This window comes from Mauremys reevesii, linkage group 1, assembly GCF_016161935.1.
Source record: "Mauremys reevesii isolate NIE-2019 linkage group 1, ASM1616193v1, whole genome shotgun sequence".
Taxonomy (NCBI): Eukaryota; Metazoa; Chordata; order Testudines; family Geoemydidae; genus Mauremys; species Mauremys reevesii.
This window is the reverse complement of record NC_052623.1, coordinates 157,490,431-157,612,690: the sequence shown is the minus strand read 5'-3', so window position 1 is coordinate 157,612,690 and position 122,260 is coordinate 157,490,431. Positions and strand designations below refer to the sequence as shown.

The following is a 122,260-nucleotide window of genomic DNA, read 5'->3' as shown; positions in this document are numbered from 1 at the left end:
CCTTAAGCACATGCTTCACTTTAAGCATCCATTGACTTCCTAGCCTTAAAGTCAAGCAATGACTAGGTGCATTACTGAAATGGGCCAGGATGCTCAGCGAGAGCTGCTGGTGAGGGGATAGTTGCACAGGTGGGTCAGTGCAAGGAAGCCTGTGTTACTACTGCTTGCCTGTGCTTATCTGCCCCTCTTGGCAAACTGACAGCCCTGAAGCGTGAAGGCCTCTTTTGACACATCTTTCATGAGCGCTGAAGTCATGTGTCAAAATAGCAAGAAGACATAACTAAATGGGCCCAGCCAACTTCTGATGATAGGCTCTCAGTGGAAGGAAGTGCTTCCGCTTTTGTTTCAACAGTAGCGCTTGTAATGATGGGAATGGCTCAATTTGAGCCCAGGCAGAGATAATAAACTCCATCCTATTCTATCTTAAAATTGGTTTCAGAAAGAACTTGGCTGTTTACACATTTGGTTTTAATATTAAAGTTGTACTGATTGTCAAAAGGGTATTTTACCGGTTTCCCTTCTGCTTCATAATCTCTGCCCCAACCCCAACTGCTGTCCTTTTTCAGCAGCAGCATGGTGCCTCAGGCAGCAGGAGATTCTAAAATGCCAATTTTAATCAAACACTTTTATTTCAAATACCATTTACAGTCTCCACGGGAGTGAGGAGCACTTTTCTCTGTGCTGTTTTGGAGCACTCACTGGGCGATGTTAAATTATTCAGGACACGTTCTGCTGAATTATTCCATCACAGTAGCAGTGAAGTACGTTGCAAGCATTGCCTGTGTTTAGCTGGAAAAACTAGAAAAGAAATATGTCCACCACTAATAATACTGGTGTCTCTTTGCTTTAGTCCTACTTTAGCTATGGGTATCATTGGGTTATTTCCCTTCACTTCCAACCGGTGATATAATGTATTAAGTCAGGGAAATATTCAACCGCTGGTGCAACTTAGAGCAGCTCAGGGGTGCCTTAGGTTATGCCTGTCCGCAGCGGCCCACAGGGCCATTCCTGCAGCCAGGGATTGCCGATGTGTGGCACAACTCTGCTGATATTCCCTTCCCCTGGCCGTGCCCCTGACATGTTGCCCGTGAGGCATGGTGGCATAGGATTTCTTTGCTGCTTCTGTACTAACTCTGCATTGCTGGAGGATTCCCCAGTGCATGGGAATCCTCAGCTGGCCACTGCTGGAGTGGTTTAAGGCGACTTACCCATGTCTCGCAAATAACATGGGTAGCTGCTCTTCTTCCTTTGTCGAACTAAGCAGAACTGAATTCCCAAATGCTCCATTTTAAAATACTTTCTGCAGGGAGACTGCCACAAACTCCCTTTGAATAAGAGTTTGGTACTGCCGCTGAGAACATAAGAACAGCCATACTGAGTCAGACCAAAGATCCATCTAGCTCAGTATCCTGTCTATTGACAGTGGCCAATGTCAAGTGCCCCAGGGGGAGTGAACAGGTAATCAAGTGATCCATCCCATCACCCATTCCCAGCTTCTGGTAAACAGGAGCTAGGGACACCATCCCTGCCCATCCTGGCTAACAGCCACTGATAGACCTATCCTACATGAACTTATCTAGTTCTTTTGAGTGTATTAAAAATCCAACATTTCCAAGGGGCTTCCTTGCTGGTATTATTGTGTCCTTCCCCAACAACTAAATTTGAGAGAGAGAGAGAGAGAGAGAATGTGTGCACGCGCCAAATGGATAGGGAAGTTGAAGATAAACTCTCCAGATCATCTTATAAATAATTGGCTGGTTTCTGAAAAAAATGGTGCAGCCTGGATGATTCGCATGCAATGGGTCTGAGTGAAGAGGTAAATAGTTTGGTGCTCTCTAGTGGAGAAAGTACCTTTCTGACTGTGGTAGTTGTGATCATCTGAGTGCTGGCACTAACAGTGCCCACTTTTTATTGGAAGGGGACTGGTGACAAGCTGTCTCAGTGAAAAGTCCTTTGGTTTGGAAGTAGCTTCCTGCCTTGGTTCACCAGAGCCTACACTGAGTTTACTCCAGGATGAACTACATTCATGTGTTCTCTAAGGGTTGGGAGAGAAGTCACATGAGTTGAGAAGATTTATCTTTCTTTGTCTGGTGATTAAGATCAATTGGAGGCTTTTTGGCTTTATTGTATGTGATGTACCGAGAGCTTTAACATAGGTGCAGATGGTGAAGTTCAAAATATGTAGAACCACTGGGCAAACTCACAAAAATGATGCAAGCAAAATAATCTGAAGAAAGCTTTACAAAATGGATCCTTGTATCAAGATTTGAGGAATATTGAAAGGCACGTTTCACTACTGTTGAATTACAATGGAATTCCTGGACATACATACAATATCCACATTCTTAAAAGCAGTTCATAACAATGGCACAGTTTGAAATGCATATATTCCATTTCAGTTAATAACAGTGATTATTTGGTTAATATTTTTGGAGAGCACACCACACCAACTATAGCCCAGCACCAGCAGAAAACAAGTTGTAAACACCAAATTAATTTAATCAGTGGACGCACTCCGGCTTCTCTGAGCTCATCATTTAGCATGAGAGACCTGCAGAATGCAGCTGAGTGGTTTTATGCATCCCATGATATAAGAAGACAGCCTTGATTCAGTTTTGCCGAGAGGTGCAGATTTATGTTCATTCAGGGCCTGCATCTGCTCCCCTGGATATCAGTGGCTTCCGTGATGTCAGGATCAGGCCTTAAGCACTATTAAAATCATTCTGTTTGTACTCTAAACTAACATGTGGAAAAAAGTGCTTATTTGGAAAATACAGCAAAGAATCCTGTGGCACCTTATAGACTAACAGACGTTTTGCAGCATGAGCTTTTTGTGGTGAATACCCACTTCTTCGGCTGTGTGCTTGCATCCGAAGAAGTGGGTATTCACCCACGAAAGCTCATGCTGCAAAACGTCTGTTAGTCTATAAGGTGCCACAGGATTCTTTGCTGCTTCTACAGAACCAGACTAACACGGCTACCCCTCTGATATTTGGAAAATAAACACTCAAGTTCCAAGTACAAGCAGCATTCTTGGAATGTAGCAATAAATACCTCTTGTACAACAGTGGGACAGGCAGAAGCATCCATTAATGGCATTTACAAGGCAGTAATTCCAGCCCCACACGTATTTCCCCTGAAAGTAAGAAGGCAGTACAGATTATACGTGAAGGAAAACAGCAAATTAATAGGGAGCCAGGAAACTGCTACCACTCTGAAAATAATGTCTTTAGTATCCTAGGTCAGTTGGTCTATAACTTCGCTAATTCACGTCTGTCAATTTTAATAGTAGGCCAAGCAGCATTACATGTGTATGGGACAGATCCATAATGTGTCCACATAATCCACAAAAAATGGACAACTGAGATACAGATCTCCACTGTTAGACAAGTGTGGCCATTTGATCAATAACATAGTCAAAAAGTTCACCTGAATTGCTTTTTTCTGGATGTATTGAACTAGTGGGGCCGGGATGCTAATTATCTTTATTCATTCAGCTCATGGCTAAGTTCTGTATCTCTAGCTATAATTAATCAAATATGTTTAATTAATTTTTTGCTGTTGTAAATCGGATTGGCTTGTCAGTCTTCCGTGCAGCAGGAATTTTACAGAAGAGCCCTCTAACCTACTCAGCCTCTCCACAGAGATGGATTTAAAACAAAGATATATTATTTTATTTTTGAAGTGAAATTAATAAACAGCAAATGGAAGAAAACATTATCGAAAAGGCATCTTGCCCTTTGCAAAGTTTCTGCTCTGGATTGTCCCCTCCAGATGTTAGGAAATATATGCAATTAATTTTATGCTGTCAATCAAGACAAATTAACTTAGAAGGAAATTAGAAACGCCACTTCTTTCACTACAATTGATCTTTTTGTTGTTAAACTGACCCTAGTTTGAATGGGTTTGGTGTGTTAATGCAGGTGTTCAAAGGAACGTCTAAAGAAGGTCTCTTGCCCTTTCCAGCCTTCCGTGTGACTCCTCTCCAAAGATAACCCTTGGATTGGGAAGGGGAAAGCAGCAAGTGTGCAATTTCCCATGGACACTCTTTAGTTTTGAGCTAGCAGCCCCTTTTTGTAGGCAAACAGCCCAATGGCAGCCACTGAAGTGAAGAAAGTGGAAAATCCAACCAGCCTCAGCAGTCCTGCTACAGACGGCAAGTTTCTCTCCCAAAAGGTGGTAGTGATTGGCCGGGCTGGGACATCCTGGAGGAGCAAACATTCAGTATTAGGTCACCTCTGCCATGAGAGGGGAGTACAGAGCTCACTGATGTATTATATAAATCATAGGCTTCTCTTTCTTTCTAACTAAATGGAGGGTCCCAATATACCTTCTGTTGTAATTTGGTCACAGTATGGAAAAGGCTGAGAACCACTGATGTAAATCAGACAACAGGCTAGGCAAGAAGGGTGGTCTTGTGGTTAAGGACCTGGACTGGGCATCAGCAGAATCAGGTTCATTTCCTGGTGATTCCAAGACTCCCAGCAGTGCCCTGGGCAATTAAATCACTCTCTGTAGGCCTTAGTTACCCATGTGCAAAACAGCAAACAATAATTTCCTCCCTCACAGGGGTGTTGGGAAGATGAATTCATGCATAATGTTAAGTGATCCGAAGCACTCATATGGCTATAAGAACTTAGCTAGGGCTAGTAACCAGAATAGTGTGTTTAGCTATTGATCTACAGATACACAGGAGATAAAGCTTGCCTCTGACTCTGGTTCAGGCATCCAGATTTCATCCTTTGAGATCTTTCCCATCTTGAACAGTATCTGAAAGAAAAATGACACCACATGAACATTCATGTTTTAGTTAATAAGCACAGGCTGGTAATATTAAGTAACATGAAGAAAATGAAAAACTTTTTTTTCACATAAGCTAAACGTCAGAGAGACTTGTGCAGCTTTCCCACTTGAGACAGTTGTCACAGGTTTCATCCCACCAGGCACAGGCGAAAAGGTTCCCAGACAGTCTAATCACCCAGCCTGAGAAATATTAAAGTAAAATTTAATCTTGCGTCACTCATGAGATTGAAAATCTATTGGCAGTGATGCTGGTTGGATTGCCGATCAAAGGGACAGGCGGGTAAGTTTGTGCCTCTGAAGGTTCTTGATTATCCCTTGGCTTTTTGGAGAATATAAAAACCAGTGTTTTTAAAACAACAGAACACCGAAGTGCTGTAACAAGGGCAGAGGGTTGCAAGGGCATAAAGTATCTGCAGCACAAATAGGTAAATGTCTTTGTATCCACCACTGTTAAGGTGTGTAGAGGGAAAGAGAAGGAGGGGTGATCTGAAACACTTATATGATTATTAAAATATTATACTATCACATCAAATGGAAGCCATGGACCCGATTCTCAGTCCCACTAAGCCTCCTTTACACTGTTCTGCCAGAGTAAAGGAACAGTGGGGATAAAATATAATTTGTGCCCACTTTCAGGTCCTTTTATCCTGGGTATGTCCACACTGCTGTTGTAAGCCAGCCTTCCAGTCTAGGGAGACAGACTCATGCTAGCTCTGCTCTAGCTATCACACTAAAAATAGCAGTGAGGATGTTGTGACAGGGATGGTGGTCTGGGCTCGCTAGCTGAGCCCAGACCCAGGGGGTCAGGCGGATTGGGGACTCGAGTGGCTAGTCCGTGCTGCAGGGTCCACACTGCTATTGTTAGTGCGTTAGCTCAAGCAGAGTTAGCGGGAGTCTGTCTATCTGGGCTGGGAGGCTCGCTCCCAGCTGCCGTGCTGGTCTGACTGAGAAGCAAGTCGTGGATGTGCTATTTGTTTAAAAAAAACAAAACAAACAAAAAAAAACCCACCAAGCAAACAGACTGTTTGTTGCCCATGATGGATTGACAGAACTTAGCTAAGTGTTCTCTGTCAGAGAGAAGCAGAAGGGAGTGATCACTTGTACTAAAAAGCTCAGATTTTAAGGGTCTATAACTGGAAATAATATCTAGTGCAACAAGTCCATAATGAGCTAAACCAAATACTGGACTCTGCTGGAAGTTGTATGGGTATATCTGAGGGCAGAGTTGGGCTTGTTTATTTTTAGGCAGAAGACAGATTGCACAGGTTTGGATTTAATACTTCAGTGATGAATTTGGTAACATTCTGATTTGTCTGAGACTTTAACCTGTAATACCTCAAAGGATTTCATAATATACAGAATATAGTTAAACTTTGGCTTGCGGTGTTTTGGAATCTGTTCATTCTAGGTGCCCTCTTTCATTAGTACAGTTACCGTAGCTAACGCTCCCAAGGTATGTCTACACTTTGAGCTGTGGCCAACTCAAGGAGATCCACTTGTGCTAGCTCTCAGTGAGGGAGTAGGCTAAAAATGACAAGTAGCTGCAGCAGTGTGAGTGATGGGAGGGGCTGCTAGCCCTGAGTATGTACCTAGGGTCTCTGATGGGCATGTTCTTGGGGTGGCCCTGTCACTCACGCCAGGACAGCTACACTCTATTTTTAGTGCATTAGCCTCATGATGGCTAGCGTGGATATGTCTCCTCCAGCTGGGGATCTCAGACCCAGCTCCAAATGCAGACATACTCCTAGTCAGATATTAAGATTGAATCTTCCATGAAACATCTGGCCTCTTTTGGTCTTCAATAGCCATGATCAAGGAAAAGTGGTTATCCGTACCTCTCTTGCAGCTCTCTCTCCCGCCTGCACAGCCCCGTCCATGTACCCGCTCCATTGGGTAGCGGTCTCCGTGCCAGCAAAGTAGATCCTGCCGAGGGGCTGGCGAATGGTCCTTTAAAACAAATGTAAAATGTCAAAGGCCACTAACTGAAGGCTGACAATCATTTTAAAAGCAATTATTGCCCTTGACACTAGAGCTTGTTAAGTTTCTCAAAATTCCTAAAGGGCTGGTATGGAGAGGGAAAGAAATACATTAGGTTTTCCCTTAGGTTAGCAGCTTACCTGCTGCTATGTGCAACATGTTAACATTAGTCAAGACAGAAAATCAGAGAAAATCCAAGACATAAACTGATCTCTCAGAAGATGTCTCCTTTTAGTGCTTGAATAGGGAACAATCCTAAGAGGCTCCAGAAATGCACTGTGGTTAAATGAACTTATTTCCTTTGTATGGCTGCTTTGCTTTTATTCTTCCATTACAACTGGATGTGAATAATGCCTTTGCAGGGATGGGTTGCTCTTATATTTTGAGATTCAGCAGAACTTTTCCCCTTTAGCATGCAGCCCTACAAATGGGAGAGGAGAGAGAGATGCCTCTGTATGAAGCAGGGAAAGCTGCACCTCCTCCGTCAGGACCCTGCGCTGCTATCGTTCAGACGCTACCTGCACAAATGCCACAAGCTTCTTGGGCAACACAGCCACAGGAACTGCACTCCCTTTTCACAGAGACAGAGTCTCTAGTGGTCACAGAGAAAACACTGGGTTAGACTTTAAACAGCTGCTGGAGATTAGCTCGGACTGTGGGCAAAGTCGTAAACCTCCCCCATCACTGCACGGCACTCAGGCTAATAAAATATAGCACCCACATGGCTCAGGGTTTCCCCAGCATCCTGAAACATGGCCAGGGTATTCCTCAGACGACTGGCAGCCAGCTTGAGAAAAATCTTAAAAGGGCCACAGTGTGCCCCTGCCAAGGATGTATGGGTTGGGTTGTTCCCATTATGTGCAGGAAGGACTCATGTTCGCCGCAAGTACTTCAGTAACAGAGCTACACTTTTAATCACTAACAGCTGAAGTGGACCATATGGAACAAAGCAATTTTCCTGTGCTGCTAGTTAGGTGTAAGAACTGCATGTCCTTGTTTGTGGGTTTATATATAAGAATTTTACTTATATCCCTATTTATTCCTTCCCTGTGACTATAACTGAATTAGCGCTGCCTGAGCCTGACCTTGCAGGTATTGAGTTAATGGCAACTTTCCCATTGACTTCAGTGGTCACAGCATCACTTTTTCAGAAAGCACTGAAGGAACATATTAAACATTTTAAGCAGCAAAAACCGGGCAGTGACCTAGTGAGAAGAGGTCTTGTATTGCTGACATAGGTCCATTAGCCTGGGTGTTCTGTTTCACTGAAGATTGTGGGTGAAATCCTGCTTCCACTGTAGTCAACTGCAAAACTGACGTTGACTTCAGTGGGGGCAGAATTTCACCCATATGCTGTATGTTCAATGTGTTTTGTATGGAAAGAATATTGTAATAATTACAAAGACGTTACAAAAAAAAAAGCACAATGTTATCTAGTTTACCTTCCATATTGAGACATGATGCCTGGTGGGAAGTAGGCTGAATAACATCCCCCTGAATACTGTTCTTCACTCCAGTTCTTTTCTTCATAATGCACTGGCTGTAATAGTTAATGAGACATGAAAGAAAGAACAAGCCCTTGGCTAGTATATTGGAAATAAAATAAGTAAATATTTGGCTTTTAGGAAACAAAACTAGGATAATATATATATTATCCTGTATCAGCTTTGTTATATATATTACAAAGCTGATACAGGACTGCCACTGCATTCTGTTAATACTATCCAACAGCACAAAATGAGCAGGTTTCTACTTCTCTGGAGCATTACTCTCCCATATAATATAGACAACTTTTGACAATTCTTATCCTCTTTTCTGGTATAGAGACAGTTCTTGTCTCCCTCTTGTGTTTAGGGTTCACCAGCAGCTGGGGAAGTGGATATCATATGGCATAACATGCATTGCTTTTGAGAACTAAAATGTAAACGTTGTCCTTGCTTCACCATTCAAAAGAAACAAGTAGCACTACCACAATGTAAATAAAAGAACAGGCAGTGGTTTCTCACATGTAAAGCCTCTTCTGAGCCCATCACTTTGGCATACAGTTCACAGATTTTTCTCTTCCTAAACACAAATATAAACTGATCAGAAAACAAATGAAAAAGAACCTCATTCTTTGCTGCTGTTCTTAACATTAAAATCTGTTTCAATACATGTTAAAAAGTTATTTTTGTATGTGCAACAGTTTCCAAGTTCATACTCTTAGGCCAAATTTTCAAACACCAATGCCTAAGTGTAAAATCCTGATATCACATTTGGGAGGCTCATGTTGGACTGCGTGCCATTAAATGAATGTTTGTACAGTTATCTGAGGATGCAGAGTCAAATTATACTCAGGTTCACTGGTATAAGTCTGGAATATTTCCAATGAAGTCAATGGAATCACTCCAGATTTACAACAGGGTAGCTGAGAGCAGATTTTGACCTGTAAAATACTCAATGGTATTTTATTTATTATGAATAACAGAACAGGCTTCAAACTGGACTCTTCTTTCATATATGGTTGTGGAAATAGTACTGTTGTAGACACAGATGTTTATACATTTATGTAAATAATAATAAATGTTGGAATATTTCTGTCTGGCATGTAGGGGAAGGACACCAAAGGTTATGTACCTCAGCACTCCCTTCATTTCACTAATGGACCAGCTATGTGAAAATGGTCAGGAAGGAAGGAAGCATTTTGGAATCTTTGCAGTAACCAGCAGTTGTCACGGACAAAAACAGTGCCCCAAGACTATCTGTGAAAGATAATGTGCTAGTGATAACATGAAAAAACAGATAGCATGTGGACACTTTAAAATACCCTTAAACTGGAATCACTGGGGGCTGTGCCTACCTACGCAAGCTGAGTTTAGACCTCAGAGTTTGGGGAATACTATTATCTGTAGTTGCTCTATGTGTATATAAAATTACTCGGTGAAGTATCCTAAAGAACAACTCTTTGAAATTTGTAAGTTCTTACCTCTCTTCTTTGCTGGCACGTGCAAGTCTATAGGCCTTTCTTGTAAGGATAAAACTAAAGAAAAAGAGGACACAAGTATTGTGCAGTGTCAATACAGACTGGTTTACAAAGCATGCGCATAAAGTCTTTGCTTAAAAAGACTTTACAATGAGTGAGACAAACCCACTACTGGTAAGTAATTCTTTTATCATATAAAAAGCTGAATGATCACACAATACATTGATCCATATTCAATAGCTTCTTGCATTATATCTGGAAATGATCAGCTTGTACAACGAGCGCAGGAAGCTAACAAAACTGATTACCACGTGCTGTGCTAAGGCTGCCTAGGGAGTTGTAGGTGTAGCCCCAGGTACAGCATATTACAGCAATTCAATCTTAAGGTGAGGGAGGCATGGACTACTGACAAGGGAGAGCCTGGGGAGATCTCAGAAAGGGGCCGAGCCCTTTGAAAGCAACTTCATCTACCCCTGTTAGGGTCTGCACAGGGGTCAATAGTACCCTATGATAACTGGTATCAAAGAGAGCTCCCAGTTCTAGAAGAATCAATAGACACCCCTGTAGTGGAATTTTCAAAATTGCTTTGCGTTGGCCTAATTCTCCTCCCACTAAAGTGAGTGGAACAATGCCCATTGACTTCAGTGGGAACAGAATTAGGCAACACCCTGATCTTCATCCAGTGTGAGGAGAGAATCAACCAACACAACACGTGCAGCCTCTCTTTCCATATCGAGATCTAAATCCAAATTGGCTAAGATCAAGACCTGAGTTTCCTTGAACTGGGCTTTAGTTTTCTTGTCCCTCTAAGTTCCCAGGTAGCTGCCCCTGCCACAAAGCCAATACAATTTATTTTTTTAAAAGATCCATGATTAGGTCAGCTACAGGGCAATTGCAGGGGAGTGAGGCTACAGTAGACACAACATATATTTTATGACAAGCATTTTAGAAGGCTACAGTCACATTCCTATCAGTAACTGCTAGAGTCAAATTGATTCCTGGAATAATTCCATTGACTTCAATGGGATTGCACCTCGGTAAATTTGGCTCCTGGAATCCTTTATAAAGTTGTGCATACTAGCAAAGAGATGATCCCAACTTGATTTTAGTAGCAAGAAAATACATTTACATTCCTGTTGTTGGCAGTAACTTGAGAGGAATGTTAGGGGGTTTCATGGTGTCCAGAACAAGGATATTTTAGAACTGTGTGTCCATAATGTTACACAATTCAATAGGAGTGTTTGGCTTTCTCTGTATGGTACTGTACATGCAATTATTTGGTGTATATACACAAACACACACGTGTTTTTTCAGCTGGTTTGAAAGGTTCACCTTGGATTTAAAATGGAAACATTCTGTAAAGATTTTTTTAAAATTTATATTCACTTAATTCACTCTTTTCAAAAGCCACTAAATGCTGTTACACATTTTCCAGCTCCCCTTCCAAAATGAAATGCTAAATACTTGGCAGTTTCTCCAGAATTCTGAATTGGTCATCAAACAGCTGTGCTTTGACTGAATTACAAGATGCTGTGAGGAACAGTCCTTCATCTCTTCAGTGCATTGCAGATTCAAGACAAACAATGGCCTCTGTCAACTGCATTTTCAGTATTCAGCATGGCCAAGAGAGAAGCTCCCGTGTAGCTGGAGCAAGATGCTTGGTAAATCTGAGTAAGGGGTTTAATTTCTATGGGCCCAAGTCAGCAAAACCCTTAAATGTGTGCTTAACTTCAACCATGGGAATAGGCACATTGGACAATGTGCCTCCCTTCCCACCAGCCTCCTCTGCGTTGGCCTACTTACAGCTGGTGCAAAGCCTCGCTCTAAGGAATGCAGAGCCTTGAAGGGGCTGCATAGCTACTTTATCCCACGCAAGAGGATGCCAAAAGATTGCAGTTGGCCCAGAGTGCCTTGCATGCATCCTCATAATGGGTGAATATCCCCTATAGTGATTTGCATGCTTTCCAATCCCCTCCACAAGTCCTTTCACAAGCATCTATAAATCTAGGAACACGGACTAGGGGTGCCTTACCCTATAATGGCAGGCACCGATTCATCGGGTTTGGAATCATCTAAGGTTATTGAAATTGGAGCTTCTTCGTCCTCAATAATCATGCTCGCACAGTAATCTGACAGGAGAAAGGAAACAGATATAATAACTGCTGAGTACTATGTACTGGTAGTAATGAAAAAACTTCACTGAAAAGTAAATGCATAGCTGTTCTTCATTCACTGATAGTACCTAGAAATCTGGAACCTTCTTCTAGCATTCTCTCTCTCCCTGTCAGTAGTTTCCCAAACTGCGTGTATACACACATACTAATTTGTTTTTAAATGGGGACTTTGTTGCTTTGTCTTAATTTATTTGTGACTCACAGAAAGTTATGGAGACGTACTCTTACCAAATAACAGGAACTACAAAAAAATGCAGACTCTAGTAGAAATATAGTATATTTGTTCCTCAAGTACCTTGCCTAAAACACCAGAACCCTATTCTTGGCAAATCTAATCAGGGGAGACTCAATCTTGTACTCCTTGTGGAATTCTCAACGGGCATTACACAGAAGTAGGGTAGAAACAGAAGGGGTAGGACATAACATAGGAATTGCCATAGTGGATCGGACCCCTGGTCCACCCAGTCTAGTATCTTGCCTCTAACAGTGACCAGATGCTTCAGAGGTAGGTGCAAGAAACCCTGTAGTGGACAACAGTGGAATGACTTAGTGGCTAGCTGAAGGGAGAGAAATCCTCATAACATGAAAAAAAAAATCCACCTGTTTAATGCAATGGTGCCTGTTCTGATGTTGGAAATGAAGCATCCTCACACACAGTTTTGGGGAAAAATGTTTGCACGTTCTCCAACACTTAAAGATGATAAACCCATGACTCTGAAGTTAGTGTAGCACTAAACTCCCAAGTTTTTCATTTTCCCCCGTAGTTGATACCCACGTACCCATCTTCTTCCAGAAGGCCTCTTTATAGTACATCATACATTTAATGACAGAACCCATCGGAAGACGGTGAATTAACTGGTTTCTCTCTGATGGTAGTTCTGGGTTGAAATGGATCTTTGTAGTCAGGCCTGGGGGGATGGCACTAATCACATAACTGCCCTGAAACATAAAGCACTGATATATAACACACACAACTGCAATCTTAGATATTAACAGAAATATTATTTTCCTTTATTTAAGATGACCTTTGTGGGCGCTATAATATAAAACAACACAATAAAATAAAGCAGGGAGAAGGTAGACTAATGTCAGGAGCCAATTAACAATACACTAATATGAGACCCCCTCATAAATAAATCAGTAAAGTAGATTTCAAAGACTTTCAGGGGAGTCTGAGAAGCAGAGACGCACAAATGCGTGGTGCTGATTACATTTGGCTAAGAGCTGCCGCAGACATTCCCTCCTCTTTCCCCCGCCCCACTAAATGCAAATTACTATATTTTTATTGAATTACCTCATATATCTCATGGTTTAGAGTCTCCACAATGACATTATCACCTGACTGATCAATGCGAACTACAGGCCTCTCCAGTTTAACGCTGCCTTCGAGGCGTTCCTTTATCCTTTCTGTAATCTGACCAGAACCCCCAACAAACTTCCGCTCCTGGAAACAAAAAACCCCACCAAGAAATCATCATGAGAGTAGAGTCTACAATAAATTCTGTTAACACATGAGAAGATCAGGGTCAGATTTTCAAGTGCACAGAGCCCACAAAAAAGGCCAGATTTTCAAGAGTTGTTTTGAGTTAACTAATCAAGTTATCCAAGTACACTTTTACTACACTTTAGTTTGAAGTACACTTGCTTTGTATGCTTGAAGGGCATTCATACATTCAATGATAAGTGACCATGGAAACTAAAGTGGCAGATATTACAACAGCAGAAAAACAAACAAAACAAACAAACAAAAAAACAACTATATGTTGAAGAGACTGGGGAGGGAAATTAAATAAATTGTCCTGATTTAACTTGAGGCCTAGATTGATTAGATGTCACATTGTACAGAGCTCCCATAGATGATAATTTGACACCTTCAAACACATATTGAACGCTTGCACTGTGTAAACTGATTATTCATCTTTTCATTAACTGCAGAGAATGTGTTAAGTTTGTGGAAAAGAACACCACACTTGTTCATTATGGTCTCAAGAAAGGAAACATATGACATTCTGTACCTGTCCCCCATTGGTTACGGAAAATATCCTGGTTGTCCCCCCACACAGCTTCACGTACCACAGGAACCAGAGAGCAGAGACCTCATGTGGCTCAGAGGTGACATTGATGTTCACAAAGAGAGTAGCAAACTCTCTGGCAGCTCTGTATGTAAAATAAAAGCACAGACAACAGGGTTAGGAAGTAGATATTAGAGCTGGGTAAAAGTTTTTGGATAATTAGTACATTCACCAAAAATGCATTTTTCAGGACCCTGAACCAAATCACAAATTCAGGTTGAACTTAATAGTTTCAGCTGAAAAAAAAGGGGAATTTTTTTTGCAAATGTCAAAATGTTTTGGCTTTGACATTTTGTTTTGAAACTACACTTTCAAAATGAAATATGATTTCAAAACAATATTTAAAATATTTCATTGCACCTGAACAAAATGTCTGTGGGTTTTTTTTTGTTTGTTTTGGTGAGAAAAACCATAACAATTCTGTTTTGGTTCAGAACAGGTTTTGTTTAAATTCAGTTATTCACTAAGCTCTAATAAATATTACTTTGCTGTTGGCTATTATTAGTTTTTCATTATCATCTTTGAACAAGGTTATTACCCAAAAGCACACAGATCATTTTTTGTTCAATTCAATTTTTGGCATGTAGAAAGGACAATTTGAATATGTTTATATGAACCTCCCTACCATTTACCCATTCTTATTTATCCTGCTTCTTAACTAGTTTCCCAGTTGCCATTACTGCCACAAAACAAATACTTTCTCAACAGGAGATGCATTTGATAGCCAGTTAGCGGAGGTCTTCTTCCTTTCTCCTCCATGGGGAGCTCATCAAGTACACCACTCCCATGGTTTGATACATCCCTGGTAGCTTAAGGAGTACATTTCCAAGGCCACTCCTTACTCTCCCACCTGTCACTGCAATAAATTTTATTGCCTAGTCAAATTTAAGTTCTACAATGTACAGCAACGGCAGCAATCATAGTAAATATATATATACACACAGGGCCAAATTCCCTGCTGGTGTAATACCACTGAACACAACAGTGTTACACCACCAGAGAATTAGAGCATTCACCTGTATTTCACTTGTGATTTGTTAATTAGTATATACTAAGTTCGATCATTTATGAAAAAGAGTCAAAGTGCTTCCAGATAAAAAGTTTCATTAACAGAGAGAATCTCTATTGATTTGCTGAGGTAGCCAACTTAGCACGCTCTCTCTGATGGAATATGTAACTTGTGAACTTTTACAGCTTTTTCTTACTTTGGTTCTGAAGGTAGATTTATTTTCTTAGCCATGCACTTTACTTGCCTTTACAAGTTATTGGTGTGGATCTAAAAGCACCCAGCATGCAGAAAGATCAGTTTCCTACTTGTAATACTACCATTCTGAGCAGCAGCTAGGAAACTTTGATTGGTTTGAAGGGAATAAAACAGAGTTTTGAGTTTTTCAGCATATCTCAGCATCCCTATTAAGATTACAAGACTCAGCACTAGAATCAGTTTTGTTCACATTGCACAGAGGCACCGTAGCATACAGATTATTATAAATCTAGTACTGCTTATACATCTGTGAGTTATTGACTTAGAAGCAAGTCCATTTGGTGTAGAAAGGGTTGCTCAGAATTACTTGCATAGACTACAACAGCGGTTTGCAACCTATTACCATTGTGGGCCACATAAGCAGCTCTCTGTGTGTTATGTGGGCTGCATCCACATGTGTATATATACTACCTGTATGGCTCTGAGGATGTCACATGGGCCACAGCTGTGTGCTGATTGGGCTGGGGGTTGAGAACCATTGGACTACATGCATGGGAAGACAAGTGGCTTATAAAATTAACTGTATGGAAAATATTGTGCAATAATGATCAGGACAGAAACCTAGTGGCCATATTCTGTAAGACTTCGAGCAGGAGAAGGATTCGGAGAAGCACAATACCTTGAGGGAGAAATAGTCTGAAATCTTTGATATAGTGCTAAAAAGTAGTAAGAAAGAAAAGGCAAACAATGCTGAACTGCCTAAATAAAAGGTACTGTATTAAATATAGAGGAGGAAGCTATTCTAGTACAGTGTAAGGGAATGGCACAGCCAGGTAGGATATGTTTAATACAGTCTACCTGGTTCTGTTTGCCTTATTATAGTGAGGATTCTATGAGATGGGGAAGGAAGAGCAGACCACAACTGGAGGTATTGACTCCACATCCATGCAGTGGTGTTTTAATTCACATAGCACCTGGAATGTGCATAGCACTTTATAGACAAGGAAAAGACAATGCCCATTCCCACAGAAGCTTACAATCTAAGACCCTGGTGCTGCCAGGTGCCGAACAGGAGAACTGCTCAGTTCTCATAGGAGACGCTCAGCTCCTTGCATGTTCAACTCTCTTAACCTGCCCTCATAGACCATCTGCTGTAAAACCCATATATCATTTTTATTTATGATGTTTGGGCTTGCTCTAATTTGTCTTTTCTTTTTTTTTATATACCACACTGCCAAAAACTACCCTCGTTGTGGCCTCACTAATGCTGAACAAAAAGAAACAATCATTTAACTTGTTTTACATGGGGACTTCTGTTGAGACAATCTAGTATCACATTTGCTGCCTTTGTGACAGCATAGCACTGTTAATGCGTTCAATTTATCATCCACTATACCTTTATAACCTTCCCTCTTCCTACTGTCTACCCAATTATCCTCTATTCTTTGCTTGAGCATTCAATTATTTCTTCATACATTAGCCACCTTGCATTTGTCCTTACTGAATCTCATTTCAGTGATTTCAGAAACTTCTAATTTGTCAGGCTCATTCTATATTTTTAACTCTCTCCTCTTAAGTGATTACAATCCCTTTTCCCTTTGCGTCATCTGCAAAACTGAAGTCTGACCTGACCCACTTGAAGTCAATAGGAGCATGATCAAGACCTCCGTAAGTGCACTTTACATCCCATCATATAATGTGCCAAGGAAGCTAGAGGATTTTAAAGTTAATAAAATGTTATCTACTTGGTCCAGCATATTTTGTCAGTCAACTCTTTCATTGTCATTTTGTCCCATTCTGCAGCATGTGGGGCCGCCCAGGGTGCATCAGCAGGGATCTACAAATGAAGTCAAAATATTAAACTTAGTGCATAGTATATTACTACCTAGTCATATGTAGTTTGCAGTCCCAGCCCTGCTAATATAGTGGGTCAAATCTGCTCCCACCTACTGGTACACTGGTGTAAATCTGGCCTCTCTGTTTCATCAATAGATACACTTATGCAAACCCAGAGTATAACTGAGGGCACAATCTGGCCTTTTATGTACACTGTAAAACTGAACTACACATTTAACGACGATCTGCTGCCTACAAGTCTCAACACAGGAACGCACTACTGTTTATTTGAATCTTGTCCAAAAAAAAAAAAAAAAAAGGTATCATCAGAGATTTCTGGGAGAAAGCATTCAGTGTAGGTACATCATAATGCAGTACCTGATCCTGAAAAACCTTACACATGTGAGTAACTTGTCCTTGTGTGAGGAAAGTTATTAATGTGTGTAAGTCTTTGCCAGATTGGTCCCCAGTTCAGTAGCAGGGTTATGGAACAGTTGACAGATATTTGAAAGTTTGGAATCCTCTGCAGGGATTTTTTTGCACAGTGGATGGTCAAGAATTTTTAAAGTTCCATTTCTGAAGCATTTACAAATTTTTATTTTAAAAATAACATCACTGTGAACTAGCCTGTAGTCCATCTTACACAGCTGCCCAGGAACATCAATACATCATAACAGGTATTTCTAGGGAGAGATAGTAAGCCCCCACTTCGCCCTCCCCCCCAACTCCTGGCATGGCCTTCCTGGACCTTCAGTAGGGGTAAGCAAGTGCTAAGCACATCCGCTGCTTTGCCCCATCCTTGAGCACGTGGGCAGAGTCTAGACTTTGCCTCTTTCCCAATTCATTGGACAGCACAACTGCGCCACCACAGGAGGTAGTACGCCCCTACTGGTCTGGATTAGTAACATATTGCTATTCTCCTCAAGCCAGGCAGGAATCTTACCTCTGTGACATACAGTGCTTTTCCTGGGGCCCTGCAGCTATACCCTTTATAAAGGGTAGACTGTCTAAACACAGTCTACTCCTCCATGGACCAGGGCTTGACATTTTTAAAAGTCCTTTAGTAAAATAGCACATTTCAGCCTCCAATCTTTAGCCATAAAATCACTTCTACCCTTTCAGTGTACGTGCCCTGATATCGTTCAGTGTTGGTGGTTGTTGTCTGACACTCCATATGGGAATTCTGAAATGGTTTTTCTGAACCTTCATATTAAAAAGCCTATTCCCTATGATACCAAGATCAATGGTAATCTCATAATAGATATATATGCAGTCTGCATTTATATCATACCTCTTTCCCCATTTCATTCATTGTCCTCCACAGATTGTTATAATCCAGGTAAACTATGGGATTCCATACTGGAGGGAATGCACCCCGGAATGGGTAGGACTTCCCCTGAAATGCACAAATAAAGGTAACCAACTGAGATACAACACACAAAATGGACCAAGGCTTCACGGCAGCACAAATTAAACAGAAATTGCAATTACCAAAGCAATATTATAATTAACTTTCAACCCAAAAATTCTTTGTAAATGAATCCTGGACAAATTTCTGCTGTGTGAAATGCTGATCAACAAGTAGGCCAGGTGACAAACAAGAAAACCAAGTTGTCTTAATTGGATCCCGAAATTCAGTTTTTGTAGCATCTGGTTTCAGATAATAGAGCAGATTTCAGCCATGCCCGAGGGCTTGTCTACACATAAAAATAATCTGGAATAAGGTAGGGTGTGACTTTAAAATAGATTATCGATTCCTGATTAACTCCATGTATGGATGCTCTTATTCCAGAATAAGAAATGTCTTAATGCACAAAATATCCACACACAGGAAATAGCTATTCTGGAATAACTCCTCAGGAAGACAAGTCCTAAATGTTAAGTATTCCTTGCTGCTAAGCCTGTTACTGATGGTTGGAACTGAGATGATTTGGTGGTTCACACTGAGCAAGCAACCAAAAGTTTGGATAAACTCTAAATTGGCTTCAGAACTATCTGAATATTTTTGACCGCAGTCACCAATCATCAGTCACTAGATGTAGAAACTTGGCCATATTCCTTTGTGATATGATGCATCCTGAGAACACTAGCATCAAAAAAATTCTATACTAAAAACAAACCAATACAAAAAAAAACCCTCCAGATGTTTTTGGCTTCAGAAAATAATTCTTGTTATGAATACGCCAGGAAACTGCTGCAGCTATACAGGCTACTTCAGATGACCCTGGGAAATAATTAAAAAGAAGTACATACAAGAAATGACATACATTTGAACAGTTGGTTCTCTTGACAGCTCTTAGCTGGAGCTGGATCAACAGTCAACATTTTTTCCTCACCAAACCATTTAGAGCCTGCTCCTGCTCCTATTGAAATCAATGGCCAAATTCCCACGGACTTTGTGTTGTATGGGTGTGCCCTATTAAGTCTTTTCTGACTGGCTTTCTACAAAGATCCTAACACCAAAACCCTACAAAAGGGCATTTCACCATCCGAGTTGGTGAGACTAATCAAGAAGCCAAACCTCAAGATTCAGGGTCAAATTATGGCTTTCCTAGTGTAGATGTGCTGAGATGGGAAGGTACAGGAGGCAGTCATAGTACTGCACAGGGAGGGTGGGGTGGGATCTCCTGGCATAGCCAGTACCATTTGATCCCTCAGTAAGGTGTAGTCATGATCCTTCTATCTCCACACAATGACTTGAGGCCAAAGGGCTGCTCTGGGATGGGATGGGGAATGTGGGCTATACCTTTGTCCCAACTGTAGCAAGAGCTGGTTAGTGAATGTGCACTCACAGCAAATCTAGGAGGTACCGTGCCAGCTCCTGGCCCAGCTAGGTATAATGCCTGGAGCCACTGTCACCTCCTCCCACTCTCAGTCCTGCTCAGGCTCCAAAGGTCCTTAAGGGTTTCCCCCACCCCCTCCAATTTATGTTGAGCAGTTGAAACAGGGCTCACTCCCTCTGGGTACTGATTTGAAGCTTGTTTAGCTCAGCGTTGTTTTGTACACATTCTCAACCATCCGGGCCACAATTTCTCCCCCATCTTTTTTTAGGGGAGGATGAGGTGGGAATTGCTGCCCATAATCTCTTCTCCACATCCCTCCAATGTGGCTGCACTATGTGCACTTGCTGCTACTAGAATAGAATGAATGATCCCATCATGGGCGGCTCTAGGCATTTTGCCGCCCCAAGCATGGCAGGCAGGCTGCCTTTGGCGGCTTGCCTGCGGAGGGTCCGCTGGTCCTGCGGCTTTGGCGGCACGCCTGCGGGAGGTCCACCAAAGCCGCAGGACCAGCGGACCCTCCACAGGCAAGCCGCCGAAGGCAGCCTGCCTGCCGCCCTTGCGGCGCCGGCAGAGCGCCCCCCACGGCTTGCCGCCCCAAGCACGCACTTGGCGTGCTGGGGCCTGGAGCCGCCCCTGGCTCCCATGAACCAGCTGCAAGGTAGTTATCTGGATCAAGACAAACTGCTTCCTCCTTCTCTTTGGGCAGCAGCTCTAAAGTGGAATTTGGAAGAGAACAAGCTGTGCTGTAGGGTGGAGCAGATACAAATGGATGGAAGCTGAATCATGATGTATTGGCTAGTACAGCAGAAGTCCTAGCTTGGTAAACTGATACTATTCATAATGGATAAAAGCTATAGGAAGTAGCAAATAATTTGTTTTTTTTAAATCTTTCTTACTGCTTTGTTTTAAAAAAAAGTTATCATATACTGTATTTGTGAAGCTTAATTATTATTAATCAGGACTCTAGTTGCCCCTCACACACACACTCTCACCATAAAACAAAGTGAATGCCACTGAAAGGCAAAGGGCAAGGTTTAAGTTCACCATCTCATTGCCTTAAAGATTAATTATTACTGAGGCTACAAAGCTAGGTATTGCAACGCAGAGGTCACAGCGCGGGAACGAGCAGAAGTAAACTCTCTCTTCAGAATGAATGGCAATATGAAAACTTCCCACAGCTCTATCTGCTGCACAAATAAAAGGTGGAACAAACCTTACCCAACTCTTAGCTACAGAAAGCCAATATAGAGACAAGAAGGAGGTACTTTCTCTTTGAAAGAAGCTCGATTTCTGTTTACTGTGTAATAAAGACCTTCCTTCACACAACCTGGCAATATGGGTACTGAACTTCCATTGGGAATGGACTAGCTAACATACAGCACTTCACATTTTAAGCCTGTTTTACTCAATCCCAGAAAGTGTTTATTTTTTTTAAGTGGTAGAATCACTTTTATGAAAGTGATAATTTATTTTCAAAATAAATCCCTCCCATCGCTTATTTAAACCGAGGCACTCCTTTATCAGTGTCCACTGCAAGAGCCAGATAATACTAGCTCACAGTAACTCTAGTATAGGCCTTTTCCCAAAGCAGCTCTGCCAATGTTAGCTGTTGATTTAATTGAATTAGGCAGCAAAATGCTCAGATACTCCAAAAACTCTGCTCTGATTTACTACAGTTAATGCTGAATGTGACAGACAGAATCAGCACGCTCTCTAGGCTGTCTACACACTAGTGTTCTCCTCATGTTTCCCACTGCTGCACTAGCCCCGGTTCAGCTCCACGGGTAGGCACACTGGTGCTAGAGCTAGTGCAGACCGGCTGCTAGTATTTTAGCCACCATGTAATGTAAGCCTACTCAGAGCAAGTCTAGAAATGTTTGGCGTTATTTCTGACTCTCATTTCTTCTTTTATTTACTATTCTTGGTATTGCAGCACAGCACCTAGGAGCCCCCGTCTCAGACCAGGACTCCACTGTGCTAGGTACTATTCAAACACAGAACAAAAGGGCAGTCCCTGCCTCAAAGAGCTCACAATCCAAATACTGAAATTACTGGGCTTTTATTTATTTTCTGTAGCTAATCTGAGGCAATAGCACTGGCTTGATATTTAACAGCTTTTGGTAACTGATTGGAATTTTAATGGTATTTAGGAGGCCAAATCCTGGGCCTTACAAAGTCAATGACAACAATTCTATTGACGCTGGTGGGCCGAGGATTAGACTTTGGCTGAGGTGTTTGATCAGCAGCTCTGAAGACTAATTTCTTCTGCTGACCAACAGCATTGAGAGCCTGAGCAAGGAGGACCAGCTGCACCAGTCCAACTAACACATACGGTGTGTGAGACTTGTCTTTGAATCCAGACAGAGCTCTGGCACACAAGGAATGCTTCCATGCCCTACCCCGGATGTGACAAACTGGCTCTCTAAAGAAAGTAGCAGAAAGGATCACTGGGGTCCTTTATTTACTTCCTTTCACCTGCGAAACTCTAGAGAGATTCTAATCACAGGGGCTGGATCTTTCCCTCAGAATTACTCCCTTGTCCCCCACAAAGAAAGGTAGAGGTGTGAGGGGGTATGTGTGGTGCTGGTGACTTCTACAGCAATAACCTTCCTGGCCGGCCTGGACCCTGTGGAGAGACCTCAGTGAAGTCTGGGATCTGTAGATGGTGAAATGATGTGCGGTGTTCAGGAGCGGGGAAGAATCAAGCGGGATGCACCTTTTACTCCCGTCAAACCAATGAATTAGAACAGTGGACAATTAATACAGCATGAGGCAGCGTTAACTTCTATGTAGTTGTTCTGTGCCAGGGAAAGTAACTTCAGGAGGAGTGGGATCCTGGAGGAAGCAGCAGCTGGGGAAGTCCTTGACTACATGGCTTCAATGGAGCCACACTGCCAGGGAGACGGTGGGGCTGGGATTAGAGGTCCCTAAATCTGGCATGTAGACACAGGACCTCCATGCAGATGGCCTGGGCCTACTGGAGACCTCAGGAGATCTGTGGAGCATGCGGGATGGGGGAGGGAAGCTACTACTTCAACCCAAAGAACTGATACACCCCTACCCCGATATAATGCTGTCCTTGGGAGCCAAAAAAATCTTACTGCATTATAGGTGAAACCGTGTTATATCGAACTTGCTTTGATCCGCCTGAGCGTGCAGCCCCCCCCCCCCAGAGCGCTGCTTTACCGCGTTATATCCGAATTCGTGTTATATCAGGTCACGTTATATCGGGGTAGAGGTGTACTAGGAAAGCTCCAAGGGGGAAATCATTGATCTATCTATGCAGATGCTTATCCTGGTGCCTATCACTGTAGTTTCTGAACATCTTCCATCCCCATGCCACCTTCTTGCATGCGTGTTTCCAGGGGAGGGGGGAATCCAGGCCAAGTGGTTATTGGCCCAAGAGTTTACATAACTGCTTTTAAAATTTTCCACATCTCAAGCAGAACATCAGTGGAGTCTGTGTTCTTTACAGAGGGGTTAATTGCAGAGAGCAAGGGTTGAAATTATCTCATTTTTATACTAGTTATAATGTTCTGGGTGGATTACCTTGAACTACTGATTCCTTAACTGAAAAGCAAATAACCTTCTGGCTTCGCTTCTGTGCTAACAGCCTGGCTGCCTGACTAACCCACAGAGTTTATTTAATTTTTCTTTCCCTAGGATGTTGAGCACTTTCCTACTGACTTTTAATCCTGCTGCCTGCCTGACTTAGTTACCTCACACCAAACAAAAGAAAACAATCTGATGATCCACAGCTCAGTGCTTAGCAAAAGCATTTTGGAGAGAAGGTCTCTGTTAGAGCTGCACTGTGCACATACAGGGCTAAATGGTGGCATTTAGTCCTAGAAGGATGCACTTTGGAGCCATCCCACCCCAAGCAAAGTTCAGGGAGATGCAATCCCACCCTGAGTTTCAAAACATGCAAGGGAAGTGCACAGCTGCACCCACCTTGAGGATGGCACGGCCTACTCCTGTCTGCTGATCTTGGGGGGGAGGGCAGAGGTATGTGTGTGTTTGTTTTGAAACCTGTCTCCTCCCCCACACCTCCTTTGGGGCAATGTACACCCCGGTGATACCTAGAAGGAGCAGCCCCTGTGCTCCCCTGAATGCAGGGACTGAGACTGTCCTTGGGCCTTGCACAATGCAAACAGATGGGGATTGAGAGGAAGCTCCTTATGCCATCATGCCCTTCTTCCCAAGTGCTCGTGCATAAAGGACAAGGACATTCAGATTTAGAATGTCTGTTGCTCCCCTTATTGGAGCTGATTCTGCAGTTCACAAATCTCTACACCGACTTGCTCACACCCTCGCTGGCTGCACTTTTATCTTTTATTCTTAGGGTACATCCACACTGGTAGCATGCGTCCCCGTGTATGGAAACAGACGTGCTAGTTCTGCTTGAGCTACTGCACTAAAAAGTAGCTAGGGGCAGTTTGGGCTAGCTACCAAAGTATGTACCCAAAAAGTCTGGGAGGGTTTGTATTCAGGCAGCTAGCCTGACTTGCCACCCATGCTACCCCCAGCTACACCACTTGAGCAGAGCTAGTGTGCGTCTGCGTACTAGCATGCTCCCAGCTGCAGTATAGACGTATCCTTAGTGGGGAGGAAGAAGCTCTATATAAGACACCACGCTTTACATACAAATGATTGCCATTTGCCAGAAGTTCATATGCCTTGAAAATGCTGAGTAAATGCAGCACAACCAAAATTAAAAAAAAAAAAAATCCCTGATTTTGTATATCAGTGTGAATGCTGCAGACAGACACAAATAGGTTGCACATTTTGTAAGAGGAGCTTCATTTAACACTACAGCAAGGCACCAACAGCTATGATTTCTAGAGGCTCCTGTTCAACTGACCTGAAAGTGAAAATAGAGGATAATGGGACTGTCGAGGAAAGTAACATATCAGATGAAAAAAAACCCGAACACTGTCAACCAAATCTGTGAAGGAAGAAGTTCCCTTATTCCCCCTCATTCCTAAAACACTCTTAATGGCCATGGGGGACGATAAATAAAGAACAGGCTTGCTGGAAAGATAGCCTAGCAGCTAAGCAAAATCTACATGCCAAAACCAAATATATAGTGTTTCAGGATATGAACTAGCTTTTGACTCATGTTGGTTGACATGGTAACAAGTGGCGTTCTTCCGATAGAAAAAGGAAGAACAAAAAAATGGGAAAAGACAGACAGCAGGTTTGGATTTGGATTTTTCAGGTACACCGTGGCTGCAAAGGAAATCCATCTACCAGTGAAAGCTCATGGTTCTTTAAAAGTGCAATTAGTATAATACACTTGAAAAATTCCTCCCCCAGTGAGAAGTTCACAGAATGTCTTGGAGTACTTTAAATCCCTTTAGTTGCTTCCTAGCTAAATTCCCTTGCTTCTAAATTAAATGATTCCAAGCGTTATCCTAGAGCAAAGCCTCCTGACTCATGTGGGAAACTGCTGAATAAAAAATCTCTGTGAATCTGTGGTGGGCATGAATGGTTGAAACTGTCACAGCAAAGTCTAAAGCTGGCTTGGGCTTCTTGAACAATCTGTCCGTTCCCCTCTCTGATCTCAGCACAGTTGGAAGGTGAACTTCAGAGACAAGCACTTGGGAATGGACCTCTCTGTTTAACCACAGCTAAACAAACAGTATGATAACCCTTAGCTGAGAGAGCTACTATATTATAGTTAAAGAGAAATGTTTTCCATCTTTCCTCTGAGTGCTTTCCGTTCAAACGTGGAACTTGGTAGCAGACAGACAATTAATTAACCTGGTAATTTACATAGCAAATATTTTCTAGATGAATAAAAGAATTTCATGCCCATAATTCCATGTATCAAATAGTCTGCTGACCAACTCTACACTCATGAAGACTCAACCCCTACCCTGAAGAGCTCATAATTTAAGAAGCCAAGAAACATATGAATGGGAGGAAGAGAGATAAAACATACAAGCTATATATATTTTGCCTTGAATGCCCCTCAACCTAGTCAATATTAGGTAGCTAACTTCTTGTATGCATCACAGTAGAAATGGATCTTGAGAATGGATTCAAAGGGAGAGAGTGTAGTTGCCATCTGAGAATGTGATATAACACAAAATCCCCAGGGAATGAAGAAACAGAGTAATGGAGATCCCAGGGGGAAAAAGCAAGCAGTTGAGGGCTGGAATTATGGGGAGGGAGAGAGAAATAGACCATGCTGTCAGGTTCTGTCCTAGTGTTTATGTGCCTCCCACAAAGACAAGGGAGATATCTGAAGCCTGGTCTACACTAGGCGTTTAAATCGGTTTTAGGAGCGTAAAACCGATTTAACGCCACAACCGTCCACACTAGGAGGCACCTTATATCGATTTTAATGGCTCTTTAAACCGGTTTCTGTACTCCTCCCTAACGAGAGGAGTAACGCTAGTATCGGTATTACCATATCGGATTAGGGTTAGTGTGGCCGCTGATCGACGGTATTGGCCTCCGGGCGGTATCCCACAGTGCACCAGTGACCGCTCTGGACAGCAATCTGAACTCGGATGCACTGGCCAGGTAGACAGGAAAAGCCCCGCGAACTTTTGAAATTCATTTCCTGCTTCCCCAGCGTGGAGATCTCGTCTCATCAGCACAGGTGACCACGCACAGCTCATCAGCACAGTTAACAATGCAGTCTCCTGATAATCGTAAAAGAGCCCCAGCATGGACTGCACGGGAGGTACTGGATCTGATCGCTATCTGGGGAGAGGATTCAGTGCTAACAGAACTGCGTTCCAAAAGACGAAATGAAAAAGTATTTGAAAGAATTTCTAAGGCTATGACGGATAAAGGCCACAGCAGGGACTCAGTGCAGTGCAGAGTGAAAGTTAAGGAGCTCAGACAAGGCTACCAGAAAACCAAAGAAGCAAACGGAAGGTCCGGGGCAGGTCGAAAAACATGCCGCTTCTATGCTGAGCTGCATGCAATTTTAGGGGGCTGCGCCACAAGTACCCCACCCCTGATCGTGGATTCCGAGGTGGGGGTTGTAATCTCTGCCATGGCTGAGGATTATGCAGATGGGGAAGATGAAGATGAAGAAGAGGAGGAAGACCTAGCAGAGAGCACACAGCACTCCGTGATCCCCAGCAGCCAGGAGCTTTTTATCACCCTGACGGAATTACCGTCCTCCCAGCCCTCACAAGCCACTATCCCAGACAATGACGCCATGGAAGGGAGCTCTGGTGAGTGTACCTTTGCAAATAGCAAACATTGTTTTTTAAGCAAGCCTTTTTTAATGATTGATTTGCCCTGAGGACTTGGGATGCATTCGCAGACAGTATAGTTACTTAGAAAAGTTTGTTAACATGTCCGGGGATTGAGAGGAAATCCTCCAGGGACATCTTGATGAAGCGCTCCTGTAGGTACCCCAGAAGCCTTTGCAGAAGGTTTCTGGGCAAGGCAGCCTTGTTCCACCCACCATGGTAGGACACTTTACCATGCCATGCATGTAGCAAGTAATCAGGTATCATTGCGTGGCAAAGCATATCGTTCAGGATAACCTGGTTAAAAATCAGGAATTTAAGTAAGGGGGGTGGCCATTTTTCTACTGGGTTCGTGGAATGCAGCAGCTTAAAAAAAACACTTTCCTGCACGTAGCGAAGCGGGGGGAGGGGAGGAGTGAAATGCCGATGATCTTTTGTGTTTGGTCACCGGCGATCTTCCCCAAGCTACCAGACACGCAGTGGGTGGGGGGGAGGGGGAAGGTTGTTGATTAGCAGGGAGCTAGCGTGGTATTAGCCATGCGTTGGGGGGGAGGGGTAAATCACTGCAGAAGCCGAAAGACAGTGGCTTACCATGGCTGCATGCAAGCTGAATTCTGATGCCTGGACCTGTGTCTGTGAGATCTGTAACTCCAGAGCTGCAAGCACTCACTATTAAGATGAAAAATGCGACCTTGTAGGGAAATCACATGTGCTAGGTGAATAGTGCTGTTCACTGTGAAAGAGTATAACCATTGTTCTGTAAAATGTATCTTTCTAAATATTTATCTCCCTCATGCAGCTGCAAATTTTTCAACCATCCCTCCTCCATCCCAAAGGCTAGCACAGATAAGGCGGAGGAAAAAGAAGACGCGAGATGAGATATTCTCGGATATTATGGAAGTTACACGCAATGAAAGAGCTCATCTGAATGAGTGGAAGGACGTGGTTTCAAATTACAGGAAAGAGGCCAGTGAACGTGAGGACAGGAGGGACAACCGAGATGAGAGGTGGCGGCAGGAAGACCGGCAGGAAAATCAGCGGTGGCGGCAGGAAGATCAGCGGTGGCGGGATGCAACTCTGGGGCTGCTGCGTGATCAAACTGACATGCTCCGGCGTCTTGTGGAGCTTCAGGAACGGCAGCAGGATCACAGAGTGCCGCTGCAGCCCCTGTATAACCACCCTCAACCCTCACCATGTTCCACATCCTCCTCACCCAGACGTAAGAACGCGTGGGGAGGCTCTGCACCCGCCCACTCCACCCCGTGGACAGCCCAACCAGAAGGATGTCGTTACTCTGAATTTTTTTTTAATGGCCTTCTCCATCCCTCCTATCCTCCTCCCAAACCACACCCTTACTTCTCTCCCTCTTTTTATAATGAATCAATAAAGAACTCATGCTTTTTAAATGAGAGTGACTTTATTTGCATAAGTAAGCTGTACTCGAAGGGGGAGAGGGAGTTGCTTACAGGGACTGAGTCAATCAAGGGGGTTGGGTGTTCATCAACAAACACAGCAGTCACACTGTACCCTGGCCATTGATGAAGCTCGTTTTCAAAGCTTCTCTGATGCGCACCGCTTCCTGGTGTGCTCTTCTAATCTCCCTGGTGTCTGGCTGCGCGTAATCAGCGGCCAGGTGATTTGCCTCAGCCTCCCACCCCGCCATAAAGGTCTCCCCCTTACTCTCACAGAGATTGTGGAGAATACAGCAAGCAGTAATAACATAGGGGACATTGGTTTGGCTGAGGTCTGAGCGAGTCAGTAATGTGCGCCAGCGTGCCTTTAAATGGCCAAATGCACATTCCACCACCATTCTGCACTTGCTCAGCCTGTAATTGAATAGATCCTGACCACTGTCCAGGCTGCCTGTGTATGGCTTCATGAGCCATGGCATGAAGGGGTAGGATGGGTCCCCCAGGATAACGACAGGCATTTCAACATCCCCAACTGTTATTTTCTGGTCTGGGAAGTAATTCCCTTGCTGCAGCCGTTTAAACAGAGTAGTGCTTCTGAATCCCAGTGCAAAAGCCATCCACTATGGCCAGTGTTGCTTGGGCTACTTGCATCAGCAGCCCCCCACAGTAGATTTTCAACTCCAAATTGATTCTGCACACAATGCGGTCCCACCAGTCAGTGCTTGTTCAATGGATAGAATCTGCCCCATTACCATCAGATCTCCGAGGTGTTTAAAACATCCACGATTGCGGTATTGAGCTGAGCAGGGTCCATGCTTGCTGTGCTATGGCGTCTGCACAGTTCACCAAGCAAAAAAGGCGCGAAACGGTTGTCTGCCGCTTTCAGGGAGGGAGGGAGGGGTGAGGCTGTACCCAGAGCCACCCGCGAAAATGATTTTTGCCCCATCAGGCACTGCGATCTCAACCCGGAAATGCCAAGGGGCGGGGGAGGCTGCAGGAACTATGGGATAGCTATGGGATAGCTACCCACAGTGCAACGCTTCCGAAATCGACGCTAGCCTCGGACCGTGGACGCACACCACCGATTTAATGTGTTTAGTGTGGCCACGCACAATCGATTTTATACAATCTGTTTTACTAAACCGGTTTATGTAAATTCGGAATAATCCCGTAGTGTAGACGTACCCTGAGATGCTTGGGGTACAATTCTCAGCTCGAGGAGACATACTTGCACTAGCAGTCACTGAGCTAGTGCACTAAAAAAAAAGAATGTAACCACCGCAGTGCAAGTGGCAGGAGGGGCTAGCCACCCTGATTACATGCCTGTCAGAAATTCATGGTATGTACTTGGGGTAACTAGCCGATCTTGCCACTCTCACAGCCACAGCTACGGTCTATTGTTAGCACACTAGCTCGATGACAGCTAGCACAAGTATGTCTCCTTGAGCTGGGAATCACACTCCCAGCTCCCAGTGTAGATGAACCCAAGGTTACATGAGACAACCAGTGATGGGTGGGATCTTTGTGCTACAGTGCAACACCGAATGATGATACACTAAAGGAGGACGAAGAGGAAGGGGAACTGCTGATAGAGAAAGGAAGCAGCTTCTGATTGTTCTTCTTTCCAGCCCCTGGAATAGCAATCTTACTGGAGAAAGGGAGGCTTAATTTATTTAGTACCTAAGGCAGTTGGTATGTTAAGAGCTTAATCTGCTTTCTGTTGCTTTGTTCTGAGATTTCAGGAGCCCCACATATAGAAGAAAGGTAGCTCAGCAGGACTGCAAGGCCAACTCCAGGACTAGCCCACAGCATGTAGGATAGTTGACAAGCTTGTAATTCTGCTTCTTATTCAGGAACACACTTCTACAACAAAGGAAGCTTATGGGAGAAGCATGGTCATCAGCTAAAGCACGGATAATGAAACCTGGGACAAAGAAATCTGGATCTACAGTGTCAAAATGGATTTAAGGTCTGAATTCATGTATCTGATTAGAGGCTCTTAGCACACAGAGGATAGGCAGAGCCATTTAAGAAGCAAAGAAGCCTACATTTGAGTTTAAATTAAATACAGTAGGCTAGATGCTCAAGTAGCGCAATCAGCATAGCTTGAGTGAAGTCAGTGGAGCTACACCAATTTACAGAGGCTGAAAATCTGGTCAATTTATTATGTAAGCATTGTAACAGAAGTGGAGCTGCTATGTAATAACCTAGGAATACTGAGATGTAATTATGCTATATTACATATCCGTTCCTACAGTATTTAATCTAAGAATACTGAGATGTCAGTTTTAGGAACACTGTATGTGACCTGCTCAGTGAGGGGAAGTTATTGTGCAATTGGGTTAAGACTTTCCTGTATGAATGTACTGAGCTAGCTTAAGTGGGGATTGGGGGAAAAACAAATAGGAAGAAGACAATGGCCCAGATATGGACACCTCAGCACACACTTGCAAGGCAATGGGCAAAGCTATCTACTTCAAGGACTTTGAATCCTGCCTCCAACAAAGTTTCAAGCCTTTTTCTGCCAAGACTAGGAATTATTAGATCAAAGAGCTACAAACATTTAAAAGCTGACTTGATCTCTGGGTCGCGCGGTGATCACAATGACTAAGCAGCTTTTAAAGGAGACTCTTCATGTAGCAGGGGGAAAGAAATGGATTGAGAGTTAAGGGAATAAATTATGCTAACCCTAGAAGTCTCAGGAGACCTTTAGGAAGCTTAGAACCACCAGCATCCCCTTGTGAAAGATAGTAAATGCCTTGTAGGCTAGACATACATGTAGTATGTTTTATAGTTTTTAAGATCTGTTTTCTCTTAAATGCTTTGGTTCTAAATAGATAATATTTTGCTTTAAGGAAGCTATCTGGTCATTGTTTACTACTGTCACTGCTCCTGGGGGGAACAGAACTGCAGGATGTGAACCTAAGTCAGGCCTGCTGAATTAATTATGGTGGATCACTGGGGACTGCAGCAAAGGCCTGATCTGAGAATGAATGAATCACATGATTCCACCCCAAGAGAGGTGATGGCTAGAGGCTTGAGACCTGAGAGGAGGTGAGCTCAAAGAGATCAGAAGGAGTCAGAAGTGCAGTTAGCCTTGTTACTGTGACAAGTATGTTATATCTGGTATTATCCTACATGTTCTTTATAGGATTTTATTTATATAAACAGTGTTAGTCAAATCATTTACATTTCTGAAAATACTTACATGGCATATTTTGAGTGTCATTAGAAAAATAAAATGTGTTTTAAAAATAATTTAAATAATTTAAAACACAAAACTGTTTTTGTGCTTCCATGACTGGGTCTTCCAGGCATTTCACATCAGAAACTCTGTTTCTCAAGGCCCACTTCCAATATTCAGCTGTTCTGTGTTTTTCTTCAGCGAGGAAGAAATAACATTGCATAAAACTGCTGTTTGTTCAGTGAAAATGGCCACTTGCCCAAGCAGCAGACAACTTGCAGAACTGATCAGCCATTATCTTGGTGTCACTTCATTTAAAGGGAAGAATTTATGCAGAATTTCAAGGAAATAAAAAAAGTAAGTAGCGTGGCCAAGCAGGCATGGCAACTGTCATTTTGTTTAGATGTGGACATAGCTAAAAATGTAAATTGTTGCCAGAGAAGTATCTGTTTGGCATTTACTCTTTGTGGGGCTCTTTGGGGCTCAAAACCTATATGGGTGTTTCCCCTCCCCCTCACTTTACAAGGTTATATCAGAAAATAAAAAAATTAAAGAGTAAAGAACTTTCACATAATGCTACTTACAGATGCTATAAATGCTTCTGATTAGGTTCACAAGAGTTTCTGAAAGCAGGATGCAAAAGATTGGACAGCCATCCAGAAATATTGAAGCTCTACAAAGCATATTTTCAAAAATAATTAAGTACCGAATGTGTCCTGTCTTAAAATTGCAAGTCTGACTGAACCATGGGTGCTGGAAGGACTGAAAAAGTGAGGAGGAAACATGGGGTAGAAATGCCACTCAAATTTGGCATGGCCATCCCTCTATCATGATAACAGAGGAGGGGATGCCGCCATTACTGCACCCATCTCCAGTCAGGAGACAAAAGGGGTTGGTGGAGCCCCTGAGCCCTTGCTGAGGTCAGGTTCTCTAAAGTGTGTGTGTGGGGGGGAGCATGGTACCCCTTGTTTAAAGGGGGAGGATGGTAATAGCACCTGTGGACTGAATATATTTTACATAAATTAAAAACATAAGTGATCTCTCTCTTGCCATCCATCTCCACCTTCTGACAGAGACTAGGGACACCATTCCTTACCCATCCTGGCTAACAGCCATTAATAGACTTGACCTCCATGAATTTATCTAGTTCTCTTTTAAACCCTGTTATAGTCCTAGCCTTCACAATCTCCTCAGGCAAGGAGTTCCACAGGTTAACTATGCACCATGTGAAGAAGAACTTCCTTTTATTTGTTTTAAACCTGCTGCCCATTAATTTCATTTTGTGGCCCCTAATTCTTATATTATGGGAATAAGTAAATAACTTTTCCTTATTCACTTCTCCACACCACTCATGATTTTATATACCTCTATCATATCCCCCCTTAGTCTTCTCTTTTCCAAGCTGAAGAGTCCTAGCCTCTTTAATCTTTCCTCGTTTGGGACCCTCTCCAAACCCCTAATCATTTTAGTTGCTCTTTTCTGAACCTTTTCTAGTGCTAGAATATCTTTTTTGAGATGAGGAGACCACATATGTACACAGTATTCGAGATGTGGGCGTACCATGGATTTATATAAGGGCAATACTATATTTTCAGTCTTATTCTCTATCCCCTTTTTGATGATTCCTAACATTCTGTTTGCTTTTTTGACTGCCTCTGCACACTGCGTGGACATCTTCAGAGAACTATCCACGATGACTCCAAGATCTTTTTCCTGACTCGTAACTAAATTAGCCCCCATCATATTGTATGTATAGTTGGGGTTATTTTTTCCAATGTGCATTACTTTACATTTATCCACATTAAATTTCATTTGCCATTTTGTTGCCCAATCACTTAGTTTTGTGAGATCTTTTTGAAGTTCTTCACAATCTGCTTTGGTCTTAACTATCTTAAGCAGTTTAGTATCATCTGCAAACTTTGCCACTTCACTGTTTACCCCTTTCTCCAGATCATTTATGAATAAGTTGAATAGGATTGGTCCTAGGACTGACCTTTGGGGAACACCACTAGTTACCCCTCTCCATTCTGAGAATTTACCATTAATTCCTACCCTTTGTTCCCTGTCTTTTAACCAGTTCTCAATCCGTGAAAGAATCTTCCCTCTTATCCCATGACAACTTAATTTACGTAAGAGCCTTTGGTGAGGGACATTGCCAAAGGCTTTCTGGAAATCTAAGTACACTTTGTCCACTGGATCCCCTCTGTCCATGTTTGTTGACCCCTTCAAAGAACTCTAATAGATTAGTAAGACATGATTTCCCTTTACAGAAACCATGTTGACTTTTGCCCCACAATTTATTTTCTTCTATGTGTCTGACAATTTTATTCTTTACTATTATTTCAACTAATTTGCCCAGTACTGACGTTAGACTTACCGGTCTGTAATTGCCGGGATCACCTCTAGAGCCCTTTTTAAATATTGGCATTACATTAGCTATCTTCCAGTCACTGGGTACCAAAGCTGACTTAAAGTACCATAGTTAGTAGTTCCACAATTTCAAATTTGAGTTCTTTCAGAACTCTTGGGTGAATGCCATCTGGTCTCAGTGACTTGTTATAGTTAAGTTTATTAATTAATTCCAAAACCTCCTCTAGTGACACCTCAATCTGTGACAATTCCTCAGATTTGTCACCTACAAAGGATGGCTCAGGTTTGGGAATCTCCCTAACATCCTCAGCTGTGAAGACTGAAGCAAAGAATTCATTTAGTTTCTCCACAATGACTTTATTGTCTTTAAGTGCTCCTTTTGTATCTGGATCGTCCAGGGGCCCCACTGGTTGCTTAGCAGGCTTCCTGCTTCTGATGTACTTAAACATTTTATTACCTTTTGAGTTTTTGGCTAGCTGTTCTTCAAACTCCTTTTTGGCTTTTCTTATTACATTTTTACACTTAAAGAGAAAATCTTTGTTTCAATTGCCAATAAATCAAAATGGAAAAGCAATATCTACTACAGATAAATGCATACTGAACTACCAAAGAGGCACTTTAGACAGGACTCTTTTCACAAATGCCAGTACTTTTCAAAGTTTAACATTCTCATTAGCTGTGTGCAGAAAAGAAGATTTAAATCTTACCTTCACATAATGGATAAGACGCTCTGCTACATTGACTTTATACGTCTCAATACCCAGTTCCTTGGCCAATCGGAGGATTCGGTTTTGTGTAGGTCCTATATATGCTCCACCAACGTCTACATAGTTAACTTGCTTGTTCTGTTAAAAATTGCAAGAATTAGAAAGGCTAGAGGATGGCCTGCAACAGAAAGCTCTAGGAACTGGAAGGTGGTCTTAGATATTTCAAAATCTCTACAATGACCTCTGTCCTACACCCATTGTGGTCAACGACAAAACTCCAATGACTCAAGCAGGTGCAGGATCGAGTCCTTTAACAACAGAATTCAAGAGGCCCTATTGTCTCACTGTTAATTTCCTGCCACAGCAAAGAAAGTTAGTGCCTGATTCTCCACTGCGGTCCACATTATGTAGTTATTTACACTTGTGCAAAACTGGTGCAAAGTGAGTGTCAAACACTGCAAATTAGAATTCTCCATGCCTTAACACAGTCATGCCCAAATGTCAAGGAGTAGAACCAAGCACTGATGAGGAGGGTTATGAGAGACATAGAGGACTATTACACAGTGATGAACTGTGAGCTCATGGTAATGCTGTCATGACAGTTTGATAATTATTATTTTCAGTATTTCAATATAGTTTTCCCTATTGTCTTTTTAACCATTTGAGCTTCTTAGCATACGAGATGCAATGTTAAAATCTAAATAAATGGCCATTAAAAAAAATAACCTATCCCTACCTTTTCAGAATCCATATTGTACTGTGTTTCTGTACTGAAAAAGAGGCTCCCCCAATCCTTGCAGAAGGTTTCCTCTATTAATACTTACAATCTGAAAATCGATCTGTTAGCAAAGCTTGCCGTCTCTATCTAGATACTTACACGGCCCCTAGCTCTGTTGCATCTGAGCACCTCGCCGGGAGTATTTGAAAACAATAATCCCTTCTCCAGCACCATAGGACTGGGCTCAGAGGTGAAAGTAAGCCGGTACAGGCCGGTACGGAGGACCAGTAAGAAAAGGTGACTGGGCTGAGGGAGGGAGAAGCCTGCCCCCTGCATAAGAATAGTTTAAACTCAGCTGTTCCCTGAGTGGTTCAGCCCTCGGGGTTAGGAGTGGTTTCTGGCATCCTCACAGTAGCTGCGGGGAGTGGGGAGGGTGTGTTTGACCATGACAGGGGCAGTCCTTGTCTGCCCCGGGGATGAGGGGATCTCTCTCCAATAATAATATACACAACAAATACAAGCATTTGGCTGCACATCTTAAATCCAGAGCTAATAAAAGCAGGTGGAAGGGGAAAACTCACTGTCACATTGGTTTCTTATCTCCTCCCTCCCCCTCCTCCAGCCAGGCTGCAGACAAGGCTCTGCATTCCCCCCCCCTCCCCTAAGCAGGGGTTCTCCTCTAGGCTTTAGCTTGCAGTAGGGACACTGGCTGAGATGCCTGCTGCTGCTGCCTGCATAAGAACAGTTTAAACTCAGCTGTTCCCTGCGCAGTTCAGCCCCCAGGGTTAGAAGCCGTTTCTGGCACCCTTGTTAATTTCACTCCCAGTTGTTGTTGTTGGGGTGGGGGGGAGAGGGTGTGTGTGACCATGGCAGGGGCAGTTCTTTTCTGCCCCCAGGATGAGGGGATCTCCTGTACAAAAAAAACACAATCAAAATCAGGAACCATTTCCAAGTTCAAATCTATCCCATTCCCTCCCCAGCAGAGGATCATGGTTGTGATGTCCAAACTGCTTGCAGATCCCTCTTTGAAATGTTGTTACTGAACCATGCAGGGAACAGCTGAGTTTAAACTGTTCTTATGCAGGAGGCAGGCTTCTCCCTCCCTCAGCCAGTCTCCCTGCTGCAAGCTAGAGGGAAGCCCCTGCAGCTGCTGCTCAGTGCCAGGCAGGGAGAAAGCACGGAGCCTAGGGTCCGCAGCCTGGCTGGAGGAGGAGGGAAGACACAGAGAAAAATGTGACAGTGAGTTTTCACTTTTTCAGGCTTATTCCAATAGTAAAAAGTTTTATTACAGACAGTATTGGTAGTAGTAATAGTAACTTTATTTTCTCTATGTCATGCAATGGGAGGGATCCATGAAATACGTAGGAGAGGCGGGTTGCTTGCGATTGGACCATATGGGTAAGAAATGTAAATTACTTTCACCCCTGCCCAAACCCCAGGACTCCTAGCTGCCTCTGCAGCTGGTAGCTCTGGGGGTGATTTAAAGGGCCCAGCCCCTAGCTTCAGCTGAATCCCTGAGCCCTTTAAATCCTGATTTAAAAGTCCAGCGATTTAAAGGCCCCACCTCTTCTGATAGAGGCCACGCCTCTTCCAGTTGAGGCCTCTCCCCCTCCGCAGGACTCTGGAGTACCAGCAAGTCCATTAAGTTACTTTCACCCCTGACTGGACTATAATACAGTGTGAACATGTAACACTGCTGCATTAGTGCCTGGCAGTGAAGGAGCTCCAGGCAGAACTTTGCACATCATCAGATACTTTTTGCTTTCTTCCCAAGTGTAAGAGACACATACTTTTGTTAGCAGGCAATTTCCCAAGACAATAATTCTGTTCGATTTTGTTTATAGCAAGTGTTTTAAATCAAGTATTTTTAATGTCATAGAAGGATGTAGTTTATATGCTGGGGTTTCTAGTACAATGGTTGCTATTGAATACTAATATTTATCCCCAGTTACCACACAGCAGTGGCTGACATACTTAAGCATCTCTCTATATTTAGATTGAGAAATAGCTGCAATTTTTGTACATCGCAGTGTGGTATCTCAGGTAAATGCTTATTTTGTTAATGGCAACCAGTGTAGTTGGGAAACAAAGTACAGTACGTTTCTGTAATAGTTTTGTTCCAGACAACCTTACAGGGAAATGGCATTAAAAGAAAGCTCTGAGCTTTAATGAAGAGCCTTATGTCACATTAAAATTCAAGAGCCTTGATTGATTCTTGTCACAGATCTGTGAAAGTTTACATCTTCTAGTGGATTGTACCCATGTAGAAAGAGTGCCCATTTGTCCTAAAACAATACCTTTGATTCTTCCAAACATACATCTTTCTACAATATGATCCTGGCTGCGTACGGCATCTATAGGAACCCTGTATTTTCTGACATCATAACAATACCCAATGAGAACTAGCTATTATTGTATTGGCCTGGCAACTTCCTTCCACTGACACATGTATATAAAGGAATAATGATTTGTACTCTCCTCTGCAATGGACAGAAGTCTAACTTGTATGTGAAGGAGGAAGGGAATATTTTCAAATTCAGGTGTCTGATATATGTTAAGCACATTGGCAACCACTGTACATACCACGTAATCAAAATGGGATGTAGTTTTTAAATAAGCAACCTCTACATTTATACCCATTTTAAAGATCCACATTATTCAGAACCTCTTCCCATCCTTAGCCCATTTCTTGGCAATGGCAGAAGTGGCACTAAGTGTTACTGCTGTCAAAAAGCACTTACCCTAACTGTGTAAGTCCTTCCTCCAACTCTGTTACGGGCCTCTAGAACCACAACAGTAAGCCCAGATTCAGCCAGCAGCTTTGCTGCTGACAGACCTATAGGAAAAAGAGACACTATCATTTTAAAGTATAAGACCTATACAGAACAAGAAGAGCTTTTTAAAAACAACAAAACTGTGTGGTCAGAACTTTCCATACTGTCTCTAGAAGCCTTGAAAAGGCCTGCAAGCTTTAGGACCCTATTAAATGTGAAATGCATTTTCACTACAGAATCATCTGCTTAACATTAACTTTGAGTGCTCTGTGTAAAAAACACTGGGAGAGAGAAAATCCCAAAAACTCAAGCTTCATTCTCCAAGGTTTTAAAAACTTATTAAGAGTTTAGACAACAAAATATCAGCTATTCAGTGCAGGTACTGTTTCCTTCTATGTGTTTGTGCAGTGCCTAAAGAGACAGGCCCCCAGTGTTGGTTGTAGCCACTAGGTGCTACAAATAATATATGATAATGATATATATAGAATGACATCTCAGGAAAGCAGCCTTTCCTATTTCTTCTCTCTCCCATCAACTCTCTGTCTCACTCCCAGCCACTACCTCCCGTCCACAGTCAGAAGTAAACAGTATATTTGATGTAGGGATTTATTTTAATGCAGCAGGTTTTGGCCATGGCAATCGAATTGGCTGTATGTGGATGCTTTGCAAGATCAATTATTTTCTCTTCCAGATGATCTAATTATGAGAGCACATGATGGAGATCAGAGACACAGAAAAACCAATAGAATAGCAATCCTCTTTCTTTTATGAACATGAACCAAGATGGTAAAAAACAATCACAAGTTTGTCAAACCAGATTATCCCATTGTTCCTTAGGCCAATTTGGCATACAGCTTTGTATCAGAAAGACAGTCTTAGCTTTCCAATAAGATACCCTGCAGTAAGGAACAGTAATTTAATATTCATGCTGATCATATTCCTTAGAGATGTGATTAAAAAAACACTGCTTTTACACACACACACACCCCTACCTCAGAAGGCCAGATCATACATCATTCAGGCTGTGGACAGCATAACTGTGTGTTTGCATTTGTTCTGAAGACAAAATGGAGTAATCCCTATAGCCCTTGTGCAGATGATCCTTTATTACATAGGTAGGAAAAATATTCATAAGGAAAAAAAATATCAATCATTCTCAGAAACTGAGAAAGTTAAAATGCCCTGTTGTTGTATATATGAAATATGAGATTGCTACAATTTCTTTCTTTCATAAGAATTGTTGGATTACTAGCAGATCACAGGGTGCAGTTAATTCTTCCATTCTCTTTCTATTCAATACTTAAAAATTTTCAAAGTAAGACATATGCCAGAGCAACAAACATCTTCCAGACCTATCTCTTTCTCTCAACATTTGATTTTTTTTATAAACCATGCACAGCTTTTCTGCATGTCAGAGATTCCAAAGAACATTTTCATTTTATTAGGAGCTCCATATTTTAAGTGCCAAACGCTTTCTTCCTCCCCAACAGAGATACAGAAAATACAGTGTAGTGTTGGAAACATAAACTGAATCTTCCTCTGTGTAAATATTTTTTGTATCAAGGGAGAGCTGTTCAGTTAAATTGATAATGGCTTCTGGGTTATCAGAAGTGGATTTTTTACATTCATGAAAGGAAGAGGGAATTAACCTACACACGATATTAAAAAAATAAAAAAAAAGTATCAATAATTCTTTTTTTTGGAGATTTAACCTGTAGTCATAGTTCTGAGAAGAAAAAAAAAAGTGTACTGTGTTCTTATGTTACTCTATGACATAATAGTACTCAAACACTTTGGCCTTGGTATTTGAAGTTCTGTGCACCCATCATGTACCTAAAAGTTGTAATAGTTACACATTTATGCCTACAAAGACTTGAAATATTAGGACTTTCTATGTGGTTATGTGGTATGTGCAGGATAAAAGCAATGGCTAGTTAGGAAGAATTATAGTTAGAGTGGGTTGGCTGCTGTAATTTTGTGGGCTAATTGTGTGACAGCATCAAATCAATATGGGGGAACAAATATTAACCCTCTGTTCAGCAGAGAAGATGGGTAAGTGTGGCTGAGGAACTGTAACTCATTTAATCTCGTTTAATGTTACGCCTTTGCGCTACAGTCTTACAAGTTACATATGTAAGTTTCACTATTTTTAAAGCATGTGTCAATGTATATTTGAGTCCATTAGATGGTTTCATGAGGCAGTATGGGCTGCCCTGCATCCACGTTTCATGGAAACAGTGACAAAGATGAGAGCTAGCTGGCTGAGACAAAATTCAGATAAAGCCAAAGCAATGCCAATAGGGCATGGGAAGAAGCTGGATAAACAGCAGAGTTTATAGCAGCAGCCAGGGGTTCCCCAAGAGTGGAGGAGGCCCCCGCTTGGCCCCTGACCAGAGCTGGAGATTTGGCCTGGCTGCCCCTTCATCATGACAGAGGGGTAGCCAGACGGCGCTACAACCCCGTGTGCAAGGTCACACCACCATTCAGATTTGACCTGGCTGCCCCTCCAACAGGACAGGGAGAAGGGGAGTAGCTGGGTGAAATTTGGGTGACACTGTGACCCCATGCACCTGCTTCCCTCCCCCCACCAAAAAAATCTTTGCAGTTCTTCTGGTGCCCATGGGCACTGGGCATCCCCAGTCCCCAGGGACAAGCTGAGCAGGTGACACTGGGAACCCCCAGTAACAGGAGGGTGGGGTGACTAGATATGAGCTTTTGGTGTTTCATGGGGAAGCAGAAATAGGATGGGGTCTGGGGCTCCCAGAACTGCCTGGTCCCTGGTTATTCCTAGATTCAAAGGCCAGAAGGTACCGTTTGGATCATCTAGTTTTATCTCCTGTATAGCACAGGCCACAGAATGTCACCAAAATAATTCCTAGAGCAGATCTTTCAGAAAAACATCCAATCTTGGTGCTCTTCAGCCTGACCACCTCTCTGGGTAACAGCTCAGGACTAGTTGTGGAGTGGAGACAGAGAGGAGAGCTCAGACGTGATGTGGGGGAAGAGCATGGGGTTGGGTGTGGGATGGGGAGATCCTGGGGCTGGATGCAATGGGGAAAGCTTGGAGCTGGGTAAGTGGCAGCGGGGGGAGGGAAAGTGTGCGCGCAGCTGGGTGCAGAGGAGAGTGTGGGTCTGGGTGCAAAGGTAGTGTGAGCGCTCAGGACTGGATATGGGGAGTAGTAGGTGCAGAGCTCAGGGCTGAGTGTGGGGAAAGCAGGGGAGGGAATGTTTGAGGCTGGGAGCTTGTGGCTGAGTGCAGGGGAGAGAGCTTGTGTCTGAGTGCAGGACAGAGGATAGAGAGCTTTGGGCCTCCTACTTAAGAAAATTCTGGTGGCACCCCTGGTAGCAGACATGATTGCATAGGGCTATGCCCATCTTTGGTTACTGAGATTCACAAACGAGGGATTTTTGGATGTCCAGCAGTTTCTGGACATTCAAGTAGCAGCGGTTGCCAAGAGTCCTTTATATTATTGGTGCTGGACTACTAGGTTGCATCCTTTCCTTTTGGGTTTGGGTAGCCCTGCCGTTGTCACCTAGAGGTGAGCCAAACACCTCTAAGGAGTTCCATACTGCTTCCATGTTCTCTTTTTCAAGTTAGTCGGAGACAATCCCATCCCACCTTCTCCTTCCACTCCCCAGTCCTGCAGCATGCCTCAGTCAGACAGCTGGCAGAAACTGGGCAAGGGCCAGAGACCCTCTGGGTCAGGGCTGGCTCACTGATGATGGGCAGAGGGCCCACCGGTGGAACAGAGACAATGCCAAGAATTTCAAGTTTACAAATATTTAACACCTAATGAGAGAGTGAGCAGAGACGACTGGTTTAAGCTCCCTCTTGAAGTTGGGGTGAAGATCATTCATGTCATGTAAACAAGGGTGCAACCCAAGGTTTCCTAAGGAGGGAATTCAGGTTATCTGCCAAGTAGCAGAAGTCAACACAAAAAGGTGTACAGGGGTGGGCAGTGCCCCAGGGGAGCTGAGTCCCAGAAGAAAGAGAAGGCTGGGGGGCAGGGGGCAGAGAGAGAGACATGGGGAGGCAAGGGTGGGGGAGGGTGCTGGAGTGCAGTGGGGGAAAACTGGGAGACATTAGGGGCAGTGGGAGGAGTCCCAGGGGAGCAGGTGGTGACTCCCCATAGGGGCTGCGCCATTCTCACCTCTCCACTACTTGTGCCCAGCTCCTGCTGCCTGTGGGGGGTGCCGCTATTCAGGAGGACCTGCTGTCTAGCTCCCAGCATCACCTGGCTCTGGCTCTGCCCTGGCTCCTGGTGGCTCCAAGCCCTGAACTCCGCACTGCACTGATCCACTGTCGAGCACTCCCACCCAGGCCTGGCACTTGCCAACTCAGAGGAAGCGCCCCCTCTCTGTTCAGGCCTAGCACTACTATTGGGCACTGGCACTGGGACTCCCAGGCAGCGGCCTATTGGGGAGGAGGTTGCTCTGGCCCCATCCCTTTATAGTCCCATGTTTGCCCTTCTCTGGGCTTGTGCCTCAGAAGCTCAGGGAGCAAAAGGCACCCCCAGCTGCAGAGCTCAGGGCGCAGAGTGCACAGGAATACATAGTGTCTATGGCCAATGTTGGGGGATCTGGGCACTCTGCCTTCCCCTCCCCCTTCATTGTGCCTTTGCATATAACCACAGCATGGGAAATAAAGAGGAATATCCTACAACTTCAAGCAGCAGATTGGTGGATGATTGCCTTCCTGAATGGATCAAAAATAGACACCCCCCCACCCCGCATTTGCACTTCTCCTCTTCTGCCCATTTCTTTCTCTTCCCCTCTCCATTGACATATACTATAGAGCAGTGGTCCCCAACGCAATGCCTGGGGGCGCCATGGTGCCTGCCGGAGCACCTATGTGCGCCCACCTACTGCGCCCCGCCGCTGAGGAGCACAGCCGATGGACAAGCAGCTGCCAAAATGCCATTGAGAAGCGGCAACATCGAGAAGCGTTGCCGCCGAAATGCTGCTGCTTCTCAGTGGCGACACCTCTTGATGACACTGCTTCTCAGCAGCATTTTGGACGCTTCTTGGCATTGCCACTTGGCAGCATTTTGGGGGCTGCTTGTCCAGTGGCTGTACTCCTCGGTGGCACTTCGGCGGCTAGTCGTCCAGCGCCCGCCCACACTGAAAGGTTGGGGACCACTGCTATAGAGCTATACGTTCTCAGCTTAGGGCCCCATGTCTGTGCATGGAGGGGAAATGAATTCTCCCTCTGCAGCCTGCCCCTCTCTTCCCACACTCTACTCTGAGCACAGTATAGTTAGAAACCAATTGGGCTTCTCTAGCTTTTTCCCAACATGCAGAGGAAAGCGGCAAAAGTGAATACAGCCTCAGTGTTAATTTCAGACAGTTTAAAGAGACATGGTTTCTTTTCACAATGTGCAATGGACCTATAAAGAAAAGAAAAGCAATCCCCTTTTAAAATATAAGTGTCCTGGGATCTCACCCCTACTTTGAGCTTGTGGGTTCAAAGATGGGGACCCGCATGAATTCTGCCCCCCACCCTAACCTTTAGGGTAGGTTTCCTTCTCGCTGCCACCACCCGATTATTCGGTGAATCGGGACACCCCTCTGTTCCCCCCTGTCTCCCTTCAAAGACACTCCCTGGGAACACAGATCCACTCACAGAGGAGGAACCTTCCCCCTCCCTTCTCTTCCCTCTCTCCAGCCTGCTCTGAAGAGAGATACCTGGATTCAAACGCCTTGAATCTCTACACACAGGGAAGCAGCCCACTTCCCCCTCCCCTTCCCCTGAATTTCCCCAAGGGAAGGAATTAACCAAGTCCAAAGAAAAGAAAAGAATTTATTAAGAGAACAAAAAGAAAATACAGAATCTCTATGAGCCCAAGCTGGACACTCATAGGGTATAACCTTATCAATCTTTGGAGAGAATTCCCCCTCCCCCCTTTCTCAGTCAAAGCAAAATCAGCAAACAGGAATAAAGCATTTCCTTTAGCAAACACCCAATTGCAAATATAGAAATCAAATCATAAGACTAATTCACCTTTCTAATTAATACTCACTATTAATTAGTAGAAACTACTCCAGGAGAACTTGGAGACATGACTGTCTCTCTTAGATTCAAAAAGAGTTCTAACAAAGAATCCAGACAAAGGCTTCCCTCCACAGAGATTTGAAATTATCTCGTCTGGTCTCTTGAACTCCAAACGGCCAAAGACAAAGACCCCCCCCAAACAGAGAGAAAAAGTTCCCTCCTAGGAGTTTCAAATTCTCTTTCCTGATTGGTCCTCAGGTCAGGTGCCCACCAGGTACTATGCTTTAACCCTTTACTAACTATTCATGACACGCCCCCCAAATCGTCACAGTGGGATCCACTGGCGGCGATTTCCTCCTAGAACTGTAAAATAAACAGATAAACAAAACACATGCACTATTACATATACTACTAAGTATGTAAACAACAAAATATTTGACACTGAAGAACACTTTTTATGCATTTGCCCGGACATACTTGGCAACGTCCTTGCCCATCCTCCCAGTGGAAGGACTTCCCCAACCTGTCTTTGGTTGTGTTCACCCCAGAATGACCACTGGGATGTCATGGCCCAAGCTTAAGAGCTTGTACCGGTACTTAGTTGGAACTACCAACTGTTTTTGAGGATTGTGGCCTTTCTGGTGTCCACCAGAAAGAATGTCCTTATATAAAAGTCCTTGTTTTACAACAAACTAGGATTGATTAGAAGAGCTGAGAGGCGGTGGGTTGCTTCGTGCCGCCACCCAAGCTGTCTTAAGGCTGTCATCGGCTTCCTGCTCAGTCTGGAACTGTTTCCTTGAAGCTGGAGACACCAGTTCCTCCGTAGACTGTGGACTTGGGCTTGGTCCCTCTGGAAGCGATGTAGGTGATGAGGTTGTTTTCGTTGACTGTGGACCGCTCTCCGCTGGTGCACAAGGTGATATTTCAGGCTCTGGCTGAGCCTCTTGGGTAGAGTTGTCTGCTGCTTGTGCCAGTTTAGGCCCGTTGGCGCCCCCTGGCGGTGGAGTTGTAAGCGATGGCGTCAGTGCTGGCGCTGGTTTTGCCGCTGGTTGCTTTTCCAGTTCCGGTCCTGGATGTACTATGGCTGCTGTAGTTGTTGGCATGGGATCCGGTTTTACCACCTCTGTCTGGGTCTTTGGTGGATGGCTCAGGAACAGGGATGGGAGTGCCTGCTTGTTTGGCCTGGCCGCGGGTGACCACTCCCCCCCTCTTGGCCAGCTGCACATGGTTGGCCAAGTCTTCCCCCAGTAGCATGGGGATGGAATAATTGTCATAGACAGCAAAAGTCCACTTTCCTGACCAGTCCTTGTACTGGTCTTCAGGGATGCTGTACCCATGGCAGGTCCTTTTAAAATTTTTTGAAGAAGGCCTCAGTGTCCTCACCTGCCATGTAGGTGGGAAATTTCTTGGGATGGGGAACAGTGCCTTCTGGTGTTGGCCACACCCCTCTGCAGTCAGTGAATTTTATGTGTGGCTTGCTGGTGTTGCTTTTTGGTGCTGGCCACACCCCTCTGCAGTCAGTGAACTGGTTTCTCCAATTCCTAACCCTTTCTATTTCCGAAGAGACTGAATAGAAAAGAAACAAAAACTTTGTATTTGCATTTGTGTAGCTGCTGTTTGCTGATATACTGAGAAGACCAAAAAAAACTGGTTTGTCCTGTTTCTAGCACTTGCTAAGTACCTCACAGTGGGGGTCCTTTCTAACAAGCCTCCTAGAAAAACTTGCACCTCTTTCCTAGCTGTTTTTAAGCGGACAGAAAGAAAAAAGAAAGAAAAGGATTTTTTTTCTTCTTAACACAGCCCGTTAGAAAACCTTATTTCCCCCAGCTAAACCCAGCTGTAAATCTGTTTCCAAAAAAAAAAAAATCTCCCCCTCCTGGCTTCCAAGAAGGTGGAAAAACCTGTTTTGCCACTGTCTTTTGCAAATTGCTAAGTACCCTCTCCGTATGGGGTCTCCTATAACAAAGCCTGGTTAGAAAAACTAATTCCCTCCAGCCAACCTGGCTGAAACTGCTTCTAACAATACCAGTTAGAAAAGAAGAAGAGAATAGCTCCCTTCAGCCTAGCCCAGCTGAAAAAAACTGCTTTTAACAATGGGTTCGAAACTCCGCTGCCACCATGTCCTGGGATCTCACCCCCACTTTGAGCTTGTGGGTTCAAAGATGGGGACCCGCATGTATTCTGCCACCATGTCATAGGGTCTCACCCCCACTTTGAGCTTGTGGGTTCAAAGATGGGGACCCGCATGAATTCTGCCCCCCACCCTAACCTTTAGGGTAGGTTTCCTTCTCGCTGCCACCACCCGATTATTCGGTGAATCGGGACACCCCTCTGTTCCCCCGTCTCCCTTCAAAGACACTCCCTGGGAACACAGATCCACTCACAGAGGAGGAACCTTCCCCCTCCCTTCTCTTCCCTCTCTCCAGCCTGCTCCGAAGAGAGATACCTGGATTCAAACGCCTTGAATCTCTACACACAGGGAAGCAGCCCACTTCCCCCTCCCCTTCCCCTGAATTTCCCCAAGGGAAGGAATTAACCAAGTCCAAAGAAAAGAAAAGAATTTATTAAGAGAACAAAAAGAAAATACAGAATCTCTATGAGCCCAAGCTGGACACTCATAGGGTATAACCTTATCAATCTTTGGAGAGAATTCCCCCTCCCCCCTTTCTCAGTCAAAGCAAAATCAGCAAACAGGAATAAAGCATTTCCTTTAGCAAACACCCAATTGCAAATATAGAAATCAAATCATAAGACTAATTCGCCTTTCTAATTAATACTCACTATTAATTAGTAGAAACTACTCCAGGAGAACTTGGAGACATGACTGTCTCTCTTAGATTCAAAAAGAGTTCTAACAAAGAATCCAGACAAAGGCTTCCCTCCACAGAGATTCGAAATTATCTCATCTGGTCTCTTGAACTCCAAACGGCCAAAGACAAAGACCCCCCCAAACAGAGAGAAAAAGTTCCCTCCTAGGAGTTTCAAATTCTCTTCCCTGATTGGTCCTCAGGTCAGGTGCCCACTAGGTACTATGCTTTAACCCTTTACTAACTATTCATGACAATAAGTCAGGGAGAAGACAGCAAAATGTTAAACCCAGCTCCTTAGGTCAGCTCCCGGTGCAAATCTGGGATGCATTAGACAAGAGCATTATGTAATTCTGCCTTAAACACTCTACAATATTAGGAAGCATGCTTTTTTTTATTTATGGGGATAAAAAGGGATTGAAAAATTTCCCTCTATCTATGGGACGGCGATTCTGGGCCCGGGAAACAAGCACGGACTGGTGGGACCGCATAGTGCTGCAGGTCTGGGATGAATCACAGTGGCTGCAAAACTTCAGGATGCGTAAGGGCACTTTCCTTGAACTCTGTGACTTGCTGTCCCCTACCCTGAAGCGCCAGGACACCCGGATGCGAGCAGCCCTGAGTGTGCTCTCAAAGGTAGTGACCCTGGGAAACGTCCAGGTCATCATAGATGGCTTCGCCGCGATGGGATTCCCAAACTGCGGTGGGGCTATAGATGGGACTCACATCCCTATCCTGGGACCGGCCCACCAAGCCAGCCAGTATATTAACCGAAAGGGCTACTTTTCAATGGTGCTGCAAGCAGTGGTGGACCATAGGGGACGTTTTACTAACATCAACGTCGGGTGGCCGGGCAAGGTTCATGACGCGCGTGTTTTCAGGAACTCTGGTCTGTTTAGATGCCTGCAGGAAGGTAGTTTCTTCCCGGACCACAAAATAAGTGTTGGGGATGTGGAGATGCCTATAGTGATCCTCGGGGACCCAGCCTACCCGCTAATGCCCTGGCTCATGAAGCCCTATACAGGTGCCTTGGACAGTGACAAGGAACTCTTCAACTACCGGCTGAGCAAGTGCAGAATGGTGGTGGAGTGTGCTTTCGGACGTCTCAAGGGGAGATGGAGGAGCTTACTGACTCGCTCGGATCTCAGCGAAAGCAATATCCCCATTGTTATTGCTGCTTCCTGTGTGCTCCACAATCTCTGTGAGAGCAAGGGGGAGACCTTTATGGCGGGATGGGAGGTTGAGGCAAATCGCCTGGCTGCTGATTACACTCAGCCAGACACCTGTGCAATTAGAAGAGCCCAGCGGGAAGCGCTGTGCATCCGGGAGGCTTTGAAAGCTAGGTTCCTCAGCAAGCAGGGTAACCTGTGACTGTTCAGTTTCTTTACAGAGAAGCTGAACCTGCCCCTGCTTCAGTTACTGTTGACTTTCGTCTGCGGTGACATACCCCCGTTCACCACGTTTCCCCCCTTCCAACACATGTTTAAAAATAAAGTTAATGGAATATTTTTAATTAGCAACGTTTTCTTTACTAATGAATTCGCGTTAAAGGGTTGAAACAGGGCCGCAGACTGTGGTGGGTAGGGTGTGCAGTGATGTACAGACCGCTTCTACACTCTAGGAATGACAGGCTCCTGCCCCTAGAGCGGTCTGCACTGCCGGACTGGTTGTTTCAACGGAGACTGCCATCCCTCCTTTTCGGGACTCTGTGTGCGGGGGCTATGTGGTCTTGTGGCGGGAGAGGACTGTGGGCAGGACATTTACAGGTGGGTGTGAAGGAAGGGGTGAGGGGTGCAGGCTCTGGGCTGGGGGCGTAGGAAGGTGTGAGGGGTGTGTGGGAAGGGGGAGGAGGTGTAGGGGGATGAGGGCTCTGGCTGGGGCTGAGGGTTTGGGGCATTGGAGAGGCTCAGGGCTATGGTGGAAGGGCAGGGTAAGGGCAGCCTGCCTTGCCATTTGTGTATGGCAGGCGCTAGGACCCTGGGGCACCAGACAGCATTTCTGCGGGGAGCCGCTCTACTGTCAGGCAGGTACGGAGCGCGGCGGGGCGGGGGGGAGACCCGTGGGGGCCAGGGCCCGATCCAGGCAGGAGCGGGGGAGAGACCCAGCTCCAAATAAAGCTGGAGCAGGACACCTTCCGCCTATGCACAGAACATGAAAAACACCTCCCAGACTGACCAGGGTGCCTAGTGACTGCACTATGTGTGTGAGACCTGCTGTAGATCCTGCCCCTTGTATGTATCCAGCTAATGGTGACCATCCTATGCAATTACCAAACCCCTCCCCGCCCCTTCACACAAAAAGTCTTCTGTAAAGAAACATGACGGAAACAGTAATGAACAGCAAACTATTTTTAATAATCAACTACACAGTGAGGGAACGAAACTGGGATTTGGGCTTGGGTGATCCAGGAAGGGAAGGACTTCTCAAAATTTAGCGAATGAGAGCTTTTTGGTACTTGAGCACTCTGCTGGGGTGGAGTGACAGTTTTCATGGCCCCTGGCGCACCTCCTTCTTGCTATTTTGGGTGAGGGGGGTATGGGACTTTGTGGCGGGGGAGGGCGGTTGCAGATACACTGCAGGGGGGCTCTGTCCTCCTGCCTGCGGTCCTGCAGAACATCCACAAGGCGCCTGAGTGTGTCCGTTTGCTCCCTCATTAGTCCAAGCAGTGTTTGAGTCGCCTGCTGGTCCTCCAGACGCCATCTGTCCTCCCATTCGCTGTGTGGGCGCTGCTGCTGAGAGAGGTTCTCCCTCCACTGGCTCTGCTGGGCCGCCTCGGCTTGGGAGCAGCCCATAAGTTCTGCGAACATCTCGTCCCGTGTCTTTTTCTTGCGCCGCTTAATCTGCGCCAGCCTCTCTGAGGGGCATGCTGGAGCAGGTCGGGGTACAGGTGCAGCTGTGTGATGGGAAAAAGGGATTGACTTCCTTATAAAGATACATTTCCGCAAAGAGGAAACATAGTCTAGTCAGTCTCTGTGAACAAGACCATGCACAGCACTCACTCAGGGAAAGTTTGAATTTTCGGAATTCGCTTTCATTGCCTGGGGGATTGCACTGCAGACCAGACAGGCGGGGCGGGACAGCAGAATCTGTGGAGCAGCCAGGCATGGTAAGCCAAAAACTTTTGGCTGCTTAAAAGTCAATGTATACCACTGTCCTCTTGCTACAGGCAATCCTGAAAACAAACTCTGCCCCTGTTGCACCCCCTCGCGTCTGTTCCCTGGGAAAGATCCCTGTATAATGCCACTCTGCAGCCTCCACCACGTGGCTGTAAAGTGACACTCATTGTTATGCAAAGGAACAGTGAAGCACTCCCAATACTAATAGTACACAAATTACTGTAATTAAATGCAGGAGTCTCGGAGCGAGATCACCCTGAGGAGGGTCACTGAGGCAGATAGAGAGCACATGCTGCATGAAAGCCAGCACAAACCAGGGGCCTATGCGGCCATGCTCGTGGAGGCAATGCTCCCGGAGTACCTGATGATAGCCTGGCGCGGAAAAGTGTCCTACCACGGAGCACCCAATAAGGCAGCTCTCCCCAGGAACCTCATGCGGAGGCTTTTCGATTACCTGCAGGAGAGCTTCTCAGAAATCTCCCAAGAGGATTTCTGTTCCATCCCCATATATATTGACCTTCTTTTCGCATAGTTAATATTCCTGTTCTGTTAGAAATTTTTTTTGCATGTTTAAAGCACTTACCGACTGATCCTTCCCCTGATTCAGGGTCCGGGGTAACGGCTGGGGAGGGTTGGTAGGGGATCTCAGTGAGGGTGATGAAGAGATCCTGGCTGTCGGGGAAATCAGCGTTGTAAGCGCTGTCGACTGCCTCGTCCTCCTCATCTTCCCCGTCCGCGAACATCTCCGAGGAACAGTCCGTCGACAGTATCCCATCCTCAGAGTCCACGCACACTGGTGCGGCAGTGGTGGCAGACCCACCAAGAATGGCATGCAGTGCCTCGTAGAACCGCCATGTCTGGGGCTGGGCTCCGGAGCGTCCGTTTTCCGCTCTGAGTTTTTGGTAGCCTTGTCTCAGCTCCTTGACTTTCACGCGGCACTGCGTTGTATCCCGGCTGTATCCTCTGAGTGCCATGGCTTTGGAGACCTTCTCGTAGGTCTTTGCATTCCGTTTGTTGGAGCACAGCTCCAAAAGCACAGACTCATCGCCCCACACAGCAATGAGATCCAAGACTTCCTGGTCAGTCCATGCTGGGGCCCTCTTTCTAGTCTGAGATTGCATGGACTCCTCTGCTGGAGAGCTCTGCATCGCTGCCAGTGCTGCTGAGCTCGCCACGACGTCCACACAGGAAATGAGATTCAAACTGGCCAGACAGGAAAAGGAATTCAAATTTCCACGGGGCTTTTCCTGTGTGGCTCGTCAGAGCATCCAAGCTCGGACTGCTGTCCAGAGCATCAACAGAGTGGTGCACTGTGGGATAGTTCCCGGAGCTACTAAGGTCGATTTGCATCCACACCTAGCCTAATTTGACATGGCCATGTCGAATTTAGCGCTACTCCCCTCGTCGGGGAGGAGTACAGAATTCGAACTAAAGAGCCCTCTATGTCGAATTAAATGGCTTCCTGGTGTGGACGGGTGCACGGTTAATTCGAATTAACGCTGCTAAATTCGAATTAAAGTCCTAGTGTGGACCAGGCCTAAGAAAGGGATCTCAGAGACACAGATGTCTCCTTGAGCAGCCTGCTGCTAATACCCCTTAACTTGGCATAGCACACTCTGCACTAGAGACCTTTGGGGTGCCGTGCTTGGCTCTGTATGTAAATTCTGTGTAATCTGGCCCATTATGAAAACCCAGCAAGACAGGGTGCAGAATAGGGCAATGGAACACACTGTTTCAGAGTCTGATTCTCCAAGCCTTACTCATGCTGAGTAGCATCTTCCCTGCACACAAACAGCCTCATAGACTTCAGTGGAAGCATTCCCGTGACTAAGGTACTAGGCTTGTTTCCTTTTGCACCCTGTAGTGGCTGGTGGCCAGCACTGTGGGGAGCACATGCTGCACCTTTTCCAGGAGGATAGTAGTTGCTGCATCAGTGTGTTTCCCCCACCACCCTTGCAGGGATTCTCTCTACTTCTCTCCGCCACAAACAGAACGCTTTCAGTGGCTGGTGCTGGAGCAGTGCACCACTGCATCCTCTACCCCCACTAAACATAGCTGAGAGTATAAAAGCCGCAACAGAGACCACAATTTGGACCATATTTTTCTATATGCCATTTTTTGGGGGGTGCCAAGTTTAGAAATTAGCAGTGCATTAGCTGCTTTAATGAGCCTGCCAAGAACATGCCTTGTTTATTGTCTCAAGCTGTAGAAGTCCACTTGTTATTAAATCAGGATAAACAAGGCAAGACAATTTGTACAGCCTCCACAAGGGTTTCCATGGCAACCTGAAAGCAAGCTCCATCCATCTGAAGACACTACAAGACAACTATATTCCAGTTGATTTTTGTAGTGCTACTGGAGGCCTTAAATGACTCCTGTCATTGCCTTCATTTCAGAAGAAATAGCAATAATATCAGCCAAAGCAGACATCATACGTAAACCACAAGATGTATAGTGGAGTATATTGTACACTAAACAGTAAAACTAGATAAGAAGAAGAGAAATTAACATCAGACTGCAGAACACAAACCAAGTCTAATTGCTGAAAAATACAGCTGCTTAGAAAGTACACAGCTGTCAAGTAACACTGTATTTGGCTTGCAGATAGAAGTCCAGAAAAAGCTATTTGCAAGCACAATAAAATTAACCAGGCCTTTTAGCTCATAGGGTAGGAAGAATGATCTAGTAGATAGGGCATAAGACTCAGACTCGAGATCTGAGTTCAATCCTGGCTTAGCCACAGACTCCCTGTGAGAGTTTGGGCAAATTGCTTAGTGCCCTTTGTGCTTCCGCTCCCTGTCTGTAAAATGGAGGTAATACTTTCCTACCTCACAGGACTGTTGTGATGATAAAAATTCATTAGTGATTGCAAAGTACTCAGATGCTATTGTGATGAGGTCCATGTAAGTAGACTATTCAGTGTAGCTCTATACGGAAGTATTCATTTTATCTGAAATTTGTATTAGACTGTAAAATCAGTATATGTTGTGGACATTCCTTTAATACCTGACCTTCAAAGTTGCTGGTGCATCAAAGCATCAAGAGTTATGCCATAACCAGAAGGAATAATAATTATTTTACATACAGACAGCACTTTTCACCCGAGAGACCCAAAGCACATCCCAAATGATATACACAGAGGACCACGAGAATGCAGCCACAGCAAGAACAGACAGCAGCATCCTGGTGGACTATTAGCAGGTAACACACTGCAAAAGTTTGAGGAACAGTGGGGGGTAGAGGTAACTATATTTCAAGCTCTGATAGCACAGCACCAGGCAAAGAATATGTCTGAAACCATATGATCAGATCCAGAATTATTGGAGGAAATCCTGACCCTATTGAAATCAATAGGAGTTTTCCCATTGACATGAATGGGGCCAGAATTTCACCCAGTGTTTTCAAGGTTACTTACATCAGGAACACCCGTAAGCCTGGCGACCAGCTATCTGAAGTTAAAGACCTTTAACCTGAAAGAGCAGGCATTGCAAGTGCCTTGCTTCATGGCTAATACATCAGGGGTGGCCAAACTTACTGGCCTTCCGAGCCACATATGACAATCTTCAGAAGTTCGAGAGCTCGGGCACACCGGCCAGGAGCCAGGGCTCGGGAATTCAGCCCCACTCCTGCTGGAGCCTTGAGCCCCAGCAAGTGCGCCCTGCAGGGCTGAAGCCCCGAGACTCCCTCCTGCTGGAAAGAAGCCCCTACCCCACTGCAAGGTAGAGGTCCTGAGCCCTTCCCCACCCAGTCTTTTAGGTCGAGAAGGGTGGGCATGTGGGGGGCTTGGAAGCTGCACTTTAATGGTAAAAGAGTCGCATGTGGCTCGCGAGCCACAGTTTGGCCACCCCTGTAACAGGCTGAGAAGCAAAGTCTTGTCTCAGTCACGGATCTCTTTCTTTCCAATGGCAGTGCAATGGCCTATTGCTGTACGTCCCCATGTCAGACTATTCTCAGCCTAGCTTCTCTGCAACCACTGTGACTGTGAGCATACATCATTGGAAATCTTTTTTTAAATGTTAAGGCAAGGCAAGAAGTTAAACTACTGTATTGGGGGGAGGGGAAGGGGCATATGGTTATGGATGTAAATTTTCAGAGTACTAATGATTTTAGGTGCCAAACTTGAGGAACTTTAAACAAGCGAGGTTTTCAGAAAAATTCTGAGCACCCACCTTCCCAAATCAGGCCCCTTTAAGGTTTCCCAAACTGGGCACCTAAAAATTAAGACACCCAAAATCAATAGTTACTTTTGAAAATTAAGGCTGGTTTTGTTTTTTTAAATACACAAAGATAAATTCTTTCACCTGTCAACCTCTTTGTCTGTTCACCTGTTTACTATAGGTAACAAAGAGACCAGCTAAAAACAAACATTGCAGGCTATTACTTCTTAAAGTACTATGGCAATTCATATATTCTACTTAAAATTACCTACTAACCCATTATAGCAGTAGCCTGGATGAGTCTGAATTAATAAAAAAAGAAAAAAAAAACTCTTTAGGGAGTTGTCTCTGCAGTTTTTCCTGACCTTAAGGTGTGCATATTTTTCTTTTTTTTAATTCTTCTAAGACACATCAGTTAGTAGTAAAGTAAGGCAATTATCAATAAATCTTTATTACATTAAAGTTCTACTATAACAATATGCTATTGCTGTGATTACTTTTACTGCTTCAATGAGGGGGAATCTAATTATTTCCACACACAATTGAGAAATTAAATCTGGCAATGGTCACCTTAAACTCATCTTTCATTAGTCTAACAGAAATCTTTGCCAAGTAAATGTGGATGTGCCAATATGAGCTGGAACACATTTCCACCATATCCTCAGGGAGAAACTCTCTCTTCCTCTCTCCCCACCCCCATTTCCCTTTTAATGGAGATTTGTCAGGTACCACAAATATACGTTTAAGCAGAGGCAGATTTACAGTAAAACACAGGGTGCCCTGGCACGCCCCCCATCCCATCAATACGGGGCCCCAGGGCTGGGCAGCTGCGGGGGCAGAAGCTTGGTCCTGAGGGCTCCTGGGGCTCCTGCTGCAGACTCCGCCCCCACTGGCAGCCAAGCTCCCCCCCACCTCCTCAGAACATGCGGCGTTCCTGCCCTTTCCCCCCCGCCCCCAGAGCTTGCCCCACCACAGCGCGCTTAGGGGAGGAGGTGGAGAAGAGGCGGCGGCAGGCCCTTGGCGAAGGGGATGGAATCGGGGCAGGGCAGAGCAAAGGCAGGGCCCCATACCCCACCCCAGCCCCCTGCCATGAGCTGCTCAGGGCAGGGGGCTGGGAGCCCCCCCGTGACCCCAGCTGTGACTCCTGCACTCCCCTCTCACACCACCAACCCCCTGCCCTCCCTCCTGCAACCCCTTCTCACACCCCTAATCCCCTGCCCTCCCTGATTCCTGTACCCCACACACATATCCAACACTCCATGCCTGGATTCCTGCACCCTCCCCACATTCCCACCCGCACCCCTCGCAGCAAAAGGGAGCTGTCTCGGGTAAGCGCTCCACAGCGCAACCTCCTGCTCCAACCCTGAGCCCCCTCCTGCATCCTAACTCCTGGCCAGACCCTGCATTCCAACCCCCAGGCCGCTCCTGCACCCTAACTCCCTCCCAGACCCTGTACCCCCAGCTCTGATTCCTGCACCCCCTCACACATCTCCACCCCCTGCCCTCCCTGACTCCTGCACCCCTCCACACAGTCCCACCCCCACCCTTACCCTGAGCACCAAATGGGAGCTCCTGCACCCCCCCATTCCCACCTGTATCCCTCGCACCAAACAGGAGCTGCCCCAGGTAAGTGCTCCACACCCAACCCCTTGCCCCAGCCTTGAGCCCCCTCCCGCACCCTAACTCCTGGCCAGACCCTGCACCCCAACCTGCTCCTGCACCCCTAGCTCCCTGCCCTCCCTGACTCCTGTACCCCCTCACACACACCTCCATCCCCCTGCCCTCCCTCCTGCACCCCCCACACATACCCAGCCCCCACCACACACCATGCCCTGACTACTGCACCCCTCCACAATCCCCAGCCTGCTCCTGCACCCTAACTTCCTCCCAGACCATGTACCCACAGCCTTAATCCCCCTCCTGCACCCTGAGCCGTGGCCAGACCCCGCACCCCAATGTTGGTGTTTTTTTTATATAAAGCGCTCTTATCCAAAGCACTTTACAACAGTTAGCTAATGGTAAAATAATATTTGGAAAGATCATTAAGTGGCCCGCCAAGACCCTCAGTGATTTTCAAGTGGTCTGCGGAAAAACAAGTTAGATTACAAAAACAATTAAGGTACCTCATTTTATTTTCATTTACTTCCTATTACTTATAGAAAGAGGATGAAGAAAAAAGAATGAAAAATGGGGGTGGGGGGATAAGAGAGAGTGTTCTTTTTCTTGGCTGCATCCCAAGGAGGGGCCCCAAAAATGAAGCTGAGCACAGGGCCCCACTAACTCTAAACCTGCCACTGAGTTTAAGTGTGTTGGGCCTGATGCGCTTCTCAGTTACACTGGTGTAATTTGAGAGCTACTTCACACCAGTGAGGTTACATAGGGTATAAAGGATTGCAAATGAGAGGAGAATCAGGCTCGGTTTTCTTTTCAGACTGTAAAAGGATCCATTTGAGGTCACTGGAGAAAAATAACTGAAACAAGAATGAAATGAATAAATACATTCATTTCAATCACTACCTTTTTCGCAAGACAGCAACGAAATTTAGTAGCAAAAGAAAATAATGCTAACTACCGTAAGTAGGCTAGATTCATTTCCTCTTTTCAATCTCCCTTCACCCAGAATGCTACTAGCTTTCTATTTGTCTAAAACTTTACTTGTTCTTCCTTAGATGCAGTGACAGTCTTTGTTCCGGTCTAGGCAATATTAAAGACGAGGATTCATTCAGTTATTCGGTAATTTTAAGATCACTGGTTTCTATGTTTGCCAGTTTTCGTTTTCTTGATCAGCTCATTTCTCTCAATTAAAACCCCTCACTCTCTAATCGGTTCACGGCATACTTTTCAGAACAATGCAGAATAAATGATCTCCATTTCAGGATGCACTTTAACTGGAGGCACTCTAATAAGTTTCAATAGCACTACTGTCTGAATCATTTAAATAGAGGAAGACCCTTCTTTGAGTTGGGCAAAGACAGTTTCCCTATGGGCATCATTAGAAAAATCTCAATGGGCAAAGGAAAAGGAGATTTCTATTCCTACGATGCCTTCTTTCTTACGTGGTCATCCACTGACATTTAAAGTTCAAATCACCCTACACTACATACAGTATGTTCCCCTCGGCACAAAAATAAACAGAAATGAATAAACTAATATGAAACTTAGTATGGTGACAGAGTTAAAATAAAAGTATTATCAGCTAAAAAAGATTGGATCTACACAATGTGGCTTGTGAGATTTTCTACAGACACTTGCTAAATGTCTTATTGAACACACAGTCAGTCCTGCATATTAAATGATACCCTTCAGATGAGTATTTATCCAAAAAACTACTATTGTAACATTAATGGTTGAGATCTTAGTTGCACAACAATCATGTAAGTCAGAATCCAAGCACCCAAAATAATGTGCCTTTGACTGTATGGATTATTCTATGGTATATGGGGAATATTTCAAAAGCACTGGATACTTAATGTACTGACTGGGATAAATAATACACAGAGGATTCCTCAGATAGATAGTTAACAGGAATATATCTTCCTATGTGGGAATTTAAACAAACTTCCAGCTAATACAAAGGTACAGTCCAAAATCCACAACTCAGAGACATAACATAGGTTTGTGAAATTCTGTTAGGGACTTTGAGTCCATTAACCAATAAATCTAACTCACCCATATGCATAACTTTCATCAATCATATGACCGATCTAATGGGTGCAATAATCTTCATTTAATAAGTAATCCAAGATACTTCAAATTACGAATGAAGGTCAGATGTATTCTCTCTTTTATGTAATTGTTTTAGAACAGTGGTTCTCAACCTTTCAGGAGGCTGATTTGCCTTGAGTACCCCCAAGTTTCACCTCACTTAAAAACTACTTGTATTTTTATGTCTGATTTTGTAAGCAAGGGTCACAGCACACTATTACTGACAAATTGCTTCCTTTCTTATTTTTACCATATAATTATAAAATAAATTGACTGAAATATAAATATTGTACGTACATGTCACTCTGCTACTTGAACTTGTTTTTCACTTGTGAACCTTGTCTGAAGCCCAAGCCCCAGGTGGTGGGGCTGAAGCATTTAACTTAGGTGGCCTCATAAAGCTGTTTGCGGCCCCAAGCAACTGTCCTGTTTCCACCCCCTAATGCTGGCCCAGCACTTGCGATCCCACCTAAACCCATCCCATGACCACCCTGGAGGCTACAACCCGCAATCTGTGAAATACTGATCTAGATGAGTTCAGTACCCCCTGGAAGACCTCTGCATCCCCAAGGGATATACATACCCCTAGTTGAGAGCCACTGTTTTAGAACACCACATGTTAGAGAATGCAATTGCATGAAAACTGCTGTATGAAGAACATTTGGGACATTTCTTTGTCTCTTGTAGGGAAAACCATATCAATGACATTTTCACCAAGGAGTGTATTTTTCCTAACTGAGAAGCATGCCACATGTCACAAAATGCTATAACCAATATGCACTAATTAAATATTATTACTGGGCTTTGCGTAATTTGTGACTACAGCAGTTCTGAGTAAGATATGAAAAATGGAAGCAAATATTATTAGCGCTTCTGCCCATACTGAACATGTGCTATACATTGGATATATCCATTTGATTCTGCAGTTTCTGCACTGTTTTTATTTTTCTCATAATGATAATCATATTGCTAAATGAACACCATCAGAACTAATTTAAGGTGATTATCACCTCTGAACTATGGTCACTTATTTGGGTGTCTAAACACAGATTTAAGTGCCTAACTTTAAGTACCCAAATTTGAAAATTTTCACCAATGACTATAAGGATCTATATTATGTTTAGTAAAGAACAATCTAGGAGCATGAGCTGAATTGGATAGCTACAGCAAAGCACATGTTAGATGGAAAAAACTCACAGGAGTAGCATTCATTTGGTAATACGAGTTAAATATTATGGGCCAAATTCTGTGTAAATCCAGAAGTAACTCCAAAGAAGTCAGTGAAGTTAATCCACATTTGCGCAGGTATAACCAAGAGAAGAATTTCAACCAGTAACTGTGCATTTGACATTAGCATTGACATAAAATTCCCACCCACAGGCAGGTCTGCATACAAAGAAAGATCTGTTAAAACAGATAGATACATATACAGCATTAGTTGTGCTGCCATGATAGCATGCAGAGATACACATACATTTCACAACTATTCAATATTTCACCCAGAGATCAAAGCTCTTAAATATGTGGTTCCATTGGAAAGTCTGGTGATCATATATACTGGAGTGGAAGCACAGTTATGTTTTTTCTTAGCACATTGTGTTGAATATTAACCTAAAATATCCTTGCATGTGGGTTAATCTCACTGATTTTTCATATTCCTTCTACAACTTCTGTCTGTATTTGTCCATCTCTGACCCATGTCCTCTGTGCAGCATGAAAATCATCCTTTTCATAATTCTGCATATGTTCTTGTGATAGACTGGGATTCATATGTTAGATATATTTGAATTTCTGGAGAAATATGAAATTACTGAAGTGGGATTCTTGATCAGTACTTAAAGTGAGAAACTAACTTATGGTCTAACCCTTAAGCAAAGGAAAGCACAGACCCCTAGAGAAAAGGACCATAACTATGCAAACTATCTTTAGTCTGACGTAGGTAGGCTAGCAAAGGCAGTGAATGATTAGAGGGCACCTTCACAAGTTCAAAGACCCTTTTGAAATAATAGGAGGCAGGGTTAAGTCTGTTTGTCCAGAACATCAGATACTTATTCTGTGTTAGAAATTTATTGAAAATAATATTAGTCCACAACAAGACGGCCACAATAATCTTATGTATGGTGGTGGCAATGAGTTTGGCAGAGATGCTTACCTGCTTGGCATGCAAACAAGCACAGTATTACCTTTACTTCAAAAGACAAGAATATAAAGACTGTCACCTTGTGACCAAATGCACCTGTATATTCACACCCTACTCACCACTATAATAATCTTTGTACAAAATATGCCTTGTGAGGTATCATTTGAAAACCAATAACTTGCTGATCGCTAATATCATGGTGAAATGCACATAGCAACACTATATGTAAAGTTATGAACACAAGCGGAAATTTTCACTGAAGCATGTAGTTAAATAAGGTTGTTTTGTTCTTTAATTGGAGTTACCAAACCATTCAGTTTAAACACCAGGCTGGATTCGTTATGATTAAAGTAGCAAACTTTTGTATATTGATCCCTTACAGGGGCAACGGACCTTTAGTATCTGAACTGTCCAGGAGGCGCTTTTGGGGAAATCCGGGACGGGCAGGGAGAGTGTTGGAGTCAAATTACAAGGAATAATTAAAAACGTTCACCACACATTTCAAAACATCTTTATAAATGGAGAAATCAGAACCACCATGTACAAGTTGAGACTCATTTCCTATAGGGAACTAGTGCTTAGAACTATATCAACTTTATAAAGAATGTCATACCTCCAACTGTACATAATAAGGTTTTTAGATCCATCAAAGGATTCTGGAGATGAGCTAAACCTTGAGAATGATACTTGAATGGCCCATGTTACCAGAACAACAATCAGACATTGCGTAGGTCAGCCCTTGTTTTTTTGCAATCTTTTTTTGCGATAAGTATTTTTGTTTAAGAAATACGCACTTTTTTTCCTATTGGAGGACACTGTGTGTAATTTCATATAACAACTGAATATTCCTGTATCTGTGTATTAATACACCATATCTGGGGTACTTGAAGGAAGCGGGATTATTTTACTACAAACAAAATTTAATTTTCATAAACGTTTCTCAATTCTGGTTGAAATTGTTACTGTATTTGTACTAATACTGCTGTCACCCCTTCACATAATTTCCAGAATTCTCAAATATTTTCATAACAGATATCTGAAAACTCGAGGTACTGTATTAGGCATATTAGTCAGGCTTAAAGGATTTATACAAAGCAAACCCAAACATTCTAAAACAGTGTTTTATTATGATCGCTGGTATTCCTGTGCAGCTCTCACTAAAGTAAATGGGAGCCATGCACAGGTACATGGAGCAAGAATTTGATTTATCATATAAAAATACATGTTCAGAATATTGTAGCAGGTGAAATGTGAAAAGCTCAGAATTTCTGAGGGACCCAGGCTTCTGGCAAGGACATCTTTTCTCAAAGAAAAAAACCCTGTTTTAACTGTCTCTCTGTAATTTGGAAAGATCAATGTTAATCAAGAAAATATAAACTACATCTGTGCCACAACCATTTAAAAATAGCGTTTGTGTCATGGTTGAATGACAGATTGAATTGAACCCCATCCTAAACCTTGGCCTACCCATGTGAAAACAATAACATTAAACAAGAGCCATCTAGGTCACACATACACCGTTTTCTTACTGACAAGACAGGAGTAACAAAGTGCAAGAGTGAGATATGCATTAAGAAACATCTGAAATGACAGTAAGGGCATCTTCTACTTCTCTTCTAACTTCTCAGATGGGAAAGACAAACTCTCCCCATGCCTACGATTCTAGTCTGTTTCAAAAACAAGAAAAGGAAGCCAAAACTTTTATCTCCTGGCCCCATTCATCATACAGTGGGGTTTATACTTCTTTTCATTACATTGTACCTAACTAGAGTGCTACATTGTTTACTAATATTGACACTGCTATAACTTTACAAGTCTATGAAAAAGATTCCCCACTTAAAATCAACCGATGGCTGTGGTTAGCCTGTTGGGACATTTGATCATTGGCTTACTGAGTTGCTGCACTGAAAATGACCTTTTTCCTCAAACCAGTATCCAAGATTTTCACACGCACTGTGGCAATCTTCCAAACAGCAGCGTGACAGTGCCAATAGAGACTGTTCCGCTTCCGATGAAAGGGGACAACAAGATTATTGCTGCTGAGAGGGGAATAGTTGAGATTGTAAAATGGAAAGAAAATGTAGAAAGCATCCTGCTCAGACAACCTATTATCTGAGATACTTATTCAAAATAGGTCACAAGGGTGCTTTACCCTACGCTCCTTATAAGATCAGTTAAGTAAAGGGAAACCTAACCTGGGCTGATTATTGCAAGAACAGACACCTGTGGTATAGATCAGTATCAATACAGTTCAGTCGGGAAAACATAACTCCGGACATTGCAACCGTTATTGCTAAAGTGAGGCAGCATACAAGTTGCAGCATGATAGAGGCAGTCACAGTTCCCTTGCTACCCGACCCACCGGACTGCTATGGGGCAAGGCTTTCACCCACTGCCTATTTCAGGTGGCATACAAAACTCAAGCCCACCCACAGTGCAGCTGCACCTTTGCTCCTCCGCTGGGCCAGGTCTCAATCAGGGTCAAGGGGCCTTTGATTCTGCGCCGGGCTTGCGTTTTCTCGGGTGCTAAACAAGGGCACCCACCCCGTTACCGGCCCCGCCATCCCAGGGCGTGGAACAGAGGCGCGGGGGCGGGTGTGTGTGTAAATACCAGCCCCAGCCTCTGTAAATGAGGAGTTACAAAGGCAGCGACCCCCAGCCAGGACACGCCCGGAGCGGGGCTGCACTGACCTGAGATGCCGGCCCCGACCACCAGCACGTCGCATTTCTGGCTCATGGCGCTGCCTCGGCTCCCGCTCCCGGGCTGGGCTCGGCGCGGCTGGGGCTCCCGGAGCAGCTGCCGCTCGCGTCTCCCTCGCTGACAGCGGCGCCCCCGGCTCCGCCCGCCGCCCCGCCCCGCCCCGCCCCGCCAATCACGGCTCCCGGGGGGGGCGCCGCGGAGTTCCGCCCGCTGGGGGGAGCGCGCAGCTCTGCGTGTCAATCAGGTCCTGGGGAAAGCGGGGCGAGCCTCCCCCGCCCTGTGAAGCGCCACCCGGCGGCCAGCCGCGCTTCCTCTTCCTCCCTGCGGGCTTCGCTCGCTGCGGGGCGCGGCCCAGGTCGGCCGGGGATGAAAAGTCCCTTCCTGCACGTGCCGGGGCAGCGCCCTCCCTGCCCTCAGAGCAGCGGTGCCGGGGAGCTGAGCAGCCCCTCGGGTGAGCCCCGCTCACTGCCCAGCCGAAGCCCCTAGACCGGCCACTGACCCTCCCCGCCCCATGTGACAATCTGCAGAAGTTCCAGAGCCGGGAGGCACCTGCCAGGGCTCACGTGCCCCGCCCCAGATTTGTGCCAGGGTTTGCTGGCCCTGCTTGGTTACAGGGTGCCCCCGAGCCCCCTCCCCGCACGGCAGCTGCAGGAGCCGGCAAGTTGGGCGCTGCGGCCATGGGGAGAGGCAGTGGCAAACAGCTGGGAGCTGCAGGGAGAGCCCCTGCTTTTGCTGCTGCCTCTCCCCAGGGAGCTAATGCAGCAGCTCCTCCCTGCAGCTTGCCACTGCCTCTCCATGCAGTGCTAACACCTGGGAGCTGGAGGCAGGGACTGCTGAGGGTAAGGGGGACATGCCTAGGGGGTGTAATGCAAGTTGTTGGGGGGGGGGGAGCAAACCTTTAAATTGTGCCCCCTCCCCCCATAGCAGGTGCCAGTTGTATCTGGCAGAAGCCAGTATTCCTGCCACAGGGTAGAAGCCCCAAGCTTCCGCTCTACCCCCTAATTTGCTAAGGGGAGGTGTTCTGTGAGGCACACTTAAACTGTACAAGAGCCACATGCCGCTCACAAGCTGCAGTTTGGCCACCCCTGACCTAGACTAAGAGAGACAGATACTTTGATGTCTTTTCCCTGATAGGCAGGGGTGGCAGGTTTGTAGAAATTTTGGTGGTGCCCAGAGCCCATCCCCCTCAAACTCCGCCCCTGCACCTAAGGCTCTGGGAGGGAGTTTGGGTGGGGGGAAGAGGTCTGGGGTGCAGGCCCCTGGGCTGGGGCAGGGGATTGGGGTGCAGGATGGGTGAGAGACTGGGCTCTGGGAGGAGTTGGGGTGGGGGAGGGGGTCTGGGGTGCTGGCTCTGGAATGGAGTTTGGGTGTAGGCTCTGGGTTGGGGCAAAGGGTGGGGGTGCAGGAGGAGGTGAGGGGTGCAGGCTCTGGGAGGGAGTTTGGACCAGGGGGCCTCTGTGTGCTGCTACCCCCAGGCTCTGCCCCTGCAGCTTCCCATTGGCCGCAGGAGCACTTGGGCAGGGACACAGATCCACTCCGCCCAGGGGCCACAGGGAGGGGCCGGCAGCTATGTGGAATGAGCAGGCAGGAAGCCACTCAGCTCCGCTGCGCTGCCGGTGGTGAGTGGGGGCCCAGGCTGTTTTAAATGGCCCAGTGGACATGGGGGTGCCTAGGGCGGAAGGCGGGGCCAAAGGAGAGACCAGTTCTGGAGCCGGGCCTGTGGTGCCTGAGCACCAGGAATATTCCTGGTGCCCAGACACCACAGGAGCATAGAACTCGCTGCCCATGCTGATAGTAACTGGGATCCCGCTGCTAATAATCTACAGTTTGGAGATAAAGATGGCTCTGACTGGATCCTGCTCACTCTTTCCTTCCCACACCTTCCCCCCCCCTCCATCCCCCTGCTCTAAAAAACTTTGTGATTTGAATGGCCTATCAAAATAGTCCAGTTTTTTTTTTTAAAAATAGTCCCTGACATGTCCTCCTACAGCATCACAGAAATCTGGTTCCAGTACTGGGAACCTACTCATATCCAGATTTTGGCTCTGATCCTCCAAATTCCACTGTCTAAAGGGAAAAACAATACGGCTACTCTGAATCTCACAACAGAAACAAAAAATCAAGATTCCAGTGCAAAAGCACCAGAAAAACCTGGATTATCTCATGGTATAAGAGAGAAAGGCCCCTCGTGGATTGGTAACTGGTTAAAAGATAGGAAACAAAGTGTAGGAATAAATGATCAGTTTTCAGAATGGAGAGAGGTAAATAGGATGTCCCCTAGGGCTCTGTACTGGGACCAGTCCTATTCAGCATATTCATAAATAATCTGGAAAAAGGGGTAAACAGCAAAGTGGCAAAATCTGCAGATGATACAAAACTACTCAAGACAGTTAAGTCCCAGGCAGACTGCAAACAGCTACAAAAGGATCTCACAAAACGGAGTGACTGGGCAACAAAATGGCAGATGAAACTCAGTGTTGATAAATGCAATGTAATGGACATTGGAAAACATAATCCCAACTATACCTACCACTCAAGAAAGAGATCTTGGAGTCATTGTGGAAAGTTCTCTGAAAAAGTCTACCCAATGTGCAGCAGCAGTCAAAAAAGCAAACTGAATGTTGGGCATCATTAAAAATGGGATAGATAAGACAGAAAATATCATATTGCCTCTCTATAAAAACCGCGTGCAGGTGTGGTTGCCCCATATATTGGAATTGGAAAAGGTTCAGAAAAAGACAACAAAAATGATTTTCAGCTTGGAAAAGAGACTTAAAACGGGATATGATAGAGGTCTATAAAATCATGACTGGTGTGGAGAAAGTAAATAAAGAAGTGTTATTGACTCCTCATAACACACGAACTAGGGGTCATCAAATGAAATTAATAGGCAGCAGGTTTAAAACAAACAATAGGAAGTATTTTTTCACACAACGCACAGTCAACCTGTGGAACTCCTTGCCAGAGGATGTTGTGAAGGCCAAGACTATAACAGGGCTCAAAAAGGAATTAGATAAGTTTGGAGGATAGGTCCATCAATGGCTATTAGCCAGGATGGGCAGGGCTGTTGTCCCTAGCCTCTGTTTGCCAGAAGCTGGGAGTGAGCGACAGGAGATAGATCACTTAATGATTACCTGTTTTGTTCACTCCCTCTGGGGCACCTCGCATTGGCCACTGTTGGAAGACAGGATACTGGGCTTGATGGACCTTTGGTTTTATTTTCTTATGATTCAGCATCTGTTTTTGTTTTGTTAGTTTGTTTTTGAAATACACTGTAATGCAGATGCAGGGCAGAAAAAGGATTTATGCCTTAATTTGAAAACAAAAAAAAAATTAATTGTGTTGACATTTGCACTGTTGCATAGTAACTTTCTGTATCATGGTATCCGTGATAGTAAAATTACAGACCAAGCTTTATTAGCCTTTTTATTTAGCTAACTTTTGTTTTCTGTAACATTTTATATAAACCAGTTGGTTAGCCTGTCCTTTCTAGTGATGTAAGTGCATAGTGAAAGGACTTAACTGGGACTTTTCTATTGCTATTGATTTTACAAAGAGCGTAGGCCATACTTACAGGTTTGTGGGAGGATGGACTCTATCCTGGGAAGCAGTGACTCTGAAAAAGATTTGGGGTTGGGGGTGGATAATCCGCTGAACACAAACTCCCAGTGGAACATTATGGCCTAAAGAGCTAATGTGATCCTGGGATGCATAAACAGGGGACTCTCGAGCTGGAACTAGAGTGACCAGACAGCAAATGTGAAAAATCGGGATGGGGGTGGGGAGTAATAGGCGACTATATAAGATAAAATCCAAAATATTGGGACTGTCCTTATAAAATCGGGACATCTGGTCACCCTAGCTGGAACAGAGAGCTTATTTTACCTCTGTATTGGTGCGACCGCTGTGGGAATACTGTCAGGGCTGGCTTTAGAGGTGGGCCACCTGGGTGGCCACCCAGGATACCTGGTAGTTCAGGGGGTGCAGTGTGGCAATGCAGAGGTCCACGCTGCGTGTGTAGTGTCAGAAACTGCTCCCTAGGGAGCATCATGTGGGCAGGTGCCCAGATTTCTCCTTGCTTCCCCCTGGCAGAGGAACATGGGGGTGGTAGTGAACCAGTGACACACAGATACTGCTCACATCCCCATCAATGTTCCTCCACACCCACCTAGGGAGCTGCGGGGGCGGGGAGGGGGGGGGAGCGAGGAGCAACATGAAGTGCTCCGTGCATCCAGGTCATTTTCCCAACCTGTGCTGTGCTGCGAGGGGAGCATCAGGAGCTGCGGCTCTGTGCCCTTCCCTTACGCAGCCCAGGTGAGGAAAGTGACCTGGATGCAAGGAGCCCTGAGGTTGCTCTTTGCTCTCTCCCTCACAGCCTCCTGGGGACGGGGGTTAGGGGTGGAGGGTTCAGGGGTTAAGGGCAAAGGGGGCACAGTGCAAGGTTGGGGTGCAGGAAGGGATCAGGGGTGGGGCACAGGAGGGGCAGGTGTTGGGGTAAAGAAAGCACAGTGCACGGTTAGGGGTGCAGGGATTGGGGTGCAGATCAAGGTAATTACTGTAAATTCAATCCACAGCACCAGGGAAACAGAGGGTAAGGCCCAGAACATTGCTGTAAAATGTGAAATTCTGTTTGTCTCTCTTTGGTGCTATTTAACCTATAGCCACATGCCCAGAACTAAACATAATGTACATCAGGAAGAGGCAGTTTTCTTGGGCCTTTTGAGCACAAAGGAATGTGGTCTGGCCATGTGCCCTTTCAGTGTGGCTATGCGGTCTGGCATTGGCTCTTTCAGTGGGGCTATGCCCCTTTGGCATTTCTGCATGACCAAAGCATGCAGTTGGTGTGCAACAGTGCCCTGCCGCCTTGGAAATGAGAGGCATAGCAGCACAGGGTTTTGCAGGTTAACTTGTACCTGTTTGTCCCTAAAAGAGAGCTTTGTACACAGTTTCTTCTGCTTTCTGCAGCATGCAAGAAACGGGACAATCTCGGTTTGTATACTGTGATTTTCAAATTATTCTTAAAAATTATTTCAGCACTCACACTCTGTATTATGACATAAAACCCTTAATGACCCTAATGAAATCCCATGCATATGTAAGGAGGATTAGACGAAAACTGCCATGGCAACGCAAGTTCACTTTTGCTTGCAATTGTAAACAAAGAGTCATAAATCTAGCCTTTGGGACAGCAGTAAGACTGGTTTGACAGGCTATAGCAGCAGCCCATAAAACTAAATCAAAAACTGTTAATGCGAGAGCCAGTGTGGATAAGACACTGTACTGGGTGTCTAAAGATCTGGGCTCTATTCCTCGCCCTGCCACTTGGACAATCATTTCATTTCTCTGTGCCTTTTCCCTCTTTACCCTGCTTCTAACCACAAGTTGATAGAGTGCTTAGTACAATGGTACCCTAATCTCAGCTGGGGCCTCTAGGTGTTACAAATCATCATGTTGATTGTACTTTTTACTCTTATTGTCTAAAATACCTTATTAAAGTAGAGTGTATAGCATGGATATAAACAGGAGTTTGTCACAATAAATGACCATGCGTGTGGTTTAATATGTAAGTTCTGTTCTCAGAACCCTGGGAATCCCCATGAATGTGAGATATTACACTTAACTGGGGATCTTTTACCCAAAAAACTAGTTCTTCTGCTCGTAGAGGTTACAAGACAGGCAGCATTAAATCATCCATCCTGTTCTAAAAGGAGAATTTTCTCTAAAATACAAAGGAACAGGTTTGCAAAGGTCTGTATGAAGTTAGTCTCCAGTTAGAAAATGATTCTTGGGAATACATTTCTCTGATGGAGGCAGCTGTCTGTCCCTGCAGAAGGGAGTAAATAAATCGGATTACATGAAAGCACTAAAGATAAAGGCAGATACAGTACTTCTAGCTTTCTTTTATGGTTAATATCTTTGTCTTTAACTACTCACAGTCAGAGGTATGGGCTTTTCCATGTACCTTTCTCACAATGTTTAGTTATCACTATCCTGCCTTGCCTGAATGTTTTTATGCCAACTGCAACGTTGTTATGGAAGCAAGTTTGGTTTCACCTTAGTAAACATTCTTCTCTAGCTCATGTTTGTGTCTCCAGAGACCTTTTGTCTCTCTGGGGTGTGTAGTTCATATTCTGATCCTTTAGTGAGTAATCTGATTAGAAATAATCCCATTTACTCTATATCCTTCCAGCAGAACTATCCTAGCAATACCCTTTCCCCTCTCTCCCATCCACCTTCCTAAGGAATAATTTTTTAAAACAAAAATTTCAATTTTCTGTATTGGACCCAATTAATTATTGTGGTGATCTGGGGAGCTTATGTACAATTTATGAATTCTGGTTGATATTAAGGAGCTGTTACTATGAAAATTGCTTTATTTTGAATACTTCTCTGTATGTATATTCACCATAAGCAGGCAGGGCTGTGTCTTGTCTCTGCCAGACTAGGGACAAGGGCTGGTCCTTAGAACTCAATGACCACTGATTCAAGGTAAAGGCCAGGAGCCAATGGGTTTGCTTGAACTGAGAGAAGATACTTCTCCTCCTGGCTGAAGGGAGGGGGGGAAGTGGAGAAAGTAGAAAGTTACCAAGCAAGATAAAGTGACAGGTGTCCAAAGTAAAAAGTTATAAAAGGACTCACATTGGAAGATGCATGGAGATACACACAAGGAGTTTTGGAAGGAAAGATTCCATGTCCATGTTTCAAAGAGAAGTTATGCAGTTGTGCGGGAAATATCCTGGATCCCACAGAGCATACCAATGCAAGCCCAAAGAATGCTGTGGAGTGGTGAAGAAACTGAGGCAGGGAAATGCTAGTTAGTTAGTTAGTTAGCTTAGTTAGTACCCATTATGCTTCTGGTATTTAGGACAGTGATGACGCTCTTCCACTCCTGTCTGTTTCTGGCAAGTCTTTCAATGGTTCCCCAGCTGTGCCCCGATTTATCAGCTCAGCTTCCACAGCTCCTCGACATGTTGTTTTCAGGTGGCTTCATTTTCACTTGCCTTCAGGTGTCCATCTTATTGCCACTCTGGTGATGGAATCAGTTTCTGTCCAAACCACATGGCCAATCCATCTTCAGTGCCTCCTGGCAATGATGGTGCTCATATTTTCTTGGCTGCACTGTGCAAATAAGTCTTGGTTTGAGGTTGTTCTGGGATTTTTCTGAGGCAGGTTGTATGGAATAGACAGTTTGGACATGTCATACTTTGTCATTCCCCAGCATTCTGCACTCTAAAGTAGTGTGAAAGTATGCAGCTTTGATAAATCTTGAGTTTGGTTTTGGTGTTGTATTTTGATGATTTCCAGACTGTATTTAAGCTCCTGAAGGTGGTCCTGGCTTTACTGATTCTGTTCCAGAAGTCCTGGCGTGTTCCACCATCCTGGCTGATGGTGCTGGCCAAGTATGTGAATGTTTTTACATTGGTGAGAACATGATCCTCTATCCATACTGATGATGGTGAGGCAATATTAAAAGTCATAATATCTGTCTTATTGTGGCTGGTTTTTCAATCCAATTTGCTGGCTGAATGTGTTGAGTTGGTTTTTTTTTTCTTGCATATGGTGTTGGGCATGTGATAGGAGAGCGACATTATCTGCGAAGTCCAGGTCTTCAAGGGATGAGAAGAGTGTCCATCTAATGTCTCTTGGCATGTGTTCTGTTGTACGCTGCATTACTCAGTCAATGGCAATGTTGAAAAGGATTGCAGATATGACACACTCCTGACATACTCCTGTTTTGACTTCAAAACTGAGCTGTCTGTGGTCAACGCTGCATGTAAAGTTGGAATAGAAGCTTTTGATGTTGATTATGCAGAGAGGGATTCCATATGCCCACAAAATGTGCCATAGGCTGGTCCTGTGAATGCTGTCAAAAGCTTTCTCAAAGTCCATCAAGTTTATGTAGAGTTGCCATTGCCATTCTAAACATTGTTCTATTATGTTTCGTAAAGTGAAGATCTGGCCTGTGCATCCACGCCCTTTCCGAAAACCAGCTTGCTCTTTTCTGAGAACACTATCTACATGTAGGGAAATGCATGTAGAGTTTATTATTTTGCATAGATCTGTATATTTCTCATGTGATTAAATAAAGGGCAATAATGTGTTAGAATTTCTTGCAAAGTGTCTCTCTGTTATATCCTATGTGTACCACATGGCCCCTTGAATTGGTAAACCAGATAACCTATGGGTAGAGTTATACAAAAGGATGTGTTTAAGCCAGGGGGGCTCTGAGGAGTCAGCATAGGTTCCAGAGTCTGGGCAAAGGAGCAGCATGCTCTAAGCTCTCAGGACAGGGTTGCTAGATAGAGCGACAGCACTTTGAGAGTGTGCCTAGAGATCCCCAGACTGGGTCAGTGCCTGGGCTTTGTTCAGACTTCGGAGGCTTAAAACACATGTTCTCTTCCCTGATCTGAAGGTGATTTCATATATACACTGAGTTTTAAATGTACAGTGTGTGTGTGTTTCTCCCTCCACCTACATACTCACATATATTATAAACTAGATAATCTTTCTAGACACAAAGTGCCTGTCTATCCTAACAGTTGAAATCAGTGGTCACTGCACATACATAGATGACAGAATAATCAACCCCCAGAATGTACAGTAATGAGGATTGAGTGGCTGTGGCTTTGAGGAACATCTTAGTGCTCTGCAGTAGTCCAAAATACAAATGATATATGAATTAGGTATCCTACTTCCTAAAAAGAAGCATCCTTTCTCCAAAACTGTTGTACAAATCCATAATACACTGAGAAATGCTAATAAATGTATACATTTACACAGAAGTATTTAGTTTGCCTTATATTTTTGTTCTATCATTCACTGGATCTGCATGATATAATATAAGAGAGAAGCGCTCAAACAAATGTTTATAGTTCCAGGGAGAAAAGGCAATTGACAACAAAGTCTCTGGGCTAGATTCTGGTCTCAGTTACGTTCCTATAAATCTGGAATAACTCCAATGACAAAAGGCATTAAAGATACACCGCAGTAAATCTGGAGTAACTGAGATGAGAATCTAGTTTCCTGTGTCACTAGCACCTCCCTGTGGACTTCATCCCATTTTAGTGCTAGATTATGCCTTGTTTACTCACCTTATTTACTCTGCAAGTAATCCTATTGACCCTCTAACTCAAGAATAGCATGTTACTTCCAATGAGGTTGGGGAAAATGCAATTGTCCAGTAGCCAAGGACAACCAAAATATGCTCCAGACTAGTAAAATGAAGAGTCTGGCTCACAGATAAACTGCTGACCTCAGGGTGTGTTAACTGTCAAGTTTATCTGACATCAGTACAAAAATGAAAACAGGCCTCCTGCCATCACTACAATCAAGGGGGTCATATAATCACATCTACGGATTAGACAGATGGTATTCCAAGAACAATAGATCCTATATACAAACAGATGCTGTTAGTTTATAAGTAGGACATCCACAACCCAAGCCAAATAAACATGTATTGTAGTTTATTGTCCTGTTCTAACTAGAGGAGGGTGACTTCATTTGTATAAAGTAAGAATCTGCTGGAGCCTTAGTTGAAAACTCAGACCAAACCAAAACTAAATGTATCAGGCTAGAGCCCCACCAGCCGCTGAGGATTGTCTGATGCAGATGAAGGGGGGATGGGTGGGTAAGCAAAGCTGTCCTTTGATCTTCCTTGATGCTGGGGCTGTTTTGCATTGGGCTGGACTAGTGAAGGTCAGAGCAGCCTGAGGAGCTGTTACAGTAGCTGGGAATCCTTAGGGAAGAGGAGACCCCTGGTCACTCCTTCTTCATCCAGTCACATCCTCGTATCAGCAGTCTGGAGGGGTGTGGCATGGGAGATGCTAGGGTGGCTTTATGTCAATTGATGATCCCCTACCCAGGGGTGATCTTTGGAGGATAGATCTGCCAGGTTTAGGGTCACTTTTGGCAGGTGGGGTGGTAAAATGCAGCCAGTTATGATAATCCAGCGTTAGACCCTTTTGTGTGTGTGTGTACTTCTGTGCTTCCTAGTTATGGTTGAAATTAGAAGGAGAAATGTACTGTGCTGGATGGCAAAAGTGCACCATTTCAAAGACAGATTTTCAGCCTCAATCTAATTACCAGATTTACCCCTATGTATTTCTCAGGCTCCAAGTGATTAAGCTATTTGTGTTTGCTTTGGAAACTGGAAATGATTAGGAAAGATACATTTTTTGTTACTTGCCTGCATTTATAATAAGTGTTTTAATGAATCAGGCACATAGCTGCTATTCATGGAAATGAGGCAGAATTTCAGGTATGGGTACATTTCTTCTGAAGTCTCTGTCACAGCTAACTGCTGCAGGTTTCTGTATTAAGAGGTGCCATAGATGTTAATAAAAATTCAGAAATCAGTGACTTTTGAAAAATAAAATCACCTTTTAATGGAATGCTGAGCAATTGCTCAAGTATTTCTCTGTCTTGTACTTTTTATTTTTTTAACACCACCATTTCTGCAATCTCAGACAAGAGAAAAGAAATCTTTATATCTATATATAATATTACAGGTACTTCAAGAATTCTGCTGCTTTATACTATATATCTCCACTAGATACCCAGAAAATACAGTTGTTAATTGGGTGAATATTTTCCTCTTGATGCACTAGTTTATTTTAATAGATTTTCTCCTCCTTTCCCATTAGAATGTATTCACTGGGAAGGACATCCAAGGTTCAGGTTTGGGGCGTGGCAAACGAGTTTTTGGCACGTGGATTTTGGTTAAATAGATTGTATTGAATCTGTACAGTTTTTTTTTAATGTGGGGTTGAAAACTAGTGTGTGTAGGTACGTGTGTGTGTAGCCCGCTGCAAGGCTTTTTTATGTGCATGTAGCGCCTCTGCTGCAAAGTAACCTGGGAATTAACAAGATTGCTCTGAAGAGATTTAGGAGCAGACATCACTGTTAAGAGTCTTATAGGACTGATACCTTATCTGAAAGGCAGCTGTGCTGAGGCAGCTATACATCCTGTGATGAGTGAGAGTGTAAAAGTGAAGGTCAGGTATGTATCCAAAAGTCTGGATGGTTATCTGAACCCATCCAAATCTCTCAGGTCTGCAAAACTAGACTCTGATCCTGTAGTCCTTTCTCAGGCAAAACTAGTATTGGGTTCAATGGAAATGTTTCCTGAGTAAGGACAGTAAGATCAAGAAATCTTGCTGAAAATATCACAAAAACAGACATTCTTCTCATGGTATTTTGACATTTTCTCATGCAACTTACAATACTCAGTGCACATTATGGGGCTTTATTTACAGTATAAACATAGACCAAGGCCCTGATCCTGAAGTGGGATCTTCTAGCTCCTTATGCCACATTGTAGCTGTATGGAGTTATAAGGATCCTTGCTAACAGATACTATGCTGGAGTTAGGAATTTAAGTAGTAAGCCGGGTGAAACGGTTCTGATAAAATAGGAATCACTTTGAACGTTCACCTAGTCAAACTGCCCACGCCACTTCTGTTTAAGACAGGACAGAAAGTCCTGGAATACCACAAGAAAGGCTGTTCTCACAGTACGCTGTCCCTACCTCCGCAGGCTTAGATGCTTCATGGAACCACAGTCCCATGCTGCTGGGAGACCACAGAGAGTGATTCTATATCTCTTTTTGTGGTAGCAAGGATGGGGTATAGAGAGTGAGTCTGAGGTGGGGAAGCAGAACTGCCATAAATCTGACTATGCAGACACCCCTTGCCATGGAATTTGTACACAGGGGCTCCAGCCTCTGCTAATCTCAGGGGCCAACAGGAACAGCCTCCAAATGGCTATGCACGGACCTTCAATCCTATCCATTAGGTCGAGGGCGAGGATTCTCTTCCCTGAAAACCCTTATAAGATCCCTACCACAAAGACCATTTACTTGTAAATCACAATTTACTTGAGCTTTGTATAGGGGAGGGAGTGGAGGTACATGGACAGCATTTGTCCCAGAATCAGGAAGTACAGGAGTTCTCAGGAGAGAGGTTTATTTTTATGAGGTGAGGTCTATAGTAGTGCCAAACATAAATATTCACAAATCATGAGTCAGGCTCCCCCAAAATCCTGAAACTGGCTTAAAAATCAATATTTATTTATAATGATGAATTTGGGGTATTTTTATTTATCTTCCCGGTTTTTTGAGCCTTTAAAATGGGACATTTTCAACCTTTTCTCTGCAACCATGAGGACTAGAAACTTACTTTTAAAAATGATAGCTGAGGTTTTTTTGCATAATCACAATGTAACTGGGATCTAGAGCTTTAAAATGCAGCTGACTATCACACAACTCATGATAAAATCATGAGAGTTGGCAACACTGGCTTTATAGCTCAGCTTTATGCCGCTCTGGAGATTCAGATAGATAGTTCCAATAACTTTCAGAAAAGCACTCAAACATTTGCATGCTCATTGGACAGGAACCTCTGAACTTTCTGAGGTTTCTCTCATTGCTACTTACTCACTCTGATTTTCACTGTGGTTGGCATATAAACTGAGCCAGAATGTGCAGAAATTCCATTTCTTTGTTGCTGCAATAATGGTTTCCTCCCATACACCCCTACGAATAATTGTTTAAATAAAAATGCACAACCCCTCAAGGAACAGTTTTCATAAGACCTAACATTTTAGAATAATTTTCAAAATGGATCTTCATCAGCACTAGTATACAGAGCTCAGGGTCATAATAGTCATCCCTAATAAATGCTTTCATTCTTTCTTTCTTTCCAAACAGCAAACACAGCTTGAGTTACACACAAAACATTTGAAGACCCACATTATGTACTGTTCTGTATTGGCATTATGAGCAGGGTACTATAAAATGCTCTTTGTCTCCAAGAGAAAGACACATCCAAATTGCTGAAATAAACAGACAAAATACTGTGGTCACAGTAAGGGGCAAGTCGTCATGCCAGTGACTGGTGTGAGTAGCAGGGCAATGGCGATTAATATGGCAGTGAATCCTGGCCCTCCGTTCTCTTGTCCTGCCCCTTGCACAGTGCTAGGAAGATAGACCACGTGTGTGGCTCCCCCAAATCTTGCTCACCCTAGAACCCCCTGGAATCAGACCTTTTCCACTACCAGTAGTCCTTCCTCCACAGCTGTGGATGCTGAGGCAGGATTTGTCCCTGTGGGAATAGTGGTCTCTGGGGCCAAGATTTAGGGATACCCTAAATGTTACAATGTAATGTCTCATGTGAACTACTATGTTAAAACAGTATTACAAGGGGTTGCAGCAGCCCCTCGCTCTCAGGGTCCCTGTGCCATGGCCTCATCAGTCCTGCTTAGAATTCAGGGACAGACCCTCACAGCAGTGGGGTTCCCTTTTTCATTGTGCTCTTGTGTTTTGGAGGTGGGTCGGGGAGGGGAAATGCCTTTGGGAAAGAAGGCCAAGAGATGGGATGCTTGAAGTTGCCACGATGGACTGGATCATGAAGGTGGAATCTGAGCAACACAATTTCTGAGCTTTTGGAACTCGTTCTTTTTTCAGTGGCAGAGTAGCACTGCTTACTGCAGTTACCGGGTTGTTCCTATGCCTCCTTAATCAGAATTACATTCTTAATCTACTCCTGCTCAATGGTGTATAATTGAAACTTTTTGAAAACAAGGGGATGAACAAGAATATGGCACACTGGGTACTCAAATATGCTGGAAAGGGATTGTCATTACAGAGATTTAAAGAAGACACAGTCGTTGCTCTGAAGAACTGACAGCCTAAATGACACAAACACAAAACATAAAAAGAGACAAAGGAACATGAGTTTATGTGACAGCGACAGCTGGGAGCCATAACAACTTATATCTTCCATGGATTGGCACAGTGGGGGGACATCAGTGGGTTATACTTATTTCTCACAAACTAATAAAAATACAGTTCTCATGATAGTCTAAGTAAACATTTGTTACTTTCTATGCCCCTAGGAAATAGTGAAAACCTCAATAATAGTCAGTAGCTAAAAGCGGGTAAAGGGATAGCTGAGGCAAAATTGAATATGTACAAACCAACAGGTCCTGGCAATAATGCATTCAGCAGATTTTAAGGGAATTTATTAATAAACCTACTGAACCTACCAGTAATCATTTTTTTAAAATTCAAGGAGACATGGGGAGTCCTCAAGGACAAAAAGAAAAAAAGAAAAGAAAAAAACAGGCCACAAATTTTTACAAAGGGGAGCATCTACATCCTGGTAGAAGCATGTCCATATGTTGTTCCCTTTATACAAATACAGATATATAATATCCTCCAAGACATCCTAAGTTTGGTCCTTGCGGCAGATACTTTGAGGCCAGACTGTGCCTCCCCTATGTAGGCTGAATAGTAGTTTACTCTGCATGTAGCCCCTTTGAATTCAATGGGATTACTGGAGGAGTAAGGTACCACTCATGTGAGCAAAGATGGCACAGTCTGTTCCTTAAAGAGGAAGGCAGCTTCCATGATGTTCTGTAGGTTCTGACTACATGTGGGATGGAGTGGCCTTTTTGCAGAAAAAGTAAAGATTCAGTATTTTAACTAGCTTCTGTAGAGCAGAATGCTACTAAGCTCAGTTCTCCTATTGACTAGTGCTACTAGCCAAGGGGAAGAATGGAGATGTTTGCTTTCCAGATGATTCACTTCTCAGCTGTAAAAGGTTCATTCTGGCAGTAGAGCACACAGCACCTTGGTTGATGGATAAAGAAAAAGTCTTCATAGTAAGACACTTAAGGAGCCTAACACGGTTGCCAGCACACTCTTAGCTACATAGTCTTTTACCTCAGATTTCCAGGAGATAAACTATGATCCGCCAAAAGCTTCTGATGTGGTTCATAAGAGAGTTATTCTGTCTTTCTGTGGTTGAATGACGGCCAGAAAAGCAGGACTTTACAAATGTTCAGGATCTTTAATGATTGTGATTATCTTGATTCTCTGAGTGATATTTTTATCATTAGCAAACATAAAATAAAAGCAATTTTTTAAATTTCTTCCTTGGGTCATTTTTTAAATGATATCCTCTGTTAATTCACTGAAGCATCTTCACTGCCTACAGAGGCTCTCCCATCCACCACACCAGAGACACAATGAGAAACACAAAAGATCAACAGATCTTTGGAAAACAACACTAACATCCAAAGACTGAAATACTTCCTCATGGCGCAAGTCTCCAGGAACCTGCAGTGTGTAGCCAGGGGCGGCTCTATATATTTTGCCGCCCCAAGCATGGCAGTCAGGTAGCCTTCGGCGGCTTGCCTACAAGAGGTCTGCCGGTCCCGCGGATTCAGCGTACCCGCCGCCGAATTACTGCTGAATCCGTGGGACCGGCGGACCTCCTGCAGGCAAGCTGCTGAAGGCTGCCTGACTGCCACCCTCGCAGGGACCGGCAGGGCACCCCCCGCGGCTTGCCACCCCAGACACACGCTTGGAGCGCTGGTGCCTGGAGCCGCCGCTATGTGTAGCTCCTAGAGAATATGGTGCCACTTCAAGATAGTCAAGACTGCAAAAGACATTAGCTACTAGCATGGGGTAGTATAGTTCCCCATTTGGATTGTGGCTTAACCTGCAGCATCACTAGTACTAATTTGGCTGCAAAGAATCAGCTTCTGTAGTTCCTTAATGCACTGACTCAACTCTACTTCATACTAATAAAAAATTATTTTCAGTAGAAAAAAATGTTTTTGTACACTGGACATTATTTTGGATGTGTACAAAAACACAGCTCAGGTTTGGGAAGCCGCGCACAAGCGACCAGGGAGCTTTGCGAACAGGGGCTGCTAACAGGGAGTTTCGCAAGGGAGTTTAGAAGGGGACTGGGAAGGGAGCGGAAGTCCCTCGCCAGCCCTAAACCCCTTTCCTGTGGTCCCCCTAAAACCTGTAAACCGAACCACATTCCAAAACTCCTTTCTGTAAACCAACCTTCCACTAACTAGGAGACAATGCAGGCAGAAGCCCAGCAGCAGAGTGGGGGCTATCCAGTTTATTGCGCTGAGTGTTGCATGTATGATTACCTGCCCTGTGGATGGGTGGCATATGTGTGCAGTCGGTGCAAGGAGCTCCTGGCCCTCAGAGACCATATACGGACTTTGGAGGCCAGGGTGGCAGAACTGGAGGAGCTAAGAGAGGCAGAGAGGTATGTTGATGAGGCTTTCCGGGACACTGTAGAATTGTCCCACCTCCGCTCAGACAGCTCCTGTGCTGTTGAGGAGGAAGAACGGCCCAGGGAAGTAGAGCAGTCGATGGGAGCAGAGGGAATCCTTCCCGTAGTTGGGACCCTCCTTCCAGATGGTGCTGGGGTTGCCTTTCGCACTGAGGTTGCCTCTCCGGGGGAGGGAACTCCAGTTTCTAGGAAAAGGCAGGTGTTAGTAATGGGAGATTTGATTATTAGAAATGTAGATAGCTGGGTCTGTGATGACCGGGAGAACCGTATGGTGACTTGCCTGCCTGGTGCGAAGGTTGCGGATCTCTCGAGGCATCTAGATAGACTTATGTGTAGTGCTGGGGAGGAGCTGGTGGTCGTGGTACATGTAGGTACCAATGACATAGGGAAGGGTAGGAGAGATGTCCTGGAAGCCAAATTTAGGCTGCTAGGGAAGAGACTGAAATCCAGGACCTCTATGGTGGCATTCTCAGAAATGCTCCCAGTTCCACGCGCAGGGCCAGGTAGGCAGGCAGAGCTTCAGAGTCTCAATGCGTGGATGAGACGATGGTGTAGAGAGGAGGGGTTCACGTTCATTAGGAACTGGGGAAACTTCTGGGATGGGAGGAGCCTATACAGGAGAGATGGGCTCCACCTAAACCAAAGTGGAACCAGACTGCTGGCACTAAACATTAAAAAGGTTGTAGAGCAGTTTTTAAACTAGGAGATGGGGGAAAGCCGACTGCTGCAGAGGAGCATGTGGATCGGACACAGACTTCTCTTAGGGGACAGTCTGATGATAGAGAATCTCCAGGTTATAGTCAGGAGCAGAGGACTGAAAAGTATAATGTAAGGGCCGGATCAGATGATAAACAGTCACATAAAAAAGAATCTGGCACATCAGAAAAAGGCAGGCTAATAAACAGGGACACATTTTTAAAGTGCTTGTACACAAATGCCAGAAGTCTAAATAATAAGATGGGTGAACTAGAGTGCCTTGTGATAAAGGAGGATATAGATATATAGAAACCTGGTGGACTGAGACCAATCAATGGGACACAATCATTCCGGGGTACAAAATATATCGGAAGGACAGGACAGGCCATGCAGGGGGAGGAGTGGCACTATATGTGAAAGAAAGTGTAGATTCAAATGAAGTAAAAATCTTAAGCGAATTCACATGTTCCATAGAGTCTCTATGGATAGAAATTTCATGCTTTAGTAAAAATATAACATTAGGAATCTATTATCAACCACCTGACCAGGACAGTAATAGTGATGATGAAATGCTAAGGGAAATTAGAGAGGCTATCAAAATTAAGAACCCAATAATAGTGGGAGATTTCAATTATCCCCATATTGACTGGGAACATTTCACTTCAGGACGAAATGCAGAGATAAAATTTCTCAATACTTTAAATGACTGCTTCATGGAGCAGCTGGTATGGGAACCCACAAGGGGAGAGGCAACTCTAGATTTAATCCTGAGTGGAGCGCAGGAGCTGGTCCAAGAGGTAACTATAGTAGGACTGCTTGGAAATAGTGACCATAATACAATAGCATTCAACATCCCTGTGGTGGGAAGAACACCTCAACTGCCCAACACTGTGGCATTTAATTTCAAAAGGGGGAACTATAGAAAAATGAGGGGGTTAGTTAGACAAAAGTTAAAATGTACAGTGACTAAAGTGAAATCCCTGCAAGTGGCATGGGCCCTTTTTAAAGACCCATAATAGAGGCCCAACTTCAATGTATACCCCAAATTAAGAAAAACAGTAAAAGAACTAAAAAAGAGCCACCGTGGCTTAACAACCATGTAAAAGAAGCAGTGAGAGATAAAAAGACTTCCTTTAAGAAGTGGAAGTCAAATCCTAGTGAGGCAAATAGAAAGGAGCACAAACACTGCCAACTTAAGTGCAAGAGTGTAATAAGAAAAGCCAAAAAGGAGTTTGAAAAACAGCTAGCCAAAAACTCAAAAGGTAATAACAAAATGTTTTTTAAGTACATCAGAAGCAGGAAGCCTGCTAAACAACCAGTGGGGCCCCTTGATGATCAAAATACAAAAGGAGCGCTTAAAGACGATAAAGTCATTGCGGAGAAACTAAATGGATTCTTTGCTTCAGTCTTCACGGCTGAGGATGTTAGGGAGATTCCCAAACCTGAGCTGGCTTTTGTAGGTGACAGATCTGAGGGACTGTCATAGATTGAAGTGTCACTATAGGAGGTTTTGGAATTAATTGATAAACTCAACATTAACAAGTCACCGGGACCAGATGGCATTCACCCAAGAGTTCTGAAAGAACTCAAATGTGAAGTTGCGGAACTATTAACTAAGGTTTGTAACCTGTCCTTTAAATCGGCTTCGGTACCCAATGACTGGAAGTTAGCTAATGTAACGCCAATATTTAAAAAGGACTCTAGGGGTGATCCTGGCAATTACAGACCGGTAAGTCTAACGTCGGTACCGGGCAAATTAGTTGAAACAATAGTAAAGAATAAAATTGTCAGTCACATAGAAAAACATAAACTCTTGAGCAATAGTCAACATGGTTTCTGTAAAGGGAAATCGTGTCTTACTAATCTATTAGAGTTCTTTGAAGGGGTCAACAAACATGTGGACAAGGGGGATCCGGTGGACATAGTGTACTTAGATTTCCAGAAAGCCTTTGACAAGGTCCCTCACCAAAGGCTCTTACGTAAATTAAGCTGTCATGGGATAAAAGGGAAGGTCCTTTCATGGATTGAGAACTGGTTAAAGGACAGGGAACAAAGGGTAGGAATTAATGGTAAATTCTCAGAATGGAGAGGGGTAACTAGTGGTGTTCCCCAAGCGTCAGTCCTTGGACCAGTCCTATTCAAGTTATTCACAAATGATCTGGAGAAAGGAGTAAACAGTGAGGTGGCAAAGTTTGCAGATGATACTAAACTGCCCAAGATAGTTAAGACAAAGCAGATTGTGAAGAACTTCAAAAAGATCTCACAAAACTAAGTGATTGGGCAACAAAATGGCAAATGAAATTTAATGTGGATAAATGTAAAGTAATGCACATTGGAAAAAATAACCCCAACTATACATACAACATGATGGGGGCTAATTTAGCTACAACGAGTCAGGAAAAAGATCTTGGCGTCATCGTGGATAGTTCTCTGAAGATGTCCACGCAGTGTGCAGAGGTGGTCAAAAAAGCAAACAGGATGTTAGGAATCATTAAAAAGGGGATAGAGAATAAGACAGAGAATATATTATTGCCCTTATATAAATCCATGGTACACCCACATCTCGAATACTGTGTACAGATGTGGTCTCCTCACCTCAAAAAAGATATTCTAGCACTAGAAAAGGTTCAGAAAAGGGCAACTAAAATGATTAGGGGTTTAGAGAGGGTCCCATATGAGGAAAGATTAAAGAGGCTAGGACTCTTCAGCTTGGAAAAGAGAAGACTAAGGGGGGACATGATAGAGGTATATAAAATCATGAGTGATGTTGAGAAAGTGGATAAGGAAAAGTTATTTACTTATTCCCATAATACAAGAACTAGGGGTCACCAAATGAAATTAATAGGCAGCAGGTTTAAAACAAATAAAAGGAAGTTCTTCTTCAGGCAGTGCACAGTCAACTTGTGGAACTCCTTACCTGAGGAGGTTGTGAAGGCTAGGACTATAACAATGTTTAAAAGGGGACTGGATAAATTCATGGTGGCTAAGTCCATAAATGGCTATTAGCCAGGATGGGTAAGAATGGTGTTCCTAGCCTCTGTTCATCAGAGGATGGAGATGGATGGCAGGAGAGAGATCACTTGATCATTGCCTGTTAGGTTCACTCCCTCTGGGGCACCTGGCATTGGCCACTGTTGGTAGACAGATACTGGGCTAGATGGACCTTTGGTCTGACCCGGTACGGCCGTTCTTATGTTCTTATGTGCACAGTGTTATTTTGATGCGTATTAAGAATATACAGTTGGAGCATATTTAACACTGGTCTGAAAATTGTCCTCTGTGTCTATGCACTCTGAATATACACTCCAATCAAACTGCATTGTTTTTCCAAGAGCTGCTGTTGTAGCAGAGGAGAATCAATAACAGGCATTCAGTTGGCAGGTGGTTTTACCATTGTTTCCAGGTACCTGTCTGCACCTGGGTATTGTGGGATATTAATGGCTACTCCAGGAGGGAGGACAAAAATATTTTTTCCAGGTTCCTATATTTAGGAAGGAGGTATGAGCTTGTATTCAGTGAAGATTAGATTTAATGAAAGGGGTTTTAAGGGAATAGGAGCCTTCTGTTTTAATTTATAGGAAGCATTGGAAATGCTTGCTCTTCCAATCTTGCAAGTTCTTATTTCACATAACAGTGAAGCAGCTGAATGAAACAGAAGTGTGACTGTCCCTGTGGGTACTCCTGACCCTGCCATCTTTGCATTACATGGTGATCAGCAAGGCATGCCAGGTTATTGTTCTTCAGTACAATTGGTAATGGAGAAGTAAAGTTTGATGCTAGGGCTTTGATTGAGAAAGGTACCAAAGCATATGTGTAGTGATCTGCTTGGAGCTTGGAGGGAGAAGCACAAGTTGCAGACGGAAGTGTTTGCTGAAGGCAGCAGAAATTAGTCTGTGTACACATAGCTGGAATGCTAGGGGCAGTTGGAGCAGCTCTATAAAATAGTTGTTTAATAAAGAACCAGTTTAAATAAGAACCGAGTTCTCTCATGTTATTACCCAGCAAGTGGTGCATGAAACAATGTGCCTAACTTTTAGCATGTGTGCAATACCTTGGGGAAGGGGAGTGTAGTGCACTCAGTCCTTGACACTGAGTAGCAATACAGTAAGTCTCCAATTTTTTTTACTTAAAAGTCCACAGTGTAGAGAAGGTGGAGTATGAGCATGTCTAAGAAGACCTGGATTAAATACAATCTGCATCAGGGAGTAACATGACACTGGCTGAGTAATGTTCTTATTAATGCAGGATCAGGTTCGTCTTACACTTTTTGCTCTGCTCAGCACTTTTACTTTGTGCTTATATATGAAACCCACCATACCTGTGCAAAATAAAACCCTGACAGAATTAATTTTACCACCTCCACAAGAAGTTAACTGATTGCTTTAATGAAGAATACCTAATGTACCTTGTGCTATATCCTAACTGCAGCTAACGAACTGCAGAACTAAAAAAGGTTTAAGTCCACAAATTGGCTCAATGGAACTATTAATTCATCAGTAGACATTGTTGATGATTGGAAGCTTGATTAGGCATGAAATTGCACTGGTAACCCTTATTTCTCATGAATGTCTTTGACTGCACAAAAAGGGAGTAGTGAAGAGTGGGCACCATCTCTCAGCAAAAAGTTCAAGAATCCTTGTGACAAATTAATGCAGAGATCAATGAGGTTTCCAAACCCAGATAATAGTTTTTACCTCAGTGGTCCTTATTTAAGTTTGCCTTCGTGATCTGAATTGAAGGAGTATGGATACTCAGCAGGGATTGAAGAACACCTTACATCCCACTCCCACGCTACCCTGTCTCAATTAACGCTTTTGTTTTAAAATAATGTATTGGCTTTTTGTATGGCTCAAAAAAGAGCAGCAATGGGTGGGTAGCTGTCATAGTAGAGCCACTGGGCTAGATCCTCAACTGGTGTAAAATTGCATAGCTTCATTGGCTTCAATGGCTCTATGCTGATTGACGCCAGCTGAGAATCAGGCCCTGAATTTGCTAACCCTTGCCTTCTGAAGTAGGAAGTCCTTATTTCATTTCCCGTGGGTGGAGATTTTTAATTATTCATCAGAATTTTATTTATTTGCTTCCGATAGTGCTTGTGGCAGATGTGACAGTGTCCTTCAATATCCTGGGCAAACTTTATGGAATTAAGTTAAACCTTATTGAATTACATTTAATACCTTTGGGGTCCATTGTATTGAAAATGCAAATGTGTGTGGGCTATTGTGGGGTTGTATGGAACTTCTTGAGCAGGAAGACAGGATTAATGACATTTCTGGGAGATATTAGGAACTTCAGAGGACTTTTTGGGACAATACGTGTGAAATGGATTTCCTAGGGAATACTTGAGGGGTGGGGGGGAATGCAAATGACCCACTTCGAATCCATCCTTTTGAAGCTACACCTTGGGGAGAGGAAACTGAGTATTTACTGATTACTTGTTTCTGAAAACTACAGTTCAAAGACCCCCAAACTGCATAAAGGAGGGACTAAACTTGACATGAGTGTGCTAATTCTGAGCTTTTGGCTTTTGTGAATTTGTGGCCACAAAAGAGACTCCTTTGAGGACTTACCTGCCAAAGCCCATGTTGGAGACACTTGAGGGGGGGGATATCTGCTAAGCTTATTATCATTGGTGTAGGTTCTTTCATTATTATAATATGTTTTCTCTGTAGTGCTTTTTATTTTAAGAATAAAATAGGCTTGCATAGGATGTGCTGTGTGGTAACTTACAGCTGTTGGCAATCACACTGTCATTAGTCTCTGAAGAGAATGCAAGCAGGCCTGTTTGGGCAGACTGCCTTTTGCTGGGAATAACAGTGAAGGCAGGGAACTGTACAGCCTGGAAATATCGCGGTCAGGAGGGAGAGAGATGTGGCTTCCAGGCCCAAGAAAGGCAATGGCTGGAGGTCGGGGGGGGGGGGGCAGATGTCTGAGAGTGGGTGTCCTGGCTGAACCGCTAAGGGGAAATACAAGTACAACTGCCCTGAGCTGTGACGGTGCTCACAATGGGCTAGGCACTGTACAAGCACCAAACATGGCCCAGTCCCTGTCCTTCTGAGCTTAATCTACCCTCTTTGAAGTGGATAAAACCACCATATCAAGTGAACAATGGACTTTTTAACATTCCATTGCTGTCCTGACAAAATGTTTAGGGAGCAGACATATCCTAGTGAAGTCCTTTGATAAACAGGTAAAGGCTTTGTTTTTCTGTTTTATCCCACATTTTGCAACTTAGATTGGAGCTCATGGAAGCAGCGAATAGCTTCCTGTTACATGTTTGTACATTGTCAAGCACAGAGAAGCCCTGATCCTTGATGGGTGTCTTTTAGATGCCCCTGTAATACAAATGGTAAATTATAACAGCAACAATAATAATAGTTGTAACATTCATGTTTGGCATTTTATGCAGGTAAAAAAAATCTGCTGTTTGTTTAAGAGTATTATTGGGTCAGATAAGGTCTCCCAAGTTCTGTCTGCCATCCTTTGAAATGTTGCTATGAATACCTAAACATCTCTAAGGTAGGCATTCATCTAGTGCTGCTCAGTGAAACTTGCATGAGTTAAACTGATATTTATAATATTTGCTAAACTAACTGTTGGTAAAATCAGCTAAATGTAAATGTATTAATCTAGGACCAAAGAATTTAGGCCATGCTTAGAGGATTGGGGACTGTATCCTGGAAAGCAGTTTCTCTGAAAAAGACTTGGGGGACGTGGTGGATAATCTGCTGAACATGAGCTCCCACTGGAGTGCTGTGTCCAAAAGAGCAAATGTGATCCTGGGATGCATAAACAGGGGAATCGCAAGTAGGAATAGAGATGTTCTGTAGTGACCACGCATATATTCACATGGACAAGGTCTAGTCTATTTTACACGTTATTAAAGTTACAATTAAAGTTATCATTACCCAAGCACAAGTAACAGATATAGTTATACTCACATCCTTAATAATATTAGAGTCTGATGGGTCTCTCATGGATTGATCATCAATATAGGGATGCTGGAATTTCCCATAGGGAGCTCAATTTTCCTAATCTAGGCACCGTCTTTTATAATGTGATTCTGACTATACCTCAGCATTTCTGCACATTGTGCATCCTGCGGTTAGGGCATGTGTTAGAAAAATGTGGTTACTGGGTATCTTGTAAGCCAAAAATTTCTTTTAAACTTTCACAATATTACTCATTGATACATCTTTTCCTGTAATCTTAGGGCACCGGATTAGGGCAAATCTTGCAGGCCTCAGCCTGTAGGCCTTGCATTTCAACCCTTCTTACTTAATTACTTAATTCATGATTATTCCCTCTACATACACAGTAATCTTATACTTCTACAATCCTACAACTTAACTCTATTTAACATACAATGAATATATATATTCTCTAAATTTATCAGCATCCTTCTTGAATATATATATAAAGTTAATCATAACATCACACAATAAATGAACAATGAACTAAAATCGTTGGCTACAGCTCTTTTACCTCTGTATTTGGCACTGCTGTGACTGCTGCTGGAATACTGTGTCCAGTTCTGGTGCCCACAATTCAAGAAGGATGCTGATAAATTTAGAGAGAGAGTGCAAAGAAGAGCCACAAGAATGATTAAAGGATTCGAGAACATGCCTTAGAGTGCCTTATAGTGATAGACTTAGAGGGCTCAGTTTATTTACCTTAACAAAGAGAAATTTAAGGGGTAACTTGATTACAGCCCATAAGTATCTATACAGGGAAAAAATATTTAATAATAGGCAGAGAAATGTATAAGGAGATCCAATGGCTGGAATTTGAAGCTAGACAAATTCAGAATGGAAATAAGGCCTACATTTTTTAACAGTAAGAATAATTAACCATTAGAACAGTTTACCAAGGGTCATGGTAGATTCTCCACTACTGACAATTTTTAAATCAAGATTGGATGTATTTCTAAAAGATGTGCTCTAGGAATTAATTTGGTAATGTTCTATGGGCTGTGTTATGCAGGAGGTCAGACTAAATAATCCCAGTGGTCCCTTCTGGCCTTGGAATCTCTGGCTTAGACCAATTCACCATAAAACTGGATAAATGAGTGAAATGTGTATATATATGGGTTCATACCCTGAGATGGTTCTACTAAAAACCTGGTAATTTTCCCTACCTAAAGTTCATGTTAGATATAAATTCTTTTATGGAAATGAAGGTTGGGACTGCCATGTAATTGTTCATCCAGGAACAAAATCTAAGATCAAAGTCACATTACTTAATATGAGGCGTCTGTCACGTTTACTCCTCCATCCAAGGACAGACTGGCCAGGGATCATTAAAATCCTGCACAAGGATTATCAGATCTAATAACTGACAAGCGCTGATTTATACCATTACTTAATTAAACTAATTGGTTGGAATGATATTAGTGGTGTTGATGATTTGCATAGCAACAGTGTCTATGGTCAAATATTATTTATTAATTGTATTGCAGTAGAACCTAACATGGTCCCACTGTACTATCGTAGGTGCTGTACAAACAAATAATACATTAAAAAAGTCGGTCCCTGCCACCAGAGAGCTCATGACTGAAGGAATTTCATCAGCCTGAATCTGTTCTACTATCCTCTGAGCTAAAATCTTTCCAAGGTCCTTTCACTCAGTGTTAATCAAAGATGCCTTCTTTTGGGTTCGGCTAGCCCAGAGGGCCAGTTCAAGAGTGAGAAGGAGGGTCAAGGGCCTCACTAGACATTTGCAATAGAAATGTGGGCAGGTATTCAGAGCAAAATTGGTAGAATTCAGTTAGGAAACAGTCATAAATGTGTTAGTCTCTAAGGTGCCACAAGTACTCCTGTTCTTTTTGCGGACACAGACTAACACGGCTGCTACTCTGAAACCAGTCATTCTCTGGGAACTTCTTTATCTTCATCATATCTTCCATTAGCCTCTGGAATATCTTCTTGATGGGGTTGAAGTCAACTGAACTACTGATGTGCTTAAGGTTAAATTTGTTGAACTGGGGCCAGCAAGAGTGTTTAGTGCTTATTCAGTATTTCGAGCAACAGCAGACAGGAAAAGAAAGCACATATCAGAAGGAGCTGACACAGAGTAAGCAGAATATAAGGATTCAAATAAGAAATTATTAGTTAGTAGCCTGCTGCTTCCTCAGTCATCCAGAAAATAAAAAAGCTGTGAATAATAATTAGATCCTGCTTTTCATCCCCCACGTATACCAAAGTACTTGACAAACTAGCATACACAGGAACCATTTCCCCCACTACAAATTGTGGCTGCCTGTGGGGTGAAATGCAGGAATTGTGTAAATACACACAGCAATGAAGTGGCACGGGAAATGTAGAATAGGTTTGCAGACTTATCCACATTGGACATTGCCTAGGACACTAGAGCTAATATGCCTACACTTGTAAAAATAAAAATAAAAGGCCATGGGTTTTTTAATGGCCACAAACATCTAGAAGCTTGGTTTTAGATCTCATTCAAAATGCATCCTCTTCAGCTTGGTTCAGACCCTTTTTCAAAAAATGGATATTGCTCTTAAGCAGAACAAACATCAGTAAGGGAGCAATTCACAAAGCAATTTAGGCACCTAAACTCCAGAGTTAGGTGTCTAAGTCCTCATCCTCAGCACCTCTGTGATCCACAAAACCCCTACTTGGCTGCCACCTAACCTTGTCAGTGCCTAAACTCACTCAGGACCTAACTTTCTGTTGTAAAGTTTCCCTGGACACCTGAGTTTTAGACCATGGGGCAGAGCCAGTGCTAGGCATAAGCAGACTAAGCAATTGCTTAAGGACCTGAGCAGTGTAAGGGGGGCTCTATTCACTTTTTATTATTGTTGTATGTGAGGGCCCACCAAATATTCCTGCATAGGGCTCCCAAAGGGCTAGCCCGGCCTTAAGGACATGTGCACTGCTGCCCCACTCTAGGGATCCAGATGCCTGTCTCCCACATAAGCCTCAGAGCAATTCACAAACTGGGTGAACATAGGCGTTCAACTTCCTAAGTTGTGGGAGGGGCCTGGCGTAGTAAGTAACCCCTGAGCATGCCTACCAGCCTGGGTCCCATTCAAAATGCAGCCAGAGGAGGTTATGTGCCTACCATGCTTGCTTTTGTGGATCACATTCTGAGGTGCCCATCTCAGGTGTCCAGGGAAACTTTACAACAGAAAGTTAGGTCCTGAGTGAGTTTAGGCACTGACAAGGTTAGGTGGCAGCCAAGTAGGGGTTTTGTGGATCACAGAGGTGCTGAGGATTCATTCATTCATTGTACAGGAAGCCTGGGGCCTAAGTCAGCTTTGTGGATCGCAGTATTATTCCTATGATTTTCTCAGCACCCAAAATTTAGGCAGTGTGATGCTCAGCATTGTAAAACCTAAGTCCCTTTGTGGATCCCACCCTATGTGTTTTTAGTTCCCTGTGGCATTTGTTGGACTGAACAAAATAAAGGCTAAAGATTCATAAAGTTGAAAAAGTGAAATTACTGATGTTGTCAAGGATCTTAGAATTTGAGAAGCAACATTTCTAGGCCCTGGCAGAGCTGTCGGGGAAGCCACATGAAAACCCTGCTAAACTTCAACACTGTAAATGATCTATTTATGGAAATGCACAGTGTATAGCAGCATTGATGAATCATTATTCAGTGGTAGCTGGTTATATAAAGACTAGAAAAAGCATTAAGCTTCAACCTCAGTGTCAAACATTGATAGGGAGTTTTCAACACTAGCAAGTGAGCTTGTACTGGAGTTGCTACAGCTGCCTTTTCTTAGCCTTTTGCCTGTGCCAAATTAACTCAAAGGGGAAAAACCAGCACAGTGCAACTTGAACACAAAAAACAACACTTGTGCAATTCCTTGGCTCTCCACTCAAGTCCCTTCCTCTCTTTCCTGAGAGCCCCAGTCTATTGCTCCAAGTCATCATCTTCTTTCTCCCATTGTACCCAAAGAGCCCCACCTATCACTAAGAGCCCACACTTCTTTCTGTAGCTTTGAAAAACTACACCATTGTCCAAACCCTGACCTTTGTGCAGAGCCCAGGTAAGCCATGCAGGCAGATTGGGGATCAGACAGGAAACCAGGTGCCATTGTTCCAGGAAGTTTTGAGCATATGATAGTGGAAAGGTGAATGATGGAGGAAATAAACAGGGTTTGTCATGGGGATCTCAAGATGGAACATGAGCATCTGTAGTTCCTGCACTTCTCCGCCACAAAGGGTTTGGATTCAGGTGGAGGCAGAACTGATGCCAACTCCTCTGTTTGCCAGTAGTGAGTGAGCCATTGCAAACCTGTGCTCCATGGTGTAGTGGGAGAACCCTTCTCATGGCTGAGCCACTCTAGTAGCACTGTCTTTGGAGCCTACTGCAAATTATAGAATGTAGCTTTACATGCATCGTGGCAAAAATTCACAAATTTAATTTACAGAGAAATGTTGCAATTTTATACTGTCTGGGCCCAGAAAGACTGGGATACTAAAAGCATCCTGGCCTCTCCAGTGGAGGATCTGTATAGAGAAGCAGCTGCAGTAGGGAGGAAGCTGGCTGAGGGTGTGAAGATATGCTGGGGTGGACCTGCTGGCCAAGAATGCCCTGAGCAATTATAGGATCAGCCCTACAAAGAAGAAAAGAGTAGAACCGTTAGAATGTTGTGACGGGGAGCAAACCCTGGACTGGTGCTGACATGGCTGACAGGAACCGGAGAGCTCAATTAACCCACCTGGTGGCATCTGGAGGGGTGTTAGGTCCACCTGGAAAGGAGTCAGGTGTCCTTACAAGGACTGAGAAAGCTTAGAGGCCCAGGAGAGAGGAAACTGGGAGTTTTTGCTCTCTGAGAATGGTCTGATAGAAATCTGAAGAGAGAGTTGGGAAAAACCACAGAAGGGGAGTTAGCTCCTGTAGTGGGTCTTGAAACAGGACAAGACTCCAGAGAGGCAGCCCTGCGGGGTCAATATTCAGCTGAGGAACAAATATTGGGGTGCAGTCATGAAGCACTAAAGTTCAACCCTCAAAAAGGTAGAAGGGATTTAAATTTGTACTTTTGGTTTGGGATTTGTTGGAGAAATGCAGGGGTAATTCTGCAAGCCATGATGACCCTGAAGGAATACAGGTCCTGGAGACCTTGAGAGAAATACAGGTACACACTGAACCCAGAAAGGGGCTGTGTGAAAGACCTGTGGACGGGCTGAGGTAGCAGGGAACCCTGAATAGACAGACTTGGTCTGCTTACTATACATTTCCTGGGCTGGAACCCAGAGAAGAAGGAGGGCCTGGGTTCCTCTGCCAGCCACTGGAAAAAATGGTGCAAAGATCCTGGAGAGCAGGGGTGGAAGGACTAGTGAGTCAAGATTGGGTCAAAATCTTGGCTTGAGGCCAATGGACTATTGTTTGTTGGCCTTCTGGTTACCCTGGAAGGGGTTTGACTTTAAAGTGACCTAGCCAGAGGGCTGAGTCATGGGAGAAACAGACCACCACAAGGCTGGTTTGGTGGTTGGTAGAGGGCTCTTCATGAGGAGAGCTTTCTATGTCATGCACAGCCATGAAAGCCAGTGGTGAGTCTATTCCTCTACCAATGTATAATTAAATCTCTTTACCATAATAGTATAGATGTGGCTGTCCATGCCATGGTATGAGACTTTATTAAATGTGTCCTGTATGCTGGAGGGAGCCTATGTGGCTTTTAAGAAGCTCAAACTTCCTCACAATGGGTCCAATTCTCTACTTATTTAAACCAGTTTGACATCAATGTTGCTCTTTTGACTCCAATGGACTTACTCCTGCACTATACCAGGGTGAGTAGAAAATCAGGTGCTTGTGTTTTCTTGGAGTCCAAGACTTATACAATGTGCCTCTTGGGCAAGCCTAAAAGATGATATTCATAGGGATTGGATGGGGAGCAGCAGGAAATAACTTTTATAAGCTGGTAGTTTTAGGATCAGTGGCTCAGCCTATATGATTATGCACACTTTCCATAGATGTGCATAATCCTTTCCACAGGATGGGTCTGAAAATGGCTATTAAGAGAGAGAGCAATATTGCTGCCCAAGATGTTTCACAAACATGGAGATAATTCTACCTGCTCATGTATTTCTTGTCAATGCTCATATTGCTTTCCTAGTGTCTATCAGCTGAGGATATAAATGGAAGTGAAGTGGCTGAGAAAGGGGTAAATTGGAAGCACAGGAAGAAAAGGGCAGAAGCTGTGTTTGCTGTAAGATTTTTTTTTTGTGGGGGGGAAATTTATGTCCATCTCATGCCAAAATAGTAAGCAGTCCAGGATTTCATACTCAGTCTGCAATCCCAGACAGTGATAATGGTTCTTGTGTCGCAGTCCATTTAAGGCTGACCAGGAAAATGTAAACAGCCCCCCACACACACATTCTGTAGGGCAGACCTGACCTGGCCACAGTGTTCTATGCCTTTTGATGCAAACTGACAGACAGGATGCATGGAGTTTTACAGGGATCCTCTGGGTCAGGTATATGCAGGATAATTCACCAAAAGGTGGAAGGTGAGATCTCTACAAAAACCAGTAGCCCACTGGTCATCATAATCATTGTGAAGTGTATGTACAGGTAATATTTAAGGAGTTATATATCTATACTGAAATTGTTCTTAAAGCCTTGCTGTTAAAGGCATGTCACGAGGAGGTGACATGCTTTGGACAGGTTTCATCCAGGCAGAGGGTATCAGACATTTCTCTCCTTCTGTCTGGTCATGTGTATATTGTATGCATCACAGTGGAGGCCTGTTTGCGTTACTGAGCCTGATGCTGATTGAGAGATTGCAAAAATCACAAGAGAGGAGCTCTGCAGGAAAAAACAAACAGCGGGGAGGGAGAGGATCCTGTTTACAAGTAAAAACACAGATTCTGGGTGTATTACCGGGGGGAGATGAACTGTTATCTTGTCCTACCCTATGAAACAAGAGTCACAGACAACTTGTCTGGAAAATGCTGCAAAAACATTGGGTGAGCTAAACTTCATTAGATAAGGACGTATCGTGTTAGTTAAGTCTAGGATCTAGTATGTGTGCTATGATTTTATTTTACATGTAACCATTTGTTTTCAATGCTATTACTTAAGAATGGCCATACTGGGTCTGACCAATGGTCTGTCTAGCCCAGTATCCTGTCTTCCGACAGTGGCCAATGCCAGATGCTTCCAAGAGAATGAACAGAAAAGGGCAATTATCAAGTGATCCATCCCCTGTCATCCAGTCCCAGCTTCTGGCAGTCACAGGCTTACGGACACCTACAGCATGAGGTTGCATCCCTGACTATCTTGGCTAATAGCCATTGATGGACCTATCCTCCAGGAACTTATCTAATTATTTTTTGAACCCAGCTACACTTTTGGCCTTCACAACATCCCCCGCCAACAAGTTCCATAGGTTGACTACGCATTATGTGAAGAAATACTTGCTTGTTTTAGTTTTAAACCAGCTGCCTGTTAATTTCATTGCATGATCCTGTTTTCTTGTGCTATATGAAGGGGTAAATAACACTTCCCTGTCCACTTTCTCCACACCATTCATGATTTTATAGACCTCTCTCATATCCCCGCTTAGTCTTCTCTTTTCTAAGCTGAACAGTCCCAGTCTTTTTAATCTCTCCTCAAATGGAAGCTGTTTCATACCCCAAATCACCTTTGTTGCTCTTCTCTGTACCTTTCCTAATTCAAATATATCTGTTTTGAGATGGGCTGACCAGAACTGCACTCAGTATTCAAGGTCATACCATTAATTTAATATAGTGGCATCAAGATATTTCCTGCTTTATCTATCCCTTTCCTAATGGTTCCTAACATTCTGTTTCCTTTTTTTGACCGTCCCTGCACACCGAAATATTTTCAGAGAACTATCCCCAGTGACTTCACAATCTCTTTCAAGAGTGCTGTCATGGGGTAGGTATAACCCATCACAGGGTGTCAAGATGACATCGAAGTGACTACCCTCTGATACAGGGCAACATTGTCTTGTGTCCAGAGCCAAGAGGGTGGCCATTCGGTGTCCGGGCCACGAAGCCTGGTGGCCAGAGCCAATAGGGTGGGGCAGGCAGCCCTCACTATCTAGGGTCCCACAGCTTCCTGGATGAGTCAGCAAAAAGCTTGGGCTTTGTGTCCAGAGGGGATCAGGCTGCCACCCAGTGGTGGGGCCCTCCTTATTTCACTGGGTCCCAGCCCAAGGCCCTATCAGTGGCAAGTGGTCCTACCACTAGGTCAGCAGGGATCCTACCGAAACACGCTGACTCTGTTCCCAGTACCACAACCGGATCAATGTCTGGTTCCACACAGCTACTTCCTACCCTATCTCCCCGTTCTGTAGTCTGCAGGTCCTCCATCTCCTTGGGGTACTCGGCAGGCAAGGTTTCCAGGGATTCCTTCCCACTGTGGGCCTCACTGGACATCCAGGTACTCACTGGGGTTTTGGCATGGCAGGTCTCTGTGGCCTGGGGCTCTGGCAGCTTCTGGGCAGGTGCCTGCAACTCACATCCGCTCTCCTCCAGAGTCAGACCAGAGTGAGCTGGGCTACCCTCTTTTATAATCTGCCTCCAGTTGGAGCATTCCCAGCAAGGGCAAGGGACGTGGCCTCTTTGGCCCATGGGATGTTAATCCCTGCAGGGCCAGTGTTGGGTAAGTACACCCTATCCAAGCTAAGAGCTAATTTAGACTCCATAATTTTGTATATGTTGTTGGGATCATGTTTTCCAATGTGCATTACTTTGCATTTATCAACATCACATTTTATCTGCTATTTTGTTGTCCAGTCACACAGTTTTATGAGATCCCTTTGTAACTCTTTGCAATCAGCTTTGGATTTACCTATCGTGAATAATTTAATATCATTAGAAAACTTTGCCATCTCACTGTTCATCCCCTTTTCCAGATGACTTATGAATATGTTGAACAGCATAGGTGCCAGTAGAGATCCTTGGGGGACCCTGTTGTTTACCTCTTTCCCCTGTGAAAGCTGACCTTTTGTTTCTTGTCTTTTAACCAGTTACTGAAACATGAGAAGACATTCCCTCTTATCCCATGACTACTTAATTTTCTTAAGAGCCTTTGGTGTGGGACCTTGTCAAAGGCCTTCTGAGAGTCAAAATTTATTATATTAACTGGATCACCCTTGTCCGACACACTTGAAGAATTCTAGTAGATTGCTGAGGCATGATTTCCCAGAACAAAAGTTTTGTTCATCTACCTGTGTGATAATTCTATTTTTTACTACAGTTTCAACCAATTTGCCTGATACTGACTGTAGGTTTAGTGGCCTCTAATTGCCAGGATCACTTCCAGAGCCTTTTCAAAAAATCGTCATTATATTAGCTGCCATCAGTCATCTGGTACAGTGGCTAATTTAAGCAGTCTTTGCTACTTTTTTATTCTGTTCTCTTAGTTAGGGTTTTAGATATTTTACAGTGAAAATAAGTAAGTTCTGTTTACGTGCGGCTGTGATCTAAGGTATAACTAGTAAGCTGGAGGGTACTGTTCCTTCGGGAGCAGCAAATCTGAGAATTCTAAGTGTCCAATGGACCAGGGACTGGACACTCCAGGGGAATGTTCAAGGGTTGGAGCATGCCTTTTGCTAAGCTGCAGAGGGACAGCAGAGCCTGTGTAAGCTAGGAGGGGAATGCTTGTGTTGCCTGTGGCTGGTGGAGTCAGGGAGCTCATACGCTACAGGCAAAGACAAGGCAGGTGGCAATGAGATGCTTCATAACCCTGGGTGCTCCTGGGAAGTCACATACTCACATCAAAGCTGTAGTATTGAAACAGGGCAGGAAGAAGACCCTTAAGTTACAGCTAATGCTGAAAGCAGTGAATTACCTCCCAGATGGGATGAATAATTGTGAGTACCATCAAGGCTCTCATACCATAGGCTACCATACAGGCTGTGTATTTGTTTCTGGATTCAATTGAAAGTGCTGTTTGTGACCTTTAAAGATCTATCTATCATTAACATCTATATAGCCCCCATTACATGGTATCTGAATACCTCACAATCTTTAACATAATGCAATGTCCCCAGGAGGTAGGGAAGTGCTATTATTCCCATTTTACAGATGGGCAATGGAGGAATGCAAAAATAAATTGACTTGCTCAGGGTCATTGTAGATGAGCAGACTCATCCCTGCGGTGCCTCCTGCTGGTGACTTCTGGGAATTAGCTCAATTCAGCTCCAGAGCACCCTCTGCAGGCTGGTGATCCGCCTGTCCTCTGGCCCCCATGTCCCTCCCTGGACCCAGTGCCCTTTTACATGGGGTGCTGCCCCCTAGCAGTAACCCTTTTCTCTCAGGGTCTCCCCTCCCCAGGGAAACCCCCACCCTCTATCCCCACCTCACCTCAGTATATGGCTACTGCCAGTCATTGTCTAACCCCCACACCCTGGGGCAGACTGCAGTATCAGCCAGCTCATCACCGGCAAGGTTGGGTTTGGACCTGCTGCCTTGGCCTACCCCGGGGCTGCCCTCTGCAACCGCGAGTACCCCTTGGCCTTCTGCTAGGCTGCAGCCTGGGGCTTTCCAGACTAGAGTTCCCCAGCCCTGCTCCATGCTAGGTACCTTGTCTCCAGCTCCCTACAGCCAGGCCTATCTCACTCTACAGCTAGAGAGAGACTTCTATCTGCCCCTGGCTTCTCTGCCTTTATAGGGCCAGCTGAGTCTGTTTGGGGCATGACCCCAGCTGCAGCCACTTTCTCCAATCAGCCCAGCCTAAAAGCTGCTTTCTCCAGCCACAGCCCTCTCCCAGGGCTGTTTTTACCCCTTCAGGGCAGGAGTGGAGTGGAGTGGGGTGGAGGTTCTACCCCACTACAGTCATATAAAAAGTCTGTGGCAGAGCAAAGAATACATCCAGGTCTTCCAAGTTCCAGACCAGTCCCCTTACCATTGGACTGTCCTTCCTCTAGGGCTGAGCCACCTGAGAGATTACCTCAGCCTATCATGTCAGCTAAGGTTTGTTGGGTTGCTCTTGCTCATGCTTCTTGAAGTAGCAAAGCCTTCTCATTGGAATGCTCCCACATGTGGACCTCTCTCTCACTCAGTTTCATGCAGCCTGTGCCTGGTAACCATTTGGTGACAATGGAAAAGGTGTTTGTTCATGCAGGCCTTTAATTAAACTTCATGGCAAACTAAATGAAAATAAAAACCCAAACACCTGTACACTGCTTGTGTCTGACAGACTTTTTAATCTGCTGTAGCTGTGGTTCTCACATACCAGGTCAGGGGAGGTGCATACAAATATGCTTGTAAATATATGAATAAGTGCATAAAAAGGAAGGGAGCAAGATTACACCAAATCTTCAAGCACTAGCCCTTCATATTTTTTTCAGTAAGTGTAGTGTATGTTAGGCTGTTGTTCTTTGGTAAAGATAGACAACAGTACAACGTAAATATAAGCTTGTCTACAGCAACCTATTTATACATTGTGAAATTAATTATTAATGCATGCTTTTCAGATGTGCATACAGTAAATTCCACCAGAGGGCAGTAAAGGTTTATAAAAGATTGACTGCAGCTTCTCACACAATGAAAGTTCAAGGGGGGAAAAAGATTGAGTTAGCATTTTTAAACCAGCTATAATGGAGATCTACAGAATCTCTAATTCCACATGGCACGTGCCCAATGATCAGACTGACAGATTTTTTTTAAATCTGTCACTAGCATACATGAATAAACAATTACGTAAAAGCAAATGATTGTATAAGGAATGTATTAAAATGACAAATGAGCCATATTGATCTAATTTACACAGAACACTGAAGGTTTCTGTAGAAAGAAATAATTTCAGGACTAAAGAGTCTAATCTCCTCGTGACATGCATGCAGAACTCCTATTAATGTCTATAAGAGTTCCACACTTTTGTGGAGAGAAGGTCAAACTGCTAAGTGCAACGTTAGAGTTGAGAGACTGTAAACCTGCCCAAGCCAGGGCATCAGGCTTCTATGGCAACCTCAGTTTTCTTATTGAGATATACTGTAAAGTCTCTTATTGCATAATCACAATGTGTAAAGCAATACGATATATGCTTTTATGCAAATACCCATATTCTGGTTTGTAATAGGCTGCAGCTGAGAGCTGGCCCGACCCAGCAGGCCCTTTAAAGCATCTTCACCCAGCTGCACCCCAGGCTAGTGGTGAAGTCTAATAGAAACAAAACTTGCACTAAAACTGAATAAACTCAAATGTTGCTGGAACCCCTTCCCCTGCTGGGTGGGTGTGTTTTGACTCTCCTTTGTGGCAGGGAGGTAGCATCCAAAGAAGTCCAATCTCATTCTCTCTTTCCCTGGAAGAGAAAAACAGCCAGTCCTCTTCCTGCAATTATCTCGCCCTTTATGGCTTGTCTTCACTAGGCAAAAAGGTGTGCTCTTAACTTGAATTCCCTAATATCTTGAGTTAAGATCCTAGTGAAGACAAGGCAGTTTGTAGTTGTCATGAGCTATCGGTGTGAGTTAAAACCTGTGGGGGAGCCCAGTCTGCAACCCAAACTGCCTTGTCTTTATTACGATTTTAACTCAAGTTAGTTAATGCTAGTAAAGATCACACTCCATGCCCCCCCATCCCTTCCACCCGAGCCGAAGTTAAGACCAATGGGGAAAGAGACAGATTATTAGCTGCCCTCCTTCCCCGCACCACCACTAGCTGGCTGACAGAGAGGGGAACCCTGCCCCAATTTACACTACAAGGCTCCTGATCTTGAGCTCTATAGAGAACAATAGGCTGGAGTTTTTGCAGACACCAGCTGCTACACTTTGACCACTTCATCTCTGTCATTCTTTGGGCCCCAAACTCCTGGAACTAGGTAGCCTGGCTTCTGACACTACCTTCTCTGACACTTAAGAGTCAATGCTGAGGTACTCCTTAAAGTCTGTAAAGTATATAAAGCCCCTGTTTTTTTCCTTCCATTCTCCTTTTGGCCCAAACCATGTCCCAGCCAAATATGAAAATAACTGACTTCCAGTTTCAGACAAAAAACATGTGTGATCCTGCTGCAAGGTGTTGCTGTCTCCTTTAGATACCTGATATTGTGTTCTGTGCATCATGAGCTTGGAGGCAAGCATTGCAGATGATCCAAGCACTGGGCTCTGTAGGCTTTCCATGTTGTTGTTAGGGCTTGTTACCTTAGCCATTGACTTGGAGGTATGTGTATTATAGAAGAACATGGATGTCACCACCATAGCTAAAGTGTCAACATTAAAAAGTGTCACAAGTGGGAAGATTCATAGATTCCAAGGCCAGAAGGGACCATTGAGACCATCTAGTATACCACAGGCCATAGGATTTCCCCTAAATAAAAATAAAACGTCTTTAAAAAAAAATCCAAAATCACTTTAAAAATTGCCAGCAACGTAGTTATACTGATATAGTCTGTAGTGTAGACCTGGCCTGACTGTGTGGTGTTGGAATCAGATCCCTCAGTGGAATAACTGAGTTCATGTGAAGCATGCTGGATTGTCCTTTGAAGGAAGATCAAAAAGCAGGACAAACCTATTGGATGTTGTATTTTATATAAGTGATATTGAGCATGCTGTGCATTGGGAAAACTGTTTGTTGGGGTTTGTTTTGGAGGCCATTATGGGAATTTCAGGCCATCTCCATGGTCACCATCTTTTAAATGCCCGACCAGCATGCTCTCTGATCAACAGGTGACTGAGGTTTTGCTGTGGGGACCCGTAGGATAGAACTCACTCCTCCTGGATACCTGTCTCAGGTCAAGCATCCCCACTTAAAAAAAAAAATCTGAAATAATGTACTCTTCCAGAGGTATCTTCAGTTTAAAACCTTGTCAGGCCCTATGTAAGATTCCCACACATTTTTAATGTTACCAATATATTGAGATTTTTAATGCTCTTTCAATGTTTATATCTTTATTATTTAAATAGTATTCTATTTTAAATATGCATGCAGTGCCCCGAATATCTTGGAAGGCACAATTGGGTCTCAATATACTTTTCCCACTAGATTAAAAGAGCCATCTACTATCAAAAATCTCTTCCTCATGCGAACACTTGTAGACAGTGATCAATTCACTTGTTAATTTATTCAAGAGAAAGCTGAACTCCTTAGTCTTTCACTATGTCATGTTTTCTAAACCTCTAATAATTCCTTTAGCTCTTTTCTAAATCCTTTCAGTTTTTCAATATCCTTTGTTTGGTGTAGTCAACAGAAGTAGATACGGTGCTTTAAATCTGCATACAGACGTAATACTAGTCCTGCTTGATATTTCCCTGCATGTATATCCAAAAATTGTGCTCACCCTTTTTAACTGCAGCATTGCATTGGAAACTTATGGTCAATTGTTTATCTGCCATGATCCCTAATTATTTTTTTTAGAGTTACTGCTTTCCATAATATAGTCAGCCATCTTATAAGTGTGACATTCTTTATCCCTACATGTATGACCTTGCATTTGGATTTATTAAAACACATGTTCAAATTATCCCAGTTTATCAAGTGATCCAGATGAGTCTATATAAAGTCTAGTGATGGCTTTATATTTAATTCTTGGCCATCGAAAAGGATATTTAATAACTTTGGCCCCCACTGGAGGATGAGACCCCATTTACAATTACTTTTTCCAATCTACCAGTTAACCAGTTTTTAATCCATTTAATTTGGGCTATATTGATTTTTCTATAATGTAATTACTAACGTTTTTTTATCAGAATGTCATGCAAACTAGGTCAAATGCCTGACAACCAAACCTGAGTTAGCACAAAAAGAATTTATTTGACCAGACCTATTGTCTGTAAACCATGTTGATTGGCATTAATTATGCTACTATCTTTTAATCTTTACTGATTGCATCACCATATCAGCTTTTTCCATTATCTTGCTCAGGATTCATGTCAGGCCAACTAGCTTATATCTTCCCAGGTCATCCGATAGATGCACTCTTTAAATACTGGCACAACATTAGCACACTAGCTTTTTTGGAGTCCTAAACTTCCTCAATGTTTCAACATTTATTACAAATCAACATGAATGGTTCAGAATGCTCCTTGGTCATTTCTTTTAATACTCTTGAGTGCAAGTTATCTGCTCCTGCAGGTTTAAAAATGTTTAGCTTCCTCTCGAGCTACTGATGAAATAGAAAGTATTTCATTATAACTGTGAAATATGAATACATCATCTTGTTGCTTTCAAAATGCAGAACAAATACATCTATTGAATATATTTCTGCCTTTTCTGCATCATGATTGATAACTTCACCATTCTGGTGGGGTGGGGGGGCATGGATCAGTTTTCATGTCACACTCCCCATCAATACCTGGTCCAAGCTGGAGAAGCTAATGAGCCAACCAGTGGACCAAATTCGGTGATGAATCCTGGTCATGTGCCGCCTGAGGCATGTTGCACATATGCTAACAAGAACCATTCTTGTCTAGTATCAGACCAATAACATGGCCAATAACAGGCTGGAAATTAAAAGAAGGTTTCTAACAACCTCCTAATAGGAGTTGTGGGGGCAAACAATGTAAATAGTTTTAAGAGAGAGCTGAACAAACTTATGAGTGCAGTTGTATGACAGGGTTGCTTGTGATGATGGGGGGCAGGACTCAACAAACACTTATGGTTTGTCTTGTGTTCCTAAAGCTCAAGCTTCAGGGTTTCAGCTGCCCACCTGCAGGGGTCAAGAAGGGATTTTTTTTTCTTCCTAGTGTATTCTGGGAGGTTTATTTTTTTAATTTCTGTCCTCTGAAGCAGTGGTTCTCAAAGCCCGTCCACTGCTTGTCCAGGGAAAGCCCCTGGCGACCCAGGCAGATTTGTTTACCTGCCGTGTCCTCAGGTTTGGCTGATTGCGGCTCCCAGTGGCCATGGTTCGCCACTCTAGGCTAATGGGGGCTGCGGGAAGTGGCGCAGGCCGAGGGATGTGCTGGCTGCCCTTCCCGCAGCACTGGGAGCCACGAGCAGCTGAACCCGAGGATGTGGCAGGGAAACAAACTGGCCTGGCCCGCCAGGGCTTTTCCTGGGCAAGCAGCAGACCGGCTTTGAGAACCACTGCTCTGAGGCATGAGGGATGGCCATGTCTGGAAATGGGGCATTAGGTGGGATAGGTGAGAGATCTGAGGTGGCATTGAACTTTCTCTCTCGCTCTCAGGTGCTTGGCTGGCTGCTTCTTGCTCACATGCTCAGGGTCTAACTGATCATCCAATGTGGGGTTGGGAAGGAATTTCCCTTCCCCTCTTCCCCCCCTGGGCAGATTGGCAGTGACCGTGGGTTTTTTTCACCTTCCTCTGCAGCATTGGCTGTGGGTCGCTTGCCAGGGTTATCTGGGAATATCCCGTTTAACTTCCCTGCCATAACAGGGGCCTCAAGCACTGGTACAACTCGGTCCCTCCTAGTCTGTGCCTGTGACACGCAATAGTCTAGGCTCTTGTGGGCTGTAATACTTTGGCCTAATTTTGGTTGCTGGTTTTAGTGTGCAGGTGCTGGGTGGTGCAGTTGGCCTGTGGCATACAGGGGGTCAGACTAGATGGTCTAGAGTGGTCCCTTCTGGCCTTAACCTCTGTGTCTAATCTTCCAGTAGTTCTACACTTGATATATCATGTATGATACATAAGCAGCATTTGCCTGAGTAAGAGGTCCTATCCTTTTTACAGACCAATAGTGTTTGCCATTGGCCCAGTGTGCTAGTACGCAGATCACATAATTTTGTACTGTCTGAATTATCAAGTGACATTTCATCAGCAAAGTTTTGTCTGCTTCTGGGTGCCGCTGCATGGCAGAGGCATCCATCTCCTCTGCTGGCTCTGCCTGACTGAGCTGCAGAGCCTTCCTTTTATACTTTGGGCGGGATGGGTTTGGCTCCACCCACCAAGGGGAGTGTAGTGCTCCCTCACTCTCCAGTCCAGAGGGAGGCCACTCTGCCTCACTACAGACTGCTTTAAAGTTCTGTTTCATCTGAACATTTTCAAGTATAAAAGCAACTAAAGCCCTGATCTTGTTCCCATGGTAGCTAATGGTAAAATTCTCATTGACTTTAATAGTTTAGGATTGGGCCCCAAAACAGCCCTTTGAATGATTTAGTTTCTCTTATCTCCAAACTGTATCTCACAGATGATAATGAGGATGAAGTGCAGTTGCACCAAAATATTGCCACACTGAAATGCCTGCAATGAAATGTACTGAAATTACATAGATAATTGCTAGTACTGATACTGATCTTAATTGAACTAATTCTGCAGTGCAATGAAAGTTGTAGTGTAAACCGTCTATCCAAATCTTTTGGGATACCATCAAACAGAGATCATTACACTCTTGTATTTTGGAGGTCATCTGAATTCCTACGTCGTTTCTGTAATTTTTTTAGTGAAGATTATCACATTTAGTGATGCTAAAGAAAAAATATAAAGCCAACACCAGCAATGCAGAACTGGCATACAGTGCCAAACTCTGGTCTTGGTTACGCTAGTGTAACCCAGTGTAATTCCTCAGGAGTCAATGCAATTAATTCAGACTTGTGCGAGTGTAACTGAGAGCAGTGTATAACTAGCAGTGAAGACATGCAGGTAAGATTAAAGAATCTTTGACATTTTTAAATGACGTTATATTGCTACATATCCCATATTTGGTGCTGATCTCCATGTAATAAACCGCAGGTGCATCATGAGAACTTACAGTGCACCTTTAACCCCCTCACATGCTTGTTACCTTCCAATTCATTCTTGTGGAGACAACTTCTAGCATTTCCAACTTCTAAGCAGCTTCTCAGAGACATTTAAACAACCTGGCAGAAAAAATGTTCTCTTCTTTCTCCTCAAAGTTTGGATATTCTCCACTAAACTTGCACTGACTGGTTCAAGGCTCTGGATTGGCAATATTTAGTCCAGTGCAAATGACAAGTTTAAATTGTGATATCTCAGGACCCATGGAAAGCTCTCTAGCATTAGAAAGCCAGGAGTCCCCCTCTTCTTTAGCATTTTTTACTAAACAAAACAGATCATGAGATATCAGATGTTTAAAATATGATATTGTGTATGGAAAAGCCATTTTATGTCATCTTTTAGACATATTTAAATGTAATAGTTGTTTTTCTTCTCCTTCTGAGTCCTGTGCAGCTGGATTCATAATACTAAAATAGGCTGGCATTACAGATGAAGAGATAGAAAGAAAAATGATACATACATACATTAAAACATTTTGTCTCAGTTAAACAGGTTCTCTAATGCCAAGCCTATTTCTAAGCACACAAATCATTTTGTTGGGCTAATCAGTCATTCACTACCAATTTCAAATTCTTGTTATAAAATACTTTGAGATCACTGAATAACATAACTCCAGTATGAAATAACTAAATTCTAATTTGAACATATAGAAGCTTCTCTCTGGATACAATTCTCTAAATGTTTCCTGTCCGCCCTCTGACACTTTTGTGGAGGTTAGATTATAAATTTCTGCACCTACTTCACTAGCTGTGGAGGGAAGAAATAATCCTATAAGTAAACTTGGGGGACAAAGGGTCTAAACTCTGTTTTAGAGAAACTAATTGACTATTTAGACAAAGAAATAATGGAAACCACTTTACCCAGGTACTACAGCGACATTTCCTTTCATCTCTTTGAATATCTGCTTTCCTTGGTGCATGCCTCTAATTGCTATCTTGTGAATTTTGGTCAGTTTGGTAACTGCTTTTAACATAAAAGAACTTACAGTCTGCAGATATATGTTAAGCCAAATGATCTTACAGAGAGCTTTCATTTCCCTGCAAAATTGTGCTTCTCATTGTCTTCAGATCCCAATGCTTCAAATGACGGATTATACAAATGAGATGAATGATGCTGGTCTGAAAATCAAAGAGGGCTTGTGTTTGTGTACTTTTAAGTGATTCTCTCATTCTTGAAGTATTCAAGTATTTCATGGGTTTCTGGTGGCGATTTCATTTGCAAATCACTGTGGTCTAGATTGAGCCTCTAGGCTTAGCACTTCCTAAGGGTGGTGTGTGGCTGCGTTGCTCCAGGATGGAATTGTGACTTCCCTCGCATGCTTTTCACGAGTAGTAACGAGTAGTAATGGGTGCAACTTGCTTCCCATCTTGTGCCTGACATGGATCTGTGAAGCCATGTGTCTGTTTGTTCAGGGAAAGCCCCTGGCGGGCTGGACCAGTTTGTTTACCTGCCTCGTCCGCAGGTTCGGTCGATCGCAGCTCCCATTGGCCATGGTTCGCTGCTCCAGGCCAATGGGGGCTGCTGGAAGGGGCAGCCAGTACATGCCTCGGACCATGCTGCTTCCAGCAGCTCCCATTGGCCTGGAGCAGCGACCCATGGCCAGTGGGAGCCGTGATTGGCCGGACCTGTGGACGCAGCAGGTAAACAAACCGGCCTAGCCTGCCAGGGGCTTTCCCTGAACAAGCAGCATCCCAAGTTTGGGAAACCCTGGGCTAGAAAATTAGGACTAGATGCTGCCATCCGTGCTCACACTGAGTAGTACCTGATGCCTTGAGTAGTTCCATTCCTCTTGGTGACACTACACATGGAGTAAGATACTACACAATGTGAATGAAGGAGACAGAGGGCTTGTCTTCACTACCGGGGAGATTGACGCTGCTGCAATCAATGCAGTGGGTGTTGATTTAGCGGGTCTAATGAAGACCCGCTAAATCGACAGCAGAGTGCTCTCCAGTCGACTCCAGTACTCCAGCTCCCCAAGAAGAGTAAGGTAAGTCAACGGGAGAGGATCTCCCATTGATGCAGTGCAGTGAAGACACCGGGGTAAGTCGAACTAGCCTATGTTGACTCAAGCTACGTGAATAACATAGTTGGAGTTGATGTAGTGTAGGTCGGCTTACCCCAGTAGTGAAGACAAGCCCAGAGTCTGGCCCTTTTGTGTGTTAAACAGGGAAAGTGAGACTGCCCTTCGAGTGTGTAGTTCCCCAAATGAGGAAGGCTCAGAACTCCTGCCTCCATCGGGCTCAAAGACATTCTATGAGGACAGTCTCTAGGACTGGGAGCACAGTCACTTCTGTTTTTCCACCTCAAGAAAAATTACTTGGATCAGCTTATTAATGGTGAAGAATGCTTTTTTTTCATCCTAGCTTGTAAGCTTTCTTCTCTCAGCTCTGCTGTCCTAATGTATAAAACAGATAGATGGAAGTTCAAATGCCAATGTTAACAGTGAATAGCAATGATGTGTACAGCAGATTCGGATTTCATTACCTTGACCTTATCAGGCGGAGGAGAGTATGTATGTGCCTCTGGACTGTAGGAAAATAGGAGATACACAGATAAGTAACACCAGCATGTTACTTTCACACACTTTTTTCTTTATGATTTTATAAAAGAAATGTATCTAAATGAACAAAAGTCAGATTTTCAAATAGATGCCTCACCTGGGAAATAGACAATGTTGTGAATGCAAATACCTGCATACTTTTCAAGAATTCTGTCACTTCTACAGGAGTGTTGATTTTCATATGCAAAAGCAATTTGGATATATAAGGTTGGCCTCTGACGGTTAGCTGTACACAGGGGTGTTAGTGGTCAAAGAGTGCACACACAAATATGGGGGCTGGAGAGCTCTGCCACACTCAGACCTTAAATGCCCATGTCCGAGTATTCATTCACAACTGACACCCATTTCAACTCCACAATCTGAGAGCCATTTAGACTAAAGCAACATTGTTTCCAAAATAAACTACTGTCTCCCCTGCCAGCTCGGACCCTATTCACTTCTTGAAAATGTTACTGGCACGTCTAAGAGTTGGATCATTAACTGGAACACTGGGGCTTCATAAGAGCTGCTTTATCAAAAGTTCCCATTTCTCTTCAGTGCACAAGGAATATAAGTTATTTGTTTATTTGCATGGGGGAAAGATGATGTGGTGAAGAAACATGACTGGGTGTCAGGAGAACTAGGTTCTATTCCTGGCTCTGTCACATCTTCTAATATGTGCTAATACCTTAGCCAAGTCATTTAGAGTGATTGTTCTGCCTTAGTTTCCCTGTCTGTAAACTGGAGAGAAGTATTATCTCCCTACTGAAGCAAAGACATGAATGTTTATGTTGCATATTCAGATCCCGAGATGAAAGACGCTATACGAATTAGAATGTATTACATTTTTTGAGCTAATGCATTTCAAATGAATCCACACATAATTCAGCAAAACTTACTCATGCTGGACACTGTGGAACTACCGTGGGCAGGACATTACAGTCTGAGGAAGGGTTGCAGAATTTGTCCTAAATTAAAAAAAAAATTGCCATCAGACAGGGATAGGGAACCTCAGCACAAATGGCAAACTTCTGCACGCAAGGGCTTTGTGGAGTCAGAGCATGATTCTAAAGCATTTTTTGCACTTCAGTGATCTAATTTATTCTTGTATTTCATGTTTTTTAAATATTTGTAGGATTTTTCATGTATAGTAACTCTAATCATAGAAAGACAGGGCTCAAGAGGTCACCTAGTCTGACCCTCATGTAATGCCGGGATTAGAGTGGATATAATCTTGCGGAAAATAAAAGCTACTAGATCTTTCCAAACAAAATACCTTATGTCATATACTATTTTTTATATTGTATTACTCTAAAATATACCTTCTATTTAAACATCCTTATATGAAATGGTCCTTCACACTGATGAGACTACACAGGCCCTGAAAACAGGGATGAATTTAGGCATGTGTCTAATGTTACTTCTGTGCTTAAGTGCTCTGCTGAGTTGGGGCCTAATGGAAGAGGCCTACTCTAGGCTAAACTTGGACCAGGTGGAACACAGTACAACTCCTTTGACTTAAACGGTATCTTATGCTTTTATGCCAGGTCTAAGCTTGGCCTCCAGCATTCATTTTAATTTCAAATACTTCAGGCTGTAATTGGAAGGCAAACCCTAGCTGGTGAGCATTTCAGCAAATAATGCTAATTCCCTGAAAACCTGTCAAATATGTGGTTTTGAGTTAAGAGGCTTTTGTCGGTGTGTGTATCTAATCTGGGCGAGAGCTAGTGAGGTGCCGAGCGCCCCTGGCACTCTACAAGCAATGAGAGCTGCGGGTGCTCAGCACCGTGTGGGGGTACCCAGTGCCTCATTGGACTGTGCCTCTTGTTTACTATTTTCTAAGCTAAGCTTCACAAAACGTGACATGGATACAAGTTATTTCACATAGAATTAATAGATAGTAAAATCTCCCTCCCACAGCATTTCTATAGTTTGGTTTTGGTGGGGGGCAGGGATGCACAGATCTGTTTATATTCGAACTAATGCTCTAACTCAGTAAATGGCTGAGGTTGGTGGTCCTTGTGGTGATACTCCTTTCGTAATTTGTAGCATTTGAACATTTTCTCTCACCCCACTAGAACAAATACACAATAACAGTCCAACTTGCCAATAAAGGTCTTAAAGCTCCTACTAGGCTCATTGTATCTGAAACCTCTTTGCTAAACAGTGTTCCACATAAATAGTGATTTTTTATAAAAAAAAATTTTGAATTTGGGGAATTGGGAGACTGTTTTGTTGCAAAATCCTTCCTGTAACTATCTGCCTACAAATCTACAAAAATGAAATGAGTGTTAGCTGTTGAGCAGCTGGGTCTAGGCTAGTGTTTTAATCATCCGCAACTCATTGACTGAACTGGTCACATAAAATATTGTCACTTGGGAAAGCTCTGAAAGCCATTTTTTTATGATGATGCAGTGAAACAGTCCTTCCAGTCTACTGACTCCACAGCTGGTTTGCAGGTGACACTTCTGAGCCTTCCAGGTCATGGGAACATTCAGTTGGATTGAATGACTCAATCCTTTCTTCCTTCTGTGTTGGCACAGTATTTTGGTTTGCCAGTTGGGAAGGGAATTGAACAAATTTACCTCTAAGGCACTGAGCATTAGCGTCCAGACCCTCAGCTGGTGTAAATAAGCAAAGTTCTAGTGACTTCAGTGGAGAGCCATCAATTTATATCAGTTCAGAATCCGGCCAAGGAATTCATATTTACTATATTTCAGGTGTTGGCGTCTCCTCAGCAATAATAGGCACTGGCATGGAGGTCTTTCAAGCAGTAGCCTTATTGACCAAGAGCTGAGTAATAGAAAATTAAATCCAATAGAAAATATTATGTAATCTGTCAGCAATCAATGCTTTAAGGAATATCAGTTGAGCTTCACTCTGTCTTCAGTAAAGTGGGAGAAAAGGCTGTATTTTTTTTAACTGATCTCTATTGTTCAAATCGTCTCTACTCTTTCAGTATAGGTAGGGTACAACTCGAGTATATAAAGAAGTCTTGTTCATGAAACAGGCTTTACCCTTTATGTTTTCTCTCTCTCCAGCTCCTAGGCTTGCTGTCTTAATTTTACCCCTTATTTAGTAAACTGCAACTTATTATCACTACGTTTTTTTTAGTTTGTTCTATTTTCCAATGATATTAAAATTAAAACAGTTGCTGGAATAATTCTCCTCTGTTAGCCCATATCTCTGTTTTCTCTTTGCCTTTCCTATATAGTCCTGAACTGTATATTCTTGTTTAATGGCTCTTAGGTCTTTGGTCAACAGTAACAGTTTAGCCAGACTAGAGCCCAAATCCAGCAATGCACTTAAGGATATGCACAGCGTAACAATAGGTAGACCCATTGAAGTCATGGGATTATTCAGGGGTTTAAAGCAGCACATGTGCTTACATGCTTTTCTGGACCTGCGGTCACATAACAGGACTGATGAGAGAGTTTGCAGGATCTGCAACAAAGACTCCTGAAAAGGAGAGTGAGAGGACTTGGCTGAATGGCATAGTAGAAACTGAAGGTGCTTAATAACGTTCTACAAACACTGTCACATGAAAGCCAGGCTGCTCCTGGCCCTTACATGACAGTATATATAGGGGAGATTGCAGGTACTGTTCCCCTACTGTGTATGGCCTGCATAAATGCCAGTCACAATTGCAGTTTTTGGGCTCAGGGAAGGGAAGCAATTGCTTCCTCCTAGCTCTCGCTGGGATACAAAAAACCCCCAAAAGGGTGGGGGCCATGGTCTTCTCTGCTGCACTGCCACATTCTCCCACAGAATGAGACCAGTGCACAGTGGGGGAAATGCTGTAACCCACAAAAGGGTGTAGTAGCCTGTGACACTCTGTACCTCAAAGCAGCACCCTGGAACCCCCATATTCACCACTGCCATATAATTATGATATGTTTTGTACAAAGTATGCCTTGTGAGGTATCATTTTAAAAGTCTTGATCTGCTGAACACTAATATCCTGTTGGATTGTATGTGCTATCATTGTATGGGAAGTTATGAAGTTTTTCTATGTGTTACTGAAATATGTTATGAGGTTGGGAACCCCCACAACCAACCTTTCAGTTACAACAAAGGAATATCCATCAATAGCCAGATGTTATTAATGGCTCATCAGTGCCCAATCCACTATCCCAGAGATTTCTCGGAGAAGGCACGTACACCATGGTGGCAAACTAACCCATGTCACAGCAAAGATCTTTCCAGCAAGCTGGACGTAAGTATAAAAGAGAGACTGACATCAGCATTTGGCCTCTCCCCCGTGCTCCCCTCCCCATCTCAATACCTGGAAGAAGGTGTGGAAGACAAAGACTTTGAAATGGGGAACTTGGTCCCAGGTGGGAAAAGGTCCAGTCTATGTACTGAGGAAGTGTAACCTGCTTCTAACATCTGACAGGGGGAGAAAAGCTGTTAGATTCAACTCTTGCTTAGACTAAAAGTTTGGGATTTAGAATGCGTGTTTACTTTTTATTTTCTTAAGGTAACTAGCTCTGACCTTTATGTTTACCACTTATAATCACTTTAAAAATCTATCTTTCTGTAATTAATATAGCTGTTTTATATTTTACCTAAAATGATATGCTTTGGTGGAAGTGCTTGGGAAATCTCTGTTTTAAATTACAAAGGCTGGTGCATGTCCACTTTCCTATGAAGAAATGGCAAACTAGGTAATGAGCTTACACTGGTACAGTTCTGGGGTGCAAGATTGGGGAACTGTGGGGAATTGGCTGGAGCCTCCCTATTGATGGTTCATGAGTGGCTGGGAGATCATTTGTGTAACTCGGTTGGGTGTATCACTGCCTGAAGATGGCTGTGTGAGTGCAGTACCTGTCAGAAGCTTGGAGCATGACATCAGCACCACAATGTGAGAGGCAGATCAGGTTGGTGGGTTTAGAGAGAGGGATAACTCAGTGGTTTGAGCATTGGCCTGCTAAACCCAGGGTTGTGAGTTCAATCCTTGAGGGGATCTATTTAGGGAGCCAGGGCAAAAATCTGTCAGGGATGGTACTTAGTACTGCTGTGAAGGTAGGGGACTGGACTTGATGACCTTTCAAGGTCCCTTCCAGTTCTATGAGATAGGTATATTTCTAGGGCTCAGTGGTCCCACAGTACATGTTACATTCTGGGGACCCTGTCACATAGGCTACTGGAGCTCCACCCAAGGCAGTGTAGCTTTGCATCACACCTAATGTAGGGGCTGTTCCTCACTGTTGACCTGATCCCTAAATCTCAGGGCTCAATGTCATTTAAATAAAGACTCAGTGGGAATTGGGCTTTGATCTACTGCTCTAGCAGGGTTGTGGGTCCTGAGGGCTTGCTGACCTAAGTCAGACTGATTTGTGTGTGGCTAATGAGGGGCTTGGGCTAAAACCTGAGTCAGATCCTGGGCTTAGTATATAGTATAGACATACCTTGTGAGGGAGAACAAGGAGGTAGGAGTGGGGGGATGGTACAAACAGCTGGGAAGAAAGCATGTGTTCATCTGTTCTGACATGCTATACAATGCAGGCAACAGAAGTTCCTTTTGGGTCAGGACCTTTGTTTTCCCCAGTAAGTATGCCACAGATACAGGTAAAAGTATTTGCAATTGATGGTGATCTAATGGAGAGACTCAAGTATGGTTAACCGAAGGAGATCCAAAAGTTGCAATGGCAGGTGCTCTGGATGTTAAGAATCAGAGATTTGCTGAGTGCTGAGCTAGCTGCTGAGAGAGAATCAGAGATGTGACATACCAGAGCAGAGCAAGTCACTATGGGAAGATTGATCCTGGGCAGATGAAGGAAGCCTGAAATCCTGTTTTGAAAATGATGTACAAGCAGAACTTGTGGGGCTAACTTTCTTACCCTAGTTCAGAATCTAAAATCTTTTAATCAGCTCTTTGATCTACACTACCAATAAATTAATTTCAAACTACTATGTCTTGCCAAATCATATCCAGCCACTAGATACAAGATGGTCTCTCTCTCTCTCTCTCATTCACATACGGGCTTTCAAACAGAAAGGTTGTTAGGTCAGCCAACGAGTATTTTTGTGGTCAGTTTTTGTGTGAAAAATGTACTGTCAAACACATCTGACTGATTATAGAGGTGCCCATTACTACCAAGATAATTAACAGTATATTTTTATTTTTTTCAACTAAAAACTCACTTTGATGTAAAACTTGGTAAGAAAGATCTAGGACTAGGAGTGAGACTTTTAAAATTGTTTTTTAAAAGCTGGTTTGGATATTTGTACACTAAAAGAGCTAGTTATTCCATGTATGGGATTCAACAATAATTAGATGTGGACATAAAAAAAAAACCCTTCTGTGCAAGCATCTAGGTGTCGGACACATATTCAAAAGCAGCTCAGACCTGCTCAGACAGAATCACACGACTGAATCAAATTCAATAAAATACTAAGTAGAAAGCAGACAGACTTCAACTATGTTGTGACTCCTGTTGTTCTCATCTTAATGTAGGTAGGAAGCTATTAGCTGTGTGTTTATATAGCACGCAGCACAATGCGGGGCTCTGACCCTGCAGCACTACAAGTAAATAATAATAGAAAAAAGTGGACCTTGAATTGGCGGGGTTTTTGCTTTTTTTCCTAGAAAGAAGCATGGGATTTTTCTGCCAATTGAGCAATCTGCCCGCCTTGACATTGTTACATACTAACATGGCATGACAATAAAAGGCCACTTGGGGTATCCAGTCTCACCCCTACATTTTGGAGCATTATGATTTGCCAGTCTATTTGTTTAAATATGTTTTTTTCTCTAAAACAGTCTAAATGTAAGCACTCTTTCCCCCTTTTCAACTTCTGGTCAAGCTTTTCAATACAAAAATGGAAGTGCTCTCACCCCTCAGCCAGCCATACAGTAACTACAGGTTCAGGGCAATTTCCTTCCAATTTACAAGCAGACAGAGAAACTTCCATTGTTGACCAGAAGGCCATTTACAAGTCAGAACCAATCCTTCAGAGCCATTTACAAGAAGATAAACTCAGATATTTTGCTCCCTGCCTGTAGAACTGAATAAGTTAAAGAGCATGAGTTTCATTTGTATTAATCATCCCCTGCTATCAAGTTTGGCAGGGAAACATGCTTTTATATAATTGAACTAATAACTATGCTTTATTAACATCATTAAATCAATGTTGTCTTGTAAACTCTCCTTTTATCTCAGCACATAATCTTGCCTGCCCTGAAGGGGGAAAAGTTGTTCCCTGGAAGTAGGGAAGAATGCATGCACAAATCAGGCTATGTGCATTGACACAATCCCATTCGTGGCCCAATACTGATGTTCTTAATGGTGATTGAGAAACACAGATCATTGCTATAACTTTACCATAATAATAATAATAACTGCTTGCAGCTGTTGCTAACCATACAGAAAAGCATAGGAGCATGGTAATCTCCCACTTGGACAGAAATCTCAAGTCACAGTAATGCTTATTAATCTTGAAGAGAGGGGACAACAGTGATAACTGAAGAACAGAGCAGCTTGATCTACCTTGCCATAGAGCGTCTCATGGAAATGAAGATTTTCTGCTTACTGACTTCTTTGTAGGTAACGGATTACAAGGGGAATATACCTAGTTGTATTCTGCACCTACCACTCTGATGGATCTGCAGTTTGTGAGGCTGCAGTTTGTTCAGATTGGGTTATTAAGGGAAATGCTACCTTGGGAAAGAATGCTGTATGTAAGTGGAAGTGTGTAGTGGAAGTGGAAGACAAGCAAGAGGTAAACAAGCTAAGAAAAAAGCAAAGAAAACACAACCTGAACTGTGCTGTTCCAATGCCATTTGTTTTGGGTTTGATGGATTCCCCCCACCCCCATCTCTGTAATCACCTTGTGACAGATTGGACCCCTTCTGGGATGCCACCTGATGTGCTGAGGTCCCACTCAGCCCTCTGGCCCTGCCAGCCTGGGTTTCTCTTATACTGCTGTGCCAGGCTCTCAAGCCCCTTTCCAGCATGCACCCAGGCAAGACCACATGCAGCTGCAGACACATCTGTGTGAGAGGATTCACTCAGAACTCAGGTGCACACCCACTGTGGAGAGATAAACTCCAGATAATATTGTCTTGTGCTGTCTAGGTAATAAAGGTAATAATTGGAGATATACCAATCTCCTAGAGCTGGAAGGGACCTTGAAAGGTCATCAAGTCCAGCCCCCTGCCTTCACTAGCAGGACCAATTTTTGCCCCAGATCCCTAAGTGGCTCCCTTAAGGATTGAACTCACAACGCTGGGTTTAGCAGGCCAATGCTCAAACCACTGAGCTATCCCTCCTCCTAGAAACAATTGCACAGCACAAGCTCATAAAAAATCACCCTCTCCCTCAACGTGAAGAGAAAGATGCACAGCTTCTTGACCCTCCAGTTATAAATTGAACAATCTGGGTTATGTTATAAACAAGAAATAAGTCTATTAAGTATCAAAGGTAAATTTTAAGTGATCATAAGGGATAGTAAACAGAACAAAGCAGATCAGTAAGCAAATGAAACAAAACACGCAAACTAAGCTTGATTCACTAAAGAAACAGGTTACAAAATGTAATTTCTCACCCTAAATGTTGTTTTTAGGCAAGTTGCAGAGTTTCTGTGGCTTAGAGTTCCAGTGATTTCTCTTTACAGACGAGACACCTCTGTCTTAGTCTGGACTCAGCCCTTGCCTTTCCCTCAGCTCAGTTCCTTTGTCTCTTCAGGTATTTTCAGCAGTCTTTCTTCTGGGCAGGAAGGCAATGGAGAAGAGTCCTGTTTGCCTTAATCTCCAGCCTTAAATAGAATTTACATAAAGTGGGAACCCTTTGTTTCCAGTGGAAAATTCCAGCAGTGTCCAAGATGTCACTTTCCATCAGGTGATATTATCACCTGACCTTGCAGTGTTCAAGCAACCATGAAACCAGGTTTATTTGCAATGTCCACAAGAAGGAGCTCCAAGAAGATCGGAGATCCACATCTTTAAAGACTCATCGTCTTTTTCTAATGACCCATCAAGGCTGATTGCTTATTGTCTGGTAGGGTTCCCCAAGTGTAACCACAGTTGTAATTGTTACTTAGTCAATATTCCTAACATCAGATACAGATATGATTCATGCATACAAATTGGATCATCACATTTAGTAAATCATAACCTTTCCAATGATACCTTAAAGACCCATCTTGCATAAAATATATGTTATTAGGCCATATTCATATCATAACCATATTTCTATGAAGAATATGGGGTGTAATGTCACACACCTCTATTTATTTCCAAAGCAGCAGTAGGTAGAGATAATTCTCCAGTACCAACTTGATACACATTCCTCCACTGCTACCTGCACTGCTCATCCAAGGAGACTGTGGTGCCTAGATATTCTCTTCCATACACACCATGGCTAACATGAGTTCCACTTCCAAAGGGTCCCTTCTAACTAACTGGAAGCAGCAATACCCATGTGGAATTTCTAGGGAGGGGATGGACACTGAAAAGGTTGTTGTACTGACAAATAAGAGAATCTGACAATGAATAAAATGGTTACAGAAACCATAAAACTTGGATAGGAAAATGAGGAAATACATTTCATGACTTGAAAGTCTTGAGGTCCAAATTAAAATGAGGCCCAAAGGCTGGGAGCTAAATTCTCATCTGCTCAGACATAGTTGGTGGGGGGTTTTGTGGGTGGGGGAAGGCACTAGAGAGGGATACATTAGGGAGAAACTAGTTGTGTCCTCCTGATTCTGCACCACCTAATGCCAGTGTAAGATAGAGATGCTGATTACCGTCAGCGGCCCCTCCCTGCAGCTCCCAGCTGTTTGCTGCTGCCTCTCCCCACAGCCACATCTCGCTCCAGCAGTTGCTGTGCAGGGAAGGGCGCCCAGCCACACCATGTGACTGAGTGGAGCCAGCAAACCCTGGCAAAAATCTGGAGGGCACATGACCCTCCCCCACCCCCCCGAACCCCAGCAGGCACGTCCTGCGCAACTGAAGCCCCAAGCCCCAGCAGGAGCACCTCGGCTCTTGAATTTCTGAAGATTGTCATATGCGGCTCAGAGGGTCAGTAAATTTGGCCACCCCTGGTCTATTGAGGGCTGGAAGTGAATGGTGGTCATCACTGGAATGCTTACATTTACAGCTGTCAAACGAGATGAACCTCTCTGCTTCTGTCACAAAGCATCAGGACATAAATCACTCATTAGGACAACTCACATGTTTAAGGCCCTGATTCAGGAAGGTATTCAATTTCTAAATTTACACCGCACTTTATATTTGCGTCAATGCCAGGATTTCACAGATTATAAGGCCAGAAGGGGCTATTGTGATTCTAATCTCATGTGTAACAAAAGGCCACAGAACTGGGCCTACTAGGCATTACGCACTGGATGCTTACACCAATTAGCTATTCCCTTCTACTGACTCATCTTGGTTTCATATGGATAGATATCATAATCCTTCATTCTCTCAGCCCAGGAATATTTCCTTGAAATATTTGATTTCCACCCACAGAAGACTGAAAAATATAAACAAAATGTCCTCACCTACCAAATTAGATGTGAAAATATCCCAAATCATCAACTATTACATTCATCTCTCCATCATGTATGTTTTCTTCTTTAATAACTTTTGCACTGATTTTTATTGATTGTTTTTCTGTACTATGGAAACAGATTCCTGCTTTAGACTATCTCTTTTCCCATTTGTTTTTCTATTCCTGTTCCAATTTTATATGAATGTATCAATTCTGGCAAAAGCTTTGTGTGCCTGTGTCTAGACAGTTGCGTGTTGTTACGTAAGTGTGTGTTATTAATAAAACTGTGGTGAATAGGTAACCAATTTAGGCAAGTGTCTTTTATTAGCCTGGAAGTCCCAGCCCCAGTGTTTTTGTTTGTTTGTTTGTTTTGTACTCCTTTGTCATTGTGCTCTTAACGTGCCAGCAGCAGAATGAATGTGATTGATCTCTGTTTATTATTTGTATTACCCTAGCACCAAGGAGGCCTTGTCATGGACCAGAACACATCTCTAACACACCTCTAACACACAAGCACTATCATACACACAAATTGCACAGGTTTCACTTCTTTAAAAGCCAGTTAGTTAAACCAGTGTACACTACTCTCTCATTTCAGCTCAAGTCAATTTCTAATCAACTTAAAGTAAATGGAAAGATGCCACTCTTAAGATGAAATAAGAGTGGGGACACAAGGGTTTGCAGTGGTTTAACTAAATTGATTTAAAATAACACCTTTAGTTGAACTAATGTAGTTTTCCTATGTAGACAAGCCCACTATGCACTTTTGTCAGTAGGGCCCAGATCCTCAAAAGGTATGTAGGTACCTAAATACCTTTTGACAATGTGGGCCTTACAGGTATCAAATCACTTTCTCTCTGCTGTTATAAATATTCTAAGGGAGCAGAGTCTCAAGGTAGTCCCAGACTTTGATCTTGTCTACACTAGGAGTTTCAGTTTAAAATTATACCATAATTTAAATCAGTGCTTTAGTCAAACCAATTTAGTTCCATTATTTTGGTTTAAACCAAACTTATTTCAGTTTCACTTAAGTCAATTAGGAAAAGTATTAAGAAAAAATGAAATAAATTATGCTTAATCCACTGGAATAAACCATGGAAACAAGAGTGTCTATGCAACCACTTGTACCAGTTTAAAAAAAAAAGTGGTTTAATTAAACCAGAGCTATTTGTCTAGCCAAGGTCTTAGAGCTTAATGTATTCTGTGTTCGGTTCATTTTTTTTTTGTATCAGAATCAATTGGAGTGGAAGTGCAGGCCCTCAGTTTCAAATTAGGCTCCAGATTGAATGAATCTGGTTTCCCCATAGTCAGATATCACTGCAAACTTAGGCAAGATTCGGGTTCACACACTGCGTATTTGCAAGGCTTTGTTGGTTTGTCAACAAGGGACATGAGTTGAGTAGCCATATGGGAAAATTTCTATGGACTAGATCCACAAACGGACTTAGCAGCATTGCAACAGTAAGTCTAATGTTAGCTGCCAATAAGCATGATGCAGGAGGGCAGCAGAGAAACACAGTGATTTAATTGCCATATCCACACAGGAAAGTAGGATGTGGGAAGGAGAAGGACGTGTCCCTAGATACTTTGGTGATCGGGGAGGAATTGGGATCTCTCCTCCTTATTTTAAACTACAATGCCACCATGATCAGAATAGCATGGGTGACAAAGGTGAATGAGTCAAGGGAAATTTTCAATATGATGTACATTGAGGGACATGACCCTGTTTTCAGTAATAGAGAGCTTCAGATAATGAACATTCAATTTTATTTGTCAGAACAGAAAGTCTTGTTTGCGAATGCACTTGTTGCTATCTATCTGTTATATGAAAAACTCCTGGTGGTAGCTGCAGTCATTGCAGACTAGAGAGAGATGTTATCTATTGAGTGGGCAATAGGCATCCGTATTTTGACAGTGCATATTCTTTAACTGTATCATAAGTGGTCCTTTTTTAGCCCCTTATTGCTAAAGGCATTAGCAAGTCAATTTGCTACAGTGAGCTGCTGCATAGGCAACACATTCTTTAATGCTGTCAGACAGACAAGGTATTGCAAAACAAAGGTGAATTTCAGTCTAATTTGTTCTAACAATTTTACTGTCATGTAACAAAAGTCAAGCCAAAAGTTAATGCTGAATGTTTAAGTGTTTACAATTATCTCCTCAGGGATGTGTAAACTATGAATCTGTTTCTTTGCCAGGTTACATATTTAACTATAATTGGTCTGCCTGCAAATAGATCTGCCTGTTAAGGAAGAAAAGACATGTGTGAACCCTAAATGGATAACTAAGGGACTCAGACCACTGGAAATAACAACACCTGACAGTTCTAGGTTAGGGCATCTCTTAAACTAGGCAACGTCAGTCAGACTTGCTTATACAGCATAATATGCCTTGACTGTCCTAGCATTTGACATACTTTTCATTGTTTCACCAACCCCTTGAAGGATCTCTGTTAGAAAAGTACTTTTCCATGGCTTTCATTTCTCTTGAGCTCTTGCAGTGGTGTCATATCTCTGATGCTTCAGAATTGTCCTTTTTCTAGTGTCATCACTATGAATTACATAAGTACTCTAGCATGACGGGGTTATAAGGTAGCCCCCATGATGAGTACTTGAACTGAAGTCCAGTGGCATAAGAAGTCACCAGAGGGCCCTGGTGCAAGAATAAGCTGGGGGCCCCCGTCCCACTTCAGAGAAATCTAAATTTTTGCTTAGCTTTATCCTCTTGGAAAATCAGAACATATCCATCTTATCCATAAATACACAAACACGATATACAGGCTATCTACACACAGAAAAGCTATGTACACATTTATACAAAATTTCACTTTTCTTGCTCATTTATTTTCTACTGAGAGAACAGTTAGCTCTAGCTGTTCTTGTTTCCTTGTAGAATGAATAAAGTTTTAAATCAATTTTAGCTTTAAAAACAGAAGAGATCATTCGCTAGTGGATAGAATAATAAGAATGGTTAGAAACAGCATGTATGCAGTGCAAACATCAAGAAAAATGGATACGAATGTTTTTTGTTTTTGTTTTTCTGACTCTCAGCATTCGTGTTGGCTCTTTCACTGCTGGCAATTTTTTTCCTCTCTCTCTCTCTCTTTTTTTTTTTTTTTTTGGCTTTCAAAGACAATCTAAGTGATAACTTGAGCAGTGAAATGTGGAGGCAGTTCTGTAGGCCCCTTCAAAGCCAAAGCTACTTCAGCTGCGTGGACATCGTCTTCAGAAGATTTGAAACAAGAAACTGGGGCTGAATAGAGGGAAAGTCATGCACAATTAATTTCAGGCTTTGGAACTAATGGTTGAGCTGTGCTATTACTATGTTTATACTTTAGTAAAAAACATTTCCTTTGAACTGACTTTCTGGATCTGTTAATCTCCAGTTAGCTGATAGTTCATCAAAATGATGCTTGGCTTTTGGTGTGTGCTTAGATTTGAACTTACTGTGCACTCCCCTTGTATGTGCAAGTTTTATGGCTGATTGTCTGATATAAGAAAAACTATTTCTGAGACCTTCCATTACATTATATGCATTTTCTAGCATTTCTGCAGCTTTGCCCAGTTCCTGAATTTTCTGACTGCAACGTCTTCCACACAACATTTATTGCTTCCAGAACTTCATTCTGAAAAACAGTGATAAGTGTCTTAACAATAACTTGAGATAAGGGGACTTTAAGTATATCTCTGTATCAATATCACAAAGAAACCAAAGAATCATAATAAGATCAACGTGTAGGCCAAATTCTGTTCAGAGTTAGGTCAGATTTGCTTACAAAAGAAGAGAGCAAAGCCCCTTGGTTAAAACTAGAGTAATAAATGTATCTAATGACACAACTAAATCATAAAAGTTTGAATTTCTGTGATTGTCCATACTGGATTGATTAACACCGGATTCAAATTGTGTGCAGCACAGTGCACATAACTTGCATTTGGTTCTTTAGCAGCAATTCTTTCTTATGCACCAGAATAGATTCCACTCATATTTGCAGCAGCATCGTATCCCTGTCCTTGAAGTTCCGATAGTTCTAGACTTGTTGTCTTCAATATGCTTGATGATATCACTTTCAAGATTAGCACCTGATGACCACTTACTTCATGAAATCCTAGAAAACTCTCATTCATATTTATTTTGGCGGGATTGCATTTTCATTTTTTCTGTAGTAACATACTGAAAAACTGATTTAGCTGGTCAATTTTAGATAAGTCCTGGGTTCTGTCTATTATCCATGAGTAAAACAGAGCCTTCATGGGTGTCACTAACAATATTTTCTATAACTCGGTCTGACAGTAACTATATGACTAATTTTGAATTTCCCGGCTGAGATACATTTGTGAGCCTTTAAGCTTCTTTTTGAGTTCTTCAAGAACAGGATCATGTTTGGCCAACAGTTCTACAATAGACAAGAAGCTGCCACTGTTTCCTTCACCAATAATCTCTCTATAACCTGCAAATGGAAGATTAGACATAGCTAAAGTAAGGCTGATATTAACTATATGATCAAGGACCTGCCGTCAGTAAATGGCTTGTTTCCTTATTTTTAATTTGAGATGTTTGTCAATGCTAGCACAACTAATCATGTACTAAGCAAGCACTGACATGACAATCAGATGTTTTGTGTATTGCTCTATTTCGAGATAAATGCTGCCAGTCTCTTGTTCCACTTATCCATGCTGAGTCATCTGCTTTTTTTTTCCAACTCCCAAAAAGCCAAAAGCATTGGCAGTAACTTTTCTCTAGCACAGGAGAATAGCATAACCAGGTTAGCTGAAGTTTGATTTCAGCCTTTGACGTAGTTTCATAATAAGATGCTGAAAAGTATCAATTTGTCTTAGAGTGACAAGGGAATGCTCCTTAGCCTGACACGGGCTGTGTTTTACAATAAAACATTTCTGTTCTGAACTTAAAGTTTCTGCACTAAATTTTGACTTGTCAGTGGAATTTTCTTTAAATAACTCAGTTTGAACTTCACTGGAATCAAT

The 122,260-nt window shown here is 43.5% G+C and overlaps 1 protein-coding gene across 1 annotated transcript; it reads right to left on the bottom strand.

The window, feature by feature from the left end:
- Window positions 1-2,882: 2,882 nt before the first annotated feature.
- Window positions 2,883-62,932, bottom strand: LOC120389361 (amine oxidase [flavin-containing] A-like). The gene is made up of 15 exons (XM_039511888.1): window positions 62,802-62,932; window positions 38,161-38,255; window positions 34,702-34,839; window positions 18,320-18,424; window positions 16,938-17,029; window positions 13,932-14,073; window positions 13,211-13,360; window positions 12,696-12,855; window positions 11,775-11,871; window positions 9,746-9,799; window positions 8,787-8,844; window positions 8,223-8,320; window positions 6,639-6,750; window positions 4,708-4,770; window positions 2,883-4,205 (listed from the first exon to the last, which is right to left on the bottom strand). Exons 1-15 carry the CDS (start codon window positions 62,845-62,847, stop codon window positions 4,050-4,052), a joined length of 1,566 nt encoding a protein of 521 aa, XP_039367822.1. The 5' UTR covers window positions 62,848-62,932; the 3' UTR covers window positions 2,883-4,049.
- Window positions 62,933-122,260: the final 59,328 nt, after the last annotated feature.

What these genes read in the sequence shown, in the direction of transcription:
- LOC120389361 (XM_039511888.1), bottom strand. Translation starts at nt 62,847, where the DNA reads ATGAGCCAGAAATGCGACGTGCTGGTGGTCGGGGCCGGCATCTCAG. An exon ending in GGTCGGGGCCGGCATCTCAG is followed by an intron (nt 38,256 to 62,801) that starts GTCAGTGCAGCC and finishes TTTTTCCTATAG; the next exon opens with GTCTGTCAGCAGCAAAGCTG. An exon ending in TGCCTGAACCAGAGTCAGAG is followed by an intron (nt 4,206 to 4,707) that starts GCAAGCTTTATC and finishes TTGCTCCTCCAG; the next exon opens with GATGTCCCAGCCCGGCCAAT.